The sequence below is a fragment of the Homo sapiens genome, chromosome 12 (assembly GCF_000001405.40).
Source record: "Homo sapiens chromosome 12, GRCh38.p14 Primary Assembly".
In the NCBI taxonomy this organism is placed as follows: Eukaryota; Metazoa; Chordata; class Mammalia; order Primates; family Hominidae; genus Homo; species Homo sapiens.
Genome location: NC_000012.12, coordinates 90,588,612 through 90,732,790, shown reverse-complemented (window position 1 = coordinate 90,732,790; position 144,179 = coordinate 90,588,612). Strand labels below are relative to the sequence as shown.

Below are 144,179 nucleotides of genomic sequence, written 5' to 3'. Positions count from 1 at the left end.
ACTTGAGAAGCTCCATCTTTCAGAGACATTTTGATTCATTGTTCTAGTAATCTAGATCTGGAATCTTGGAATAATTTTGTACTTTCCTTTACTTCACTTTCCAAATAAAAGAAGTTGCCAAATGTTTGAGATTTAGCCTCAGCAATACATGCAAGACAAAAATACTACCACATATTGGAATATGGCTTGAAAATTAACAGTGCTTCCTTTCATATTTGATTTCCTTAAAAGAAGAGGAGATAGATATGTAGATAAATCACAGCATTACTTTATCATAATCCTATGAGTTTGCTTGTCCCATTTAACATACGAGTATGTTGAGGCTGAGTTTGGTGACTCGCAATTCACAATTTATGCGAAAACCATTATGCCGTATGACAGTACTTCATGATGTACAGTGATTCTCAAATCTGTTTTCTCCTTCCCATATCTACTGCTTATATAATTTAGTCCTTATTATCTTCATAGTAAATTATTAGAGCAATTTGTTTTGTATTGCTACACCTTTGTTATGCCTCCATGTTGTTTAATCCTGCTAGCTGTTAGCCTTCTCTGTCATCTCACATTCCCTTTTAAAATGTTTTCTGACTACAAAATGGATAAAGACATTCCCAAATACCTGAAGATGTTTCATTTGTTGCTCTTTGGTATTTATTCTTGTGGAAAAAGAAATCTGAGGCCATTTAAAATTTAATTTCTTTGAAGGTGCCTATTTTTTCTTAACTGTATGTAGAAATCTACTTACATTTGTGCAAGTCAATGTCTACTCATTCCATTGTTTTTATCTGTGCTTTAAATTACTTGTGGCATCTGTTATATTTCTTCTCTAATTCTAAAATTTATGTAACAAGTATATTTTATTCCTGAATTTGTTTTCATAGTGCTTATATTTTTTCTCATTTTAATTTTCATAACTTTCCCTGTAAGTTTGGGGAAATTTATCAAGCCTCTCTTTCACACAAAGTTGCTTTTCTGATTTTTCTTCTCTTACTGAAAGTTTGAATTCAAATAAATTGTTTTTAATTGTATGCAGTCTTTTCAGATTTTACACCACACTTGTTTTGACTGCCTTCTTCATTACTTCAGATTCACTATCCTCTTGAATCATGTTCCAGAATGATTTCCATGTCCATTCTTATGAATTTATTCTTATGAATGGAATTTCCAGAATGATTTCCATTTATTCTTTTGAATGGAATTTCCAGAATGATTTCCATGTCCATTCTTATGAATTTATTCTTATGACTAAAATTCATAAGAATATATTTTCTCTGATTATTAAAAATGGTCTCTTTTTTCAAATGCAGTATTTTTTCAAAAATGATATGACTATTTTTTGTTTTCCTTTACAAATGAAGACTCTTTAAAAAATTTGTTTCCTGAAGCAACTGTTTCTTACTATCTCTACTGCAGGATGGTGAAAGCCACCATCCTCTCTCACTGGGTCTTCTGCAACATCTTCCTCCCTCACTAGCAACCCTTCTTCCCATATCTTTCCTCCTAAAAATTATTCTCCACACAAATTCCATAGTAGTTTGTCAAAATTCTAATCATATCTCATTGCTTCTCTACTTAAAAAAATACAGTATTTGAATAAATTTCAAACTCTTTACTACATCATACGAGGCCCTTCATGATGTGCATTCTTACCCTCCTTGCCATTCGACTTGGTTCTTCACCTATTTTATTTACTGTCTTCTGTTTCACACTAAGCTTTCCTGACCAACCTACTTCAAATAGAAATCTCCCACCTTCCATATCTCTCTAAGTTGTTTCACTGCTTTTCTTTGCCAGTTCTTTCTTTATGTTGGCTATCACTACCTGATATTATATTTATTAAGTATCTTGTTTATTGCCTGCTTGCCAAATTACAGAGTAAGCTTATAAATGCCAGGGAATTGTCTATTTTATTTTCATCTGTATCCCAACGCATGAGAGAAACTCAGTATTTTTGGATGAATGAAAGGGTAATGACTACAGGCTTTATTTGCATATCAGTTTTTGTCAAATGCACAACAGGACGTTATTACAGACCATCCATTCACAGTTGCCTCCAATGTCAGGACTGCTTTCAAGTCAGGTGTTTTTAAGTGTTTATTATTGTGAAAGAATATTTCTATGTTCTGCCACATGGCTGGCCATGTATTTGAATAATTTTTTCACTGCAAACACCTGGTGCTTCACAGAATTAAATAAAACTGTAAACTAGAATTATCAGGCTGAACATGAACAAAAGCTGGATACACTGAAAACTAAACTGAGAACAGAAGCTGCTTCTTCCCAAGGTCTTTTAGAAATCTGGAAAACTTGAGCTGTAGTTTAAAAGAATATTTGGATAAAGGAACACATGACAAGCCCATTGTGTAATCAGAGTGAGGAATCTAATGTGAGTATTTTCTTCAATAAAGCTTGGACTTGGATACCCTCAGCATCAAAGTGACCACAAAGTCAAACTACAGAAACCCAACATGGAGAGGGTTACGGGGAAAGTTACCTTGGTATAGAACAAAGGGAAAAATGTCCCCAAGTTTTTATGATAACAAATGAGCCCACTTGTAATTTTCAGGACAAAGTCACATAATGAAGGTGATCCAAGAAGTTCAATAAGTAAATTTGATTTAAGGTTTTCCTGGACTAATAATATATTTGGAAATTTGTCAACAGTAAGCACAGACAAATCACTGGAAAAAACTTTCTTTAGCACAGATCTAAAATAATAACACAATAGGCCTGTGTGGTGACTCACGCCTGTAAACCCAGCACTTTGGGGGGGCCTAAGTGGGTGGATCACTTGAGGTCAGGAGTTTGAGATCAGCCGGGCTAACATGGTGAAACACTGTCTCTAGTAAAAATACAAAAATTAGTTGGGCGTGGTGGTGCATGCCTGTAATCCCAGGTATTTGGGAGGCTGAGGCACAACAATCTCAAGCCAGGGAGGCGGAGGTTGCAGTGAGTCAATATCATGCCACTGCAATCCACCCTGGGTGACACAGCAAGACTCTGCCTTAAATAAATAAATAAATAGCAGCACAGGAGAGACTTCCAAATATTTATCTATAACATACACATGTACACACACATCAAAATTTCTCCATGGCTCCATTTCTAGTGAGGGGAAAGAGTCAGTAACCAAAACAAATAAGATATGTAATATGTTAAATGATGAAACATGCCATAAAGGAAAAAAAAAATAGTAGGGTAAGATCAAGAAACTGTGTAATAAAAGAGTTTTGAGCATTGAGTTGCTCAGATGGCCTCATTAAAAAGGCAGAATTTGAGAAATGGAGTGCTCTCACGAAGTTTTGACAGAGTAATATGAAGAAGAGATGGAAGTGGAGTAAGGGCTGAAATAGGAAGATACTTAAAAGGCTACTGCAATAATCCTGGTGAGTGGTGATGAAAGCTTGACCCAGGGAGGTAATGGTGAAGATAGTGAGAAGTGCTTGAAGTTTGGAAATATTTTGAAGACAAAAGCAATAGAATTTGAACACAGAGTTGATGTGGATATAAATGAATGCATTCAAGAGTTTGGATATTAGGAGCTACAAGAGTAAAAATCTCTGAAAGAATGTTCTCTAAACCAGACCTTACATAATTTTCACAGGCAAAGATGTAAAATAATGAGCTCAAAATAATAAATCCATATGAAGACAAATATTCATCATTACTAGGAGGCAGCAGAAATAATACAAGGAATTAGACTTTCAACGTTTGGGATATTGGGATTAAGATATGTAGGATACAAAATACATATAGTTGAAATATTTGATTAAATTCAGGAGAATATAAACAGTATGAAAAGTGAATGAGAGGCTTTCAAAAATTACCATGAACACTTGAAAAAGAAATATTTATAGTGTATGAAAATTTAAAAAATACAATTAAAATAAGATAATGAAAAGAAAGTATAAATACATCTTCAGTAACCCTTATCTGAAATGCTTGTGATAAGAAGCGTTTTGGATTTCAGAGTTCTTTGGATTTGGGAATGTTTTCATTATAGTTACTAGTTAAGCATCCCAAATCTGACAATCTGAAATTCAATATCCTTCAGTATTTCCTTTGAGCAGCATGTTGGTGCTCAAAAAGTTTTTATTTTGGAGCACTCCAGATTTTAGATTTTTGGATTTGGGATCTCAATCTACTATAGTATATTAGATATAGCTGATATAAGAATTAGTTCATCGGATGATGTACTTGAAAGAATTACCTATATTGCAACACAGCAATACTAATACGAGAGAGAAGATAAGGAGTGAAGAAATGCAAAATTCAAAGGGATGGCTGAGAATAATCCAGCATTTTAACAGACAAATATTCTCAAATTCAAGAAAATCAGTGAATAACAAGCATGAGAAATGCAAAAGATATATACTTCTAGACACATTCTAATCAAGTTGCAGAGTACCACTCGTATAGAAATATATAGAAATGAGCTTAAATATCACCAGTGAAGAAAGACCAGAATGAATGACACTTAGATTAGCAGCAGGTATTTAAATCACAAGGGAAGTAATAAAATGGTAAATACTATCAATGAGCTGAGAGAAAACAAAAGACAACTTAGAATTGCATTGCCTGTGAATTTTTCATAGAGGAATTAAGACAAAATAATGATGTTTTCAAAACAAAACAAAGAAACAAACAGCTAGGAGTTTAGTACTAACAGAACCACAGAAAAAGAAACTTCTAAATTACATATTTTGGGAATAAAGAACATGTTCCCATAATAAAGGCCTGAGATACAAGAAGAAATAGTGAGAAAAGAAAGTAGCAAATATTTTGATAAGTCCAAACACTGACTACATAAAATATCACTGACTACATAACAACATGAGCAACAATAATATCTAATTGTTGGAGATAAATAAGGAAAGCATCAAGATAAGAATAAAATATTGACCAGTGATGATGAGCTTTTTTTCATATGTTTGTTGGCCGCATAAATGTCTTCTTTTGAGAAGTGTCTCTTCCTATCTTTCACCCAGTTTTTAATGGGATAAAGAAAATGTGGCACACCCTGGAATACTATGCAGCCATAAAAAAGATGAGTTCCTTTCCTTTGCAGGAACATGAATGAAGCTGGAAACCATCATTCTCAGCAAACTAACACAGGAACAGAAAACCAAACACTACATGTTCTCACACATAAGTGGGAGTTGAACAATGAGGACACATGGACACAGGGAGGGAAACATCACACACTGGGGCCTGTCGGGGGGGTGTTATGTAGCCTGTAGGGAGGGATAGCATTAGGAGAAATACCTAATGTAAATGACGGGTGGATGTGTGCAGCAAACCACCATGGCGCATGTATACCTAGGTAACAAACCTGCACATTCTGCACATGTATCACAGGACTTAAAGCATAATAAGAACAAAAGAGAAAAAAAGGAATAAAATATTGAAAGCCATCAATATGCAAACCAGGAGATGGTTCAGGAGATTATATACATTTAAGTGTCTTTTTTTCTTTTGTGGGTAAAAGTTAAAACAAAAGATTAAACTATATTAAGTGTGACTGTTCAAATATCTCATGTCACCACTAAAAAGAGTAGTGCTTGCAAAATGTGAAAATTGGAAAGGAGAATAAAAAAAAAATAGCCTGAAAATTAAGGAAGTTAGATTTTACCTTAAGAAGTTAGAAAGAAATTATAAACATTAAGAAAGTAGAAGAAATTGCACTGTAAGATTTTGAACAGAACTTAATGAATAGAAAGAAAAATACAATACAGCTTCAACAAAACTGAAAGTTGGCTTTCTAAAAAGATGAATAAAATCAACAAATCTTTAGCAAGGCTAACGAAGATTTAAAATCACCCTAAAATTTGGGAGACAGATAAAACTGAGGGATCGTGTAAATACTTCCCTGGACTTTACTAGCTAATGTCTATATCCCTTCAATTCTTTTAAGATGAAAATATTTAATAACTGTTTCTGCTCAATAAAATGTAAGTATGCCACAGGATCTAGCATTACACTGCATTTAAAGATAAAATTGGTGTTAATAATATGCAAACTGAATATTGTAGATTAAAAATTGCCAAATAATAAATAAATTTATCTTTAGATTTCTGGTTCTAAAATTGGTTGAAGTTGCAACTTTCTGGAGGTAAATGAATTAGTTTGACTTATTCAGGAAAGTCAAAATTTCAGCCGAATAAATCTTTGTTAAAGTGTTTCAGAAATTGTGAAACATTTAAAGAGCTTTCTCTGTGGTAGTTCCCAAAGAAAGTACCCTGGTCAAACTTCAGGGAAGGTGTGAAACTATCAGATTTGTAGAAAAAATAGGATCTGTAAAAGAAGGCAATGCTGGAAAAAAAAAATTAAGAACTCTAGGAAGAAAAGACACAAATGAAGACTTATCTCCTTCACTGCTAATTTGTTCAAGTTACACTTTTGTCAAATTAAGTCAGAAATTACTAGATTCTCCAAAGAGGAGAAAAGAAAAACAGGAGGTTTGGGGATGGTATTTTCCAGGAATGCTAAAAATACGATGCTCCACCTTTCCCTTCATTCCACCCATTAAATGTTCTGCTTTCCTGTCTAGGGCATATACAAGGCAGAACACATCTGGAAGGCTTTTCCTGCTCTGATTTTTTTGTTTTTTCTTTTAATCTTTGTCTTAAATAAACCTGAAATATTGAAAAATTAGAAGAAATGATAGAAACATGTAGGTATGCTTTTTGGCTAGCAGCAGTGTTCAAATTTTAATATAAAATACATTGGTTTTATAGTTAATATCCAAATTACGGTAAGTGAGTTTTAGAGCCTATTAAGCAGAGCTCAATTAAACACGCTAGCAAAAGGAGACATTTATTTCTTATATCAAGGCAGTTCTCCTTCATAGAAAACAAAAGGTGAACACTCATTTTATTCCTCCAAATCTGAAGTCAAATAGAATATAGGAATTTGGAAACATGAAAATATGTTTGATGCAGAAATTTGGCACAGATTTTGCTTGCTTGTTTAATGAACACTGTTGCTTCCATCAGTAAGACACTGAATATCACGATAAAACCATTGTCCAGGAACAAAAGGCTGAATTTAAAGGCCACCAGCTGGCTCTAATTTATACACATGCCTCACCTTGAAATCTGGAAACATGTATAGCATCAAGGGATGTCATCATTATTACGAAGTTTAAAGATAGCATTGTTCAATGAAATCAGAGAAAAATCTAGTTTGAAGGCATTTGCCTTGAAAAGTTAGGAAAATCAAATAGTTATATGTATATATATATTTCCTTTCATCAAAAAGATAACACATGCCATATATGAAGACAATTACAGATGTTGTTATAATTAATCTGCCATTGATATATCAGGATTTTTAACGTCAGCATCTTTCATAAATAAGATTGCTCTGTGACTAATTAATGCTCTAACATCAATTTGGTAGTGAAAAGTTTAAGACAACCTAAATTCATTTCTTCCTCAAATATTGTTTTGGAATGGTTTTTTTCCCCCACAAACTTTAAAAATAATATTCTATTTCATATTTAATATGGGTCATAGACAAAATATGCTTCTGTCTAGGTGTATGCAGAATATTCCACAGCTTCTAGTAGAGCTATGCTAATTCAGTAGCCTTTAACCACATGTGGATATTTACATTTCAATTAATTATAATTAAATAAAATTTGAAAACTTGGTCCCTTGGTGCTTCATATTTTAAGTACTTAGCCATATATGGCTAGTGGTTACTGTTTTGGACAGCACAGATACAGCACATTTCTATTATTACAGGAAGTTGTATTGGACAAGGCTGCAAATAGAGAGACCTAGAAAGGATTTGGGGCGTAGGCATTCAGAGCTTCCAGAAGAGTTAAAAATGGCAGAATTATTTAGCCTAGAAAAAAGAAAGAGGAGCACTGGCCTTATGAAGACTTTTGAATGACAGAAAAGATATAAAAAAAGGCAGCCAGCTGTTTTTAATATACTGGTCAGAGACAGGAGGAACTGATTTAAAATATAGTGGAGAGATTTAGAGTAAGCAGAAAAAGTGGGAGTTATTAAAGAACTAAATGACTTACAGGAATTTCTCCTTTCAAGACTTTCCACGAGAAAGCCACATACTTAGTGACAGTCAGTGAATATTTATCATTGATAATTAAGCCAAATTCTCTGGTGTCCTTTCTAAACTCAGAGAGATGTAGTCAATTAATCAATAAATAACCATTGGATCTGTATTATGTTTCAGGTAGTGTACTAGAGAGAAGGTACATAGCAGGAGCACTGAACATTATTTACTTAAATCCTACCCTTACAATATCACGCTTTAGGAGTACGGAGAAGTAGTGATTACATAAACAAATACATTCTAAAATAGTTTCAGGTAACTAATGGGGTTCTGAATTAGTTAAAGTAGTGTAATAATGAGGAAGTGACATTGAAGAGTACATGGATTTGGAAAGACAAAGAAGATCGCTGAGTGGCTGACATTTGTGTTGATATTTTGTTAGAGGGGAGGAGGTAGCCATAAGAGAATCAGATAATCTAGGGGAAGCCTGGTCCAAGTATAAGAAACAGCAAGTTCCAAACTCTCAAGCCTCACATATTAGGGAAACAGCAAAAGCCACTGTATCTGGAGATGAATGAAGGCAGGGATGAGTGATTTGGGATGAGTTGGAGAAATGCAGAGGCCACATCATGCAGGGTCTTGTGGACCAAACTATGGAGTTATATATTACTCTGTTGAAATAGCAAGTCAATGGAGAATTTAACAAGATCATTCTGGCTCCTCTTCCACATCTCCTCTGGAATGTGAGGCTGTGACGGGAGGGTCAGGGCAGGGAGGACAGTTAGTGAAAAATACCATAATGCAAGAGCAGTTTTATGAGTAGAGATGGCAACAAATAGATTTAATATGTTTAGAGGCAAAATGGAATCTATGGATGGATTGTATGAAGTATGTAGTATAAAGAGAAGTAAAATATGTACTCGTAGTGTTTTGACCTGAGCAAGGGGCAGAAGAATGGATGGTAATGGAAATTACTGAAATAATGGAGGCTTGATGGCAGGACCAGGGAGGTATATTTGGGCAGAATATGCTGAGTCTAAGATAAATTTTAGACATTTAAGGCATTTGAATATGTGAGTCTGTGAATGAGAGGAAGGCCCACTAGAAAGAAATCATTGAGGATTTCAAAAATTTGAACACCTCTTTCAAACATCTTGATCTCACATTTTTACAACACTACCACAACAAGTGTCAAATATGTAAATTTCATGTGATCATAATAAATTCACCACAATAAACCATCTGTGGGGCCATAAGTCTAATTAGTTCAAAGATTAAAATCTTACAAACTCTGATGTAAAAAATTATCAATGTATTACATTAGAAGTTAACAACAAAATATCTAGAAAATACACATATATTTGAAGATTAAGTAATATATTTGTAAATAAACCATAGCTTAACAGAGCAAAAAGTAGGACAATATTTTCACAAAATAATGAAAAAACAGCACATTAAGATTTAGCAGATTCAGTTAAAACTTTTCTTAAAAATTTATACTTTTAAATTTCTGTATTAAAGAAAGGATTAAAGCAATGACCTAAGTTTTCCACTTAAGAAACAAGGGAAAGAAGAACAAATTAATCCCAGAGTAAATAGAAAAGGAATTAAATAACTAAAAGAAGAGCAGTGAAATAAAAAACAAACAAAAAGTAGATAAAAATTTCAAAAGCCAGAATCTGCTTCTTTTTAAAGGTTAAGAAATTTGCCAGATTGACCTACAAAAAAGAAGAGATGATACAAATAACCCAGTAGGAATAAAGATTGAAAGAAGTGAATTATAACTGTGTTTATTCACAGATGATACAATTGTTTTCAAATAAACTTCTAATAAATCTACAAAAATAGTACTGGTACTAATTAGAAATTTAAAAATATATTCAAAGTTAATATGCAAAACTTAGTGTATTTTTATATACTAATTGCAAACAATTGCATAATAAAATTAATATACACATTTACAATAACATCAAGATGGACTTAAAAACTTAGAAATAAATATAACAAATGGCATGCAAGACCTCTACACTGAAAACTAACATATTGCTAAGAGAAGTAAAAGAAGACCTAAATCAATGAAGAGATATACCATATTCATGAATTGGAAGGCTAAATATTGTTAAGATTTCACTTATCTCCAAATTGATATTTAAACTCAGTACAACCCCAATCCAAATTCCAGCATTCTTTGTTGTACAGTCATCTGTCACATGTGGAAGTTTCGGCCAATGACAAACTGCATATATGATGGTGGGCCCATAAAATTGTAATGGAGCTGAAAAGTTTCCATTTCATAAATACTTACCACTGTTACCATTTAGTACAGTAACATGCTGTACAGGTTTCCTAGCCTAGGAACATTAAGGTACACTGTATAGAATAAGTGTGGAGTAGTCTATGCCATTTAGATTTGTGCAAGCACACTCTATGATGTTCACACAATAATAAAATACCCTAACAATGCATTTCTCAGAATGGATCCCAGTTGTTAAGCTCTGGATGATTGTATGTGATAATAAACTGACCCCCAAATTGTTATAGAAATTCAAAGGATAATAATCTTGTAAAATAACCAATTTGGCGAAATTACATTTCCTGACTTTAAGACTTACTTTAAGACTATGATAATAAAAAAAGTATAGTTAAGACTAGACAAAAAAATAAATGGACCAGAATTGACAGTTTTATAATATATCAATACTTGTATGGTCGATTATTTTTCAACCAAAGCAATTAGGTGGATGAGTAAATGTTTTTAGCAAATGATGCACAAACTGGCTCTCTAAATGGATCAAGTTGTACCTAATCTATACTTCACGATACATACTAATATTACTTTCAGATAGTTTATAGACCTAAACACAAGTTAAAGCTATACAAATTTTAGAAGAAATCACAGGAGACTACCTCCAAAAACTTGAGGTATGCAAATATTTCTCTGGAAGTAATGATAAATCACTAGAGACAGAAGAAAAGAAAAATTTATACTGGATCAAGATTTATAAAGTCTTCTCATGAAAGAAATCATATTAATACATAAGGAGGCAAGTAGCATTCAGGGAGGAGCAACACTATATACACTATACATATAATATATGTAATATATATATCTTACATATACTTGACAAAAGATTTCTACCCGACGGATATAAAATAATCACTATGTATCGATATTGAAAAGATAAACTAATTAAAGACGTGCAAACAACTTGAACACCTGTTGGAGAAGTAAAAACATTTGCCCACAAAAAATGCTTGTTAAAGAATATTAACATCATTTTTCTTCGTAATAACCCCAAACTGACAATAATCCAAGTTGGACAATCCAATAGAAAAATGTATATACAAATTGTAGTGTTTTCAAAATATGGTGTATTTCTTAACATTAAAAGGAATAAAATATTGATATGCATAACACAGTAGATAAATTCCAAACTTTTTTTTTTGTCTGGCAAAAAGAAACAAGCTAGATGCAAGAGACTATATACTGTATAAGTCCATTTACATAAAGTTCATTAAGTACAGCTAATCTACTCTTATAATAGAGGAAATGGCTGCCTATAGAGATTTGGGATTGACTATAAAGGGGCACAAAGGAATGATGTGAGATGATGAACATGCTCTGTATCTTGAGTAGAGTATTGATTAATTACATTACTCAAAATTCAATAGTTTTGTACTCTAACATCTTTAATAATAAAAAGAAGCAAACAAAGAAGTGATAATAGGCCAGGTTCCATGGCTCACGCATGTAATCCCCAGCACTTTCGGAAGCCGAGGCGGGTGGATCACAAGGTCAGGAGATCGAGACCATCCTGGCCAACATAGTGAAAACCCGTCTCTACTAAAAATACAAATACTAGCTGGGTGTGGTGGCAGGCGCCTGTAGTCCCAGCTATCCAGGAGGCTGAGGCAGGAGAATCGCTTGAACCTGGGAGGCAGAGGTTGCAGTGAGCTGAGATTGCACCACTGCACTCCAGCCTAGGCAACAGAGTGAGACTCTTGTTTCCTCCCCCCGCCAAAAAAAAGATGAAATAATGACAAAATTATCTGAATGTACTATAGCTGTCTTTTGATTCCCCCTCAAAAAAACATATTGTCAGATCCAACCAAAAACCTCAATCTCTAGTGTTACTTTCTTTCCCCAATTCTAGTTTGTGTGTGTGTGTGTTTGTCTATTTCACAAGGTTACTTGCCAATGTGCTGGATTGAAAATCACACTTAAAATAATTTTAATCCCTGCTCCACTTCATAAACTTCAGTTTTTTTCTCTTCATAGTGTCAGTCTTGCCTATATAAAATAACAGTGTGAAGAAACCGATGGAAATCTTGTTTCCTGAGAATAATCAGCCTCACAAGTGGCAGTTGCTTGTCTGTTCAGGCCCAAGTTCTTATTCCAAAATTGCCAATCAGGGAAGTCATTTCTTTTCCTCAAGGAAAAGCAAGTCAAGAGGTATAACGCGGCTAGGATTCTAAAGCAAAGAGCATGACTCTTCATATGAAAGTAGACATTAGCAGTCTTAATTCAAAATGGGATGGTTTGGCAGTGTTGAATGCTCACTTAAAGTTTTTGGCACAGATTTGACATGAATCTAAACTGTATAGCTGTGCAATTTTTCTACCTCCGTGTTTCTCTGCTCAAATGCAGGCCTAGAAGAGGAGGATATTAGACTTTAACCCGGCGTGGGATTTTGCTGATTGAAGGTGTCAGAGAGATGGGAAAGTAAATGAGTAATCATATTTTGTTATAATTCTGGATTATGTAGTCCAACCTACCCCAAAAAGGAATGCAGCGGCTTGCTGGGGTATGAGTGCCAGTGAACAATGAGGTTACGTTATTTGATTTCAGAGTTTGGCTGCTTTAGGAAGGAGCTACTCATGCACTCCACTCATTCTCCTGTTTTTTGTTTTTCTTTTTTTTCTTTTTTTATATCTGCCTAAGGCAGCATGTATTCCTGATGCTTCTTGATCATGAATTAAGCTTTGTGGGACAGTTTCTCTTCTGTAGGAATAAGAAGAGGCTTGAAAATGTTGAGTGCTGTCCATGATTTACTCTAATTTGGTATTAGGAAACTCCTTGCCTAGCAGATTTAAAGTTCTCCATTTGTCTGTTCCCTATATCTATCTCTCAGGTGTCCACAGAATCATGTAAAGAAGAATATTACAATTATATCTTCCAAACCTCAACACTGGAATGTGTAAACTCCAAAATAAAATTTCCTGTTCTTATACTTGCATTAAAAGGAATGCATTGAATCACTGAATTATTTTTCATAACTCCCATTAGAAAAATATTTCATTCATTCATTCATCTCACAAACTTTCACTGAGAATTTTGTGTCATGTACTGTGCTAAGAACTGAGAAAATCAGAAGCTAATACAGTCTAGTAGAGTTTTGTCACACAATAAAGTTATGCTAATAATTCAGGATAGTAAAAGTTCGAATCAATATAATGCATTACTGTGTAACTATAATAACAGAATATTTGCTGAGCTGCTCATAGTTTCATTGCCTGGGCTTCAAGGCTCCTATTAATACTTGGGCAGTCAAGGCAGAAATAGTCAACACATCTCTGAATGAATCAGTTTTCAAAAACTGGAGCATAATAATGTACAGGATACATTTCTTAAGGAATATTGGAGTCATTGTCAAATGAGAGCTTTTTGTAGGGAGGGTGGGGAATGAAACTCGTAATTAAGCACATTGTATGTGTTAACAATTGTCGTAGATACTTTAACATAATTATGTAATATTGTCTTCACAGTAATCTCAGATTCTTTATTCCTGTTTTCATAGAAAAACAAGAGTTATGCAGGTTGAGGATTGTCTAAATTCATTTAGGCACTGTAAAACCTTGTCTACAAAATGTAAGAGAACAGACACTTCATTCTATCACATTCGTAATTCATTCTGAGGAAGATATTGAGGCTTCATACAAAAATAATTGCCGCACCTTAATATATGTTTTACTTTAGAGTATATAAAGTATTTTAACATATATTATCTCAGATGATCTTTACAATGACTCTTGTTCTTGGCACTTACATTGATAAAAGTGTTTTGAAAATAAATGAAAATCTGGAATCCTTTTGATGACTTCTCGATGGGAGTTAGAGGTAATTAGGTGTATTTCAGAACCAGAATAATGAAACAAGGATCAGAGAGCTTAGTTAAGAAAACACAATGGTGCTGCAATCCCCAAAATATTTCAGAAAGATATTCTGGACCACCTGGTTATTTTTTAGAACTAAGCACAAAAGATTACTTAAGCAGTTTCCCAGGTAGAGTCATTTCTCTCCTATGTCAAGCTCACTTAGTGACAGCATTGATCGAGAAGTTTGGCTATAACAGAAAGACATATGTGTTGAAAATCATGAATATTATGGTGAATGGTGATTTATGATCTGATATCTCAATATGTGGACTGAGTCTTCCTAGGAGTAAAATATTTTAATTTTACGTATGTTATCACTGTATTACATTAGCTTTGAAAACAAAAACTTTGTATTTCAAAATAATTGTAAACTCTACATGTAAGTACAAAATAGTACAGAGTTCCATGTGTCCTTCACCTAGTTTTCCTCAATGACAATATCTTACATAACAATAATACAATGATCAAAACTAGGAGATTGGCACAATGCTACTAACGTAACTACATATTATATTCAGTTTTTACATGGGTAACCTTTACTTATATAAATTTATTCTCTTATTTATTAGTTGATGCTTTTGTTGGGGGTAGTTTTAACCTATTCTGCTGAGTTATCATGAGATGCCAACTTTTATATCTACAATCACAAATGGGGAGATAAATAGAAGACTTCTTTCTGGAGAATAAAGGAAAATGTTTTTACATTTTTCCAAAGGAAAAAAGACACCTTGTCTTCCCTTTTGTGAACTCAGGTAGTAGAGAAGTTCTCTTCTTTACATTGGCTGGTGCTATTCAAGAAGAATAAAAATACAAATAGAAGGATAAAAATACCATCTGCACCGAATATAATCTAGTTTGTAAAACAGAATATAATATATAAAATGCACAATAAATATTTTGTATTATACAAAACTGTTGAAAAGATTTTTTTTGGGAAAAATTAATGTGTCTAAAATCAACCGATACAGGCACTGCTCAAGTCAGGCAATGAGGCCAGGTTATTTATTTTAAGAGAACTTCACGAGGGGCTTTTGGGAAAGCCAAGTTCCCTTGGTGATTCTTGGTTGGAATACCTGGAGGAGAAAACTGTTAACATCCCAGGACCGTGTGCCTTGGGAAGGAGGCATGGACACTCCACTTTCTGCCTTCCTATCATGATGTCAAATGATTTGCCTCATTAAGTCAGCTGTGTGAGAAACCTGGAGCAAACAAATACATATTTAAATTTTCCTCTCTTTTCCCATCGCTAAACACACATGGCTTTTTAAAAATATTAAGAGAAATAATTTCTTAGGATAGATAATTCTGGACACCCTTATGATATTACACATTGAGGCAACTAATCTGCCTTTGACTAATCTTCCTCATCTCATACGTCTAATTCTCTATCATTAATTATGGGACTTTTGCTACTTTTATTATATTTATTACTCTTGGACATATATTTTAAGATCAGAAATAAAGAAAAAGATGGCAAATAGTTGTTTCATTGGAGGTTTTACAATTTATAGTTGTGTAAAAGGACAAATATAATTTCTTGTTTATTTATTTATTTTGAGACAGAGTTGCTCGGTTGCACAGGCTGGAATGCAGTGTCAGGATCTCAGCTCACTGCAGCCTCTGCCTCCTGGGTTCAAGTGATTATTGTTCCTCAGCCTTCCGAGTAGCTGGGATCACAGATGCATGCCACCATGTCCAGCTAATTTTTGTATTTTTTTTTCTTTTGGTAGAGATGGGGTTTTATCATGTTGGCCAGGCTGGTCTAACTCCTGGCCTCAAGCAACCCACCCTCCTTGGCCTCCCAAAGTGCTGGGATTACAGGCTTGAGACAAATATAATATAAATATCCAGAATTAGCTTTAAAAGCACCTATTTGATTAGGACTCGCTTTCAAAATCTCCTTTTCTATAGTTTAAACTTGTATGTGGTTTTATTTTTGATCACTTCTCTTTTGTATTTTTCAATAATGCAAACTTTTTATGCCGTGAAATTTTAAGTATATTATTATAAAACAATCATTTTTATTAAGGCCATTCAGTTCACATCAATATAACTAATACAATGAAGAACCTTCTGTGTATTAAAACACTTCCCGAGTTCTGGTAAATAGCCAAACAAGGGTTTAGTTCTGGAAACATAAGGTTCATAAGATCCATATTTTTTCATCATAAGCCTTGGACCAATTAATAATAATTATCAGTAGAAATACATTTACATAACATTTGAAGTACCAACGTTAGATCTCTATAACTCATTGATTTATCAGAGAGCCAAATTACTTTTTAAATTTATTTGTTCTGCATTATTTTAAATCTTAACTGAACTCTGAGAAAGTTATTTATATTTCCAACCTAGATAAAAATATCTTTCTGAAGTGTACATTACATAATAGGAATTATTCTGGATATGTTAATATACAACTCAATCATTCTAAAATCCTGTTATGTAAGCATTCTATTCTCCTTTTTCAGATAAATAAGCTAAGGCAGAAAGAAGTGGATTCCCCTATTGCTTTGGTGAATTTTGACATCTTTCAGCTCCAAGATTCTGAGATTTTATTAAAACAAAATTACCTAATATGAAGAAAAGAGAATGAGAATAATATTGAATGGAAACTATATACTTACCCTATACGAAACATAGCAGTAATTACACTTGCTAATGTACTTGCAACAGAGGTAATATCTCTGTTCTCTTTTCAGGAATGTAACTTCTAGCAAAGTAGTCTTTATAATAAAATCCTCTGAAATAGAGGAAGTAATCTCTGCCCTCTTAAACTATTTTTTAAATAAGAATTCAATGGAAGTATTTAAAACATAATAGTGGAAAGAGTGAACTTACAATGCAAACAACAGACGTCGCTTTCATTCTAGCTTTGTTATTTTCTGCAAGTAATTCACTCACCACTGAGCTTCAATTTCTTTCTTTATAAAACATAAAATGTAAAAATCATACCAACCTCATAGGGTTGTTTTGATGATTAAAATTAGATAAATGAAAAAAAAAGCCTGGGAAATAGTAGAGGATACATTTCATAATAATTACTTTTTTTTTTTTTTTTTTTTTTTTTGAGATGGAGTCTCACTCTTTGGCCAGCCTGGAGAGCAGTGGTGCAATCTCGCCTCACTGCAACCTCCGACTCCCTGGTTTAAGCAATTCTCGTGCCTCAGCCTCCTGAGTAGTTGAGATTACAGGCACACGACACCACGCCCAGCTAATTTTGTTTTGTATTTTTAGTAGAGACAGGGTTTCAACATGTTGGGCAGAATGGTCTTGATCTCCTGACCTCGTGATCCACCTGCCTCGGCCCCGCAAAGTGCTGGGATTACAGGCATGAGCCATCGTGCCCGGCCTAATTACTACTTTTTGAAAAATTCATATTATAGTGGCAACACATTAGTGTTGGATTACAAAAGACCTTTCCAAATTCATATAATTAGACAGGAAGTAGTTGTTCAAAGTAACATGAAAAACGAGTAAACTTGTTATCCTGCACTTATTTATAATTACAATTTTAGACCTCAAAACTTTGTTATTACCACTTTCTTTTAGGGAAGCTATATTGCATTTATTCCCACTTTTTAAACATGACTGAGAGTTCTCATCTGGAATAGCACACATGTATTTCTAACCATCCTAGTGAATTAAAATTCGTATTTAATTACCATATAAGTGCATATGTTTAGAGCTCAACTTTAAATCCCAAAACTTAGAGAAATGGAATGCATTTTATGTTTTGTAATATATTCCTCTTTGAACACTTTTGCCTCTTATGATTGACTCTGTATCCTTTTTCAATCTTAAATATTTTGACTACATTGATGATTTTTACATAAATATTACGGAAGGCGCTACATTTCAAGAAAATTATGTCTTGAAGGGAGTTCTACAAATGAAAAACTGATGCAGTCTCATGCCAAGAAATACCTGCCATGGAATCTTTTTTGTGTTTGCCAACTAATATAATTGGCTTTCTGATTTGAGGAAAGTTCTCTTAGATCCTACCGCTCAGCCTGAAGAAAATTAAATTTATCTATAAACAGAATGAAAAATGAAAAGACTTCCTTCTCTATTCTTCTTTCCCTCACTAATGTTTAACATTCAAATGAATGTCCCAGAGCAGTATGTCCAAACTAGATTTCACATGATGAGAGTTTATGTTGTTATTCTGTCAATGCCTTTTAGATTTTCAGAAAAAAAATATTGTAGGTTGCTTACATAATACTTTGTTTTACTTTTTGCTGTCTTATCTAAAAGAACTTCCTTAATGTGTCTTTTTCCAGTTCATTGGTATTTTGTAATTTCCAGCTTGAATCTCACTTATTCTTTTTTTCATTTTTTTCAATCATTACCATGCTGTGGATGCATGTGAATGCATAACTCTAAAATCAAATCTTTATGAATCTTTATTATAGCCAGTCTTTTTGTTTCTATATTACAGAAGAAGAAATGGTTGGAAATAAATATAAATATTTTGACTATAACTGGTTGCTAGGTAAACCAGTGAGAGAACTAGACATAATATTTTATTTATATTAGAAACAGCATTTCTAAAGCAGTGTTTTTTGGTAGACTAATTACTTAACCTGGAAGCTGCACACAAGAATTTTATAAAGACAATGCAACTTCCAAAGAAGGTGCAACTGGGAAAAAATACTGGACTTTAGGTTTAGAGAAACAAGCTTTATTTCTAGTTCGACTACTTGTAACCTTGGCCAAGTTATTTAACTATCCTAGGTCTGTATTGTCATATATGTAAGGATACAGTTGGAGTCATAAAAGTCTGAAAATTTGACAATGCTAAAATTTATAATACTCTTCTTTAATGTTTCATTAATATACATTTATATTACAGTGTTTTACATATGAAAGGAAATAGAGATTAAAAATTAAATGTCAACTCTTGCTATATATTGGTTGATTTGTTTTATCCTCATTGCCAGATAGACAATTTTTAGAGAAGAGTATTTTATTATCTGTTCAAGGGCACACAGCTAGTAAATTGGGGGACTGCCATTCAAACCTAGGAATTGGTTCTCAAGCTCATTCTCTTTCTCCTGTACAGTAGTTTATCTCAAAAGCAAGTGAATGTGTTTATTTTGCAATAGAAATTAATATATACTTCAATATATCCATCTGTGTTAGATGAATATATTTGGGTGGTCAGGAGTGAAAAGTCTTTAGCTTCTATTTGCATGTTCCATTTCTTAAAGATTGCAGAAGTACACGTTTATTAATTAATAAACTTAAAATGACTTATAGAGCTTAAACTAGGTCAGTAATAAGACATTCTACACAGTCTACTAAAATAATAACTTTACATTTTAAAAATAATAGAAATTGCATAATTTCTTATCCCACAATTGCAAAGCAAAATTTCTAAGTATTATTTGATAGCAAGTCTTTCTGTGTTCAGTTAACAAGACAGCTCAAAACTATACCTGATTTATGATACTACAAGCTTTTTCAAATATTGGTCAATTATATGACTGATTAGAGCCCCAGAAAAGTGGGTATAGACTAAGTATAGCTTCTAAGTAAAATATCATTTAATTTGTTCTGAGTTGAAAAAGAAATGTATATAACTCTGTATATAAGATTATTGCATCAAGGAAAGGAGTATTCCTTCAAGAATACTTTCGATTAAATTCACTTTATTTGTGTTGTGCCATCCTTTGTCACTGTACTCTGAACCTTGTTAGGAAATTCCTTTGGACACACTGTATGTCCCGAAGCACTTAACATTCCTAAATGGTTTTCTTGGAACTTGCTTTTCATTTCCTCTGCCAGGCATGCCAGTGAATTTGACCTTTGATCTATAAAAAATGCACTTCAATATAAATGGAGGTAGGAGAATTGTGGTTCCTTGTCACCTTTTATATGTTGAAAAAGTACATTTTTAAAAACATTTTGAGAAAACATACAATTAAACAAAATATATAGTTAGTTAGGTTCATAGCACATCTCCTCCACACCCTTCTTTAGTGAATATATTTTTAGATTAGGTTACAGTCAATGACTTATGCATTCTTTATGTCACCACAAAGACAAATAGCATTAATTTGCATTCTTATTTTATATATTCTTCTAGTCATCTTTATTATTCAGAAGGCAAGAACAATTAAGCAAGTAAATATGCTGCTATGTACTTCTAACATTTTTAGTTCATTCTTCAAACAGGATATATATATATCATTGCAGGCATGCATTTAATTCTCCTAATTGAAAATAAATTCAAGTCATTTTAAATAATAAATGCATTCATTTGAAATACCGTAAGTAAGCCTCCACTCCATCTATGACTAAGTGACAAAATTTTTGACCACTTATCTTCTTCACATATATTCAATAAAAAGAAAACAACAGGCCGGGCGCGTGTGGCTCACACCTGTAATCCCAGCACTTTGGGAGGCCGAGGTGGGTAGATCATGAGGCCAGGAGATCAAGACTATTCTGGCTAACACGGTGAAACCCCGTCTCTACTAAAACTACAAAAAAAAAAAAAAAAAAATTAGCCGGGCGTGGTGGCAGGTGCCTGTAGTCCCAGCTACTGCTACTGGGGAGGGTGAGACAGGAGAACGACGTGAACCCGGGAGGTGGAGCTTGCAGTGAGCCCAGATCGCGCCACTCCACTCCAGCCTGGGCTACAGAAGAGACTCTGTCTCAAAAAAAAAAAAAAAAAAAAATGAAAACAACAAAAATAAAAATTAAATTAAAGAAAAACATAATTGAGTGGCAGCACTTACTAACTTTATTTTACTATATAGGAGTAACATTCAAATTTGTCATTTGTATTTAATGCAGAATTCCTCACTTTACTTGGATTGTGCTTGGTACTTATTCTAAAGTAGAAGTTTAAAATGATTTTACAAATACAGACTAATATTTCATTCATTCAACATATTTATTGTACATGTATTAATGCTGAACACTAGGGAAGATGTTGGAGATACAATGTGAATAAGACAGAGTTCCACTTTCAAGGCCACTGATATGGTGGTTTGGCTCTGTGTGCCCATCCAAATCTCACTCATCTTGAATTTGTAATCCCCATGTGTCGAGGGAGGGCCATGGTGGGAAGTGATTGGATCATGGGGACCGTTTCTCTCATGCTGTTCTTGTGATAGTGAATGAGTTCTCACAAGGTCTGATGTTTTAAAACTATTTGGCAGTTCCCTCCTGGCTCTCTCTCTCTCCTGCCACCATGTAAGACATGCTTTGCTTCCCGCCGTGATTGTAAGTTTCCTGAGGCCTTCCCAGCCATGTGAAACTGGGAGTCAACTAAACCTTTTTTCTTTACAAATTACCCAGTCTCAGGTAGTTCTTTACAGCAGTGTGAAAATGGACTAATAGAGCCACGTATAAGGAAATATGTAATTAACAGAAACCAATACATTCTGTGATGGGAGTAAGTACAGGATGCTATGGCAGCATATAGGAGACACATGAGGAATCTCATTTGGGTGTGATGGATAAGGTGAAGGGATTTTACATAAGACCTGGAGGTTGAGAAGAAATTAGCCAGATAAAGAAGAATTATGCCAAATGAATAAACACATTAAAACTTTAAGAATTTCTTCAGATGTACATCGATTCCTCTTTCAGGCCTGAGTTAATAAATGTTATACTGGAATGTACCTTGTTGAGCAGAGCCAACTCTTCACTTCATGATTTAGAACTGTGGTGTTGGTGTGACTTAAGTGAAAGAAGTTAATGCAGTAATCGGAACATTAACCCAAGGAAGATTCTAGGCCTGCCCATTTCCCTGAAGTTTCCCAGTAAATCGTTACTGCATGACTCCTCCAGCAATTTCAACAGAAAGCTTTAATAATTTAGATGTTGAATAAGATTATAGAAAACTTTATTTAAAATATATGAGATTTAAATTTATAATTTTAAAAATTATTGGTTCTAGCCAGTTTTCTAGATTGCTGTAAAATACAGTTATTGACCAAGTTTGTGAATTAGTTCTCCCATCTTAACTAGATTATATTGAACAAATATAATTATGTAAGATTATATATAACAAATGATTGTGTGGTGATCAGCTGATATTACTGCCACTATTATAACATGAAATGTTCAATTATTCACAGTTGAATTCTGTCATGTCACAATGACAACCATGAAATGAAAATCCTTTAGAAAAATAAAAGAAGTTGCAAAACATGTTTTAGTTTAATTTCTTAAATTAAATTTAATAGGGAGTATATGGAGGGGACCGGCCTGAGGAAATGAGAGTAATAAGGAGTGATTATATGAAAATGTGAAAACGATCTCACTGTATTACCAACAGTTGCCTATTTGGTGAATAAGTTTTGGTATTCCTACAAAAAACAAAATAATATAAGACTATGATTTTTATTAGTTTCACTATTGGGAACACTATAGGAGCAATTATTATGGGCCCCAAAACACTTTGTTACAATTAAAATTGTTCAGGTCAAAGGGAGAAAAATCATAGTTGGTAGTTGAGTCATTCCATTAGAAGATAATAATTTCTTGATGTATGTCTATTTTACAAAACACACATTCAGGTTAAAAGAGGTGTCCAGTGCAGGTGCGGTGGCTCAGGCCTGTAATCCCAGCACTTTGGAAGGCCAAGGTGGGTGGATCATGAGGTTAGGGGTTCGAGACCAGCCTAACCAACTTGGTGAAACCCCGTCTCTACTAAAAATACAAAAATTAGCCGGGTGTGTTGGTGCATGCCTGTAATCCCAGCTACTCAGGAGGCTGAGGCAGGAGAATCGCTTGAACCTGGGAGGCAGAGGTTGCAGTAAGCCGAGATCATGCCCCTGCACTCCAGCCTGGGTGACAGAGTGAGACTCTGTCTCTAAAAAAAAAAAAAACACAAAAAGGGAGAGATGTTCAACAGGATATCAGGATATCAGTTTTCAGTTTTACTAACCCGACCAATCAATGGCACTAGAGATAATAGTCAAGGTATTATACTGTAGAATTTCCCCAAGTGACATATGTTTGGAGAATTGAACACCAAGTATTAAATCAATGGAAAAGTTGCCAACTCCACTTGGAGACCAAAGAATCATTTAATTACCATTCACAAAACTAATCTGGCAAATTATATATCAAATTAGCTATTAATTTGTTATCAATTTGAACAGAATATGGTAGCATGGCATTTATTAGCCAATGGAAAAAAATAATGAATGATAACTATTCTTCTGTGATGGTTTATTTTAGGTGTCAACTTGACTGGATTAAGGAATATCTAGAGATCTGGCAAAGCTTCTGTGTGTTTGTGAGGATGTTTCAAAGAAGAAATTGGAGTGTAAGTCAATGGACTGGAGGGGAAAGATCCGCCCTCCATGTGAGCAGACACCATCTCATCAGCTGGAGGACTGATAGAATAAAAAGGCAGAGGAATACAAAATTTACATGTCCCTCAGAGCCAGGGCATTCATCTTCTCCTGCCCTTGGGTGTCAGAACTCCAGCGTCTCCAGGTTCAAACCCTAAGATTTACACCAGTGCCACCCACCCCACTGCCCCCTGCCCTGGGTTCTCAGGCATTTGGTTTTGGACTGAGAGTTTCATCATTGGCTTCCCTGGTTCTAAGGCTTTTGGTCTTGGACTGATTCGTGCAATTGACTTCCCTTGTTCTATAGTTTACAGACAGCCTGTTGTGGGACTTCTCAGTCTCCGTAATCACATCAGCTTATTCCCCTATAAATCCCCTTTCATATATTATCTATATCTATATCTTTATCTATATCTAATCTATCTAAATCTCCCATTGGTTCTGTCTCTTTGGAGAATTCTCACTAATACATCTTCCAGTTACTCTACCATCCACCTAGAATTATCCGACTTGCAATATGCTCTGCTTAGGTTTCTCCATAGTAGCCATAAAAGAGATTGATAGGGAAAAGTGCGCTGCATTTTGGTCTGTAAAAATCTTTATCTTGCAAGTTTTATTCTTTAATAAATAATTACGTGTATGACAACTTACACATAACTATAGGTACCTTAAAGACGTCTTACACTGTACACCTGGGGTCCCAAGATTTCATAGGCTTTAGCATCTGTCCCAGAGTGTTTATTTTAATACAATATTATGTTAGTTGTATTAAAATAAAACAGAATGTGTTATGTAGACCAACATTTTGTACATTCTGCTTTGGTCATGGTCTGACCTACTGGTGTAAGATGCATGTGCTACATATAGTTCTTATTTTAGCAAGGTAAATCAGAGCTGACCAGAGATAAGCTCCTTCTTTTCTAAGTTAGAGAAAAGTGAGATCACTAACACCTCCCTTTCAAGGACAGTGTGCAGAGTTCTAACTGATAAATAAAGTTAATTCAGAATTAAGTGTCTAGATACAACTAACTCCTTCCAGTAGAGGTAAGATTGGGAGTTCTTGGCCCTGCTGCCACTACAATGTTTTGATCACTCTTACTATGGCCTTTGCTGCATCCTGTGAGATGTACTTGATCAGTGTGTCACAAGTTAGTGGAATCAATGGGAAAGTTTATCATAAACAACTTATACACACTGATAATACTGACCATTTACTATGGTAGCCTAATGATAGTACTGAACAGATGAAGCCCAGAAACTGCTGCAAAATTCAGCATTTATTTCAAAATCTGAGAGTCATAAGAAGCCAGACAACTTTAGCAGGTATATTTGTAATCTACTTCGTAAAGGTTGATTTTGCATTTAGATCAAATTGCTTGCTTTTAATTCCAATTGTCTTGTTCATATATGAAAAGTGAAGCAAAAGCTGTTATGTTTGTGCCATTAACAGTAGGAAAATTTTAGGTCAGGCATAGTGGCTCACTCCTGTAATCCCAGCACTTTGGGAGGCTGAGGTGGGCGGATCACTTGAGGACAGGAGTTCGAGACACAGGCTGGCCAACATGGTGAAACCCTGCCTTTTCTAAAAATACAAAAATTAGTAGGGTGCCGTGGCGGGCACCAGTAAGCTCAGCTAGCTACTCAGGAGGTTGGGAAGGTAATCGCTTGAACCCACGAGGCGTAGGTTGCAGTGAGCTGAGATAATGCCCCTGTACTCCAGCCTGGGCAACAGAGCAAGCCTGTCTCAAAAACAGCAACAACGGCAGCAACAACAACAAAACAACAAAACACATACACATACACTAAGTAGGAAATTTTCCCAAATACCGAAATAATACAAATTTCATATTGGTGTCATCAGATATTTCAACTAGAATATCAAGAAAGTTAATTCAGATAAAGATGATATTATTTAATCCAATTTATGTATTCTATATAAAGGTTTAGAAAATTCATTAGGTAAAAGGTGAAACATATGACATTATTTTGAACATTAATATCAACTAATTTAACATTCAAAATTCAAGATAATTTATTTGAAGTGATGGTCTGAATATGATATTTGGTAGAGCAAAGTAGGGAGACAAATGAAGGATCCTACTAATTAAGAAAATCTGAGAAATGGAAATGTACTTGGAATTTGTTGTAATGAATCCCTAATTTATAATTGGGTAGAAGCTAGCTATAATATTACACCCATTGAAAGAGAAGTTGAAGTGCCAATATATACAACTATTTTTGTACCTACATGATGAAAATAATTTTTTGTAATGAAGTTGATGTTGAATACAAAAGAATACTTCAACATTGCAGACTTTGTGACATAGCCTTCTTTTATGAATTGATTTTAAACATATGTGAACCTTTGAAATCTACTTTGTAAATCAACATATGTGTACTACAAAGATTTTTAACTTCTTTTGGCATATAAGTCTAATTTTGTTTGCATTTTTTAAAATTTCTTTGATTTATTGAATCAAAGTATTTACAAATAGAGTACCAAATGACTAGCTTTTAAATCTCTTATTGAATCAAAGTTCCTGTTAAAATAAACATGCAAACAGGAAAACGTTGAAATGTATGCCCACAAAAGTAAGGGAGGAATGGAACAAATTAGATGAAGAGCGCTTACACAGTGTTTAAGATTTATTTTTGTAATTGCCCCTTAAAATATTTCCACTTGTAGAAGTTTCTTTTGATTGCATTCCTATTTTTAATTTGATAAATTTGTATTCTGTAAAGGAAAGGATCGAAATTAAGAAGCCTTACAATTTTACAGCACCTAAGTTTGTCAAATCATTCAAAACAAACATAAATGACATTATTTACTGAGTTTTATTTTGCAAAAATATTTGTCAAAGAAAGGTACTTAATAAAGCAAAAATACAATATATATAAAAACTCACGGTTTAAACTGTGCACACATTTAATTAAAAAGACCCCAAAATTAAAAATTGAGAAACTTTATTTTACAGCCTTTACTCTGATCTTGCTAGGTAGCAAAACATCTATCGAGAATGTACTTTGTCAACTGGGCGCAGCACTTTGGGAGGCCGGGGCCGGCGGATCACTTGAGATCAGGAGTTTGAGACCTCCTGGCGAACACAGTGAAACCCCGTCTCTACTAAAAATGCAAAATTTAGCAGGGCATGGTGGCAGGTGCCTGTAATCCCAGCTGCTCAGGAGGCTGAGGCAGGAGAATTGCTCGAACCCAGGAGGCGGAAGTTGCAGTGATCCAAGATTACAGCACTGCACTCAAGCCTGGGTGACAGAGGGAGACTCCATCTCAGAAACAACAACAAAAAAAGGAGAATGTAACTTGACTTGTCAATACTATGATCTCCAGAGAGGAGTCCATTGAAAATGTCAATTTTTCTTGACAGTGTCAACTAATGATGAAGTATATGATCTCTGTGTTCTGAAGAGGCTATGCATTTAGAAGTCTAGAACATTCTAACTTTTCCAAAGGCAACAGTGCATATTATACACTGGATGTTTTAGTGGGATCCATTAAAAAATTTACACAATCTTATGTATTTTTAAGCATTTTTAAAATTAAACACAGACAGAAGTGTGCACAAATTGAAAGTGTACAGTCTAATGAATTTTTACAAAGTTACTACGTCTGTGTAACCAACACCCAGATCAAACACAAAACATGACCAATATCCCGGAAGTCCTCTGGTATCGCTCTTCAGCTAATTTACCTGCACCCTTAGGGTAACCTAACAGCACACTTTTCATGTGTGTTGTCATGGGCAGATTTTTAAAACTTTATTAAATCACCTCATATGACATGCCCTGAATTATTTCATTCAATATTATTTTCATTGAGATTAAATTACATTGTTATGAGCATTGTTTTAATATTCTCATTCCTTTATAATATTCCATTGTAAAAATAAATTACAATTCATTTATACATTCTACTCTTGATGGACATTTGGGCTACTTCCAATCTGAGGCTATTGTCTGTAACGCTGATATACACATTTGGGCATGAGTTTTTTAGGCTTTTGTGCATATTCCTAATGTAGACTTTCAAAATCTCATTTTATTTTTTAAATTCAATTTAAATAAATTAAATCCTTTATTAAAGTAACCTCTCTTTTTTTTTTTTTTTTTCAGTGTATACCAGGACAGTCTAATGCCTTGAGTAGGTTGGTAAACATTTTACACTTTTCTTTCTGTAGGTTTCTTCTACTTGTGTTTGTTTTTATAAATATCCACCCATTTATTCATTTTCTTCTGCCCCTAAATGGTATCCAGAGCAATCACCATATAATTGTGCGACCACTTATGGAACACTTTCCTATTACTCTTATTCTCAAACCGATTGTTGTAATAATTTTGCACAAAAATTAACATCTATCAGTGTAAATATCAATAATACTATGCTCATTTCAACCTGATTTTAGAGTTTTTTCTTTGGAACAAGGTGGGTTATAAATAAGTAAATTACTTATACAAATAATCTGTCCCAAAGTATACTTTACTGCAAGCAGCAAAGTTTAGGTGAGACAATTAAATTGTGGTTTCAAAATTCTTTATACAATCTTTTAGAAAAACTACTTACTCTTTCGCAAAATATATAACAATACATAGACTAGGTATCGATTGCCTTGTGTGAGATTAATTGGAAATTGGGAGGTTTTTTTTTCTTCTGAGCAGCAGCAGGGCATTTTATTGAAATGAGATCAGTTATTTTGATGCTACACTTGATATTATCTATTTTAGTATATTTACCTCTTTGAAATATGAAATTGCCTATTGGAAATCCTATGAACTTCTTGGAAACATTAAGGACTCAGAAAGTAATCTATTTTTTATAGATATTAGAAATATAATGGTGATTAGCAATAAACTACCAGTAACTGATGAAGTGTAGAGAGAATTAAGCCAACCTAATATTGCTTAACTATCATTTTGTATGCCTGAACTATTGTGTGGTTAGCGGTATTTTCTTTGTTTCTAAATTTTGAGTAAATCAATTTTAACCTCTGTATTATTTAATAAATTGCAGGTAAGCTTAGATATATTTAGCCATTTTAATGTAAATACAAGTTATGAAATAAAACAGCATTACATAAAAAATTAATGTCCTCATACATGAACAAAATGGAGTGAAAAATTTCTAACAAATAAAATCAAATAGATTTAGACCTAATACATCATAAAAGCAATGGCAATAGCAGCAATAAGAACAATATTAATACCCAGTGCTTTTGTAGTCATTATTGTGGTAAAAATATATTTAAATAAAAGAAAAAAAATACCCAAATGCTTAATGGCGGCACATAATCTGTGTGCTGAGACTGGTGCTAATCCCTGTTTATTCATTCATTGACTTATTTTATCCCAGCAAAAACTGAGATTTACGGAGATTAAGTTCTTATATAATGTTACGCAGCAAGTAGTAGGAAACCCACAACTGGACCCTAGACTGTCTAATTTAAATGTGTGTCCTTTTAACCATTCTATTGGCTCTCATTAGAATGAAGAGGAATCTTTAATAAGAAATAATAAAAGAAAGAGTGTTTATTCTGTAGTGCCTTTTTTTGTTCTTCTCAAATAATTGTATATGTTATAAAGTGTCCATCATGCAAAAAGGGGTCTATGAACTGATTGCCTTAAATTACAGTGGCAAACACATTTTTTTTGCCCACTTTTAGGTGACCGGGTGTGCACTACCCCTCAATGAGCTGTGAACAGGCCTACTGCTGTTTCATAATGTGCATTTGGCTTTCCTGGACCTACCGTGAAGATCTTTTAAATCTCAGTTTTCTTCCAGGTATCTCTCATTGTTATTCTTATTACACATTTTTCACTGCCTTCTACTTACTGCCCACATCAAGGTCAAATATCTTTGTAACCCACTGCTGTGCTTTTGCTTCAGCCTACATCATTTCACTCATTCCTCCTACCTGCTTTCCTAATGTCTCTTTTCGTTTTAAACATTGCATCTTCCACCTACCTACTCGAAGATTTGAAGATTTCCTTGGAGGATTCTAGCTACTAGCTACTTGTATGTAAATAGATAAGTTTTTCCAAGGCAAACTTACTCTAAAAAACGAAAAGTTTGCTTTTTCAATCATGCATAGGCCTAATATTCTATACTTACACTTTTCTAAATGCAAGTATAAAATAAGAATACTTCCTTATAGAGTTTCATCAAGAAATTATTAAATTATTCTTCATATGATTTTGAATACTCATGATTCTTCATACTTTTATAATTAAGAATAATAATTATATTACCATATTTATGCATTAGTAGGCTTTATGCTAGTTTGTAATTTTTGTATTACCCTCTTATTAGCTAGCAAGTAAGAAATCTTGAACTTCACTGATTGATATGTCACTCTATATTGTATTCAAATTTAAAAATGTTTTAGTACAAACAGACATATTCTATAACACGTATTTTATTATTTAGTAAATTCATTCATTCATTCATTCATTCATTCAACAAATACAATTTGGCACCTACTATGTGCCAGGTAATACAATTTGCACAAGGACTACAGTGCTTTGAGGGCCATGGAAAGTCTCAGTTTTTATGAAGCCTGCAGTCTAGTAGACTAAATAGTAAAAGTGTTAGCAAAAGACAAAGTAAATATGTTTTAAAAGTACTAAAGTTTTTTGTTTTTGTTTTGTTCTTTTTTTTTAGTTAATGATTAGTGGCTCAAGGATATAAATAAAAAGAAGGGGATGGATGTTAACAGTGGTGGGGTCAGGTACAAATATGTTGATCCTTAATTTCATACGCAGTACTTGAAATTCGAAAGACCTACCATATCACTGCTACATCAAAATAAACTTCATGATGTTTGCCAGCCGTATCTATTGTGAGTTTCCTCCCAAACCTGGTGTTTCACTTATTTTGGGCACTGTACTTTGCCCGTCAGCACTGGAATAAGGGTTGGGAGAGTCAGCATTCAGTCCAATCCTTCCTTCACCCACCTAACTTACATGGACAAACAATTAGACTGTCAAAAGAATGCATTACTCATGAAATGAGGGATTTAGACTAGTCATGGTTCTTAACATGGGTCCATAGACTCTAAAATTTATGAAAACTATGAACTTAGATTAAGAAAAATTATATATTTATTTTCAAAAACCTCTAACTGAAATTCAGCTTTTCAATTATGAATAACTTTAATAGTAACAGCATTTCCTATGAATACTTCACCAATAGAAGTCACAGATATCTTGTATTACATTAGTGTTGTTATAGATATCTCAAATTATTATTTAGTCCTATCATTATAGAAAAATTATGGCAAATATTAGTTCTTCCTATTAAAGGCCTTAATAAAGAAGTACATTACCAAATCAAAAAAAAATTTTAAATACTGTAATGGCACAATTTTAACAAAATTTGTTTCCTGTATAATCCTATGTGTTTTATTTTGTGAAATACAAAGATCAGGATGCTGTATAAAAATGATTATATGAAATAAAATACACAGACATAAATTTAAATATGCATATTCTGTTTAAAAATTTCAGTTAGGGTGGAACTGCACAGAGACTGGTATTTGAACTGAGAGCTAGAGAATGTGGGGCAGTGAATCCTAAGAAAAGTGAAGGAGACTCCAGGGCTAGACAAAAGTCCCAAACTGAAAAGAACTTGGTTAACATATATGAGAGGCAGAAAAAGAAAATGAGTGTGGCAACAAGTAGTTATATGTTTTTTTCCAGCCATGCTCAGCTGCATGGATCCAGGAGCTGAACTGATGAAGAGATGAATGTGAACTATGATTGGGTTTTAGCTGAGAGTTTGATAGTGGGAGCCTATGTGCTAGGCATTGATGACAATGTGTACCATGGAAATTAAGCAAAGTAAGGAGAAATACGAATATTGCAAGTGGAGAGATTGAAAAGGATTAGTGAGAAGATGGTAAAATTGATGGGTTGCAGGTTATAGTGAGATCTGAGGATTGTTGGAGCTGGATATTAGAGGTAATATGTAGGAAGCCTATTGTAGTAGTACTAGTAAGAGATAACAATGGCTATGGAAATGCAGAGAAGTATATAATTCAGGATATTTTAGTGTTATTATTGTTAGAATACTGGAAAATAAGCTCAGTGAGATAAGTTAGCTCAGTGAGGTAACTTACTTCAGTTATTCCCTCTACTTGGAGTAAAGAGTTCACTGCTTTATTTCTAGTCAATAGAATTGCTTCTAGAACACAGAAGATAATAAATATTAAAAATTAAATGAATGCTTATATGTGAGATCAAGATGTATAATGACTTCCAGGTTTCTGAATGGATACAATTTTTAAAATAGGAAAGAGATTGGATAACAGGTTTGTGTTTTTTTCTTAAAATTATTATGAATCATACATATTATTATAATCATCTTCCTTATCAATAACAATGGTTTTTGAGCATCTATACAGTAGAAATATTGTGACCAGTACTATAAGAAAAAAAAGAATGAGATATACGATTCTTTATTTAATAAAATTAAGAGCATGTAAGGACTTAGTTAAAATGTAGGCATATATGGTACAAAACAATAATAGATTCCCCCCCACACATACAAAACTAAATATTTAAAGAGAATGCTGAAATATTTTCAGTGTCTTAATTGAAAACTGCTTTGAACTTTGAATTCCATTGCCAGCCTAACTATCAACCAAGTATGAGCAAAACAACAACATATTCAGAATACAAGATAAAGGAACTCTGTACTCTCTTAAAGTATTATTTGCAGGTATACTTTAGCAAAACCCCAAAATAAGTTACATAATCAATAAACTACAATCAATAAAACTCAAAGCAATTAACAAAAATCTCTGATTTATTGCCTTCTTGAAGCGGAAGAAGTTTGTCTCAAATTGTTATTTTAACAATTACTATCAATGAGCAGTAAGTCAACTGAGTGATATGTTGGAGATAATTGTTTTTGTTATATCAACAATTAAGAAACAAAGCAAAATCAAAGACAATTAACAATTCCAGGAAAAATAAACTGCTATACTAGAAAGCCATAATCCCAATAAGAAGTAAACAAAGCATAACATTATTTGGAACAAATTAATATAAAACAAAAAAAGATAACTCAATTGGTTTTGGTGATTAAAACATTTTATTTGTGACATTAGATTTATCAATGTGGAATTATTTCGTATTCTCTTCAAATTATGCTCCACTAGTTATGCTGTTATTCAGAATTTTAATATTGAGTACACTTGATATTGCAAAAACTGTTTTTTACTCGATTTAATAATGAAATATCCTCAAGCATAGCATAATTATCCCACTAAATTGGAGGTTTTTAGAGGACAGAGATTCTGTTTTGTTAACTGCTGTATGAATATCACCAAAAGCAGTATTTACCCTGACACACAGTAGGCACTGCCTAAATATTTCTTGATAATCATGTGACAACACATATCTGTTATTCACTTTGATAGTTCTGGGAAGGGGAGGTGAAAGGAAATATAGGAAGATAATTTGTTATATGTATTCTTTGGTAAGAGCCATAAAAAGCATAATAAACACTACTGTAAAAAATGAATGAACAGGAAACAGCTCCTATATTCATGGAACTTACAGTGCAACCAGAGGCCATACATAAATAATTGAAAAAATAAAATGTGACAGGTCCTGTGATGCTGACATTAACAAAATATAATGGCAAAAATATAAAAGGAAACTTTAGTTCACTTGAGAGAGGCTAAGATGGCTGAGAAAGGGAAATACCTGTGATGGATCTTGAAAATAAGTGAGAATCCTTAAAAAAGTTGGGGATGGAAGGTGGTGAAGAGAACAATAAATCAAAACGAATATCACAGGGAAACAGCACAGCCTATAAACAGTTTGGTGTGGAGGAAGGGCTGGACAAAAGATTGGAGAGGTTGCTGAGGACTTAGCCAGCACATGAAAAGAGTTTAGACCTAACTCTTTGTACCTATTGCACAGATACAGTTTCCTAAAATCCTGTGAACTTACTGATTAAAAAAAATCATTGTGAGAGATGTTACTGAAGAAAGGCAACTTATAAAATGAAGTTAAAGCTCATTTGGAATAAGGGTGAGAATAGAAGACAGACAGCCAATCATGGAATGAGAGATCACCTTCTCAGAATAGTGGCTCTAAATAATCTTTCATATAATAACAGTGGTGTATGTGAAGAACAGCTTTTTTCCTCCCAACAAAACACAAACAAAATACCACATATGTAGAACAAAGACAAATTATTAAGGATAGCTGTTCATAGGCCCCAGTGGCTCCTGAAGCCCAATTTTATTGCATGTATTCTTCCTTAAACTCCTCTGTAAATGTGAGATTGTAGGGCATTCATGTTGAATAGCTCTTCCTTCTATCAATTGTATTATAAAAGTACAAACTATCACTAAAAATTAAAGAAGAAAGGAAGGAAGAAAGTCAAAAAGAAAGGAAAGATACAACAAAAGAAGAAGGAAAAAGATCAAGTTGATTAATGTGCCAGGAATTCCTGCACATTGCTGTACTTAAGTGTTTATTGGCAGAAAGGCAAATGTGCATCTTGCTTGCTTTCATTTTCCCAAAACACAACTTAATTAATGTTGTCATATAGCTCCTGGTAATAGACTTACACCGAAACAGTCCTCCCACGCCACAAGATCAATGGAACCCTGGAAGCTACAAGAGAAAGAAATTAGAATGTGCATCAAATTTGTGAAGCTCATAAGGAAAACACATTTGTCCTTCATGTATTTTTAAAGAGATTCTTGTTTCGTTATATCTTATAAATGGTTTCTCTGTTTAGTATAGCAGATAGAATTGAATTTTGGTAGTATCCCATTTTTCAGAATAACAGAATGCCATTCAGTTTTAATAAAGATGTTAGTGGTGATACTATTATGTTTAGGTGTCCAGTTATTCTGTAGGGACTTTGCAGTTCTGAGAAAAAATCTTGACATATAACCTCATTTATTTGCCTCATTTTCTTCTTTCCTAAGTCTTTAAGATTCAAGAATAAAGTCTGTTGCCAAAAAAAAGAAAGATGATTTTTTTTCAATCAGCTATATCTCATGTTTTGTTTTCAGTAGCATATTGGATTGTATAACAGAAAAAAAAACTGATAATTTAGAATAGCACTTTGGAATATGCATTCATGTAAATCTGTTTGCTTCTAGACTTTGTAATTTTTAGATGAAAATACTGGTTTATTAATTATAACTTTGGGATCAAACTATCAGGACTGAGAGAACTGAGGTTTTTTTTGCCAAATACTGCTTATGCAAATAAAAAAATTGCATCTCCCTTATTTCATAAGTATTGATTTATTGCATCACATATTCATGCTGATTTTCAACTTTAGGTATTTGCTATTTGCTTTTTCAATATGGAGTCATTCCAGAGCAGAATTAGTCAAAACATGAATAATTTGTCACAAAGTTCTATTTTTTCTTTGTTTATTTTCATATTTTATTATTTTGACAGCACATACTATGTGAGAAAAAAACAGATTTAACTTATTAGGAAGTTTATATTTTTGGTGTGTTTGAAAAAATAGCATTGTTGGACTCAATATTCTCAAATTTGTTGAAAACTTTATTAAAATAATTTAAAACGTGATTTTGGTATCTAAAATTATTAATAGTTTTAATAATTACTCTATAGAAATGTGATAGGCCTATTATATCCATGGTTCTGAGAGTTCTTAAATTGATTGGAAGACCTAGCATGAGGTCAAGAACTCCATATATATTTTGATATTTTGGATTTGTAATATAACAACAATAGTATTACATGCTCATTTAAAAAAATCACTACCCGGATTTGTAAACTCCAGTTTCTTTATCCAATGACGAGTTCTAGTGGGCTATAGGATTTTTTTATTTTTATTTTATTATTTTTATTTTTTTATTTTATTATTATTATACTTTAAGTTTCAGGGTACATGTGCAGATTTTATGACCCTGTATCTACATGTTCTGCTCAGGCTATTAAACTAGTTTTAATTCACACTATCAGTACAATTTAGAAAAGGCAAATGGTTCATTAACTTTCTTACTTCCAATGTAAAATTAAGATTCCTTATTTCCTTTTTATTCTAAGTAATGATGCAAAACTTCAAGAGAGTTTGCTAAAGCTATCTTGGTTATATTGAAGGAATATTTTAAGAATTTAGTATCAGCAACCAATTTTAAATACTTCTAGCATCTCTGCAACATAGATGAAAAGGAGTCACCATTAAAATGATCAGAAAAATGTGCTCTTGATTAATACTTGCTATTGCTCATTTAATATATTAAATCAATATTTTGTCAGAGCAATTAAATTCAAGTTTTTATAGTTGAGTGTGAATAAGAAAAGTGACATCAATAATTAATGAAAATTACATTGCGTTAATGAATTGCAAAATTGCATTACCTTATTACTGTATGTAATAAAAATTAATGCCTAAATATCCAAACGGCTAAATTATTCTCTTTTCTGAGACTGTGTGAATACAGTAGAGGTAGTTCTGATTTTTCTGAGCATGACAAAGCACAATAACAAAAAAAATTATTCTATGCATAGGTATGTATTGTCTACACAATATGGATTATAGACAGAAAACATACTTCTTAATTTTCCGGAATTACTTAAATAGATATAGTTGAGAAATATAGTAATGTTAAAAACTTAACAAATATGAGTGTCCTTTCCTATTTTATCCACCAAATGTATTTATATTATATCCATAAATTTGGCTCAAAACTGGACCAGTTTCAAGAGTAATCAAGAACTAGATAAATAGCATTTAGCTGAAGTTGTATGATGAAGATTCAATTACTTTTTGCAGTATTGGTAAGCTATCCAAAATCTTGGCACTAATTTAAAATTTTAGCAAGTGTAATACCAGCCTAATTTAGGTAAATTACAAATTAGTAAATATGTAGTATTGGTAATGTGGACCATTTTCACCTCATATGAACCTTCTGCTAATTCTTATATATCATTTTCTGTTATTTTTGGTTAAAAGTGCTTCAAAGTAAATGTATGTATGTGTATCTGTGTGTGTGTGCATGCACACATGTCAAATGATTCCATATTGTTTCAAGCATCTCTTTCATGAAGCAATTTTAAATAGGTTAAGGGATTAGATAGTCCCAAGTATTTCACATACCAAAGAATGTTGCCACAACCTAGTCTATTCATGGCAGGGATAAATAACACAAAAGTTACATAGGGTACAGGAAAGTGGTTTGTAATACACCGAAAATGATATCTGTAAATGATTTTAGACACACTCTTTCTGTCCGGTATAAATTGGAAATTCAGAGAAAGATTTTTCTTATAAAATCTTGGAATACATAAAAATAATGAAAAATGCTGGAGAAGATATGGAGAAAAACAGGAAAGTGTTGAACTTGATAGCCTATATTTATTTTACTGTCATGCCCATGACAAGTACATGGCTAATCATTGGGAATAATAGCAGCATTTACTAATAGCACTGAATGAGTAAGCACATATTTTATTCTAGGCATTTTAATAAACACTTTACTTATATTATCTCATGTAATCCTCAAAGAACTCCCACAAGATACATGTTATGATTATATCCACTTTACAGATAAGAATACTAACACAAAGAGCTGGTAAGTATTAGTTATTTACAGTGCCTGGAAGCCATTGTTTACATTCGAAAAAATATAATATTCAATAGAATGTAAATTTTGCCCTCTAGTGTTACAGGAGAAGCAGCTCTACCAAGATTATAGCTAGTAAGAAAAAGAAACTGAAGGTGAATTTGTGAAATCAAACTTATGAGTGTTTTTAAATACTTTATCCATGCTATATAATATTGCTGTTCTCGTGATAGTGAGTGAATTTCTCATGAGATCTGATGGTTTTATAAGGGGCTTTTCCTAAAACCCTTTTGCTCAGCACATCTCCTTGCTGCTGCCATGTGAAGAAGGACGTGTCTGCTTTCCCTTCTGCCATGATGTTAAGTTTCCAGACCCTTCCCAGCCATGCAGAACTGTAAGTCAATAAGCCTCTCTCCTTTATAAATTACCCAGTCTCAGCTATTTCTTCATAGCAGCATGAGAACAGACTAATACATACACAATCTATCAACGTGTGTATTAATCTACCAATGTTGTTAAAAATCACTACAGTTTTTTCTTTCCTATCACAACCACTGTGATTATTAAATTGAATAATCCCATTGTCTGTCCATTTGACCATTAGTTTATTAAATTTATTCTAGTAAATTATAGCTCATCCTTCGTACATCATTTTGAGTGTCTCTTTCATAAAACAATTTTAAATATTGGCAAAATTACTGTTTATGTATTCATAATATATTTATGTCTACATGTATATGGATTATGAGAGAAAAATGATTTTCTTTTTAAGAAACATATTGGCATGGTAACTAAGCAAATAGCATGAAAAAAATTATTAACAGGTCTATTCATGAATATATAATTGGAGGAAGGAAGTTGACAAAAATAACAAATACATGTGTGGACCATCTTTTTTCTGAAGATCTAATTTTTACTGAAATCCGAAAACAGAGTTGAGTTAATAGGTCAATAAACTACTGGATGTGGTAGACAGAAGCAATAAATCATCAAAATTAAGATAAATTATAAATGGCCGGGCACGGTGGCTCACGCCTGTAATCCCAGCACTTTGGGAGGCCGAGGTAGGCGGATCGCGAGATCAGGAGATGAAGACCATCCTGACTAACATGGTGAAACCCCGTCTCTACTAAAAAATACCAAAAAAAATTAGCCGGGCATGGTGGCGGGTGCCTATAGTCCCAGCTACTCGGGAGGCTGAGGCAGGAGAATGGCTTGAACCCGTGAGGCGGAGCTTGCAGTGAACCGAGATCACACCACTGCACTCCAGGCTGGGCGACAAAGCGAGACTCCGTCAAAAAAAAAAAAAAAAAAAAAGTAAGTCGCAAATACAGGTGGTATTTAAACAGGTATCTCACTTGGATTATCAAATGAGATTTTTGGTCAAGGCAGATACAAAACAGGTCACGGTTGTAGGTAGACTTTGGGTAAATGAATAGGACTTAAGACATAATCAAGCAAATAATAAGGTCCTGGGTTAAAATTTCATGTGACAGAAGAGAAAATTCTTCTCAGAATCCAGACAGTACTGTGAAGGGAAGGACATAATCCCAAACTTCTTAGATCATTAGAAAATAGGTATACAGTCCTCAAAGGTAGCAGTGAAAGAAAATAGGAGAAATCATGTGAGTATTGTAACAGGCACTGGGCAGAGGCCCAGAAAATAAGGGAAATGAACCCTAAGAACTGAGATCTGTTGTCCAACAGGATTACTGTGGAAGTTATTGGAAGGATTGGGTCACCTTGTTTGGGAAGATATCTCAAATAGATAAAATAAGTTGAATTATTTGAGTGACAGCATATTCTTGTTTAGCAGATGTTAGAAAGCTTCTCATAAGACACTGATCCATAATTCGTACTTCATCATTTGTAACGAGGTTTCTAATACTGAGCATCAGGCCTTGTCCAGGAAGAGTAATCTCTTTTAAAACCTTTTTTTCTTCTAGGAAAAGAAATTAAGTTAGATTATTTTTACTTATGTCCCTCTTTTGAGGAGCTACCTTCTAAGTTTTGAGAGCTGATTAGATATGTGATATCATAAGGAGAAAATAAAAATAACTCTTTATGGAAAAAGATTTATAATGAGTGCTTTTGGAAGCTGTTCTTTTAGGTCTTTGTTGGCCATTGTATTGTGCCATTCTTTTTTGAGGAGATCTCTTGTCTACAGGGATAATTTCATTTCAATATTTCACCTAGTCGGCCTGAAGTTCTGATTAAACATTTCAAATTTCACAATAAAATATTAACCATATCCCCTAATCTGGCTGTTCTTTAGGGGATAAATATGTACTAGTTTGGAAGCATGGAATCATTGCAGTCCATATACTTTACAGAGAATATGCCACTATCTTGATGCTCAACATTTATTAATCATTTTAGATAAATAATTAGGAGAATAGCTTAATAGCCAAGTTATTTTCAAAAATTGTAAACTGTATTCTAATATCTCTATAAATTCTTGTTGGAAATATCTTTATTTGAAAAATACATTTCTAGCTTGCAAGATAGAGTTCACTCTGAATTGTATGTATGACCTTATCAAGTTAATAATATCATGAGCAGTTTGATTCAAACGTGCCACTCATTTGTCCTAGAAGAGCATGATAAATTTATAGAATGAAAAATGCCAATTATAAGAGAATATCATTTATCAATTAATGATATTTATAAAGAGATCAAAATTTATTATCAATAGCAACTTGAACTTACAAGAAAAAGCAAATAGGTACTATAAGATAAAAGCATTACAAAGTGGGAAAATAAAAATATAAGAAAATCATTTTACTACTTGCAGCAGATATAATAATGTATTTCAATAATTTAGCTACCCTTCCCTTGACAATTTGTACAAATATTCACTAATACAACAGTAATGGAAGTGTACATGAGGCAGATACTGCTGGTTGCTCATTATCAATTATATAGCAGATATTCAGTAATGGATTGAGATTTTCTTGAGGTGGCAATGTGTCTTGCTAAAAAAAAGAAAACCCTGCTTCTTGATTCACTTGCAACTAAGGGTCGTCATATGATATGTTTCTGGGCTAATAAGACACAAGGTAATTTATTTCAAGAAAGCCCTTCCTGTTCCTACTTACTTCCACTTCTTTCTGCATGCATGGATAACTGCTATGCTTCGAGTTGGAACACTCATTTTGTGATTTTAAGGACAAATAAAAGTTGAAATATAACAAAGTAGCTAAAAACTATCCTAACATCATATATAAAGGAAAATCAGAAAAGTTTAGAGCCTTAGTCAACTTAGGAAGCAAAACCAATAAAGTCTGTCTTTCTAGACTGCATAATGTTTTGGCAAGTCTGAGTCAGGGTCTTGGGGTCTTCCATTTAAAAGTAATGTAACATTTGACAAGATAATATAATTGTTGATAATTTTGATCATATCTAAACTCAAGAGGCTAATCTAAATAATACATTTTTAATGAAGTGGATGGGAGATCAAAAATCTCTAGATTGTAGTTTGATGTTATATATTCAATATGATAGTTGCAAAATTAAATTATGTAGATTAGAAATTAATGACCTCTGTGCCAGTTTGAACAGAAAAACATATTCCTGTGATGATCAATACAACATGGTAAATACCTTATGGAAGGGTTATCATATTCTGGGTATGGGAGGGGTGAGTGCATCAGATTTTTAAATTTATCAAAATTTATCTGATTGTTTTATCTGTTTGCTAAGGGGCTTTTAAAATTCCATGATTTGTGATTTCATGATTAACATTATAATGTATTTGGTGATAAAGCGGGAATATTTCTTTATTTGAAACTCAAGTTTCTTTTCTCTAGTATATTTAAGCAATTATTTATAATTGGATTCAGAACTTAATATGAATATGCAAAATTTTGAAATTACTCCTTGAATGTTTAAAACGGCATTTTTCCCGATTCCCTTTGCCTTTAAAATTTTATAGTTAGAACAGTATATTTTTGTTTAAGAACTCAGAATTAGACTAATATAAAAGTTGAAACTCTGGTTCTTTATAGCTATGACCTTGCATTTCTCTGTGAAAGTGCTTCTTTATGTGTTTTCAATATACTCTCAAATTTTTATAGCCCAATCTAATAACTGTCACAGAGGCTTAGAGGAAATATAGGCATATATAACTAGCAATCTAGAATAGTCTCCTTGATTTCAAATGGGCCTCAAAAACTCTTTGATTCACATGTAGGTATTCTGTAGTGCATAGTGTGCCTTTTCTCAACTTTACAGTGAATACCCATGAAAGTTTACAAAAAAAAAATCCCCTAAAATGTCAAAAACTGCAAACAGCAGAAGAAAATACAAGAAAACTAGTTGGCAAAGTCCAAGGGTTCACTCTTCGTGCATTATTAATGAAGATGTGTTGAGAAATACATTACCGGAATACCCATCACACCTCCATCCTCATGAACCAATTACTGTTAGCTTCAAGCTTTCCTTCTGCAGCTCCCTCACCTCTCTCTGCCTTCATAGAATTGGAGTGAGTTAGGTCCTTGCTCTGGATTGGGCTTTCAACCTCTCTCAGCTTTTGACATGCCTTCCTCACTACACTTAATTATTTATTGCTTTTGATATAGAGTGAGAGATGTGTGGCTTTTTCTTTCACTTGAACACTTAAAGGTTGTTAGTTAGGACTCAGTAGGATTATTAATTGGTCTAATTTCAAAATTCTTGTGTGTCAGGGACTAGGCAGGCCCCAGGAGAGGGAGAGGAATAGGGGGGGATGGCCAGTTGGTAGAGTAGAGCACTCAGAACACAAACATTTGTCAATCAATTTCACTATCTTGTATGAGCGCAGTTTGCAGTGCCCCAAACAATTACAACACTAACATCAAAGATCACTGCTAATAGATCATCATAATGAATATAATAATAATAAAAGTCTGAAATATTGTGGGGATTACCAAAAACATGACATGGAGACAAGAAGTGAGCACATGTTATTGAAATTATGGCACCAGTAGATTTGCTTGACACAGGGTTGCCACAAACCATCAACTGGTAAAAAACACTGCATCTGTGAAGTGCTAGAAAATGAGGTAGGCCCACAGAACACCACAGAGAACTACTTCCCTCCCCACCTCTACTTGCTTCCTAAGAATTAAAAAAAAAATTAAAGGCATTGATCACAGCACTATTCTGTGGTTTCCTAACTCCATGAAATACAAAATTGTCATTCATACTCCTGAATGCTTAGGAACTATTTTTGGAGATAGAGCCAGTCTCCCAACCAAACAACTCCCATCAGGTTTTATCTGCCTGGATCCCTTCAACGATACCACTCAGTAGGTAACATGGCAGGAAATAGGATACTACACACAGAAAGCAATTATACCATGTGATGATAATTGCAAAAGTAAAAATTTATTTTTGGAAATGAAAGAGAGAGGGCACTAGAAGCACTATATGTTTTCAGATGTGGTGTTTCATATCCTTCTTCTGTATCAAAGAACAAGAAATCTCCCAGGTTAGAGAACCTAACTGAGGTTGAACCTCAGTCCAACAGGCCCACTTTAATACATTTCTCTTGGATATCACAAAGTGATTTATGATACTTGTGCATTAACATAGCCTCTTGGTTTAGATCTAAGTGGGGAGGATTATAATAGAGCCTAATAAGCACCCGGTAAGATAGCTAAGGACTCAGTGCTACCAACACTGCCAAATGGAAAATTCTAGGTCCAGAATCATCACATTCCATCCAAGGATAACCGAACATTAAACAAAGCTAGCAAAAAAGCCCAAATGTAATGAGACCTTAAAAAAGTCAAGAGCTATCATGAAAAATAAGAGTAAGAACTTAATTTTGAAAATTGTTTTCTAAAGTAAATACAAGGACATTTAGAGTACATGATTTCTGTGTTTTTGGCAAGATAGGAAGGCCTATTATCATTTGTAGAAAACAAAGATGATCAACAAGTGGAGACAGAGCTGAGAGTCATTTAAGAAATATCTATTGTGATGTAGGAGACACACACACACACACACACACACACACACACAAATAAAATTCCACCACCCTCAAAAAATAACAACTTAATTCCAAGAATGACATTGAGAAACTAAAATATTTAATTACTTCTAAAGAGCACAATTGATGCTGAAGAAAATCAATTTAGAGGAAATACAAAAGGAAAGGACAAAAATATAAAGCAAGGAAAGAATTATGAAAACTGAAAGCAGTTTTAACGTAAATGTTGGAAAAGCATAAACAGAAAACAAAACAAAATCCTTTGATGAAAAAGAACAAATGAAAACAGAAACTATCTCTGTAGGAAAGAAAAAAAAGAGTCTACAGAAAATGAGCATAGTTTCTACAAACAGAAGCAAGACTCATATACCTTCATAATTTTATTAATTTCAAAGCTACAGAGTATCTCCTGCATTTACTGAGAAAAGAATGCATTAATTGAATTGGCTTTTAATCTAAAAGTTTCATTTTAACATCTCATTTTTGTTCTCATGAATGTGTACATAGTTGTGGCTTGTCTTCTTCATCTTATAGAAAAGGAAACATAGTATATAAGGACACAAATGACCAGATTAAACAGTTAATTAGCCACAGAGCTGAGATTATATGCCTGATCTGAATGAATGCCAGTTCAGAAATCTTCGCGACATGCAATCCCTTTTTACTTGCTTACTAAGAATCTGTTCAACAAGCAGTTTTGCACATGGAATCTACTTCAATCCTGCTGACTTTTCAAAATATAAAGTTATAAATGAAGAAGCAGAAGGATATTTAATGGGTAGTTGAGGAAGAACAAAAGACTAAGTTCATCCACCTCTGTTATTTTTATTTAGTGACAGTTTTTCATACTGAGACTTGAATGTTGTTTTAAGTTCTATCACAAATACTCAGCAATTATTAAATGGCATGTCTAATATTTATAAGATTTGCTTCATAAGAGTTATTGGCTGAAAAATTGTGCTTGCCATTTTACTTACCTTCAATTTATAAAGCCCTCAAAAATGCCCTATAAGAATTTTCTCTCTCCCTTTGACAGAATTACTTTAAAATGAATATTTCTAAACACTCCATTCTGAACAGCGATGAATGATCTAAAATATTAAGCAAGGCACAAATTGTCCATTACAGTTTATAATATCCAGTCAGTGATATGGTAGTGTTCAAGAAAAGTTTATTTGATTTTCAATTATGTTTTCATAGATGAAATGCCTTGTGACATAGCTAATTCACTTTTTAAAATATGCCCACACATTGGGAAAATCTGAGGAGCATTGAGATGAATCCCTTGCCTACTGCTAACTCTTAATAGAATATAATCAATGCATTTATTGTTTATCCAGATAGAGTGAAGTAGTATACCATATTCTTGCTGTCTTAAATGTGTTAATATTTACACATTGTAACTACTGTTATTTAATTTTCATCTCTCTTATCTAATAAAAATCCTTGAGCTCTTAGATGATTTGAAAACAATGCCATGTAATTTGTCTTTGTAAAACCAACAGATGCTAGAATCCTAGAAAAAAAGAAAATAAAAACTACTTTTATCTCCAGTAAAAATGAGCAGAAACTATCAGTTGTTTTCATAATTTCCTTCAAAAAATTAACTGCTGTATTCAAAGCTTACTTTCTAATTCTAAAAAAAGAAAATCAGCATCCAATGATATTTCCTAATAGTGATAGTAAGAAATAAGAGCAATTTGATATTTTTTTAAAAATTTGGTTCCTATTCCCTTATTCCTTGGTTTGCTTTTTCTTTAGTTTAAGAATTCTACAACCAGAATTTTTGCTAACTAAAGAGGAGAGAAAAATAATTACTTTTTTAATTTGTTTTAGTTTATATTTCTTTTTATTTATTTATTTGTTTTTATTTTATTTTATTTTATTTATTTATTTTTTTATTATTATTATACATTAAGTTTTAGGGTACATGTGCACAATGTGCAGGTTAGTTACATATGTATACATGTGCCATGCTGGTATGCTGCACCCATTTACTTGTCATTTAGCATTAGGTATATCTCCTAATGCTATCCCTCCCCCCTCCCCCCACCCCACAACAGTCCCCAGAGTGTGATGTTCCCCTTCCTGTGTCCATGTGTTCTCATTGTTCAATTACCATCTATGAGTGAGAACATGCAGTGTTTGGTTTTTTGTCCTTGCGATAGTTTGCTGAGAATGATGATTTCCAATTTCATCCATGTCCCTACAAAGGACATGAACTCATCATTTTTTATGGCTGCATAGTATTCCATGGTTTATATGTGCCACATTTTCTTAATCCAGTCTATCATTGTTGGACATTTGGGTTGGTTCCAAGTCTTTGCTGTTGTGAATAGTGCCACAATAAACATAGGTGTGCATGTGTCTTTATAGCAGCATGATTTATAGTCCTTTGGGTATACACCCAGTAATGGGATGGATGGGTCAAATGGTATTTCTAGTTCTAGATCCCTGAGGAATCGCCACACTGACTTCCACAATGGTTGAACTAGTTTACAGTCCCACCAACAGTGTAAAAGTGTTCCTATTTCTCCACATCCTCTCCAGCACCTGTTGTTTCCTGACTTTTTAATGATTGCCATTCTAACTGCTGTGAGATGGTATCTCATTGTGGTTTTGATTTGCATTTCTCTGATGGCCAGTGATGATGAGCATTTTTTCATGTGTCTTTTGGCTGCAGAAATGTCTTCTTTTGAGAAGTGTCTGTTCATATACTTTGCCCACTTTTTGATGGGTTTGTTTGTTTTTTTCTTGTAAATTTGTTTGAGTTCATTGTAGATTCTGGATATTAGCCCTTTGTCAGATGAGTAGGTTGCGAAAATTTTCTCCCATTTTGTAGGTTGCCTGTTCACTCTGATGGTAGTTTCTTTTGCTGTGCAGAAGCTCTTTAGTTTAATTAGATCCCATTTGTCAATTTTGGCTTTTGTTGCCATTGCTTTTGGTGTTTTAGACATGAAGTCCTTGCCCATGCTTATGTCCTGAATGGTAATGCCTAGGTTTTCTTATAGGGTTTTTATGGTTTTAGGTCTAATATCTAAGTCTTTAATCCATCTTGAATTAATTTTTGCATAAGGTGTAAGGAAGGGATCCAGTTTCAGCTTTCTACATATGGCTAGTCAGTTTTCCCAGCACCATTTATTAAATAGGGAATCCTTTCCCCATTGCTTGTTTTTCTCAGGTTTGTCAAAGATCAGATAGTTGTAGATATGCGGCGTTATTTCTGAGGGCTCTGTTCTGTTCCATTGATCTATATCTCTGTTTTGGTACCAGTACCATGCTGTTTTGGTTATTGTAGCCTTGTAGTATAGTTTGAAGTCAGGTAGCGTGATTCCTCCAGCTTTGTTCTTTTGGCTTAGGATTGACTTGGCGATGCAGGCTCTTTTTTGGTTCCATATGAACTTTAAAGTAGTTTTTTCCAATTCAGGAAAAAAAATTACTTTAAAGTTCACAGAAATATTTTTACCATGTTGTACTTTAAGTTCATTATGTTACTTTTTTATAATAATGCTTCTGGAAAGTCAAAAAGTTGAAGATAAAACATTTAATTTTAAGAGTACAGATGATACAAAAATTTCTTTGACAATAAATTATTTTTTAAAGTAGGTTTTAGATAATTAAGGATAGCATGATCTCATTTTGTAAAATAAAAACTATCCCTCACAGAAACACACACACACACAAATATAGTTGTTTATACATATATATCTCTAAATAATCATAGGATAAATTTATTGAATTCCCTTTTATTTTTAGCTTCAAAGCACCATATTCACCTACTTTTTTCTCTTACATCTCAGGCGTTTATTCCTGTTTTCCTTTGCTAGTGTCTATTCCTTCTAGCTCCTTAAATTTCAGAATCAGCCAGGGCTCTGTTCTTGGATCTTTTCTCCTGTCATCTATAATCACTTCCTAGATGATTTTATCCACTCACTGTCCTTAAATACCATCTCCATGCTGATGATCCCTGGATTTATATCTCCATTCTGAATCTCTTTCCTGACCCCAAACTCATATCCAATAACCTACTTATATTTTCACTTGAATGACATATAATCATCTCAAAGTTAACATGCCTAAAGTTAAACTTCAGATTCTTAAACCACTCCAAACTTGCTCTAACAGTCTTCCCATCTCACTTTATGACATCTCCATCTTTTCAGTTGTTTTGGCTTAAATACTTGGAGGTATTCACAAATCCCCTCTTTGTTCTATACCCCACATCTAATTCATTAGCAAATCCTGATGGCTTTTACCTTCACATTATACCCCAAATTCAATCACTTGGCTAGTACTACACTGGTTCCAAGCCGTAGCTGGCCTGAATTATTGCAAATCCTTGTCATCTCCCATATCCACCTTCTTTCCTTTTAAGTCTTTTTTTTAACACAGTCAACATGAAAATGCAAAACTAGAGGGAGATAATTCCACTCTTCTCTCTATGTTCTCTAATCTATTGTTAAAATCTACTTCATAGGAAAAAGCAAAGTACCATCATGCATCACATAACAATATTGTGGTCAACAACAGACCACATATACAATGGTGGTTCCATAAGACAATAATGGAGCTGAAAAATTCCTATCACCTAGTGGTGATGTTACAGCCCTTGTAAGGTCATAGCACAATGCATTACTCACCTGTGTGTGGTGATGCTGGTATAAACAAATCTATTGCACTGATAGTCTTAGAAAAGTATAGCAGTACAATTATGTACAGTACATAATACTTGATAATGATAAATCTATGTTTATGGTTTATGTATTTACTAGAGTACTTTTAAAATAATTTTTAGAGTGTACTTCTTTTACTTATAAAAAATAAATAAAGTTAACTGTCCAGCAGCCTAAAGCAGGTCCTTCAGAAAGTATCCCAAAATAAGTTATTGTTATTATATAAGATGACAGCTCCCTGCCTGCTATGTCTCTGAAGACCTTCCAGTGGGATAAGACGTGGAGGTGGAAGACAATAATATTGATGATCCTGACCCTGGGTTTGATGAAATTCAAAGAAATTTATCCTTGAATTTAGGCTAATGTGTGTGTGTGTGTGTGTGTGTGTGTGCTCATTTTCAGTGACAAAGTTGAAAATGTAAACAAGACTTTAAAAAGTTAAAAAAATGGAAAAAAGCAATAGAATAAAGATATAAAGAAAAATATTTTTGTACAGTTGTACAATGGTGTTTTAAGCTAAGAGTTATTACCCAAAAGAAACAAAATTTTTATAAAGTAAAAAGTTTAAAAAGAAAAAATTATAGTAAGCTAAGGGTAATTTGTTACTGAAGAAAGAAAATAACTTTTTATAAATTTAGTGTAGCCTAAGTGTACCATGTTTCTAAATTCTGCAGTAGTGTATAGTACAGTAATGTCCAGGCCTTCATATTTACTAATCAGTTACTCACTGACTCACCCAGGGCAACTTTCAGTCCTGCAAGCTTCATTCATGGTAAGTGTCCCATACAGATGTAACATATTTTATCTTTTATGCCATATTTTTACTGTACCTTGTTTTATTTAGATAAGTTTGGATCCACAAATACTATTGTGTTACAATTGTCTACAGTATTAAGTGCAGTAACATGCTGTACAGGTTTGTAGCCTAAGAGGAATAGGCTATAGTATATTTGTGTAAGTACACTCTATGATTTCACAAGAATATAATAGTAATTGCATAACGACATCATTGCCTAACGACACATTTAGAATATATCACTGTTCTTAAGCAATGAGTGGCTGTACTTATTATGATATGGATCCTTGGTTCTCCTCCACCCCATACCCACCGAGCAATTCTGTCACTTTCTTTTCTTTCCTTTCCCTTTATTTTATCCACACAAGTCTCCTTGCTGTCCTCATATATGCTAATCAGACTTCCAACTCAGAGTTTTGCTCTTACCATTCCATTTGCTTGGAATTTTCTCTGCCAGAGATTTGCATGGATGGTCTGATCGATTCTTCTGTGACATTTTCCCTGGCCACTGAATCCAATATTTCAGTATGTTCTCCCCCAACAGCTCCTGTATCTAACCTAATGTTATTTTTCTCCTTATCATTTATCTTTTATTTTTCTTAATTTCCCTTTGCTTGTATGTATTCCTCATCAAAATATAAGGTCTGTGAAGGCACCTAATTTTTTCTGGTCATTCTCTAGCCTCAGGGCCTAGAACAGTTTCTGGAACATGGTAGGGCTCAATAAATACTAACAATAATTTTCTCTAAACAATAGAATTAGTAAAAGGGAGACTTTCAGTTCTTTACACATCATTTTAAAGACTATGATAATGAGTGCATTTTAGTTTTTTTTACTTACATATTTCAAAAATAATATGATGGAACATTCCTTTTAAAATTAGAAATTCTAGTAACAACTTTCCCACTGGTTTATCATTTGAAAATTTAGGGTCTGAATATTTAATATTCTTGTCAGATCATGTTCACATAGATTAAAAATGAAAAGCGATGTTAGTTGCTCGTATAGGTGCAATGAATGACTTATTATTACAACTCAGGACAACCTGGCAAATGTAATAATTTATTTATACCAAGCTAAGGAAGATTTAGGTTACTGTGCCCATCAGCCCTGTCCATAGGTGGAGATTCCATCAGAAGAGCAAGACAGCAAGAATTCTGCATAGAAAGCAGCTCCAAAAAGAGCAACAGGATGGGAAAGCCGATGTGCAAATTCAGAATTCTAGGTAATAAGATAAAATTGTGTGGATGAAACTGCTGATGATGGATAATGGGGCCTTGGCCTTTGGATTGGGATTTAGGTGAGGGGCGTCTTTACATAATTATGGGACTCTAAGAAATCTACTTAAGTGTACAATCACCACTGGGATACGGTAGAAGCTGGCAACTGACTTAAGTCAGAATATAAAGCAGTGATTAAAGCAGAAACCTGACTGTAAGTGGCACTCATAACAATAGGGAGAGAGAAGACTCTGAAATGAGGGATTAGAGGTGAATTGTCTGCAACAGAGGGTCAGCTTTGACTAGAGAAGGCTAGTAGTCAGCACTGGAATTAAATAACTCCTACTCACTCTGGTATCAAGAAGGACTGGGGATCCAATGAAGTAATGCAGTGGTCACTCAAGGGGCAAAGTGCTGTGGGTCTTGCTGCCTAGATTCTGAGGCAGATACTGCATTATTATATTCTGTCTCATGTTTATATTGGCCTGGACCCTGAACTTACAGGGTTGGGATGATGTGGGATCACAGGAATCCAGCTACGCAGTTTTTTTTCCCACAAACTTTTTTTTTTTCACTGTAACCAATTATCTGCATTTAATAATTCAGCCAATAGTCATTTAAACACTTCTTAAATGTCATTCTGAGCTGAGCACTGACAATAAAACAATAAATAAGACAGACTCCGTTCTTATCCTCATAGAACTTTGCTTTCAACCTAACTTTAATCTTTGATGTATTGTCCTATATGGAACAAAGTTTAACATAGTATTTTTAGTTTTGATGTCTTTTCCACTCTTTATACATTTGTACATTTCAGTCTGAAATGAAATGGCCTTTAGAAGGATTTCCCAATGGACTGGAGAACTGATCAGTAATCAGGGGGGTCCTTCCTTTGGTTAATAATAGTGTTAATAATAGTCTGAAGTAATTCTCAACACTGAGTGGTCATAGATGTTCACCTTGGAAAGGATGCTTGAACTTCTGCTAAATCAGCATCCTCATCTTGTATATCTCAAGCCCAGAGAAGATAGAATGCATGACAACATTGATGTAAAATATAGCTGGGATTAAAATGAAAATCTCTTGATACCATAAATGAAAGGATTTTCCTCCATCATGTTCCCTATGAGGCTTCCTACTAAAAGCCATATCTCAGCTAGACTAGATTCTGTATTGGCCAGTCATACCAGTACATACCCTGCCATTCCCCTCAACTTACAGCATTCAGGATATTTCTCTGTAAAGAAAAGATAATTGGCTTTCCTTTATCTATCTATATTTCTATGTAACATACCAAAAGGATTTCTGCCAGAAACCAAAATAGAACAACTGGAAGCCATTAAAAGTAAAGAGTTACACTATAAATTTCAACCTGAAATACGAAAGTTTTTAGTTTGACTTTGTATATTGAAAATAAAGTCAAAGTTGACACTGAAAACATTATTTATCAATAGACTTTGGAGAAAAAAATGAGTAAAATAATAATTAGGTTCATAGGTACTTCCTTCAACATATTTTTCTCTTTGTTTTCACCAGTCAGAACCATTTCTATGCAAGAATCAGTGATAAGTAAAATCTAAGTGTTGGGGAAGAGGAGAGGGAGGCAGATGTCTCTTTGCCTAACTGACCATTGGTGTAATTCTCAGGTGGTTGGTTGGTGCTGCTGCTGGTAACCAGTGACTGCCCATGGGTGATTCTATACAACAGGTGACTGTTCACTGACTCCTATGAAGACATGGGAGAGTTATTCTCCTGATAGCACACTTACTTGAAGTGGTCATCAGTCTCTACCACTATCTGTCCATCCTTCCCTTACTTCCTTTTCCCTCATGTTTTCACCCAGGTGAAACCAGCTCAACATGCAGTTCAAAGACATTCTGGAAGGTAAAGGGGGCACCCAAACCACAGCATACACATATTGCTGGCTTCCATCTCTGTGGGGCTTTATGTTTTATTTAGCAATTTGATTTGATCTTTCCCCCAAATTCTCCACTGACAGACACACTGAGAAAAAAGCTCCTTGATACTACAGAACTCACGCTCTAACCACCTGAGCAGTGTTGCCTTCCAGCCATATTTGCTCTCATCACAATCTAGTTTCACTGTGGAACACTGAAGTCTCTGAATCAGCAGAGGCCACTGTTGATTCCACTGGAGAGAAGCATCCTCCATGCTAGTGAGTTTTTCCAGTACTTATGCTGAGAACTCTTGGGGCTACTGGAAGAAATTCTCTGCAAATTTCTTTGGAGACTTTGAGTGCACTGCTGAAAATGGATGTAGGCCAAGCAAAACAGGTAACTGAATATTTGGGTTTCAGCCCTAATATGTCTAGAACACCAAAGCCAGTTTCTTCCTCTATTATTTCTTTTTTTATTATTATCCTCTGCCACATAAAATGAAAAGTCCTTTAGCCACCCATACTCGATTATTGAGGACCCAGTTCTAAGCATTGTGGGTATAGTGGTAATAAGAGAGTCACATGGAATGTACATAATGCACTAATATGCTGTAACTAGTGCATTAAGGACTCTCACATCTATGGTATAAAAATATTAACTTTTTTCTCTGATGTGTTTTCTATTGAATCCAATTTTTGTTTATTAATCCTTTCTTGGGATGATTCCATAGTTCTCTGGGCATTTTTGCTTATTAAATGTTACTTTCTTCTCATTTAAAACTTGTCTCATATTTGATTCATAGCCCTACAACTCTCCTTTCATTCTGTAGGCAATAGCTCATCCAAATTATTGGGCACAGAGAGGAGTGAGGGGCAAAGAGACAAGTCCTTTTCCCAACTTGTGATTGTTGTCACTTTTCTGACAGTTACCCCTTGGCGGCTGGTACCTTCTGTATGGCAGGTATCCAAATTCTGGTATATTGTCAGGCTCTGACATGAGGTTTTCACATGTTATTCTTAGGCTTCTAACCATAGATCTGCCATAATTTGGGGGATATTACTTTAATGCTACCTCTTTCATTATCTCAGCTCCCAGTACACCTCATAGTCTCTAAATGCTGGTGTCACCTGGATTAGATACAAGCAAAACAGCTAGAGCCTAATAATCTTATAGTGTATTCACTCATGGGAAACAGCCACATACCTGCCACACCAATTGGTAAGACTTCAGGTGAGTTTGACATTCTCTCTCCTTCCTTCTTGCTAAGTCATTACCTGCCCTTTAAATAGGCACATTGCCATAAAGCATGAGTAATCACACAGTGGAGAATCAATGCCAATCCCCAATTCTTGTAGACACTCTTGATTTCTACTCTTTACTTCATCGGGCTTTGGAGAAGGGGTAAAGGAGAGTACCCCTTTTTCTTTTTCTCAGCCATCTCTGTAGATTGTTTATGGAAATGGTGCATGTTGCAGGGTTGGGAGTAGGGCCAATTTTGCTGCCTTCGAGTAAACCTGAAAGAGAATTGTCTGCCTTCAGTTATAGGAGTTTCCTTTTTCATTTCATTAACAAAGAAAAAGAATATAGGGATATTCAATATCTCTTGTTTTCAACTGTGAAAACAAGTTGCCAATTCTAGTAAATCCAATAAACATTCTTTACCAACAAAATCCTAAATAGGCAAATATAAAAAATAATAAATATATGAAAACAAAACAAAGTAATTTGGCAGGTATGGCAGATCAAGAGGTTTTAAAAGTTCTCCTTGTGAGCCCATTTAGCTAAGACCCAAATGATCAAAAGTTTTAATGAGGTGAAGATTTAAAAGAAAAAGATCTCAGATAATTGTAGGCAAAATAAATAATTAGTGAGTAAGTGAAAAGTTCTCAGATTGTGAATGAAACTAGCATATATGAAGAAGGGAAACATCAATGCAGATGTAGAAAAGTTTCACAGAGGTGATATGAGAGTGGATAGAAGTGAACACAGAGAGAAGATGGTGGCTTAAAATTAAGAGGTAGAGTTGACTCAGTTGAAGTTGGATGTATTTCAAGGTAGAGAAGAGAATTTGCTAATTGTTTGGATCCAGGTGCAAGCAGTGAGACAAAAGGAAAATAAAAATTTACCCTATGGTATTTTACTTCAACAGCTGTAAGGATGAAGATATCATTTACCAAAAAAACACAGATTAGAGGAAGAAAACACTATTTTTTTTGTATTAGTTTACTAGGGCTGCCATAACAAAGTATCACACACTGGGTGGCTTAAACTACAGAAGCATATTTCTCACAGTTCTAGAGACTAGAAGTCTGAGATCAAGTTGTTGGCAGAGTTGGTTTCTTCTCAGGCCTCTCTCCCTGGCTTGTAGATAGCCATATTTTCCTGTATCTTGACTTGGTCTTCTTTCTATAACTGCTTTTTGTCCAAATTTCCTCTTTTTATAAGGACACAGGTCATATTAGATTAGGGCCCAGTCTAATGATTTCATTTTAACTTATTGTAGTAGAGGTTAGGACTTCAAGAAAAATTGTGTTACACAATAGTTTACTTATTTATTTATTTACTCATTCAGCAAGTCTTAAACAATCATAGCTACACTGTTGAATGCTAGCATTATTTTACATGCTTGACATATATTAACTCATTTTAATCCCCCAAAACTCTATGAGGTAAGACCTATTATCATTCCCACTTTGCAGTTGAGAAATCCAATATATTAAGAGGCTAAATAAGTTGTCTGAGGTCAAACAATTTGTAAGTATCAAAGCTGAGAATTCAGCCCAAACAGCCTGACTCTAGAGTCCATTCAGTCACTACACCATGCTTCCTTTTCTGTAAGTACAATTATGTAACTCAGCATCTTTGAAATGATACCTACATGCCTGTTATGGGCTAACACAAAGAAATAGCAACTGTGCTACTAGGTTAGGCCAGCCTAGCGTCCAGAGCAGATATTCATCCTTGGACCAGCCTTTCAATTTGGCAGTCATTTATGCCCTGCAAATAATAGGTTATAGAGAAAAAAGGGGAGTTTGGGCATGATGAGGTTAGAATTTTGGTAAAGGTGTTGGAACAACATGCAATAAACTTGACTGGAACTTTAGTGAGTCTACAACTTTCTTAAGAAGGGCTCACATTTAGTATCACGGTCAAGCTAGAATGAGCCCCAAGAGTGTGGACGGGTCTGAGTCTAAGGGTTAAGGAAGCAAGAAGACCAGGCATAAAAAGTTAGAACAGGACTGGATAAAGCATGCAAACTCAGGATAGTTCCTTCCTTTGCTCCCAATTAAAATGAATTTCATTTCTCTGCAAGGTGAATTTCTGCTCCAGCTCTACATTCCTTATATTCAGCTGCAGCACTTGACGTTAAAATTAAATTTGGAATCGCTTAAGAAAGAATTTGGACATAGGCCAAAGGTAGTCAGAAAGTGAATGAAAATCTTTTTGAAAATTTTGTTGGTGATGAAAAATCTGGCACAGGAAATCTGTCTGGCAGCAAACCTATCTTTTGAAACAAGAAATCAAATGTTCGTGACAACATTCTTTGTTTTACAATGGATTATTTGTGTCTTTACTATTAATGCTTTCAGGAAATATATTTATTGAGAGATAATCATCTTTATATCGCTACACTAAGTACCATGTGAATACGAAGCCTTTTACATCTGAGATATGCATTTGGAGTGGAATAGCTGTGAATAAGAAGCTCATGCTTTGAAACAGGAGGGATACTTCGCTAAGTGACCATGAACACATTCTATAACTAAGTTCATACTAAGTGCATGTTTAGTTTAGAGGGAGGAGAGAGGGAGTTTTGTGGAGTGCTGTAATACTGTGAAGTTTGAAATATATAGTTGAGGGTTAGGAACACAGATTCTGAACACATAACCTTGTATTGGGCTCAACTTTGTAGAAACAGCAACTGAAAATAAGGCCAAGTTGGGTTATCTCCTCTTTCTATCTCAGTTTCCTTTTTATCTCTTTGAAGTAAATGAGATCATGTGACACATTTAGCACAATGTCTAGGAAAAGTATTAGCCATTAATTGTATTACCATTTTGAGTATTATTTTAGAAGAAGCAAGGGCTAGTATATGAAGGTCTTAATAAGTGTATTAGGTTGTATTTGAAATTGTAGATAGTGCTAAAGTCTTGAGTGGAGTGGAGTGGGGGGAGTGACAAACTGAATAAAATGATGCAATTTCATTTTATAGTACGTTGAAACTAAATTCAAAAAGCATAAGAATACATTACTTCTTTTTTCTTCCCAGGTATGTGAATCTTCATAAACACAGATTATCTAGTTAGAAGTTGAGAAAACTATTTGATTTTTTAGAAATGCCCTATTTCTATAATTTCAATAATCTAGGCATTTAAACCAATGCCCCCTTTCTTTTTCTGACTATTTGGGGCTATTTTACTAATTGTATATATCTTCAAAAGTGGAGTGTAGAAGCTTGGAATGGAGGTAGAACACAAATTAGATTTTTCTACTTGCCTGGAGAAGTGCAATACTGTTGATCAACTCAGGACTTACTTGTGGCTTTCATTGTTTCTTATTTCCTCTATCGTGAATGTACTGATGGGATTCTTCTTTCACGCTTTGGGAGAAGAGACAGTGAGAGAAATGATCAGACAATGAACAGTTATCCAATTTCAGAGCACAAGTTTTCTGGTACATATTAAGTGTTTTGTGTTTAATTAGTAGTTTAATAGATCAAATTGCATATTTTTAATTACTCAAAGCTGTAATGAAAAGAAATAATGCCTGTATCTCATTTTTTTCATACGAACATTACTAATTACTAAATAATGGTTTCATGACTTGTAACTGGGTTAACCAGTTATATATCAAGTATTTTGTGTTTAATTACTAGTTTAATAGATCAAATTGCATATTTTAATTATGCAAAGCTGCAATAAAAAGAAATAATGCCTGTATCTCATTTCTTTCATAGGAATACTACTAATTACTAAGTAATGGTTTCATGACTTGTTACTGGGTTAACCACATACACGGCATACTATAATATACCAGTTTTATATCAGTATCAGATATTATATAATCAAAAATAGTGTCCAAATGCATATATTTAAGACAGAAGCATTTCCTACGCCAGTTAGAAAATAGGATTATCCAATTACAGTCACATTTAGTTTAAAAAAGTACTGTTACTACCAGAGTAAATAAACTCTGCTTTAACTAATTCAAATATCCTTAGTAAATTTTGGTTATTTTCTGAAATATTAATTCTTTATTTGTAAAATGTGAAAAATACTTCATATACTGAAATAATTTGAGAATAGGGACTTAATACATACTTTCTGATGATATCTGTGAAGAATAAGTCTCTAGGCTAACTTAAATGCATCTATTTGTCTTTGTATTGTTATAATGGCATATAAATCAGTCCAGAGAGCAGCTTAGCCTTATTTTTTTCTTAGAAGTTCATTTATTTGTGCAAGATTTCTTTTCAAATCCATGTAGATAAGTCCAGAGTCATTGGCAGTGTTCTGGAAGAGTTCCTTCATTCTTCTTTTCTATTCCTTGCAATATTATTTGTGTCCAATTTTGCATAAACATTCCAGTACTATTGTTCAAGAATGTTAATGCATTTTGATTTGCACAGATGGAACCAAAAGTAAGTAACAAAAACATTAATTGAAAATAAAACATTTATGTTTCTTCAAAAGATTGTAAGAGATTAAAAAACATAAAGACCTGTAACAAATTTCCTTACCTTTCTCCACTTAGCAGTGTGACACTGGTCATTTACAATTCTAGATGGCATCAGTACAGAATGCAAGCATCTCTTTGAAATCAGATATTTCTGTGGACTGTCACATTCTAGGGAGGCTGCAAAAGAAGAACAGGCTGGGTGGAACAAAAATAGTGAAGAAGTATGGGAAATGTAGTAAGGTATGGTAACTCAGTAACAGTGTTGCAAGTAAAGGGGGAACAAAAATAACATTTGAAATGTAGAGATACTAATACTTCAACTGATTTAGTCTGTGCCATCGTATTTCCTGATGCCCCTGGGATAGGCAAATATAGTAGAAGACTACAAAATGATTAGCTATAATCCATTGTTGTCATGCTTCTGGACTTGGAATTTTTGGAAAATGGATTTGTATGTGCTTGCGCTTCAGCCTGGAATATTCAAACAGCCTCCTACCTGGGGTGAAAGTAAACTTCCTAATGTACTCATTTAGCACTTTCCATCCTACTCAGAGCGCTTAAGAGCAGATTAAAATTCTGATGGCCACTGCTACAGATTCACAGACTATGTTTTTTTTTGGCTTATACTATATGTTTAAAAAGCCAACATATTAAAATTGCTATGGATTCAACGTCTAGCCCTTTGTAGAAATTGTTAAATCTAGCAGTACAAGCCCAAATTTCCTCATTGCCACAATAAAATGGATTGATAAAGGCATGCCCTTGAGCCATGGAATATATTCTCTACTGTCCACATTATTCCCTTCTGTCTCCCTGACACTGTGACCAACTAATATATTAATTGGTATTTATCATTAATCTTATAGCCTATTTTTTAGCTTTTTTAATACTAGAAGATCCTTTTTAAATCTGCTACATTTTTGTCATCTTGGGAACCTACTAGTAAACTGAATTTGTGGCACCTACTTTTTTGACTCTTCATTATCCATGGTCCATGATTAAAAGTACACTAGTCAGTCTGACATACATTTAATATTCTCCGATTGTGTCTCAGTCATTCATTCAGCATGTGTTTATTGAGTGCCTACCATTTGCTACATACTTCGGCAATGGTGGTAGTGTTATTGGAAAGGATACAAGGATGAAAAAAAGCACAATTTCTGCTCTCGAGAGTCTCAGACTCTCCTCAGACTCTATGAGGAAAGAGAGATTGTATAGCATTTTAATTCCATCCTGTGAGAAGTAAGGAGAGCGTTCATAAAACATTATTTTTATAGAAGTACACAGGAGATGAATATCAGTTGAAACTCAGGCTGGAAGATCTAGGAAACTTGAACAGAGGAGGTGAAAGACACCTAGACTATGTTCTAAAGAACTTCATGAAGCTTTTTAGATAAACATTTAATGTTTGTGAAAATAATAATAATAATAATAATATCCATAATTATTTCACACCCCGTTTATTTGAAGATACTCCTTGCTTTTTTTAATAAAAGCCACCAGAAATCCTTGGGTCTCCCTTTCCCCCCTATAACTTTATCTTCCTTAGAATAAAACCTCTGGAGGTTCAGCACTGTTTCCACCTCCTTCTCTTGCCGTTGAAACCTCAGAGCTCAAAGACACTTTAAGGACTTCACCCAATTCTAGCTTAGCTGTTGTGTGAATAAAATGCTCTTGTGTTGGCCAGTCTGGAGCAATTTATATATTAATAAGTATGTATTTTCTAAGTTTTGAGCAACTTCTTTGAATAACCTATATTTCAGGATGTGTATATGTGTGTATGTGTCTGTGTGTGTATGTTTAGAGGGTACAGAAATTGACAATAATGAAACATTTTCTGAACTCTTTACATCATTAGGGATTCAAAAATAGTGACGTTGGCTGGGCGTGATGGCTCATGCCTGTAATCCCAGCAGTTTGGGAGGCTGAGGGGGGCAGATCTCCTGAGATCAGGAGTTCAAGACCAGCCTAGGCTACATGGTGAAACCCCGTCTCTACTAAAAATACAAAAGTTAGCGGGGCATGGTGGCTTGCACTTGTAATCCCAGCTACTTGGGAGGCTGAGACACGAGAATCGCTTGAACCCGGGAGGCGGAGTTTGCAGTGAGCTGAGATCACACAACTGCACTCCAGCCTGGGTGACAGAGCAAGACCCTGTCTCAAAAAAAAAAAAAGTAACATTGATAAATTGTTTTCTAACACCAAGAGTTATCATTAATGAAATTAGATATTTTATTGTAGAATCAGATTGTTTTTCTTATATTTTTTAATTCAAGAATGAGTATCTTTAAAAATCTGTAATGTATGAAACAAAATTAATGCATCTTGATTCATTTTGATTTCAAAGGATCTATTTATAAATCCCAGAAGAGATAATATTTGTAAAGATAATTGACAGAAGATGAACAGCAAATATTAGTGCTTGTAGTAGGACTGACCAAACATTAATACTTACCTTGGGAAATGGATTTGTCTTTTGAGTTGAAGCAAACTCTATCTCGTTCAGAATGTAGATTTATTTATTGTAACTAACCAAAAACCAAATTATCAAATTCATACTTTGAAAAATAAAAATAAAATATTATATATGATTTTTCCTTTTTTTGCCCATCAAGAAATAAAACTCTCAAATGAACTCTATAAATATTTCTTACAAGTGAGCCACAATGTAAATAATAGTTTCACAGTATTCCTAAATTTAAATAATTTAGTGCTCTCCATTTTCCCTTTACATATTAGAAAAGGTATCAAGTTATACTTCAAATTAAACAATTCTAGGTTCTTAATATTTTACCAGTATTTATTTAATCATCCTGGCATTTTAAGCTATACACTTGTATCCTTTCTTTCAATAATTTAACTTAAGTCAATGGCACTCAATATAAAAATTGATTTACTCTGGGAGGTTCAAGTACAACTAATGTACTTGGTATTGAATCATAAATTGAAAGCTATCAATCAGTTTATTGGAAGAAGCTTTGGCTCTACCATTTTGAAAAATGAAATAAGGATTTAATGAAAAATGATTGATTCGACAGTACTTTTCTTTCAATACTTTTTGGGCTGCTTTGTAAATCACAGTTCACACAGGTCACAAATAATTTTACAATTCACTGAAGAACAGGAAATTCCACTTAGATTGCTGCCCACATTCTTCTGTTACTCCAGTTGAATTTCTCTGTATTTTTTTGTACTATTATCATGGCTGTATTCTTGATCCCACTGTGTGGCAGAAATGCCTGTGTCTTAAGTGTCTATTGTTAGAATGTGAAATAGCCTTTGTTGTAAAAAATTACTGGTTTCTTGAGTGAACACACAGTAGTATCTGGAATTGGATGAATAAAACAGAAACAAGCAGGAAACTATTCTACAAGACAGGTATGGGTTAGAAGGAACTGATTTGATAAGAGTCAAACACAAGAAAGCTTTGATGGGCTTATAATATAGTGTTCAGGTATCATATGAGATTCATACAGTGTCAGGATGTCCAATCATATGGACAGGGTACAAAATGGAAAATTTAATAGGCCCAAATTTATTATTTTGTTATCTATCCATGTAAAATGAAACTCTAGCCACTGGATTAGAGGCAGTCTCAGACTATCCCTATGGAAGTGAATGACCATACATTAATAGGGTCAACAAGAAACACAGGTACAGAAACCAGAAATGGAAGTTCAAAGTAAGTCTTTGCTTAAGAGTAGTTTACTTATTTGGCACATATTTATAGATGATTACTACATGCCAAGAATTCTGCCAGAGCTCAAAATGAAAAGTGAGAAAGATACTTATCAGGGATCTCATAGTTTTAAGAATTATTTAAGCACTTTCTCAGATTGTTGTACACAATGAAGTAAATCACTGATTGACAAATGCATACCAGAGATTATGCAAGATTTGATGAGATGCTCCTAACTCATCCTTAGGAGTGATGGATTAAGGAGGGAAACATGTTTAAGGTGGGAAAACATAATGAACAAAGATACTGAATGGAATACCTTTGTTTAGGGTCCAGAAGTGTTTTACTCTTGGCTGAGCTTAAAATGGAAAGCAGTGTGTGGCCAGAGTGATAGCAACTGAAAAAGGCAAATTTCACTTTAAGAGAACCTTGTTTTTCCACTCTATGACAGTTCTACCCTGTATGTGATAGGTCACTGAATGGATTTAAGCAGCGTTGTTTAGTATATGAAATCTGAATCTTTTTTTGATTATTCTTGTAGCCTGGAGGGGTTAAAGCAGAAGACGAAGATTGCAGTTTAGAGACTATTGCAGCAGTTCTTCTGAGAAATGATGGGGCCTGATCCATGAGAATAAGTTTAGTTACGATAAGGATAATGGTGGCAACATATTTGAGACTTATTTAGGAAGTAAAAACAGTAAAACTATTTGGAATGCAGCAGTTACATTAGTGAAGTTCTGTGTGTTCAGTGTACCCCTTCACTTTTACTCCATGGCTCATGGAAAAACTACAGGTTTCAGCCTTCATTGTAGGTAGGGTGGTTTTATGATTGTGTACTGGCCAGCGGAATATAGTTAGAAATGTTATTTATTACTTCTGTTTCCAACTCATAAAACCTTCATTTGGAATCTTGCAGTCATTCTCTTCATCTGGATACATTACTCTGAGGAGTATTCCAAGATCCTAGGGCAGAGCATGGCATACAAGAAGTATGCATCCCTGAATGACTCCAAGCAGCAAAGCCTAGAGAAGCTACAGATTCAGTATTGATATCTATTAAACTTTATTTTATTTAATTTGACATTTGTTTGTTATAAAAGTAATTTATCTTGATGAATACACTAGTGAAAAAAAAAGGAACCAAAAGGAACGTATTTAGATGGGAGGAGACTATTCCATTTTTTAACATGGTGAATTTGAGGTGACTATGAAGTGTTTAGCTAAGTGGTAAAACCCTAAGAGCAGATAAGGTTATTCAGGACAGTACTTGACTAAGGAAAATCATAGATCAAAGATGAAATTCTGAGAGCACCAAACGTGAGGAGCCAGGAATATTTCTTAAAAATGAGGAGCTCAGGCTGGAAAGAGTGGCAGGGTCAAATCTAGAGGGACTTGAATTTCTATTTTAAGGTGTTAGAATTTTGCTTTTCAGATAATGAGAAGCCTCTGTTGGATTTACCCTGGGGAGTCGATATAAGATTTGCATCATGCCTTAGGAGAAAATACAGATGACACATGTAAATATAAAAGCTTGGAGAAAAGTTGGGAGGCCATTACAGTGGTTAATGTGAAGGTGTCTTGGAAACCAAGTAAGTAAAAATGTCAGGGAGAGAAAAATGCTCACAATGGAGAAAATGATCAAAAGTTCCAAATGCAAGAGAGAGTTTCATTTTTATAATGTTGAGTTTGGCAATATGGCAGTCAACAAAGACTTAAGCCATATTGTGATGGGATAAAGCACAGCCAGAAGTAAGGTTCTGGAGACTGCAAAAGTAGACAACTTTTGTGAGATTGTAAGGAGGGAAGCTGAAAAACTGAACTGTAGCTGGAGGCATGCATTTAGTGTTAAGTGATTGTTATTGTTGATTTTTGTTAGGAGGAAAAGTGTATAAACATGTTTATATGCTCGCTCTGTCCTTTTGTGCAGCTATAAATGAATATCTAAGATTGTGTAATTTATAAATAAAAGAGGTTTATTTGGCTCATGGTTCTGCAGACTGTACAGGAAGTGAGGCATCAGTGTCTGCTTCCAGGGAGGGCTTCAGGCAACTTCCACTCATGGCAGAAGGCAAAGGGGAGCTGGCATGTGCAGAAATCACACAGTGAAAAGAGGAAGAAGAGGGGGAAGACTTTTCAAACAACCAGCTCTCACAAGAACTAACAGAGTAAGAACTTATTCATTACCACAAACAGCAACAAGCCATTAATGAGGGATCTGCCCCCATGACCCAAACACCTTCCATTTGGCCCTATCTCCAATATTGGGGGTGATATTTCAATATGAGATTTGGGGGAATAAAAATTCAAACTATAGCATATGCTAAATGAAAAAGAGTCAAAAGAGAAGAAGAGAACACTTAACGATTTTGCAGAAAAAAGGGATAACTAAGATAGCAAAATCTCAGAAGTACAGACAGAGAGGAATCAAAGTCTAAATTGGTGTTTGACTTGAGTGAGACATGAGGGACATCTTATCATCAGAGACTAGAGGAAAGGAAGTGAGGACCTATAGCATCAATGTCTATAAGTGTGGACGCCAGAAAATTGAAATGGCTCATAGCTGATTTGCTCTATATTCTATAAAGAGAGGAGCAAAGATAAGGAATGAGGTACTGGAAAATTCATGTATACAATAGTTGTTGAAGGCACCATTAACATTACAATTAAGGAAAAACAAAAGCTTTTTTTGCATTACCGAATACTATTAATTTTTATTGAAGAAGCTTTGCTACCAGGAATAATGATTGGCATGAAATGTCCAAATCTTCATTTTAATGATTAATTCACTTGTTTGATTTCAATTTCTAATACCAATTTTTGCAGCAATTTTGATATTTAGACACAATAATATTTTGTACTGAATACTTCTATTGCTGAGCTATTGTTTCTATTGACCATGTACATAAAAATATTTGCCACAGAATTAAACAAAAATAAAATAGCACAAAATATATAATCACTTATATAGGGGCTTTTTTCTGCCTCCATTTATTAAGCATCTGTGGGAACACAGGTAGATAGGAAGGAGTTCATCCCATGAGTAATTCTACCTCTCAATTCTCACTTCCCACATATCATCCTAAAGCATGAACATTGGACAAGAAACAATTCTTCCTGAAATAGAAAAACAGAGGATATCAGCTCGTTCTTCGTGAAATAATTTTATAAAATGATTACCTACAAAATAAGTTGCAGGTCGTGCTGATGACAAAAATCAAGACCCTTATGGAAATATAAAATGTTAGTTTTTCTAAAAGACTTTTTCTGAAATATCCAAGTTAAGTTGGAAGCTTTTCAGTGCTCCCCTATCAAACCAAATATGCCTCTGACACAGTACTCTGGGCAATAGAATTGGGCTCCCTTATCTGCCTACCATAATAAACTCAGTTTCTTGGAAATAGAGACTATAGCTTGTCCATCCATATTTCTAGAACTTCGAAGACCTTTTGGTACATTGTATGCAGTCAGTAACTGGTAATTGAATAAAATATCAAAACTAAGTGAATTACTACATAAATAAATAGATGATTGTTGTTATATTCAGAGAAATACACACTCTTTAGTCTGGCCTCAGACCATACAAGTAAAGCTACAATTATTTCTTCAAAATAGAAATGAAACAACAAGAAAAAGAAAATAGGAAAAAAAGGCTTGGTTGTTTGAAAGAATATGACTAGGAACATATATCTAATTTATACTTAATAATAGCTGCTATGATATCCTTTTTTATTTTTTAGAAAAAATAAAAAGAAAATAGGATAAATGCCAAGAAGTAAAATATGCTACTGCATTTAGGAGTAATGGTGCACTACATAATACAACTGGCAAAAAGTTCTTCGTGGTCTATTCTATGTCTCACAAAGAAAAACTTCAGTTAACACTTAAAGTCACTGAATCACAACAGGATGTAAATCATTCAGTATACAGAGCTTTTAACTTAGTTTTCCTGGGCTTTCAAGGGAAAGAAAAAAACCTGAAAAATCTTTCTGCAGGTTCCTAATGGTTACCAAATATTTCTGAGCCCCTTTTTTTCAGTTTTCATTTTAAATTCAATTTAGCTTTGTGAGAAAAGATGGAAAAGGTAACTGAATACTCATTTTATGGCAAATCTATTAGGCTTAGAAATAAAATTATTCACTTCTTAAAATGTATTGCTTTCTCATATTAATAAGGAAATACTACCTCCAATAATTATTATTATACATGGTTGAACTCTTAGTAAAATCAGTTCACACCAAATAATTTCTTATGGGATCAAATATTTAGAGGCTACGTTTGAACTCAAAATTTGCAAATTTTTCTAAAATGATTTTTTAGACTAATTTCCAAATGATTGATAATTTTACCACATTACTTAATGCATTAGTAATAATTTTAAATTGTTTTCCAGTGATTTCCTGTCCTCAAGTTAATTCATATTATTACTACCATTAAATTTAACCTGTCACAAAAAGACTTTATATTATAAAGTTCAAAGAATATTAGAAACACAAATATTAAGGAAAGCACAACATTCTGCAATCTCTGGTGTTTTCTTATCAAACCAAATAAAACTCTGAGCCTTATTATAAAATAATCATATTTTATACACGGAACAAAAATGTATTATGTATTATTTAACCATGTATTATGAATTATCATCCTATCTCTCTCTTTTTATATATATATATACTTTAAGTTCTGGGATACAAGTGCAGAACATGCAGGTTTGTTACATAGGTGATTTGCTATGGTGATTTGCTGCACCCATCAACCAGTCATATACATTAGGTATTTCTCCTAATGCTATCCCTCCCCTAGCCCCCCAACCCCTGATAGGTCCTGATGTCTGAAGTTCCCCTCCCTGTGTCCATGTGCTCTCATTGTTCAACTCTCTCTTATGAGTGAGAACATGTAGTGTTTGGTTTTCTGTTCCTGTGTTAGATTGCTGAGAATTATGGTTTCCAGCTTCATCCATGTCCCTGCCAAACACATGAACTCATCATTTTTTAAGGCTGCATAGTATTCCACGGTGTATATATGCCACATTTTCTTTATCCAGTCTATCATTGATGAGCATTTGGGTTGATTCCAAGTCTTTGCTATTGTGAACAGTGCTTCAACAAACATACATCTGCATGTGTCTTTATAGTAGAATGATTTATAATCCTTTGGGTACATACCCAGTAATAGGATTGCTGGGTCAAATGGTATTTCTGGATCTAGATCCTTGAGGAATCGCCACAGTTTTCCACAATGGTTGAACTAATTTACATTCCCACCAACAGTGTAAAAGTGTTCCTATTTCTCCACATCCTCACCAGCATCTGTTGTTTCCTGACTTTTTAATGATCACCATTCTAACTGGCGTGAGATGTTGTCTCATTGTGGTTTTGATTTCGATTCCTCTAATGACCAGTGATGATGAGCTTTTTTTCATATTCTTGTTGGCTGCATAAATGTCTTCTTTTCAGAAGTATCTGTTCATATCCTTCGCCCACTTTTTGATGGGGTTGTTTGTTTTTCCCTTGTAAATTTGTTTAAGTTCTTTGTAGATTCTGGATATTAGCCCTTTGTCAGAAGGATAGATTGCAAAAATTTTCTGCCATTCTGTAGGTTGCCTGTTCATTCTGATGATAGTTTCTTTTGCTGTGCAGAAGCTGTTTAGTTTAATTAGATCCCATTTGTCAATTCTGGCTTTTGTTGCCATTGCTTTTGGTGTTTTAGTCATGAAGTCTTTGCCCATGCCTCTGTCTTGAATGGTATTGCCTATCCTATCTCTTTAGAGATAGGATATTCTCTTTAGAGAATAGACTAAAAACATTAGCTAAATGAAAATTATTATTAAACACTAAGGTGACTATATTTTCCCACATACTTACAGTATTTTGGAACTATTTCTTGATTGCATGCATGCTAGCCACATCTTATTTTCTTCTGTTATATTTTTGGGATTTTCTTTACAAATACAAACATGAATAAATGGGAATTCCGCACATATGCACACACATAAGTCTCTCTTCATTTGTTTTAGTCATATCTGCTTAATCTTATTTTTTTCTTAAATACTAGTTGTATTATGAGTGAATTAAGGGAGAAAGAAGAAGCAGTAGGATACTTCTTATAGTGGAACCATGCTGGTCTTCAGCTAGATTAGAATATCATTGATTTCTTATTGGTAATAAGTGTGGAAACTGGAAATTGTCTTTGATATACACTTCTTAATTGATCCTAGTGGAGGATGATTTGTTAAACATAAAATTGTGTCACCTAATTATTTACTTAATGAAGACCCGAGTCAGTAAAACAACCCAAGTACAGGTGTTTCAGATTATTAAATTCATCCTTCTACACAATGATGTTGATAGGTCACTTCACTAGTAGAGGGTGCCTCTCTGAAGAGATGATTATGATGCAACCTTCTTGTGCTGGTTTGTTTTGGGTGACTCTTATATAATCCATGAGATAATGTTGGGGTACTGGAATAGGAGCTAGAGAATATACCAGAAGAGAACACAATCATGCAACATCTCTCAAATATATTGTATTAGTCTGTTTTCACGGTGCAGATAAAGACATTCCTGAGACTGGACAATTTACAAAAGAAAGAGGTTTAATTGGACTTACAGTTCCACGTGGCTGGGGAGGCCTCAGAATCATGGCAGAAGGCAAGGAGGAGCACGTCACATCTTATGTGGGTGGCAGCAGGCAAAGAGAGAGATTGGACAGGGAAACTCCCCCTTATGATACTGTCAGATCTCGAGAGACTTACTTGCTGTCACGAGAACAGCACGGGAAAGACTCACCCTCATAATTCAATCATTTCCCACCGGGTCCCTTCCACAATACATGGAAATTATGGAAGCTACAAGATGAAATTTGGATTGGGACACAGTGCAAAACCGTATCATATATATTGATCCCCTATTGTCTGATAGGACAGGTTCTCTGTAACGGAATACCAGCATGTAGATGGAGGAAAACTGTAATAACTGTCTATAAATGATCAAGTTGAGTGGCCATTAAGGGGATAGATACTAATATCTGAGGTTTACATTTTTTTTTTTTTTGCATTTTCTTTACTATCTTCAAGCCTTAGGAAAGGTAATTACATTTTTAAAAAAAGTGTTTGCATTAGCTTCCCGTGGATGCTGTACCAAATTACCTCGAGTGGGTGGTAAACAACAGAAATTTATTTTCTCACAGTTCTGGAGGCCAGACATTCCAAATAAGTATAACTGGGCCAAAATCAAAGTGCTCCCTCTTAAGGCTTTAGGGGAAAATCTGTTTATTGCCTCTTCCAGTTTCCGGTGGCTGGCGGCATTCCTTTTATGGTGGACCATTGCTCTAATCTTCAAGGTCAGCATCTTCAAATCTCCCCCTGCTTTGTCTTCACAACACCTTTTTCCTCTGTGTGTTTGTCAAATACTGCTCTGCCTCTCTCTTATGATTACATTTAGGACCCAAGTGGATAATCTCTTCATCACAAAATTCTTAACTTAATCACATCTTTAAAAGTCCTTTTTTGCTTATAAGGTGACATTTACAGTTCCCAGAAATTAGGACCTAATATCTTTGCGGGGGGGCCGGTGTGTGGGGGGGAATAATAGCACCTATCACACTCTCCCTCTCTGTACTTTATTTATTTATTTATTTATTTATTTATTTATTTATTTATTTATTTAAGGCAGAGTCTCACTCTGTTGCCCAGGCTGGAGTGCAATGGCACGATCTCAGCTCACTGCAACCTCCACCTCCCAGGTTCAAGCGATTCTCGTGCCTCAACCTCCAGAGTGGCTGGGATTACATTCGTGCGCCACCACACTGGCTAACATTTTTGTATTTTTAGTAGAGAGGGGGTTTCACCATTTTGGCCAGGCTGGTCTCGAACTCCCAGCCTCGGATGATCTGCCCACCTCAACCTTCCAAAGTGCTGGGATTACAGGTGTGAGCCACCGTGACTGGCCTCTTTACACCTTTAGAGTTGGTATCCAAAGTAATGCTGAACATTTAATTGAAATCTTCCAACACACCCTTCAAAAAATGATAAAGAGAACAAATGAGGCAAAACACACAGGATAACTAAAAGGTAGAAAATGCCCAATCTTTAAATTACCTGTAATCATGGAAAGCACTCTCTCAATGCATGGAGAGTCAGTGCAGCCCATATAAAAACATCACAGAAAAGAGGGGAGTTAGAAGCAGCCCTAAGATCAATCTAAAATAGACACCTAAAATGAAAGTCATTCTTAAATCAACAAACAAAATATGAAAAGGTGGTCATGGGAGATAAGAGCACATTTTGAAAAGGAATATAAATCCTATATGTCTACACAAAAACTTGTACATAAATGTTAATAGCACCTTTATTTGTAATACTAAACATTGAAAATATTGCAAATGTCTATCAATAGATGAAAGGATGATCAAATGATGGTGTGTTCATCCAATGGAATATTCAGAAATAAAAATAAATGACCTTAAACTTAAATGTGAATTATTTTTCCAAGTGTAAACTCACTCTGTGCCATTCCTACACACACACAAAATTAGAAAGTGAGCAAAGAGAAACTGAACCTACGCTAGCATCAGAATTCTCCTTCAGGTCTGCTGCTCATTATTACTACTGTCTGAGTACTAATATTAGTATTTAATATTTGTCCACATTTTCTCAAATATGTCTTTTAGGATATCATCTCTTGTCACTTTAATCTTAATGAATTAACTTCCTGGCTGTTATAGCTCTGTGTCCTTCTCTAGAATGACTGTATTGTTTATTTAACAATGGTACTTATAGATTTCTTCTATTGAGCTATAATTTGAATCTCGTCATCCGGGATAGCCACTATGCCATAGTACCCCCAAATCAATCACTTATTACCACATTTACTGCTACAGTTTTGATCCAAACCACCACAAGTTTCCATTTACATTGTTGCAATACTGTTTCCCTGTTTATTTGCTTCTCTACAGTCTGTTCTCCAATTTAAATTTTAAATCATATGATTTTACTTCTCTGTTGAAAACTCTCCAGTAACTTCACATCTCATTCAGAGAAAGAGTCAAAATCCTCACAGTAGCTGCTCTAAAGTCCTTAGATAACACAACAGGTCAGACTGGAAAAATCAGACTCATGTGAATCAGGGGTCTTAGCGTCAAGCTTTACTAATGCTTTCAAGGACAAAAGGAATTGTGAGGCACAGGTAAAGCAAGGAAAGGTCTAGGGCACAGCTCCCCATGTCCTTTCTCACTACAACAGGATTTTCTCTGGTGCAGATAAATATATGAAATCCCCAAGTAAAATATGCAGCTTTGCTCAGTCTTTCATTTGGTTAATGAAATATCTCTACATTCTTCTCAAGTTCATGACATTTTTTCCTAGAACTATGCCCTATAAATCAATTCCAAGTTTGTTTATTCTCTGCAATTCTTTATATAGTAGGTACATTCTGCTGAAAGCATTCCATAGACAAGGATTCTCTCACTAGCAAATACAGATAGTTTGTTTGCCAGAAAGTTTTGTTACTGGCATCTTTGCAAGCAGATTTGACTGGTTAATCTTATTTTCCACAGATGTTTCTCAGTAAAAGGAGACAATGGGTTGCAGGCCTCTGCACAACCCATTCTTCCCCAGGTCTCAACTAGATTTGGCTTTTAGTTTCTTGATAATTTTATATCTGCCTTCTTTTCCCTAGATCTTTCCACATCAGCATTTCTAGTATGTTCTTGTCCTCAGAGATACCATGTTTCTGCCTCAGGACTTTTGCATTTGCTAACCCAGAGGGCTGTGCTGCTAGTTTTCTCTTTTTATTGAGGTTTGCATACAAGTCTCCTCACTGAAGCCTTCCCTAAACATCTTAATTATATTAGAATTATCTTTTTTTCTCTCCAATACTCCCTATCCCCTTCATCTACTTTATTTCTCTCTATATCATCTATCATGATCTGACATATCGATGTTTTCTTTATACTTATCCTTACCGTGTATCTCTCACCACTAGAGTTAAGACCATGAGGCATTCTTTTTCTATTTTGTTCATTGTTGTATTTCCAGCAGTTTGGATGGTGTGTAAGACTAAGCGATATGTCAATTAAATTTTTTTTTGGATGAATGAATAACAGGGTATATAAATAAACATTACTCAAAGATGATATTGGAATCCATATTAGCCACAATTGGCTATTTAACTCTCCTCTCATATCCTGTATAAGACGCTGTTTCCAAGTCGGTTTCCAGAGAGTAATCATATTATATTGTGTTATCTAATTTTGTATGTATTCATTTGGGAAAAATTTCCCCAAATACCTCTTTCATCTGGCTAGCAACTTATATCCTAGTTTTAATCATGAGAATGACACAGTTTCTTTTTTTCTACCCATGCCTTTCCATATGTAATTCCTTCAGATTGAGTCAAGATAACCCATGCTTTAATTTCTATTGCCCAAGATACACCCATATTGTTACCTGTCCTTACTGGGATACTTTTGTAAATTCTGTGGCTTGGTCTTGGTCTAGGTGTACCCATTAAGACTCCCATCTAGCTTATCCATTCTCAGTCTTTGATAATATGACATAAATATCTAATGTATCAACACAGACATCAAAGATCTACTGATTCTAGACGTTGTCATTCATTAATTTATTCAGTCAATTATATAATTGACAGTATTATAAAGTACTTTATATATATTTGACATTTTAACATATTCTGGAATTTACAATTTTAAAAAAGTATGGTCCTTTCCACTGTTTTAACAGATTCTAGACTCATAAATAAATTACTGCAATTCAATTTAAGTGCTATATTTGTAATACATACAGAATCGCTATAGAAACTCAAAAGAAGAACCTATTTGCCTTGGCCCAGTAATTTCTCTATTTAGTTGTTTAATCCAAATCAGTAATAGCAGGTGTAGTTCCTCTTACAAGCTTCTCCTTTTTTCTTTTTAAATTTTCTTCTCTTCATATTCTATACATAATACTAGAATAGTAGATATATCTTTTTATGGTTATTCTATGATTCAGTAGGATCTATGGCTTATCTAACTTGCTTTATGGCAAGAAAGAAAGGACCCCTATTAAGTTCCTCTTCTATAATATAGTGATAACAACGCGCAATCGGCAGACTGATGAGTACTGAATAAGAAAACATGATTGAAATGGAATACAATCTCCAGCCAGGAAGAATTTTTGAGAAAACTGTACAGTATTGTGAATAAGCATCCACGTTCTGGAGTTAGTAAATCCAGGCTTTGCCTTTTACTATCTGTGTGATCTCAAGTATGTGGTTTAACCTCTCTAAGTGTATTTATGTATAAAATAAGAATAATGGCAACACTCAGTTCATAGAGACTATTAAAGATTAGATATGATAATTGCAGGTAAATCACCAAGAAAATTGTTTGATACCTAATAAGTAAGAATAAGATTATTCTTATTCTTCTTCTCTTTTTATTCTACACTTATTTTAAAGAGTATTATGAAAATAATGATCAAAGAAAATGCTGCATAACAAATACAGTGTGAATAGGCTGTTACTATGTACAAATACTCTGTGTTCTTCTTCTGGCTTATGAACACCTTTACTCTGGCTAATGCTTAATCTTTACACCTCATCTGTATGTGTTTGCCTTTTTATTTTTATTTCACCTCCTGCCATGTAATTTAACTCAGCATAAAATTCATTCTTTTGTAATCTTTTTTATGCTTTCCTGTCTGCTAATTGTGTTGTCTAATAATAAGTATCAATTAGCTTTTCCAAATACATCTCTATAAATGCAAACATTGAAGTAATAGGAAAAGCTGAAAAATGTCCAAAATAAGGAGCATCATTCATATTTTCAGTAAGAAAAATGCATCCTATTTGAGATTTTATTTGGAGCATTACATAATTATTGTATGTACTTGTTTTGCTTCTGCTCTTCTCTTAACAACTGGATGAACATAGAAATGATGCATTTCTGAAATTCCTTAACCTTGTCTTCTTCCCAATATTACTGAAATAGCTTAAAAGGAACCCACAAAAAACAAAGGCATCTTAATAAACACTCCTCAGATAAACAGAAGATGGCCTTTTGAAATGTTTAAATAATTCCATAATTTTACTGAGCCAAAGAATAAAAATGGGAGTGATTTTTAAGGACTAATGCTAAAGGTACAATCTCACTAGAAAAAAAAAAATCCATCTCAAACTTATTTAGAATTCATTTACAGGAAAATTCTTATCTTTCCAGAGAACATGCTAAGTTCCTTTCTTTTCAAAATAAAGAGCTATTAATGTCATTGTATTTTCTGATTTTCTCTGGTTATCACGAATCTTAAAAGCAAATATATTGTTTAGTCCCAAGAAGTATATTAAATATAGCAAAATTGTATGTACATCTTTTCATTACTTTTGACTTTTTCAGCAGGATTTATTTTTAATTTAACCTTATTTCACTTTTTTATGAACTGACTGAACTCTCTGGAGAGAGAGAAAAAATAATTCATTTAGTAAACATGAAAATTTTAGTGACTGAAGATGTTTCAGCCTCTTTTCCTCACATCAGCAAAAAACTCCTGTTGACCTCAGTGAAAATTATAGGTAAGACAATGCAACAAGAGATGTCCTACAAATAATCCAAAAATTTCCGCCCCTATTTAGCTGTCAATTATTAATTGCATTTTGAAATGAGAGTTAGACTGGGGTCTGATTTATAGAACAAATCGCTCTGGCATTAATGCCCTCAGAATGAGAAATGGTATACTGAGAATACTTTCCTCTTGACATTTATGAAAACTTCATTGCTTCTTTTTCACTTCCATTAGTCGGTTCTACAAAAGTCCAATATTATTTTTCTAGGCATCAGACCATAGTACTAATAAAGTTGAATTGCTCTCTTTCACTGACATCACAAAGTTTTATTCTACTAAATAGTGTAGGCTAGAGTCATGTTACGCCAATTAGAAATATCTATAGCTAGAATCCAATAGATAACAAAATCACCTGAAACATTAATATTAGATATCTTTCCTCAGCATTTCTCTTCTATACATTCATCACTTTAAATAAAGCAAAACCACAAACCAGAAGACAATATGTGCAACTTTTATGGTAATCAACAGTGTTAATATCAGTAACATGCCTACACACTTAGCAAATGATAAGAAAAAATTAATTTAAAAATGCAAACAGTATCTGCGCAGGTCATTTACATAAGAAGAAATGTGAATTGTCAATGAACTATGGCCAACATCACCCACAAATTTTAAAAAAGTTATTGGAATAATTTAAAATATCACAAATATTCTCATAAATTGCGTATCAGAGTGTTAACTGCGACTTTTTAGGGTAAGAAATCTGACATTACTGTTTGTTTGTTTCAGAGACAGGGTCTCCCTCTGTTGTCCATGCCGAAGCACAGTGGCACAATCATCTCTTTAAACTGAAGGAAAGAGAGACAGAATACATTTGACTCCACAATCCCAATTTTGATGGTAAATCATGCAATATAAAAGTACCAATATATTATATGGAAATAAACAAGAGTGCTATTGCAACACTGTTTGTATAATGAAGAAAAAAATTAAAAATGGGATAGTCATCTGCCATTTACACGCCAATTCCTTTCTCTATTCTTCTCCCTTGTTCTGTGCTGTAAAAGACTGACCTACGGGAATTACATTAGGTAATTTCTTGGAGACCTTTAGACAGTGAAGAAAATCAAAAGAGAAGCACAGGCCCATGACATTTATTTCCCAGACTTCCTACATTTCCAGGGGTTGGTTTTGTCCCTCTACCAAAGGCCTCAGCTGTTATCAAAAATCACTCTTCGTGCTGTTGTCTTTGGTTTCTGATTTGCTCCCTTCTCTCGCCCATTCAGGTTTCCTGGTGATACCAGCTTCCTAGAGTTACTATCCCTTTTTTGTTGTTGTTTCAAACTGCTTTGTAAGTAATCCTTTTATTAAATTATCTTCAGCTTGAGTGCGTCATCTGTTGCAACTGGGATCTTATGCATCTGTCAGTAAAAGAATGCTTTAATAAATTTTAACATAGTTATATCCATAAAGTGTATTAGATGTATGTGTTAACTTAGAAAAATGTTTGTAATCTAATGGTAAGAAACTCAATGTAACATCAAAATATGCCATTAACAAAGTGAAAAGTTAGGAAGCACTAAGAACAAATATAAGTAACAAAAATAAGTGAATACAAATCATTCTCCAAATTAAACAGGGAATCTCAAAAATCAATAAGAAAAAGCCAAAAGCCTCAATTTTTAAAATATGTGCAAATAATATGAATAATTCACACAAGAAAAAAGTTGAATGGCTAACACATGTATTAAAAAAGTTCCATTTTACTTAGAATCAGGTAGATGTAAGTTAAAAGAAAATGTCATTTCACACACACCAAATTGACAATTAGGTCTTGGAGATAATATGAATCAAACAGGGCTCTCATATATAAATAGCTAGAATATAAACAGATAGTACCAATAAATAAAGAATTATATATATATATATATATATATATATATATATATGATAAAATGAGTATGTGTGTGTTTCAATGCAGTAATTCCAAGCAAGGGTCAGCAAACTTTAGTCTGCATTAGAACAAACCAGAGGGCTTGCTAAAACACAAAATGCTGTTCTTATCACCAAAGATTTTAATTCAGTAGGGCTGAGGTCAGGCCCAATAATTTGCATTTCCATAAAGCTTCCAGGTGATATGCAAGCTAGTGGTCAGTGCTCACATTCTGAGAATAATTGCTCTAGAGAAATTCTTACCCATGTGCAGAACAAAATAAGTCAAAGACTGTTCACTGTAGCGCTTTTTGCAATAGTGAACAATTGGAAAAAAAATCCTTAAAGCTTATCTACAGAACAGATATATAACTTGTATATATATATTCATGCAATTAAATACTATAACCTGATTAAAATAAATGAACAAAGCTATCTGCATCCATATTATTAAAACTCTCCAATATAATAGTGAGTAAAATAATCTAGTTGAAAAAGGAAAAATTCAGTATAAATTGTTATATATATATAAACATTTATATAAATTGTTATTACAAGTTAAACAATTTTATTTGCTGTTGGTCTATAAGCATTTATGTAGCAAAATTATTTTTAAAATGTGGAAATGGTAGACTCTAACTTTGAAATAGTAGTAAACTCTGAGAAAGGATAAAATAGGAATGGGGAGGAATTTACCATGGCATTTAACTGAATCTGTAATATATTGTATCTTAAGGTGCATGGCTGAGTCACATGGGCATTCACTATATTAGTCTCTATAACATTTTATGCATGAGATATTTTATTAAGTAAAAATAAGTTAGGAAATAATAACATTTTTTCATAGTTGTACCACCCTATACCATTGAACTCAGCTGGCATATAGGGATACCACTGTACACTATGTGGGAATATATTGGACTTTCATGTATTGAGTTTGGATCCTGCAAACTTACTACATTTACTTACTAGTTTTGGGATTTTTTTGTAAATTTTTTGAAATTTTCTATAGAGATGTGCAAATCTGCTGTGAAAAGAGAGTTTTATTTCTACATTTTTTTATTTTTATTTTTTACAATGAAAAAACTATACATATTTACTATATACAACATGGTTTTTTGAAGCATATATATGTTCAAAATAGCCATTCCTATATATATATATATATACATATATAGTCATTCATATATATATATAGTCATTCATATATATATATAGTCATTCCTCTCTCTCTCTCTCTCTCTCCATGTATATATGTATATAGTCATTCCTATATGTATATATATGGGAATGACTATGGCTTATCTCACATATTTATCATTTTTGTGGTGAGAACACTTTACATCTATTCTCCTAGCATCTTTCAGGAATACAATATATCATTAAATATAGTCACCATGTTGTATAATAGACCTCTTGGGTTTATTCCAATGGAAAGTTTTTATCCTTTGACCAATGTCTTCCTGACCCCTTCCCTTCTCCTCACCAGTCACCACAACCCCTGGTAACTACAATTCGATTCTGTACTTCTATGATATCAACTTTTTAGATAACACATATGAGTGAGATCCTTTGGTCTTTTTCTGTCTGGCTTATTTCACTTAACACAATGTTTTCCACGTTCATTTGTATTGGTGGAAATAGCAGGATTTCCTCCTTTTTATGATTGAATAATATTTTATTGTGTTTATATATATATATTTATATACCACATTTTCTATATCCATTCATACATTGATGGAGATTTAGGTTGATTCCATATCTTGGCTATTGTGAAGAGTGCTGCAATGAAGATGAAAGTGCAGATAAGTCTTCAATATACTGATCTCATATCCTTTGAATATACACCTAGTATTGGCATTGATGGCTCACATGGTAGTTCTAGTTTTAATTTTTGAGGGACATTCATACTGTTTATCATAATGGCTGTATTAATTCATTTTCCAATGGTTAATGTGGAGAGGTTACCTTTTTTCTACTTCCATGCCAACACTTGTTATCTATTTTTTACAATAGTCATTTTAAAAGATGTGAGGTAATATCTCACTGTTGTTTTAGTTTAAATTTCCCTGATCATTAGTGATGTTAAAGATTTTTTTTCATATACCTATTGGCCATTTGTACATATTCTTTTGAAAAATGTATATTGAAGTCCTTTGCTCATTTTGTAATTAGGCTATCTGTATTCTTACCATTGAGTTGCTTGAGTTTCTTACATATTCTGAGTATTAACCCCTTATTAGACATATAGTTTGCAAACATATTTCCAATTCTATAGATTGTCTCTTCATTCTGATAATTTTTTTTCTTCTCTGTGCAGAAACTTTTTAGTTTGATCCTATTTGTCTATTTTTGCTTTTATTCCCCGAGCTTTTGGGTTATTTCCAAAAAGTTATTGCCCAGATCAATGTCATAGAGCATTTCTCCTCTGTTTTCTTCTAGTGCTTTCATAGTTTTGGGTCTTGCATTTAAACCTTTGCTACATTTTGAGTAAATTTTTGTTTATGGGATGAGACAAATGTCTAATTTCATTCTTCTGCATTTGGATATTGCTTTCTGAGCATCATTTATTTAAAAGACTGTTCTTTCTCTGTTGTGTGTTCTTGATTTTTGGTTGAAAATCAGTTGAATGTAAATGCTTGGATTATTTCTGGCTGTCTTTTCTGTTTTATTGGCCTATGTGTCTGATTTTATGCCAATACCATGCTGTTTTGTTTTTGTAGTGTATTTTGAAGTCAGGTAGTGTGATGCCTCCAACTGTGTTCTTTCTGATCATAATTGCTTTGGCTATTTGAGGTCTTTTGTGGTTCCATATGAATTTTAGGCTTATATACTCTATTTCTGTGAAAAATGTCATTGGCTTTTTAATAGGGGTTGTATTGAATCTGTAGATAGCTTGAGTAATATGGGTAGTTTAACAATATTTATTATTCCATTCCATGAACACAAGTTATCTATTAATTTATTTAATAGATAAAGGTATCTGTTTATTTACTTATGTCTTTCTCAATTTTTTCATCAATGTTTTATAGATTTCATTGTAGTAATCTTTTACCTCCTTGGTTAAATTTATTCTTAAGTATTTTATTATTTTTGTAGCTGTGGTAAATGGATTTTTTTTTATTTCTTATTTGGATAGTTTGTTGTTTGTGTATAAAAATACTACTAGCTTTTGTATGTTGATTTTGTATCCTGCAACTTTGAATTCGCTTATTAGTTCTAAGAGCTTCTTAGTAGAGTCTTAAGAGATTTTTTACATATATAATCATGTTGTCTGAAAATACGGGTAATTTAATTTCTTCCTTTCCTGTTTAGATTTCTTTTATTTCCCTTGCCTTTCATTTCTTTCCCTTGCTTTATAGCTCTGGCTAGGACCTCCAGTATTTTACTAAATAGAAGAGATGATAGGCATCCCTGTCTTTTTTCAGATATTAGAGTGAAATTGTTTAATTTTCGCTGAGTTGTGGGTTTGCCATATACGGCCTTAATTGCATTCCTTATATAATTAAGTCATTGAGAGCTTTTATCATAAAAGAATGTTGAATTTTGTCAAACTTTTTTTCTGCATCTATGGAAATGATTATATAGTTTATGTCCTTCATTCTATTAATGTGATATATGACATCTGATTAGCCTATGTTGAATTATCTATCCTTACATTCCTGAGATGAATCCCATTTGATCATGGTGAATTATCTTTTTAATGTTTTATTAAATTCAGTTTGCTAATATTTCATTAAAGATTTTCACATCTAGTTTTATCAGAGACATTGGCCTGCTATTTTCTTCTTTTATAGCATCTTTTTCTAGCTTTGCTATCAGGGTTACGCTGGCCTTGTGAAATGAGTTTGAAAGTATTCCCTTCTCTTTGATTTTGAAGAATTGAAAATAATTGGTATGAGTTCTTTTAAATGTTTCATAGAATTTGGCAGTAAAACCATCAAGTCCTGGTACAGCATTGCAAGAATCCTGGGCCTCTTATGGCAGATGTGATGCTAAGGTTAGTCAGATGCCTGGAACCACGGTGTACTGTCTGATGCTGAGGGCTGCTTGGAATGCAGTGCTGCTGACATCAGCCCAGTAGACATCAAGCCTACTGCACAATCCTAAAGCCTGGGGCTGTGTGAATGTGCCTGGAGCCAGAGAAGGTCTAGCAGTTCAATCCATGTGTACTGGCCTAGAATATGAGTCCATGGGCCTCTGCCCAGAACTAAGTTTTACTGACGTGGGCCCAGTGTTAGGGATCAAGGCAAAGTTCTGTGCTCACTTCTCTCTTTTCCCTTGAGCAGACAGTAGTTCTCTATGTGCTGTGCTGCCTGGAGTTGTGGGAGGGGTGCCATGGGTAACATAAAACTGTCCTTGCTATCCTCCTCAATTCATCTTTTTAAATTATTGTGCTAAAACCAGGTGCTGAGATATCTTATCTGGTTTCCTTAGCTTTTGTGAAGGTATTTTATCATGTGTAGAGCTGTTAAAAATTGATGTTTCTGTGAGTGGATGATGGCTAGAGAGCCCTACTCCACCATATTCCTGCTCCTCTTTCTTATTTCATAATATCTAATATGTATGCCTTTTATTATTTTTTCTTGCCTTTTGCACTGGCTACAATTTCCAGATGACATTGAATAAGTGCGATGCCTGAGTCCATTTTGTGTTGCTATAAAAGAATATCTGAGGCTAGGTAATTTATATAGAAAAGAGGTTTACTTGGCTCATAGTTCTGCAGGACACAAGAGGCATGGCAGTGGTGTTAGCTCAGCTTCTGGCAAACGCCTTAGGCTTTCACTCATGGAAGGAGACAAAAGGAGCTGGTATTTGCAGAGATCACATCATGAAAGAGGAAGTAAGAGAGAGAGAGGGGAGGTGATAGGCTCTTATTCACAACCAGCTCAAGCAAGAACTAATAGAGCAAGAACTCACTCATCTGCTTTCCCCAGGAAGGAAATAAAGCTATTCATGAAGGATCCACCCCCATAATCCAAAACCTCCCAGTAGACTGCACATCCAGCAATTGAGATCAAATTTCAACATGAGATTTGGAGAGGACAAACATTCAAATTACAGCAAGTGGTAAGAAAGGTCATCCTTTCTTGGTCAGTAGTCTTTGGAGGTGGGGATGGTGCTGAAAGCCTTCTGTCTTGAACAATTAATTATGATGTTATCTGTAAGTTTTTAAAGATCCCACTACAGGAAAATAAAGTACCCCTCTTTTTCTAGTTTCCTGAGAATTTTTAATCACAAATTTGTCAAATGCCTTTTCTGCACAGATTGAGATGATTATATAGCTTTAATTATTCACTTGTGAATATGATAAATCACATTGATTTTCAAATGTTGAATTATCTTTATATATTAGTTTCCTTGGGCTACTATAACAAACTACTACAAACTGGGTTGCTTAAAACAACAGAAATTCTAGCACAATTCTGGGGCTACAAGTTCAATATTAAATTATCAACAAGATCATTCTCTTTAAAGATTCTCAGGAAGAGTGTTTGCCTCCTTTTTTCTAGCTTGTGGTAGCTTCTTGGCAATAATTAGTGTTCCTTCTTCTACAGCAAGTGGTATCACTCCAATTCCTCCCTCTGTGGAAATGGCCACATTTCATTGACTTGTGTCTGCGTCTCTGCATATCCTTCTTTTAAGGACACCAGTCACGGAATTCCGCACCCACCCAAAAGCAGTATGACCTCATCCTAATTTAACTAGTTACATCTGCAAAGACCCTCTTTCCAAACAAGGTCACATTCTAAAATTTTATGTATATAGGAATTTGCGGGGAATACCATTCAACCAAGGACTCCTTTCATTTCTAATGTAAACTCCACTTGGTAATGGTATATTTTCTTTTTTATATATGTGAATTTTATTGCTAATACTTTTGTTAGAGACTTTTGCATCTATGATCATGAGTGATATTTGTCTATAATTATTTTTGTAATGTATTTGTTTTAGTATTGAAATATTACCAGTCTCACTGAGTTAATATTAGAAGAATCTACTCTTTAAAAGATGCTGTTAAGAAGATTAAAAGACAAGCCATTGACTGAAAGAAAAATGTTTGAAAACCACATATGTGATAAAGGTCTTAAATTCAGAATTTACAAAGACCCCTTAAAACTCAATAATAAGAAAACAATCAATTAAGGAATGGGTAAAAATTTGAACAAACACTCACCAAAGAATTTAAAGATGACAAAGACATGAAATGATTCTCAATATAATCACTGAATAAATTTAAATTAAAGCCACAACAATCCAACACTATAAACCTAGTGTTTTATAAACCTAGAATAGCTAAAATTAAAATACTTACCATATCAAGTAGAGGTCATGAATGTAGAACAGATGGAATTCTTATACACAGTAAATCAGAGTGTGAAATTGTACAACCATATTAAATCTTCATCTGCCATATGACTCAACCATTTGACTAGTATTTAAACAAAAGAAATGGAAGCATATGTCCATTCAAAGACTTGTAAATGTATGTTTATAGAGCCTTTATTTGTAAGAGCCAAAAACTGGAGGAAAAAAATAACAAATATTTACCAAGAGATGAATGCAAAAACAGATTGTGTTATATCCATACAATGCAATACTATTCAAGAATAAAATACAATGAACTATCAATATTATGCTAAAGCATTGATAAATATAAAGGACATTATTGTAAGTGAAAAAGTTATAAACAGAACAGTACATAATGTAAAATTTTATTTAAATAGAACCCTAGAAAATGCAAGTTGTTGCCTGGATATGAAGGAGGAGTCTGGGAGGTAGAATGAGAGATTACAAGGGATATGAGAAAAGTTTTCAGTACAATGAATACGTTTCTTTTCCACATTGTGGTGATGGTTTCAGTAGTGTACACAGATGCCAAAATATCAAATTTTACAATTTAATATGCATAATTTATGTCAATTACAAATTTAAAAATGGATGTAGGAAGGTCATGGGATATAAGTTTAATATATAAAAGTATATTTTATCCTTCCATATCTCTACAGCCATATCCCTATATGCCAGTTAAAAACAGTGACAAAAATATGGCAAGATACACATGAATCTGTCACTTGTTTACATTTATGAAATATTTTATTGTTAAAATATATATAGTATTTGAAGTCATCTACTTCTGCTTCCCAAGTATAAAGATTCTTTTTTTTAATTATACTTTAAGTTTTAGGGTACATGCGCACAATGTGCAGGTTTGTTACATATGTATACATGTGCCATGTTGGTGTGCTGCACCCATTAACTCGTCATTTAACATTAGGTATATCTCCTAATGCTATCCCTCCCCGCTCTCCCCATCCCACAACAGGCCCCAGTGTGTGATGTTCCCCTTCCTGTGTCCATGTGTTCTCATTGTTCACTTCCCACCTATGAATGAGAACATGCAGTGTTTGGTTTCTTGTCCTTGTGATAGTTTGCTGAGAATGATGGTTTCCAGCTTCATCCATGTCCCTACAAAGGACATGAACTCATCATTTTTTATGGCTGCATAGTATTCCATGGTGTATATGTGCCACATTTTCTTAATCCAGTCTATCGTTGTTGGACATTTGGGTTGGTTCCAAGTCTTTGCTATTGTGAATAGTGCCACAACAAACATACAAACATACGTGTGCATGTGTCTTTATAGCAGCATGATCTATAATCCTTTGAGTATATACCCAGTAATGGGATGGCTGGGTCAAATGGTATTTCTAGTTCTAGATCCCTGAGGAATCACTACAGAGCTCGCATTGCCAAGTCAATCCTAAGCCAAAAGAAAAAAGCTGGAAGCATCACGCTACCTGACTTCACACTATACTACAATGCTACAGTAACTAAAACAGCATGGTACTGGTACCAAAACAGAGATATAGACCAGTGGAAAAGAACAGAGCCCTCAGAAATAATGCCACATATCTACAACTATCTGATCTTTGACAAACCTGACAAAAAAGAAATGGGGAAAGGATTCCCTATTTAGAAAATGGTGCTGGGAAAACTGGCTAGCTATATGTAGAAAGCTGAAACTGGATCCCTTCCTTACACCTTATACTAAAATTAATTCAAGATGGATTAAAGACTTAAATGTTAGACCTAAAACCATAAAAACCCTAGAAGAAAACCTAGGCAATACCATTCAGGACATAGGCATGGGCAAGGACTTCATGTCTAAAACACCAAAAGCAATGGCAACAGAAGCCAAAACTGACAAATGGATCTAGTTAAGCTAAAGAGCTTCTGCACAGCAAAAGAAACTACTATCAGAGTGAACAGGCAACCTACAGAATGGGAGAAAATGTTTGCAATCTACTTATCTGACAAAGGGCTAATATCCAGAATCTACAATGAACTCAAACAAATTTACAAGAAAGAAACAAACAACCCCATCAAAAAGTGGGCAAAGTATATGAACAGACACTTCTCAAAAGAAGACATTTCTGCAGCCAAAAGACACATGAAAAAATGCTCATCATCACTGGCCATCAGAGAAATGCAAATCAAAACCTCAGTGAGATACCATCTCACACCAGTTAGAGTGGTGGTCATTAAAAAGTCAGGAATTAACAGGTGCTGGAGAGGATGTGGAGAAATAGGAACACTTTTACACTGTTGTTGGGACTGTAAACTAGTTCAACCATTGTGGAAGTCAGTGTGGCGATTCCTCAGGGATAAAGATTCTTAAGGTGGGTATTTTACCTCATAAGATAATTCCATCTTTTTTGTGATTATCCCTCATAGAAAATTATAGGATTTGTGAGTTAATTGATGTATAATATTTTGGTAATAAGAATATATTCTTATATATATAATAAGAATATATTCTTATTTGGTAATAAGAATAAGACCATAAGAAAATTGAGTCTAGTATTGTATGTTGTTCTTGTGGAAACTATAAAATTAAGGGACTGGGTCTTGGGATAACGGTGGAAGAAAAGACATAATATATAAACAGTAGTTCTTCAGTTAAAACTTGGGAAATATAATGGAAGATGGTAGAAAGAAAAGCTAACCATTCTAATGATGCTTTACTGCAAAGGAGGAAGGTTGATGAGAAATGTGGAAAGGAGTCCACTACTTGTGCTTTTGTGCAGTTTTTTTTTTTCGTTTTTTAATATACAAATCAAAAATGTTTTCAAGGACAGTAGATGGCTTACTGTTCTCTCCTTTAAGCCAGTAATCCAAATAATTCCAAGTCTGACTCAGAGTACAGTGACATAATAACTGAAGTGAAAAAAATACGTGATGAGAAATCAAACACAGAAACATAACTTAAAAACATTTTTCATGTGCCTAGTGTCTGCTAAATATATAAGTAATTTGCTAATGTCTTAATAAAAGCCATGAAAGAGGTATTCTGAAATGTTCTAATTGATGATTGAGAACACTTGGGAATTAATTGCATAGTGCCTAGTTATAATAATTTAAGATGTAAGATGTCTTTGATGATGTGTTGATGAAGTGTACAATATTTAGTTTTATTTTTGGTATTTGTAAAAATACAAAAAAAGGTTTCCATAGGTGCAGGCATTGGCTCCTGTAAATATCTGATTTGGTTTTGCTGTGTCCCCACTCAAATCTCATCTTGAATTGTAGTTCTCATAATCCCCATGTGTCATGGGAGGAACCCAGTGGGAGGTAATTGAATCATGGGGCAGTTACCTACATGCTGCTCTTGTGATAGTGAGTTCTTATGAGATTTGATGATTTATAAGGGGCCTGTCCTCTTTTGCTCGGTACTTCTCTCTTCTGCTGGCATGTGAAGAAGGATGTGTTTGCTTCCCCTTCAGCCACGACTGTAAGTTTCCTGAGTCCTCCCCAGCCCTGCAGAACTGTGAGTCAATGAAACCCCTTTTCTTTATAAACTACTCAGTTCTTTACAGCAACATGAGAATGAATTAATACAATATAATTTTACATTTAAGAACTTAATTTTCCCAATTTTAACTTATTTTTTTCTTAAGGATTCTCAGAAACCTTTGCATTTGGGGAGAAACAATTTCACACCGTTGTATCTCTAGCAGAGTGCCTGACTCCTGGGAGTTGCACATGGAACTATTGTAAAAATAAAGAACAATGGATGTGTAAATGAATTATGATTATATAATCTTAATTCTTTTAACATTTTTATGATACCTTAAGAATGCTACAAATTTAGCACAAATATGCCTATACTTTTAGTTTAGCCACAGTTCAGTCACCTAATTGTGGCAATCTTCTTTGCTGATTACAAAACAGAATTTATTTTAAGATAGAAACATTAAGATTTCTGAAATTTTCATGTTTCTTTTGCTACAAAGACCCTTTGAAATCTTCACTTAGAAATTTTCTGTTTTCAGGGGTATACTTATTGAGTGGTTGCTATATATGAAACAAAAATCTTTTAAAAATTATACTATATTCTATACCTTAAAATAATTTTTCCTTAGGGTCATGCTCATGTATATGTGTAATGTGTTTGTCAAATGGCCAATATCAGCTCTCTTCATTCTTAAAAATATTTTGAAGAAGCTACTACATCTGATTAGGGGAGTCTTATTTTCTTCTTCTTAATTGCTTTTTTAAAAACACAGGATACATGTGCAGAACACTCAGGTTTGTTACATAGGTATATGTGTGCTATGGGGGTTTGCTGAACCAATTGACCCATCCTCTAAGTTCCCTCCCCTTAGCCCCCAACCCCCCAATAGACCCTGGTGTGTGTTGTTCCCCTCTCTGTGTCGATGTGTTCTCATTGTCAGCTCCTACTTATGAGTGAGAACATGTGGTATTTGTTTTTCTGTTTCAGTGTTAGTTTGCTGAGCATGATCGTTTCCACCTCCATCCATGTCTCTTCAAAGGGCATGATCTCATTCTTTTTATGGCTGCATAGTATTCCACAGTGTGTATGTACCACATTTTCTTCATCCAGTGTATTGCTGATGGGCATTTGGGTTGGTTAAATGCCTTTGTTATTGTAAATAGTGCTGCAACAAACATATATGTGCATATGTCTTTATAGTAGAATAATTTATATTCATTTTGGTATATACCCAGTAATGGGATGGCTGGGTCAAATGGTATTTCTCATTCTAGATCCTTGAGGAATCATCATACTGTCTTCCACAATGGTTGAACTAATTTACATTTTAGCCAACAGTGTAAAAGCATTCCTGTTTCTCCACAGCCTCGCCAGCATCTGTTGTTTCCTGAGTTTTTAATAATTGCTATTCTTACTGGTGTGAGACAGTATCTCATTGTGGTTTTGATTTTCATTTCTCTGATGATCAGTGATGTCGAGCTATTTTCATATGTTTGTTGGCCGCATAAATGTCTTCTTTTGAGAAGTGCTGTTCATATCCTTTGCCCACTTTTTGATGGAGTTTTTTTTTTCTAAATTTGTTTAAGTTCCTTGCAAATTCTGGATATTAGACCTTTGTCAGATGCCTAGATTGCAAAAATTTTCTCCCATTCTGTAGGTTGCCTTTTCACTCTGATGATGGTTTCTTTTGTTGTGCAGAAGCTCTTTAGTTGCAACAAAAGCCAAAATAGACAAATATGGGAGTCTTATTTTCTAAATAGGATATTTGGTTTGCAAACCTAATCCTCTAATTTGTGGGTCACCTATTTTCTAAAAAGTATAGTTGGTTGGCAAACCTACTGCTTGTAAGGGACTGACAGATAATATAAATGAATAGGGGGTTTGGGGGCTAACAATAAGGCATGGTGGGAACTGTGGCAACCTGGATAATATATGCCTCTCCTTAAGTAAAGTCACTAACAGACTTGAGCAGATATTAACTAAGCCTCCTAAATTTTCACGAGAAATATTAAATATAAACATTTTAAATGTTAAATCTCAAAGCTTTGAAATATTGGCATTTAAGTAAAATTGCTTGATAAATATCTGTAAGCCAAGCAAGATATAATTATGGGTTACATTAGACTAAATTACTGTCAGACTCTTATCTCTGTTATTTATTTTTCATATGCACAGGTGAAAGTTCACAATTTTAATTTTTCCAACATATGTTTTTAGCAGTAGCTTAATAGTTGTTCCCTTTAATAAAGGAACACATATTTAAAAGATACAAAGGTAGTTTTCAAGTCATAGGTTTTTAAAACTAAAAGAAACTCAGTAATAACATAAAGCGTTTATCAAGTAAGGGAGCAACTAAGCATGTAGAAAATATTAAACAAGTGAGTTATTTGAGGATTTAAATTAGATTTTAAAAGATCTGGAAGGATAACCTTAATCTCCTACTTTGTAGTCCAGAGATCATTACAACACTTCATGAAACCACCTAGTTTCTTTTTTAGCTATATACACATGAGAATATTAAATTAGAAATATAAGATTAGAACAAGAAGCTACAGGAAAGTATCCATCCCACACATCATTTTGGATTTGTTGTTGATATGACCTCAGTTGTTAGAAAAGACTAAGCAGTCATCCCATCATTCAGGATAGAAACTAAATATAAATTTTAAAACAATGATAAGAATTCAAATGAAAGACAATCATTTTCTCAGACATCTTGGCTTTATGGAGATTAAATGAAGTAATACACATGAAAGGACTTAGTATAATGTAACTTCCTATAGAAAATGTAAGAAATTGTTATTGAAAACAATGCTACTTCAAAATCTATGTACTCAGCACTGTTGAAATGCAAAGATATGCATAAAACAAAATTCATGTCATAAATGAGAGGATGTCCACAATAATCAACAAATGAGAAAAAGTTTTCCCAAATGATTAACTGCTAATGAACTATGTTTCATCTTTTATTTGACTATTCATGAAGTTTCTTCCTCTATATAGTTTTAGGATTTTTTTCACCCTACTGTTGCTTACTTCTTCCACTGTTTTCTGTTGAATTTATTTCAATTAGCAATTTTTCCATTTTAGAGTATTACATATTCATTTTAGATCCCACTTGTAAAAACACATAATGCAAGCTTTCTAATTCAAATTAACTTTTAATTTTATTTAATTAGTAACTCTCATTAACATGTCTCCATGAAATGCAGAGCATTTAGAAAATAATTAAAGGATTGGCAATTGTCCTGTGTTTTACTTTTTGATGCAATATACCATTGTAGACAATCAATTTGCAAAACTTTACAAATTGTGATTTATGATTTAATGATTCCCATGCAAATGTAAAAGTAATGAACTCAAGACCTAATCCAAAGGGCAGATCCTAATACAGAAAAACAAGCAAACAAACAAGTTCTTTAGAAATGGAGCCACTGACAGATTTTGGCTTGTTTTCAATTTAGGGAAATACCTAAGCATATTATAATATTTTCTAAGCTTCACAGGATGTTAAGAAGACAATGAGTTTGAAAAAGACAGAATCTTTTCAAATAAAGACACTTGTTTCCAAATTCAATATTATATAGAAAAGTTGCCTGCAGAAGACACTAGTCAAGTGTAGTAAACTTCAAAAGAAGAAAGGTTTTCCTACTGGGTTTTATCTCACTGGAATCCAATAAAACTGCCGTGTTCACTGTGTTTGCAGATATCTGAAAAGAACATTTAGATTTTTTCTTGAAAACTCATCTCTAAAGTACTATTTTCTTAAACTAACCTTATGAAAAAACTCAGGGAAAAAATGTGTTCTTTGTTTTTTTTTATTTTAAAGCTGGTGATGTTTAAAGGTGTTTAGCCTTTCTTCCCTTAGCAGTATTTTTATTTTTTCTAATTTGATCTTTGATGAATATCAAATGTATAGCCCTTTTACATTCCATTATTAAGATATTTTTTCTCAGTTCTGAAGGATGGAGATGTTTCAGGAGAATTTTTTAATAATTATATTGGATATTTAGAGCTGTTAGTGCTTCATAGACGTGGCTTTACTTAATGTAATTATATAAATCAGAGCACAGCATATTAGGGCTTCTTGGATTAACAAGCTAATTGTAATTTATTACTTCTTAAGGATTATTTCCTGGCAGCTAAGCCAAATGATACACCTCACAATGAACATTCAACAATTCTTTCTTCAATACAGTTCAATTGCTCATTTTTATTTTAAATGTTCTCAACTTTATGGCAATGGCCTTTCTCCTTTTACTTTGAATAAAAGATTAATGATAATTACTTTTAAGTGAAAGGTGGTGTGTTTCATTACACTTAGCTCAAATAAGACAGAATTTTCTTGAATCACTGATTAAAAGTGATTAGTACATCATCATGCAAAATGAGACTAAATTCACCAAGTTCTGTGAAGTAGCTGTTAACTATGTGAGTGATATATTCTACCAAAAGTCCCAGGAGCAAGGTAATTACTGAACCAAATGTAATTTGAATCCAATACTTAATTATCCATGATAATCAGTCCTGTACAGAACTTTCTGACTTGGTGGCATGTGGGAGCCTGTTATAAAAAAGAAAATACACCTATTATAGTATTTTGTGGGACAGCCAAGTAGAAAATAACTAACAATTTCCAGCAGGGAATAAAAAATGTACCTAACAAAGCTTGGTATCTGCCTTTGCAAATATTTTAGATGGCATGTCTATCTCACCATTTATAACAAAAATTAGTCTTTATAAGCAGAGAAACACACCTAGGCTCTGATCCAAAGTATATTTCAGCAAAAAATAAGGAGTTATATTATTCCTCTACTTCCTCCTATTCTTTTTGTTAAAGCTTTTTACTGTTATATCATCAGACATTCTCGTAATGCCAATCAATGTTTTAAAAAGAGCATCAGCCTTCTACTCAGAGTTCTGTGAAAAACTGTCATTATTACCTCTCTGTAGTAATAAGAGAAGTATTGTATCATTTGCTTGGATTGACCAATGTATACTGGCCAAGGAGAGCTTTCCATTTCTACAGAAACAAATTTTAATAAAAGAAAAATGAATAAAATTGACAAAGAAATGGTTAGAATCAACTAAAATCGTGTGTTGCTAAAATCATTATGTCAAATAATATTCAGATATCTAGCCTCTTTATTTCTTTATTATACATTAGGAGATGGCTGTTCACCTATCCCCACCTGTAACTATAATGTGATGTCAAAAGGAGCACTGTTGACAGACACTAAGAGTTAGTCGAGCTCACCAAAGGCTGAGGATGTCACTCCTGTATTCCTATTGTTACAAATGTATTTTTGTTAGAAGTGACACATTCCCTCTTGTTAAGGTTAACGACCAATAAAAAAATATTTCTGATTAGAGCCATAGTCTACCACACGGCATTCAGAAATCCAGGTACCTTCTACAATGTGGCTCTTTCTTTAGGGCCTCAGAGATTTTGCATTTAACTTATGAGTAAAACAGTGGTTCTTAAACTAGTGTGTACCATAATCACCCAAAGAGCATGTTAAATAATTTTTTCCTACTCTGAAAGTTTCTGATTCCATGGATCTGGAGTGGAGCCCAGGAATTTATATTTCTAGCAATGTCCCAAGTGATGCTACTGCTCATCTGGGGACCACACTTTGAGACTATCTGAACTGGAGAATAAATAGAGAGATCACACACGAGACGATTTTATAAAACAGGACTTCAAGTAACACTTCCATTCATTCAAGTAGATACCACTTGGGCAAAAGAGGAGGTTGAGAAAGGTAGTTTATTTTTTTGTCCAGTAAAATGATAAGTAGCTAGCTAGACTCTGTCACGGGTGACAATCAGTTCATATTAGTATTATGCCCTTCCACAGGCTCCTAAATGGAAAAATGAGGTTTTTTTTCCTTCCTTCCTTCCTTCCTTCTTCCCTCCCTCCCTGTCTTCCTGCCTTCCTGCCTTCCTTCCAACCTTCCTTCCTCCCTTCCCATGCCTCCCTTCCTTCTTCCCTCCCTCCCTTCCTTCCTCCCTCCCTCCATGCCTTCCTGCCTTCCTTCCAACCTTCCTTCCTCCCTTCCCATGCCTCCATCTGCTTCCCTTCCTTCCTTCTTCCCTCCCTTCCTTCCCTCCTTCCTTCCTTCCTTTCCTTCCTGCTTTCTGTCTTGCTTTCTCTCTTTCTTTCATTTTTTTTCACTCTCTCTTTCTTTCTTCCCTTTCTTGTAACTCCTTATTACCGTGGCCATAACAGAAAAGGAAAAAGAAGTATAACACTTAAGAAAAAATTTTAAAAGAAACAAAACCAATTTTCTTAATTTCCTGTGTAACTTATTCTCATTTCCTGATAAGACCTACCAAATTGCAAACAGTTGAAGGAGATGAAAATTAAAGATATCTTGGCAAAAATGCAAAATGATGTGTTTGCAAGTTTTTCAATACAGTATTATATGTAGATGCAAAAGTCTGAAAACAAACCAAATACACATCATTAAGGAGACTGGATGAATAGACTACGGTAAATACAGAAATGTAGATCCAAAGTTTCTTCTGAAACTCTATATTGGGGTCCGTCCTCTTTAGGGATCCCAGACATTGATTTAAAGATGCTCTGGCCGGGCGCGGTGGCTCACGCCTGTAATCCCAGCACTTTGGGAGGCCGAGGCGGGTGGATCATGAGGTCAGGAGATCGAGACCATCCTGGCTAACAAGGTGAAACCCCGTCTCTACTAAAAATACAAAAAATTAGCCGGGCGCGGTGGCGGGCACCTGTAGTCCCAGCTACTCTGGAGGCTGAGGCAGGAGAATGGCGTGAACCCGGGAAGCGGAGCTCGCAGTGAGCCGAGATTGCGCCACTGCAGTCCGCAGTCCGGCCTGGGCGACAGAGAGAGACTCCGTCTCAAAAAAAAAAAAAAAAAAAAAAAAAAAAAAAAAAAAAAAGATGCTCTATGGAAGTTAAGAAGGAGCAAGTGAGGAGCAACTGGCTGGGCACACCATGGCATAACAATGAGACACACACATTAGCTACTTGTTCCCCTTTGGCAGACACATTAATAGAGTTTGACTATTTTCCATGGTAGATTTGTGTTGGGGAGATTGATTTACAGAGTCTTTAAAACTGATTGTAGGCTGGTGTGCTGGCTCACGCCTGTAATCCCAGCACTTTGGGAAGCCGAGGCAGGCAGATTGCTTGAGGCCAGGAGTTCGAGACCAGCCTGGACAACATGGAGAAACCCTGTCTCTAAGAAAATAGAAAAAATAGCTGGGCATGATGGTGCACACCTGTAGTCCCAGCAACTCTAGAAACTCGGGAGTCTGAGATACAAGAATTCCTTGAACCTGGTAGGCAGAGGCTGCAGTCAGCCGACATTACAGCACTGCACTCCAGCCTGGGTGACAGAGTGAGACACTGTCTCAAATAAAAAAAAAAATCTGAAATGTGTGTGTAACTAGAATATCAATTAAGTATTTTTCAGAAGTATAATTTTTTAAGGAGACCAGTTGTTTGGATTAGCTTAACTATTACATTTTCCTCTTTAGAGCCACAGAATACTGGGAGATTTCTGAATAAAAATTTATTTAAAAAACTTGTTGATATTATTATTTACTTTTGCCTATGTGTATGATGAACTATCTTCCAGCACTACTGTTTATCTGTTTAGTTCTTCTATTTCTACTGATTATAGTTTATATGATTCAACGACATAATGTTTATACTGGAAATGTCTCCAGCAGTTCTTTCTCTGTTGTGATTTTTACCCTTTCTAATTATAAAGTATTAGTAACGATCTTCTTTGTTTTTTTGTTTTGAATACTTTTTGCCTAATGTATCTATTGTAGTATTGTCTGATTCCATTTTGTTTATATATATCTTATACACTGTTTTCTGATTTTTCACATTTATAATTTAGGTGTCTTCCCAACTAGCATTTGTTTTGTTTTGTAGTTAGAACTAAGAGGCTTTAATTTAATTGGAAGAGCTTATTATATTGACATTTTTCTTATAATCAGTATAAAGTGTTTAGTCTTATGTCAACCATCCTTCTGTTTAATAGAGAAGCAGTAGCAGAGTATGAGCTGCCTAGATTCAAATTTCACCTACAACACTAGCATGTGATCTTGGGCAAGTATGTGACAGTAACAACAAAGATAACAATATCAATGTCATACCGATGTTGTAAGATTTAAACAAATTAGTATATGTTAATCATTTGAAACAGAGCCTAATACATACTATATATTATATAGTTTAACTGTTACTATAATTTTTGTTTTTACATTTGATTCTTATTGAAAATACACTTTTTTATGTGGTTTGTTTTCTCTTTTTTTCATATTTTCATATGCATATGTCTTGCTTTTCATTCAATCAGTGAACACTGTTAAGATTTTTAACATTGTCTCTATTTTTTGCAATCATATCCTCAAAATAAGAGGAAGAGTTTCCTACTGTGTCTTAGCTAACGGAAATAAGGAATTCACAATACTCTATGTTCCTCTATCACCATGATGACCACAAATCATGCTCTGTTAATGAATTAGATTCATAGAATTATTATCCGTTATTAATTGTTGTATATTATTGATCTGCTTTCAAAAATAATTTATATTTTATTCAGGTTCATAACCATATGCACTCTTAAATATGTACATTGGTTAATTGTAGTGATAAATGCCACTAATAATTTTGAGATTATTATACCTTTTTTAAGTTATGCTTTTTATTTTGAGATAATTATATGTTCATATAGAGTTGTCAGAAATTATACAGAGAAATATTGTGTATACTTAACCCAGTCCCTTTCAATGGTAACATTGAAAAACTATGGTACAAGATCACAACCAGAATTTTTTTTTTTTTTTTTTTTTTGAGACAGAGTCTTGCTCTGTCGTCTAGGCTGAAGTGCAGTAGCATGATCTCAGCTCACTGCAACCTCTTCCTCCTGGGCTCAAGCTATTCTTCTGCCTCAGCCTCCTGAGTAGCTGGGATTACAGGTGCAAGCCACCAGACCCAGCTAATATTTTGTATTTTTAGTAGGGACGGGGGTTTCATTATGTTGTCCAGGCTGGTCTTGAACTCCTGTCCTCAAGTGATCTGCCTGCCTCAGCCTCCCAAAGTCCTGGGATTACAGGGGTGAGCCACCGTACCCGGCACAACCAGAATATTGATACCGATATAGTCAAGATTCAGAACATTCCCTTCATGACAGGATTCTTCATGTTGCCTTTTTTAAAAAAAATCCTACTTTAGCTCCCTGGAAACCATTTATCTATTCTCTATTTCTATAAATGCCGTGTCAAACAGTATGTGATATTTTGGGACTGGCTCTTTTCACTCAACATAATCCTCTACAGGTTAATCCAGGTTGTTGCATGGTATGGGTATTTAACCATTCATTTCTTGAAGGACATCTGTGTTGTTTGTGGCTGTTATGAACAAAGCTGCTGTACACATTTGTATACAGATTTTAGTGTGAATACACATTTTCAATTCTCTAGAATAAATGCCCAGGAGTGCAATTGGTGGATCATATGGTAGTTGTAAGTTTATATTTTTAAGAAACTGCCAAGCTATTTTCCAGAGTACCTCTATCATTTTATATTCCCATGAGCAATGCATAGGTGATTTGGTTTCTACACACCCTGGGCAGCATTTGGTGTTGTCACTACTTTATTTTTAGTCATTGTAATAGGAATGTAGTGACACCTCATTATAGTCTTAATATGCAACTCTCTAATGGCTAATAATGTTGAAAACATTTTTTTTCAAGACAGTGTATCACTCTTTCGTCTAGGCTGGAGAGAATTGGCATGATCACAGCTCACTGCAGCCTTGACCTCTTGGGCTCAGGCGATCCCCCTGCCTCAGCCTCCTGAGTTGCTAGGACTACAGGCAACTGCCATCATGCCTGGCTAAATGATTTTTTATAGAGATGGGATCTCCATTTGCTGCCCAGGCTGGTCTCGAACTCCTGGACTCAAGCAATCCTCCTTCCTTGACCTCCCAAAGTGCTGGGATTATAGGCATGAGCTACCACACCCAGACTGAATACATTTTTATATGATTATCTGTATAACTTTTTATCAATATGAAATCTGTACATTCCTTCCCTTGAAGTGTCTCTCCATGTCTTTTTTATCTATTTCCCAATTGGATTTTTGATTTGAACTTTCATGTTTTGAGAAAGCTTATACAGTCTAGATACCAGTTGTTGGATATGTGGTTTGCTAATTTATTATCTCACTATGCGGCTTATTGTTTTATACTCATAACAGAGTCTTTCAAAGTAGAAAAAAAATTAATTCTGCTGAATTTCAATTAGTCAATTTTTCCTATTATATCTGGTTCTCTGGCATCAAGTCTAAGAGCCAAGAACCCCTTTCCCCGAGCCATAGATCGAGAGAAATTTCTTTTTTTTTTTCAAAAAATTTTACAGTTTTAAATTTTATATGTAAGTATTAGATCCATTTCAAGTCAATGTTTTGTATAGTCGCATCTCACTTTTTGCCTATGAGTGTCTAATTGGTCCAGAAATATTTGCTTGGAAGGCTACCCTTCCTCTATTGTATTACTTTAGCACCTTTGTCTAAAATTAATTGGGAATATTTGTGTGGGTGTATTTCTGGTTCTATATTCTGGCCTATTTGCCTATGTATCGTCCTCATGCTAATTTTTACATAAGTCTTGATTACTGTAGCTGTATAATCCTATTGGTCTTAAAATCAGTTTATCTAATTGTGCTTTTTCAAAATTATTTTCAGCTATTCCTGTTCCCTTACTTTTCGACATAAAATTTCAAATTATCTTTTCTATGCCTACCAAAATCTTCCAGGGATTTTGATAAGAAGCATGTTAAACTTGTGTATCAGTTTGGGGAGAATTTACATTTTTATGTTTTTTATGAACAAAACGTGATTCCCCATTTATTTAGATCTTGTTTGATTTCTTTCATTAGTTACATAGTTTTCAGCCTAGATTTCCTGTACCTGTTTGTTAGATTTACACATAAATATTTCTTTCTTTCTTTTTATTGTTAAGTGGTAATTAATGGTATTACATTTTTAATTTTTGTGACTCATACATAAGAACACAATTGATTTCAGTAGGCTTACCATTTATCTTGTGACCTTGCCAAATTTATTTATTTATTCTAAGATACACTTAATAGATTCCTTGGGATTATTTGTTGAAATAATTATCTCTTCTGCAAATAGAGAACATTTCCTTATTCATTCATTTATTTATTTATTGAGACAGAGTCTTGCTCTGTCACCCAGGCTAGAGTGCAGTGGCATGAACTTGGCTCAGTGCAACCTCCACCTCCTGGGTTCAAGTAATTCTCGTGCCTCAGCCTCCTGAGTAGCTGGGATTACAGGTGTGCCCCAACAAGCGCAGCTAATTTTTGTATTTTTAGTAAAGATAGGGTTTTGTCATATTGTCCAGGCTGGTCTCGAACTCCTGGCCTCAAGTGATCCACACACTTAGGCCTCCCAAAGTTCTGGGATTATAGGTGGGAGCCACCACGCCTGGCCCTTATTTTTTTTCTCTCTCTCTCTTTTTTTTTTTTTGATACAGAGCCTTGCTCTATCACCCAGGCTGGAGTGCAGTGACACAATCTGGGCTCACTGCAACCTCACGTCGTGGGCTCAAGCGAGTCTCCTGCCTCAGCCTCATGAGTATCTGGGATTACAGGCATGCGCCACCATGCCCTGCTGATTTTGTATTTTTAGTAGAGACAAGGTTTCGACATGTTGGCCAGACTGGTCTCAAACTCCTGACCTCAGGTGATCCACTTCCTCGGCCTCCCAAAGTGCTGGGATTACAGGCTTGAGCCACCACGCCCAACCCCTTATTTATTATTTCTAATCTTCATGGCTTTTATTTTATTTTCTTGACTGATTTTATTGGCTAGAATTTTGAGTTATGTCCAGTAAGAGTGATGAGAGTGGACATACTTGCTTTGTTCCCAGTCTGAAAGAGAAAGAATTTTCTTTCATCTCTGAATATATTACTTTAGGAATTGTGTAGCTGCCTGCTATCAGGCTGTTGAAATTCCTCTCTATTTCTGTTTTTCTGGTTTTTTTTTTCATAGATGCTCTACTTTGTCAAAATCTTTTTTCTTGTCAATTGATTTGATGATATAACACGACTTCTGTTGACTATTAATATGGTAGATTACACTGATTAATTTTCAAATATTTAATCAGCTTTGCTTACATGGCTAGAATAAACCCCATTTGGTCATTGCATATAATTCCTTTTATACATGGCCGAATTTTATTTGCTAATATTTTCTTAAGGAGCTTGGTGTTTATATTCATGACAGATATTGATTTATAGTTTTCATGTGTGTTTGATTTCTTTTTTGGTAGTGATTTTGGTTCATGGAAATACAAACTTCATGAAATAAACTAATAAAGGTAATTCCTATTATATTCCCTATAAAACTTTATGTAGAATTGTTAATTTTCTTTAAACTTTTGGTGGGATTCTCCACTGAAACCATCTGGGCCTGGATATTTATTTTTGAAGGGGTGAGTTAAATTATAATTTCAGTGTCTTTATTTTTTTAGGGTTATTCAAATTATCTATTTGAGATTGAATGAGTTGTAATACCTTGGTTCATTTAATCTACAGTGTTAAATTTGTACATTTAGAGTTGTTCATAATAATTCCTATCATTCTTGCAATGTTTTCATGGCTCATAGTCATATTCTCTATTTTATTATTGATATTAGTAATTCATGTCTTTTCTCTTTTTTGTTACCAATGTTGATAGAAATTTATCAACTTTATTAATTTTTTTTTTTTAATTTTACTTTAAGTTCTAGGACACATGTATGGAATGTGCAGGTTACACAGGTATATGCGTGCCGTGGTGGTTTGCTACCCCTATCAACTCATCATCAAGGTTTCAAGCCCCACATGAATTAGCTATTTGTTCTAATGCTCTCCCTCCCCTTGCCCCCCACCCCACCACAGGCCCCGGTGTGTGCTGTTCCCCTCCCTGTGTCCATGTGTTCTCATTGTTCAATTCCCACTTTCGAGTGAGAACATGCAGTGTTCGGTTTTCTGTTCCTGTGTTAGTTTGCTGAAGATAATGGCTTCCAGCTTCATCCATGTCCCTGCAAAGGGCATTATCTCATTCCTATTTATGGCTGCATAGTATTCCATGGTGTATACCACATTTTCTTTATCCAGTCTATCATTGATGGGGATTTGGGTTGGCTCCATGTCTTTGCTATTGTAAATAGTGCTGCAATAAACATATGTGTGCATGTGTCTTTATAATAGAATGATTTATAATCCTTTGGGTATATACCCAGTAATGGGATTGCTGGATCAAATGGTATTTCTGGCTCTAAATCATTGAGGAATCGTCACACTGTCTTCCTCAATGGTTGAACTAATTTACATTCCCACCAACAGTGTAAAAGAGTTCCTGTATCTCCACAGCCTCACCAGCATTGATTGTTTCTTGACTTTTTAATAATCGCTGTGCTGACTGGTGTGAGATGGTATCACATTGTGGTTTTGATTTGCATTACTCCGATGATCAGTGATGTTGGGCTTTTTTACATATGCTTGTTGGCCACATGAATGTCTTCATATGAAAAGTGTCTGTTCATATCCTTTGCCCACTTTTGATGTGGTTGCTTTTTTCTTGTAAATTTGCTTAAGTTCCTTGTAGATTCTGGATATTAGAGCTTTGTCAGATGCATAGATTGCAAAAATTTTCTCACATTCTATAGGTTGCCTGTTCATTCTGATAATAGTTTCTTTTGTTGTGCAGAAGCTCTTTAGTTTAATTAGATCCCATTTGTCAATTTTGACTTTTGTTGCAATTACTTTTGGTGTTTTTGACATGGAGTCTTTGCCCATGCCTATGTCCTGAATGCTACTGCCTAGGTTTCTTCTAGGGTTTTTGTGGTTTTGGGTTTCACATTTAAGTCTTTCATCCATCTTAAGTTAATTTTTGTATAAGGTGTAAGGAAGGGGTCCAGTTTCAGTTTTCTGCATATGGCTCGTCATTTTTCCCAGCACCATTTATTAAATAGGGAATCCTTTCCCCCTTGCTTGTTTTTGTCACATTTGTCAAAGATCAGATGGTTGTAGATGTATGGTGTTATTTCTGAGGTCTTTGTTCTGTTCCATTGGTTTATATATCTGTTTTGGTACCAATACCATGCTGTTTTCGTTACTGTAGTCTTGTAATATAGTTTGAAGCCAGGTAACATGATGCCTCCAGCTTTGTTCTTTATGCTTAAGATTGTCTTGGCTATACTGGCTCTTTTTTTGGTTCCACGTGAACTTTAAATTAGTTTTTTCTAATTCTGTGAAGAATGTCAATTGTACTTTGATGGGAATAGCAATGAATCTGTAAATTACTTCGGGCAGTATGGCCGTTTTCACAATATAGATTCTATCTAAGAGAATAAAATGTTTTTTCATTTGTTTGTAACTTTATTGATATTTTTAAAGAAGCAGTTGTTCTATTAATGTTTATATCTGTGACCTGTTTTTAATTTCATTTATTTCTGTTCTTATTGTTATTGTTTCCTTTCTTCTACTTAATTGAGTTTATTTTTGCAGTCCATTTTTTAGATTCTTGAGGTGGGAGTTGAAATTAGTAATTTGAAACCTTGCCTCTTTTCAAATGTATGAATATGCTTTTAAAGATTTTCCACACAATGTAACTTTAGCTGTGTCACACAAATTTTGAAGTAATACATTTTCATTTTTGTTTAGTTCAATGCATTTTTAATTTCTTTTGAGACTTTTTATTTAACCATGGGTTATTTCAAAATGAGCTGTTTATTTCCCAAGTGTTTTTTCTTTTTAATATATAAATTTTGGCTTCTTTTTTGGTGAAGGGGATTATATGTATTTTCTTTTTAAAAATAATTAAGTTATTTAAATGTATCAGTCAATTTAATTTGGTTATATGAAATTAATATCTGATTTCTGAATTAAATTTTCCATCCATATTTTCACATGTGCTCATTTTTATTCTATTTTTATTGTGTTTTTCCAGTTAGTGGAAATTTAGCTTGTTCTCAATCTTTCTTATTGTTAATAATTGTAGTTAGAATTCTATAGTTTCCTCTGATTAGCTCATTGACTCCATTTTGCAGGCTTTAAATTCCTCTTTCATTATAATTCAGTCCTACATACCAGAGAATTATCTAATTTCAAAAACATAACCAATTATATGAATTAATTTCTTCTACATTTTTGAGGTGGTTTCTAATTTCCCTTTATTGTGATTGGTAAACATCCCTTTTGTGATGGAGTTTATTTACTTGTCAGAATTATTTACATATTCTTGAAACTTCTACTTTACAGTTTCTTTTGATTAAAAGATTCTTAAATTTATGTTAATAAGTATCAGCTTTTTCCTGTATGTTCAGCCAGCAAATATCAAGCTACAAAGGAGAAGAATATATTAGCAAATCTTATAATATATGACATCAGAATAGTTAGGATACTTGCTTGTCTTAGTGCCACATCAGCATATGCACAATTGCAAATAGTAATGTCTGAGTGACTTAGAGTAACTCAACTCTGTAGAAGCACACATTTCTCCAAGTAAATAAAATAAAAGTAGCCCTATACTTGGTATAATCTAGACATCTACCAGTGACCACCCCACATTGTCCAAGAACACTTGGTAATGTATGCAATGCAACAGACAATAAATCCAGTAATGAAATAGCCTAGTACAGTTCGCTGTGGGTACATTCCTGAATTCCCTAGAGATCTCCAGAATTTCTGCTAACAAACCTTTGATCAAATAAATTGTTTGCTTTAAATATGTTGACCATGAGTAATGCACAGAGTTGTACAGGGAAATATTTTCAAAAGGTTTTTCATCATATTAATACTTCCAATTTTTACATGAAAATACATTAATCTATTATTGTTATAATTTCAAAACTATAATATAAAGAGAATGTATTTACTATTTAGCAGATCTTTTGAAATTCATAAATTTTATTCAACAATTATTTTATTTACTAATCTAAAATGGTATCTGTAAAACGCTATATGTCTTTGCAAGTCTGATCAATACAATGAAGTAATTGAGAGTTTGAATTCTGAAAATCAACTTTGTTCAATTGAATTCAATGCTTCCTCATGAATGACACTATGATCCTGTGTGATTTTCGGCAAAATTAATCTGTAAAATGGTAATTATAATAGTATCTTCATCACTAGGTCATTTTGTATATCAAATAAGATTTTCTATTATACATTAAGTCTTTAGCCCAGGTGCACACAAAGGTTAGACATTACTAGGTAATAGAGATGGGAAGAGAAAGAAGGCCAAAAAAATCTTTAATTTTTAAAATGTTGTAATTAATGTGCAACAATATCAAATTTATTTTCATGTAGTCCTGTTTGATTCATTGGCAAACTTTCATTCGTGTGTCAGAATTATGTGCGCTTTTCTTAAAATGTGTTGTGACAATTTTTGGTGCCCAAGACTCCATTTCATTTGGGAGCTTGAGAAAAACTGTCTCTTGGCAACCAACGTTGTTGATATCTCTGCGAAACTGCATAATATTTCTTCTGTCTTCAGATCTCCTTTCTCATTACTGAAACAAGATAGATATAATTAAGGTATGTGTCTGAAATTCAAAATGATGTAAGAAAATAGAATGGTTACAAATTGTCCTTGGACAGGGTGACTTGCTCTTAGTGACTGCATTGCCTATACATTTGAGCAAAGACATGGTGATCTGAATTTCTTCCTACCACCTGATATATAAAGGGCTGAAAGTTTGTAGAACTTGTTTCTGTGTTTGGTTAAATACAGAAAAAAAGCAAGTGACTAAAGTTTTTTTTTTTTTAAGGCTTAGTTGAATATATAAGGTAAAACTTTCATCTCAGAATAGTTGATCCTTAAAAAAAATAAGATTGGGAGAATCAGAACACAAGAGTGCAATTTTCTGTGACCACAAAATCATGTTAAATAAATCAATGAAATTGAAGTGAAGTGATCCTTTTTAATTTAAAGTAAAAACTCATTATGGAATAGGAAAGTTAATATTTCAAAAACAATATAGCTCAGTTTTGCAATAAAGGAAAGTTATATTCAACAATCTCATTCTCTGTATTTTTTTGGAAATAGTTGATGAGGCAATGAAGACTAGGATGCCTTTTGTTCCTTTCATTTGAAAACCCCAAGAGGCACTCATCAAATAAACCTATATTTATTTTACTTCCAGTATCCATTAAATATGTGAGGAGGCTGAGATTACAATGGAGCCTGAAAGAAGCAGCTACTACAGTAGGCTTTTGACTAAATGCCAGCTGAGCACTCTGCCTTTCCTAAGTGCAACTACTCTTTGAATTAAATTATTTCCACAGTAATTTAGCAGCATGAACATTTAGAAAAAAATGTTCTCTAAAACAACTGTTATTATGTACATCTATAGAAATGGTGAGTCAAGATGAGATGAGGCTTTACTGAGGTTTGAAGTATTGATTAAGTTTCAGAAGAATCATAGGAGAAATAACGATTAAATTTTAAAAATAAAGACAGGCTCTTTTTTTCTGATTTTCCCATAGGCAGTGCTGACCAATCTTGAGCCTGTGGAATTCCATTAATTTCTAGAAACATTTTTGATGACAATATCCTCAGACTAGGGGGAAATAAGAGTGAGATTATTGTTTTCTAATTTCAGTCCATAATTTAAAAATACAACTGATTTTTCTATTTGTATCCTTTCTTTTTCTTTAAATATTTGTTTAGAGTACACTTTAGTTCCCTTATTCTTTGTAAAATATTGTCATAGGAAACATTTTCACTTGGGTATTATATTATATATCTCAATTTAGATATTCTTCATGGCTATCTTCATCTTTATAACTTTAAAAATTCAGATCTAAGATAATTTGATGCCAAAAGTTTTATGAAGTTAATGAAACTATGCTATGGGCTTTTCATGTGCTGTGGATATTCTAAAACATCACTAAATTTTGGGAATCTTTCCAAATTGATTACAGGAGCTCCCTGAATATCTAAATAGTCTAATCTGCATCATTCATCATGTTGGCTTCTAATAAACAGATCAGACACAATAAATTTAACTGAAAACTTTTGCATGACACTAAATATTAAATAATATGTGTGGGGGATACATACATACAGATAGATGACAGAGATTATAGCAATATGATTTTAAAGTATTTATTTTTGTTTTTATTTTTTCCATTGTCCCACTCATTTTATTGAAATAATCATTTTTCATATGCCAAGGTTCCTCAATTTTTAAGTAATTTCAGCAGTAATTTTAATTCCATGTACTTCCTATATCCCATGCACCTGTCCACACTGGTCTTTTTCTTTATATCAGTTGTCAAACTTTAGCGTCCTTAGAATCCCTGGAGAGCTTGTTACAGCATTGATTGCTAGACCCCCATCTTCAGTTTATGATTAAGTAGGTATGAGGTAGACCCAGAGGATTTGCCTTCCCAAAAACTCTGAGGTGATGATGACGATGATGGTTCAGGGGTCAGAGTTTGAGAAACATTGTTTTCATACACATGATTATTATTTTAGTTTGGCCCTTAGAAGCTTACAATGATTACCAACTTTTTTTTTTTAACCCCTCATCATTACTTCCATCCTAAGTGACTCATTCTGCTGATTGTAGATGCATGTAATTTTTCTCAGCCATTGCTTTAAAATACTGCACATAATGTTTCCATTCTCATTTTGGAAGCTTCAGCAATTCCCCAATTCTCATCCAGAAATTGTTTCCTGAATGCCTAGTATGTACCAATTATGAATCCAGACAGTGAAAATATAAGACTGAAGCAAAGAAACAAAATTCTATGTTCTTAATGAATTTATGTTTTAGTGGGGAGGTAAGAAATAATCTTTCAAAAGTTCAGCACATAGAATGTTAGTGATAGGGCTAGTTGAGGATGATATAAACGTTGGAATGATTTTGAACCCCTAGATAGAATGGTGGGGAATGAGGCAATGAGGAAGTGACATTTAAGTAAAAACAGGAAGGAATAGAGAAAATTAATGATACTGAAGGCTAAGCAAGTGAAAAGGCCTTGAGGTGGAAGCATTCTTATTGCTCCTGAACAGCAAGCAGGTTGGTGTGGGTGGCTAGTGCATAGAAAATTAGGTAAAAAATTTTATGAAATAACTCCTTAGCCTGTTATTTAAAGTGATTCATAGTCTTATCTTCCTAAATTAACACTTTATGGCAGAGAAAGGAGTTTGCTCATTCCCAAAGACTCTGTGAGCACTCCTGGCTTCCACATTTTATTTTTGCCATTCTACCAGCCTGTTTACATACCCTTTTCTTTATCTGGGTAAACAATCTATAACTGTCAAGTGAAACACTATTGCTGATAAAATGTACATGATTTTCCCAGCCCACAATCCATTCTCTTTTCTGTAAACTGCTTAATACCACTTTTTTTGACACACACACACACACACACACACACACCTTTATATTAACATAATGTATTTATATTTGCAAACCCACAATGCATTCTCTTTTCTCTAAACTGCTTAATAGAACTTTTTAGACATACACACACACACAAACACACACACACAAGCCTTTTTATGAACATAATATATTTATATTTCTCTATCTTCAGATCTAAAATTATAAGCTGAGAAATGGAGAACTATCTTAATAGCTTTCTGTATCCTATAGCAACCAGAGTGCCTTGCAGTAAGTCAATTTTTTTAATGGATTCAGTCGTGTTTGTCTGTAGGATTGAAAGCTTGGTAAAGTGAGTGATTCTGTCTTTCATTTGACAGACATGTATTGAACGTTTCCTAAATATCGCACTGAGGATAGAGAAGAAGAAGGCCCAATTCCCAGTGACAAAAAAGATTATAACCAAGTCTGGAAAACCACCTAATAAATGTGCAAGTACAATGCAGCATAATGGGGAGTCTAGTTAGAGAATTACATGGGAACTTGTATATGTTACTGTGGGTCCTCTGAGAACCAGATGCTAAGACAAGATTAAACATGCAAAGATTTTCTTAGGGCAAATGGCTGTGAGAGAACATAGGAAGGAAGTGAAGAAATTTGAGAAGCAGTCAGCAAGTCTGATTCAGAATGAAAAAGAGAGGAAGGTGGTCTGGGTGAACATTTCTTAGCCTGCCAGTTAGTCTGAGAAAAATCCAGCCAAGCAGAAGAGGCGTTGAGGCAACGCCAAAACCACAAGTGTCCATGTTCCCCAGGATGAGTCTGCCTTAGTCTCTCACCACACTCAGTTGTTGACCAGACAGCCTAGGAGGGGCGGCCTTCACACAACTGCAGCCATGTAGTTGAGTACAGCAGTTGGGTTCTTGCTCAGTGATGCTCCTGTAGTGGAAGGTTGGCCAGACAGGACCTCATGGCTGCTACCCTGTCGGAAGATGCCAGACCCGGAATGTAACTCAAATGGAGCCAAAGGAAGACTTTCCAGAGCAACCTACACTTGAGATGAGTCGTGGATCTGTGTCAAAAGTCATTTCCATGAAGATGTGAGGAAAAAAAAAAAACAAAAAAACAGCCTATGAAGGCACTGAGGCATGAGGCCCATTGTAGGTGTTGGAAACCTACACCTACAATAGAGTGCATAGGGCATGTGGTAGTGAGCAAAGTGAGATTAGAAATATGGCACCCAGAAGGGAGATCATCATGAACCCCACAAAAGGCATGCATGATTTTACCTTGAAGGAAAATGGTCAGAAAAGGATTCTTACCAGAGTAATTGCATGACTGCATGCTCTTAATATTATGAAGGAAAAGAAAGTAATCTTGCTACCATTTCAACACTAGCCAGGTTTTCAACTGACAATAAAAAAATAGATTTTGAAAAAGGTAAATTGATTTTTGAAATAATTTTCATTTTAGTTTCTGATGTTTAAAATTATTTTGAAAGATTAGTTATCCATTTCCTGTAAGAATCTAGACCTTAAAATTCATGACTTCTAGAAAAAGGCATTTCAAATTAGAATTTAGATCCTTTTGTATTAGAGGCTATTTTGTTAAAAACAGTTTTATAAAAATCTCTGAAGAGTTTTAGGGAATGTATAGAAAAGGGCTTAATCTAGGAGATGGACTGAGCAGAAGTACTTGTGAATCTTTGGGGATTCTTTGCCACTCTTTTGAAGGACTTTGAGAGTATTCGATATCTACCATTAATGAACACAATAGAACATTCTTGGCCCTCCCATAGTCTGGTATTCCTCAAAGAGAGTTTCCCATAATACTGGCAACTCCCATTAGATGGTAATAGAAAAAGTTCTGGGAATGCTACTCAAAGATTATTTTCTTAGTCCTGTTAATAGAGACCCAAGAGATTATTCATACTGTCCAAAATCTTAACTTGTTCTTTCTAATAAAATGTTTTATTTTGGTAAAAATTGCTGCTTGATCCCTGTCACAAGCTGCCGGACTAATGCTCTTAGTAATTAGCCATACCCGTCTATAAGAAATACACAGTCATGCTTTGAATAAACCAACGGCAAAAAAGTTTTCTACTTACTACATACATACATAGAAGCATCCAGAAAATGAGGCCATGCACAGAATAATTCCTATACACTGCATTTCGATGGTTGCAGGGCAGTGGTTCTGAACTGCAGGAAGAGAAACAGTTTATACCTTGCACTGCCCAAGGACATTTGGAAATATGAGGATACTCTTTAGGCTGTCACATCAAGGAGGTTGCTACTCACATTTAGTTAGTAGAGGCCAAGGATGCTGCTAAACCTCCTACAATTCACAAGACAGCAACTTCACCCCTCAAAAAAGAATTATTCAACCCAAAATATCAATAGTTCCAATTCTCAAAAATCCTGTTGTAGGATTTCCCATCAATCTGATGTTTACTGTATGTCATCAAGGCATATATCTGAGAAACAAACATACAGTAGCCCAGCTCAGTACACAGAAGATACAGACAAGCACAAGTCCTTGGATGAAAGAAGATCCTGGCTTCAGTCCACACAGTACATAGGTATGTTTCACTTCATACATATCTCAATGACTAGTAAAACATTGGACCAGTTGCTTTTAGCTCTAGTGACAAGAGAGCACAGGGACAATGTGGGAGAAATTTCACTTGTATTTCCAGGTAGAAAGTGGCTGCATGTGAAATCCCATCATCCAAATAGGCACACAGACTTGTCCCTACTGTACATTAAACAATTACTGTATCTGGTTTTATTGAATATTTACTATAATTTTTAACATATTGAAGTGTATACAGACTTGTCACTTAATGACAGGTTTGTGTTCTGATAAATGCATTGTTAGGGAATTTCCTTATTGTATTCATATTATAGGGTATACTTAATAAACCTATATGGTATAGCCTACCACACTTCTAGGCTATATAATATAGGCAACAAACTTGTATAGCATTTGACTGTACTAAATTCTACAGGCAATTGTAATACAATGGTAAGTATTTTTGTATCTTTCTATCTAAACATAGAAAAGTTACAGGAAAAAATATGGTATAAAAGATAAAAAATGGCACACCTATACATGGCACTTACCATAAATGGAGCTTGTAGGATTGGAAGTTGCTCTGAGCAAATCAGTGAATGAATGGTGAGTGAATGTGAAGGCCTAGGACATGACTATAGACTTTATCATTATTGTACACTTAGACTACACTAAATTTATAAAAAATATTTTTAGTTTTGATGATATATTAATCTTAGCTTACTATAACTTTTTTTGCTTTACAAACATTTCACTTTTTTAAAAAAATCTCTCTTTTTTAATAAAGCAGCTTAAAATACAACTACATTGTACAGCTGTCCAAAAATATTTTATTTATTTATATCTGTATTCTATAAGTATATATATTAAATATTTACTTATTTTTTACTTTTTAAACTTTCTTGTGAAAAATTCAGACACAAATAAACACATCAGCATAGGCCTACATAGGGTCGGGATCATCAATATCGCTGCCTTCTAGCTCCACATATTGTCCCAATGTAAGGTCCGTCAGGGGCAATAATAAACATGGAGCTGTCATCTCCTATGATAACAATGCCTTCTCCTGCAATACCTCCTGGAGGACCTGCCTGAATTTCTTCTTGAGGAGGCGTCTTTCTTTTCAGAAATATGGTTGTAAAGTTACCAGGCAATGGAAATAATTCAGTTCTATTATTATTACGCTACTGTTGTACATGCAGTTAGTTGTTGACCAAAAGTTCATTATGTGACTCATGACATGCATACATATGTATATATATATATATTCACATATATATGAGTGTGTATGTGTATGTGTGTGTGTATATATACACACACACGTATAACCCTTCAAAATACATATATTAGCCCTACTACATAAATGAGGAAACTGAGATAGAGATTTATTCATTTGCCTAAGTTCTCATAGCTTATAAGCAGGATGGTTTGATGGCTTGTATATCCTCCCAGCATTATGATTTGTGGTGGTTTTCCCCCTTGAGACTGCTGTTTTGCAGTTTTTTTAAAATTTTGAAACCATTTTCCGCACACACATCTCTATTTCAATGAACCCATGTCTCCTTCCAAAAATATCCCCAATTATCTTCTAGTGTCCAAATTGAATTACCTTTACCTTGGTTTTCATCTTCTTTGAGGTTTCTGATTCATTACTGCTATTGAAACTGTCCTCAGCAACATGATAATTGGCTGGTTCTATTGGTATGGCCACCTGACCCCTCAACCTTTAGTTTGTTTCCTTCTTGTCTGTTAGGACTACTTTTATCCTCCTTTTCTTTAAATTTGACTCTTTCTCTGATTCTGTTCTTGAACCTCTTTACCTCTCTGCTGTCATATTATTGACAATTCTATCTCTTTCTTCAGTACAGATAATTCAGAAGTCAATTTTAAGAAACAAGACTTGTGAGTCATCAATGTATAGGTGGTTACTGAATATAGGCAAGTATTATCTGGGTAACAAAGAGATCCAAGGAGTAAACACTTAAAAATATTTTACTTTGAGGGGTAGGAAAAAGCATATTTGTTGAAGAGTGTGTGATATTTAATTTTATATATCAACTTGGCTATTGAACAATGCTTAGATACTTGGTCAAACACCAATCTAGATGTTGCTGTGATGATATTTTTAGATGAGATTAACAGGTTAATCAGTAGAATTTGAGTAAAGCAGATTGCCCTCCATAATATGAGTGAGCATCATCCAATTAGTTGGAGGCCATAAGAGAAAACAGTCTGAGGCTGCCTGAAGAAAAAGGAATGCTGCTTCTGGACTGTTTTAGACTTGAGGTTCAATATCAACTTATCCCTGGGTCTCTAGCTGCAAATCTGCCCTGAAACAATAGGATAAACCAATTTCTTAAAATCAGTCTCTCTCTCTGTCTCCACGCTCGCACATACACAAACAACATAAACACACAAACATTCTATTGTTTCTGCTTCCTTACAGAACACTGACAGACAGAGTCTGATAAAGAATGCCTAACAAGCCAGGAGAGATTATCTTTCTGGTCTCTGATGGAGCCTCAAATAGTGTTGTGTTTAGCAAAGTCAAATGCTACAGAAGGGCCTACATTTTAAAACAGAGAAGAGACCAGTGAAGAATAATCTTTCCTCATGGCAACTTAAACAAGAGGAATTCCACTGGCATGCTAAAACAAAATTGTAATGACTTAAAAATTCAGTGAATATGAGGGTTGGAGATATTACAGTATATACCTTTTCAAGACATTTGATGATTTCAGATGGTATTGTATGTATCTCTGCTTTCCATTCTCACTGCCAGTCCCAAAGTTAAAGGCTTTGACCCCTTGCATGGTTGATCGCCCCGACTGTTTCTCATGCTACTGCTGAGTCATGCTTTCCCCATCACTCCACTAATCTCCTCCATGTTTATCATTCTGTTTATACAGAATGATTATGTATCTTGCCTGAGAACCTAGAGCACTCTCTATTCAATTACCCATTATTTTTCAGTCTGGTTTCATGACTCTCCAGACCTTGCCCCCTTTCACATACTTTCCACTTTCCACAAAGCCAGGTTATTTTCATTCTCTAAAATTTCTAAACAGTCACTTTGTTTTGTAGCAATCAGTCCCCCACCGTGCCACCCAACCACTACCAATCCAGCAACATACGTAATCCCTACTCAGCCTTAAGAAGTTATCTCGTATGTCATCAATCTCAAAAAGACTTTCTTTTACTTCATAACTGATTTTCTAAACGTCAGCTTGTCTGTGCATAACATAGATAATAGAAATGGTGCTATTTAAAAAAAATAGAAGTTTAAAACTTTCTTATAAAAAGCCCAGATGTGAGCAATCTCTAGGGTTAGAATGGTGACTTTTAGTCCTGGGGATTTCATGTTGTTTGCAGCTCCCTGTTTCACTAACACTAAGACATGAGTCATGTTCCCATAGACAAAAATAGGCCTCCACTTACAGGAGATACATCCTAAGCAGCAGTAGAAAGAAAAAGGGAAAGACAGACAGACATACTCTAGTTCTCTTTCAAACAAATTACCTGCAAACTTTCACGAAACACCCTGACTCATGATCCATTGGCCAGCACATAGTCAATCAAACACATAGCTGAATGGATCTTGAGAAATGGAAATATTTTGTGATAGTGTTTTAAGAGCTCCTTGGAAGTTGGGGCAGGAAACCAGCAGCATCCATCATAACCTGTATTCTATACCTTCAGACATTGTTGGCGTTACATTGCAGTTCTGTGGGTAATAGCCTTGGGTAATAATCTTATCCCTATTTAAATCATAAACTCTTAAAAGGCAGAGAGTATATTAGCGTTTGTATATATGTGTACACGTTAATGTTCCACATGAATGTTTGCAAATAAAAGTGTGTCTATGTTTGACATGATAAATCATGACGTACTTTTGAATTCAGAATCAATTATGATAGAGACACAGGAGTACTATAGGGATGACTGGGAAAGCTGGACTGAAGTGTGAAAACATAGCATAAACCCAAAGCCAAATTAGGCTTCCTGGAATTTACTCCATAAATTTAACTTGGGCAAATAAATAACATAACTACAGCTTTACACAATTGGGTCTTGCTGTTTCTTCTTGTATGGAGGATAGGAATAGAGAGTCCTTACACTGCTTAAGGAAAACCAGTTTGAAAAGTGGGTTCAGAGAAGGAAAGAGAGAGCTTGAGAACAAGAGACATGAGTTGTGCATTCCCAGCAGCCTTTTTTACTAATGCTACCAGCTGAATAAGTTATTGTTTTTTGTTTATTTTGTTTGTTTGTTTGTTTGTTTTTTGTTTGTTTGTTTTTCTGGTATAGATATTCAAGGGTAAAGACCCAGAAGTGTCCTTTCAATATGTTTTCTTCCTGGGCAGTAGAGTGAAATATTACTGAAGCAGGAGAAGTGGGGTAGTAAGTATTTCTCTTAACAAAGTACATAACAGACGTTAATTAAAGTCATTGACTAAGAAATTCAATACCTTTATGTCTAATGACTTATCACATGCTGTGCAGTAATTTTAATAGGAGCTTAACATCATTGGGCTATATCAACTTTCCCATTTCAGATCTGATTATAATTTTTAGTGATTGCTTAAAGAAATAAAGAAAGTGAAGAGTTAACTGCTTCCATTTAAAAATATAACTTACCTAGAATGTGCCAAAGCAAATCAAGTATTGCTTGCACAGCAAACTCATTTTTTCTTCCATATTTTATCATTACCAATTAAGCAAGAGTATTTAATATCAAATTATTGAATCACAAAAGGGAAATGTATGGAAGGCTCACTAGAAGTTTCAATTATTAGGTGTTAGAATTAGTTATTTCTTATTTCTTTTTAACCCTCTATTTTGAATCTTATCTAATTATACTTTTTGCTGTATATTGATATTTCTTTTCTTCTGGATTGTAAGTTTCTTGTCTGAAGAAACTGGGTCTTAATTAATCTTGGAGTTCTCAGAACCTATCACTCTTCCTAGCATAAAGCATATTACTCAATATATGATTAATAAACATTCATTTTTTTTAGTTGAAGAAAATAGTGTATCTCTTATGTGGGAAGCTGATAGTTTCTACATGTACTTGCCTATTAATTTGTGAATATGGGTAACAAATATAAGAATGAATAAGTAAGTATTTCCAAATATGCTTTAAGTTCTAGATTTATTTAGGTCTTAGCATCTGAGAGATTAAGTTTGAGAGAAAAACACAAATTTTTAAAGTATTTGTGAAACACTTTATAGACTTAAAGAAAGAAAGTGTAAGTATGATGCTAACAGCAAAAAGGCTAATAGAGATAGATACCTACACATCTCCAGGAAAGTACTATAACCATAAACTTTAACATAGTTGTTTACATTTGACCAACGCCAAGAAATCTCATTACTTTAAGTCACTCCAAGCATGTAATGGGATACTGTTGGTTCAACACATCCTGATTAAGGCTTCCTCTGAACCTGTTCTTGGTGTTGAGTATACAGTGCTAAAAGTCAGGCTTTCATGAAGATTTTCTTTAGTGATGGCTGAGAGCGTGCACACATACAGAAAATTACTGAAGTTTAAGAAATACATTGAAAAAAACCTGATACTTTAACCATTGTGCCTGTTGAATCTTTTTTTTTTTTTACAGCAGGGTTTACATGTAAATTTTGGAAGACTAACTATCCCACAATTCATTACATCCTACCAGACTGACGTATACATTGTCTATGAAAGAGATTGTTGCTATTTTATAAATCATAAATCAGGATGTCTCTATCTCTAACAAGATAACGCAACAATAGATGAAATATTTGTATTGATTTTTCTCCCTGACTTTCTGGGTTCATCATAGTTGAAATTGCTCAGATAAACCCTTAACTGATTAGCCTCGCTTAGCTCTTCAGTCAGTTCTGGGAAGAACTACAGGGAATTAGTAGCCTCAGTTCAATGACAGAATATGACCTAGACTTAGTCTTTCTTCAACTAAACTGACACCTTGGGTAAGTTCTAGTTACCTATGGAGTTTACTGTTTAGCTTGCCATGAATCCCTGGAGTATATCGTCTTCTCCTTTCTTCCCTTACGAACAGATTGGACGCATCCACAAGACCATTTATTTCTTCAAATTTTCTAACTTATACTTTAATGAGAGGCTAAAAATAGAAACTTGTTCTAAAGCCACTTAAGTAGAAAAAACTACCACCCACAGAAACTAAACCCTATTTCCCGTAATCCAGTGTCTGGCTGGGGTCCTTCCTTAAAAAGTCACTACTGATTTTGAGTATTGCCTTCACTATGAAAACCACCTAGTACTGGTTGATACATCCCCTTCTTTCATATACCAAAATCTTCCTAGATCAGCTCTAAACTTTCATCCCTTTGCACAGCGTTCTTTGTGAAACAGGCTGCCTTTATGCAAGCTAAGTATAGGAAATATACATATATATATAAATTTCCTAGATATTATACAATCCTAAATATCCTCTCCCTCCACACAGGTCATATTATTGAGAACTCAGCATGTCTGAACACACTCAAATTAAGATAATGTCTAAATAAATCTTTAATTTTATACCATGTAATAAAAAAGAATATGGAATTTGTGTACACAAAGATGAGTAAAAATAGTCATGCTGGTAAAAACTATGTTTATTGACACTGACTGGCAAAGACAAGGAATCAGAGTTGTTATTCAGTCTTTGCAGACACACTGCTTGAGTTAAGCAAATTTCAACAAGTTCTGCAGCATTAGTCAGACCTCCAAGCTTAAAATTCTGCATTGTTTAATATTTTCCATTGCTGTGAAGGTAAACACAGTCATTAATCCAAAATCTTGGCAACAGCAATGTTTTGTTGTGAAAAAGTTGATCACCAAGACTTTGCCAAATATATGAGTGCATAGGAAATTTTGACATACAATAAATTGGTGTAATGGATAAAAAATATTCTTGAAACATATTTGACTGGATTTTTATTGTGTAAATCACCATAACCATGTAAATAAGTAGCTTAGAATGATGTTAAAATATTTCTGAAATAGTCCAAAATAGCTTCACCTATAATTTAAATTTATTTTCCAGCAATCATAAGAATCAAATAATCTTCTCCAGTAAAGCAATATTTTATCCAGCAAAAATAGTCATGTTATAGAGTCATTTTTAAGAGGATGTATTTGAGAGTAAGCCAAATATCTAAGCCAATAAATTTTAAGTAAAAAAAAAAAAAGGAAATTTGGATGTTGGGTGCTTTTAGTAGACTCAGGTAATTATCAATAATTATTTAGATGATTTTATGAGATACAAAATTAATTCATAATATAATTATTTGCACTTCTAAAGATTCTTACAGTGTATCTGAGAATAAAAAGTAAAATTTATTGTTATGCAATTACATTTTCTGAATTTTCTATTATAGACATTTTTGATATATATATATATATTTGGAAGAACATTATATATGGGATATACACAGAATGTGATGTGGAGTTATAAAAGATTTGCCATATCTGTAGCTCATTTCCTTCTTATTGTTGTGCAGAGATTTATCCAGGATGATCATTAAATTGAGCCAATGGATGATTGCCTGACAGAAAGAAGAATACACTTTTAGGATAACTATGTGTGAAGTTGTTTGGGCCAATAAGCAACACGAAGAAAGAGTTCCCAGCCCCATTTCAAACTGAAGTGTTTTAAGAATATGAAATGTACCTGATGGAATCTTAGATGGCTATTTTTCCTCTGACATAACTAAATTGACTCATGTGTGGCAAAACTTCTTCAATATAAAACAAATCACTTTCTCAAACCACGTTTTTGTCCATTGTTCCTGTTAATAAATGTCAGCGATAGACTAGAAAGCCAGTTAGATGTTAAAATATGTAAGATAAACTGTAGCTTCATCCTGAGGCATTTAAGTTTCCTGGCTTTTGTGTACAATTTAGATTATATTTTCCATTTTTGAGGATAATTAATTTTGGAAAATTCTTAAGAATATACATTCAGTTATAGGTTGTATGATGTAAAGGAGATTTGAAGAAATAGAATTTGACATCACTATTACATTAGGTTCACTGAGTTCTTGTATGCAAAGTATATATACAGAAAGGCATCATGATATCTTCTAGGTTGATGCTTCCCAATCTACTAAAAATATGCTAAATATTGAGGATTGAAGGCAAGGAACAAAGAGAAGGCAATCCTAAAAAAATAGCACTTCACCCCTTTTTTCATCCACTGAACTCTGGATTTGTGGCTTTATATTCAGTTTTAATTATAGAATGAGAACTCTAAGTAGCTTCTAAGATCTCTTCCAATGTAACACTGACTTACCTCACTATATTCCTATTAAATTTTTAGAAATGAATAATATTAATTTTTCAAATATGTAGAAAATGAACATGTTAAAAAGAACTAACTCTCGGTAGAATTTTGCCAAAATTAAAACGTCCTGAAAGAAGAGTAGGAAAATACAAAGGGAAAATCAAACAGGAGACATCTTAACTATCTTAGTCCATTTTGCACTGCTATAACAGAATATCTGAGACTGGGTAGTTTATAAATAACAGAAATTTATTTTATCACAGTTCTAGAGGCTAGAAAGTCCAAGACTGAGGTGCTACAGGTTTAGCTATCCAGTGAGGGCTGTTTCCTACTTTCAAGATGGTGCCTAGTAGCTGTATTCTTCAGAGGGGAGGAAAACTGTGTCTTCACATGGCAGAAGGTGAAAGAACAAGTCAGCCAAATGCTGCGTCAAACCTCTGTTATAAAAGCCTTAATCCCATTTATGGAGAGGGATACTCTCATGAACTAATCACCTCTTAGAGGCCCCATGTTTTAATATCATCACATTGTCCATTAAGTTTCAACACCTGAATTTTGGAAGGATCACATTTAAGCCATAGCTATGACAAGGAGGCTAGAACAAAAATAATAGAAAATATAGAAGGAACAATATACTGAAATGAAAGTCCTGACTATTTAGATGGAAAGTTTATCATATGTCAAGAAAAATAAAATACACAACACCTGAGAATGAGAAATAAATTGGCAAAGGTACCAATCATAAAAATACAACAATCATGTTAAATTGAGAATACTCCATTACAACATTAAAGTGCTAAAAACATGAATCAATATCTAAAGAATGTTTGGGGAAACATATTAAATATATTTTCTAAATAAGAGCATCATTCACGTAAAAAGAAAACAGAAAAACATTTTGAAATATATAAATATTAAACATATATATATTATATAAATGAATCAACAGTTAAAGAATTAAAGGACTAGGAAACAATTCTGAGTACAGGTAAACATATTAAATTTTAATAATTATATCAACGGATAGCAAAATACAATGTAAGTATTTTAATTTTACAAATAAAAGTCTCTAAAAACTTACTTTATGAATCTCGGTGCTCCTGTATTGGGTGCATATGTATTTAGGATAGTTAGCTCTTCTTGTTGCATTGATCCTTTTACCATTACATAATGCCCTTCTTTGTCTTTTTTTATCTTTGTTGGTTTAAAGTCTGTTTTATCAGAGACTAGGATTGCAACCCCTGCTTTTTTTTGCTTTCCATTTGCTTGGTAAATATTCCTCCATCCCTTTATTTTGAGCCTATGTGTGTCTTTGCACATGAGATGGGTCTCCTGAATACAGCACACTGATGGGTCTTGACTCTTTATCCAATTTGCCAGTCTGTGTCTTTTAATTGGGGCATTTAGCCCATTTATATTTAAGGTTAATATTGTTATGTGTGAATTTGTTCCTGTCATTATGATGCTAGCTGCTTATTTTGCCTGTTAGCTGATGCAGCTTTTTCACAGTTTCGATGGTCTTTATAATTTGTTATGTTTTTGCAGTGGCTGGTACAGGTTTTTCCTTTCCATATTTAGTACTTCCTTCAGGAGCTCTTGTAAGGCAGGCCTGGTGGTGACAAAATCTCTCAGCATTTGCTTGTCTGTAAAATATTTTATTTCTTCTTCGCTTATGAAGCTCAATTTGGCTGGATATGAAATTCTGGGTTGAAAATTCTTTTCTTTAAGAATGTTAAATATTGGCCCCAACTCTCTTCTGGCTTGTAGGGCTTCTGCAGAGAGATCTGCTGTTAGTCTGATGGGCTTCCCTTTGTGGGTAATCCAACCTTTCTCTCTAGCTGCCCTTAACATTTTTTCCTTCATTTCAACCTTGGTGAATCTGACAATTATGTGAGCTGGGGTTGCTCATCTCAAGGAGCATCTTAGTGGTGTTCTTTGTATTTCCTGAGTTTCAATGTTGGCCTGTCTTGCTAGGTTGGGGAAGTTCTAAAGCCAATACATTGAAAAACAGTAGGCAAAAATATCTCATAGTGTGCTAAAAATTGGGATGGCTGGACACACAGGGAAGGACATAATTTTTCACAGGAGGAGATTAAAGGATACTGTTTTAGTTTTGTAGTTTATAGCTAAGAGATAAAATTTAGGCAATATAATGTAAAGATATAGGAGTAATCCCTCTTAGAAAAGAACAATGAATAGACTATATTCATTGCAAATTAGCAAAGATAGGAGAGAAAGTGTAACACAAAGAATTAAAATAAAGGATACTTATGTTGTCTAGCAAAAACATGTTTACATACTTGAAGCATATGTCTCTGCATATGTCATCATGGCACTGACCACAGGTTTTGAGCAGGTGACATGCTTTGGGATATAAATGGGCATGATATTTGCCAGATCATATCTAGAAGCTTTTAAGATTATTGCATGATTAGGTTTGACATCACCCTTCCAATTCCTGCCTTCTGCCTTGAGAATGTGACTCCTAGACAGGAGCTACTCTGTCAGTCTGGGTCTTGGAATAAAATATATGGAACCAAGTTAAGCCAAGCTGAGACATACTGAATCAAGCAGATCTCAAGCTGATCCATAGCCCTCATGCAATGTGAGCCAGAAATAAATTCATGTTGTTGTAAGTCACTGAAATTTGAAGACTATTTATTACCATAGCAAAACTGCAAATGCAGACATATAAAAAATTCTTGCCCCCGAAGAGGGAATTTATTATATTATCTTCTCAGCATTCATTTCCTTCTTGTTCTAATGTTAGCATACATATTCTTATTTAAGAACTCTTTCTCTAAGCTCCATTCAAGTAGTTACAGTGGTGGCATGCACAATTCCTAACTGCATGAGTGGGTATAAGCCTGTCAGAAGCACTCAACATATCCCCCTCATTTGACCATATTGATTGGACCAGAAATGGGTACATGACCCCTTTCAGCCATGAGAGGCATGCTTAGTAGGTTTTCCATAGTAGGGTAGTTACTAATATAAAGAAAAGCCTTCTCTGGACTTAAGCCGTAATTATGTAAGTCCAGATCATTCTGCTTCTATCAGAGGAAGATAGACTGTTTTAAAGAGACAAGACCAAATTTGAAAGTAAAATTGAGACATAGAGAGAGACTGAGCTGTGATGACATTATTAAGACCTTCAATACAATTATTGTATTCTTGGAATTTTCTTGAGCTTTTAGCCTTTAGTCAATTTGAGTTTGAATATTTTTTACTCATAACCAAAATAATGTGTAGTGTTGTAGCTCCCATTCACCTTTTATTATTTGATGAATTACTCCACTAAAATAAGTGAATCAAGGAAGAGGAAGAACTTTAATCCAAGAAACAGCATATAGCTCAATAAAATAGTGAAGTTCAGAGAGAGAGAGCTATGCACTTTGTTACTGGTCACATAATGAGAAAAAAAAGTCTTTAAGAAACTCTTCAAGAAGAATTTATTTAGAAATGTGTCCCAAGTAACAAAGAATTATTAAAAAACTAGAAGATATTAATGACTGAGTAAACAATGTGCATGCTTTATTTTTCTTGTATTCTCCTAATGATAAAAAGAAAGGCAGTCAGAAATACCCAACCCTGCCACAAATATCTATACAAGAAAGTAATAATTTGTAGATGCAAACTAGAAAACACTTTGAGAAGTTGGTGGATGATAGGAGAAGAGGATACGTTTGTCCATTTTGCCAGAAGCTAAATATGTTACCAAACCTGACTACATTTTCAGGTAAAATTGATAGAGTTTAGAAATGGAAAACTCTTCGTTTAGTAAAGAAATATCATAAGAATTAGGCATGTCAAGAAATAGGAGTTTAAGTCTCATAACTATAACTATGCTAATCAAAAGTTGTGTAATTGTAAATATTCATGAATCTTTTTAAGTTAGCTAAATTCTCATCATGGCAGAAAGTGAATAGATAAGTCAGAAGGAAATATGTCATTAAAGATAAAGTTATATCTAAATCTATAATTTACAGGTACACAACACCTCACAGAACAACTAAAATCATAAATAAAATAACTTATACAAAAAGCCGGAGAATGCGGAGGATTAGAAAGGACAGAGGAAAATTACTTTCCATTATAAGTCATTTTCTATAAACTTGTATACCTGAATTTCCTACTTACTTCTGTGTATTTTTTAAAATTTTTTATAAGTAAGTGAGCTAAACTAATTAAAAAAGAAAGACATTTTAATTAAACAAAAATAACATTTTGAACTATACGCTACATACAAGTCATACTGACATTACTTATCATGTCACACTACATCACTCACACTGAAAAGCAATCTACCTAATTAACATGACTATGGAACAAAAAATAACACACTGAATTCTAAAAACTCATTAGTAAGGAAAAATACACTTTTTTTGTTTGTTTTTAAAAACAAAAACAAACAAACAAAACAAACAAACAAACAAAAGACTAGGCTGGGCGCCGTTGGCTCATACCTGTAATCCCAGCACTTTGGGAGGCTGAGTTGGGCGGGTCGCCTGAGGTCAGGAGTTTGAGACCAGCCTAGCCGAGATGGCAAAACCCTGTCTCTACTAAAAATACAAAAATTAGCTGAGTGTGGTGGTGCACGTCTGTAATCCCAGGTACTCAGGAAGCTGAGGCAGGATAATCACTTGAACCCAGGAGGCAGAGGTTGCAGTGAGCTGAGATCGTGCCACTGCACGCCAGCCTGGGCAACAGTGAGAGTGTGTCAAAAAAAAAAAAAAAAAAAAGACTAACAAAATGACTAAAGGTTTGAAGAAACATTTTACCAAAGATATACAGATGGCAAATAAGCACATGAAAATATTCTCAACATTATTTGTCATTAGGGACATTCAAATTAATGCAACACTGAGATACTACTATATACCTACTAGATTGTCTAAAGGTAAAACGTCTTACCATATTAAGTATGGCAAATCCTGTGGAGTAGCTGGAATCCTTATATACTCCTAATGGGAATGTAAAATGTTGAAAACCCTTTGGAAAGTAGGTTGACAATTTCCTAAAAAGTTAAATGCAAACTTGCCATATGACCTAGGCATTCCTGCTCTTGTATACTTACCCAAGGGTGAGAAAATCATATTTCCATAGTAAAGACTTGTATAATAATGTTCTTAGCAGCTTCATATGTAACAGTCAAAAACTAGAAACAGTACTTTCAGAATGACAGTGTGAGCTGTTCTGTGAACCCATTCCTCAGTGAAATAATCATTATGGTAAGAAGTATAAAAAAACAAAAAGGCCAATTATTTAAAGTCACTGGAAAATATCCTAAGGACATACAGTAAATGAAGAAGTATATATTCAATAAAATCTACTAAATATTAGTGAGAACAATGAGCATTTGAGGAACCTGAGCCACTACCTGCCCCTTGGTTCTCCACCTCCATCCAGTTCAGCATGATGGAATCTCTACCTGGGCAGATGTGGCCAAACGATGAGGCTTCAACTCACCCCAGAACTGCATTGAAGACTACACTGTCTCCTCAAGGATAGAAGGCCACAGCATGTCTCATCCTCCCAAGCTCTGTCTTGGCGAACTAAATTCTAAACAAGTGCAGCCAAGAGGTTGAGAGCTGCCTTCCTCTACTTAGCCCTCACTCATGGGTGGATGCTCTAACCAGGCAAGACACATGAGAATAACAGGGCCCCATATTCATATATACAGTCCTTGTCACAGCTTGCTCATGGAGCAGAGATTCTAAGCTGGTAGATAAAAACCAAGAAAACCAGAAACTATCATCTTCACCCAGTACCCTACTCCTAAAGCACAGGGGATCACTCCAAGGGAAGTGGTCCGTTGTCATCTTCCCACCTCTGGGGCAGTGGCTCAGGTTTTCCCAAGGGGAGAAGCAGACCATTAGACCAGAGCGCTCCAAAGCTCTCTTCAAGTGAACTGACTTTATTGAGAGTACAGTGTGGGAAAGTTCAAGTCTATGTTGACTCAAGTTTCTAGGACACTCTTGAAATCAATGGGGATTTGCAGAGTAAGCAATTAAGAACAGGCTAGCAGCTCTAAGACAGCAACAGAGTAAAAGGTAGACCATTTAATTTATATGAATCAGTAAAGCTCTAAAACATGTTGGACAAAAATACAATAAGGAAAAGCTAACAAAAGAACGTAGGAATCACAACTTGATGCAGTTGTGTCTTAACTCAGGAGATGTTTTTAGAATCTATTCTCTCATTGTAGGCACTTCAATAACTCACTATACAAACTACTGATATTTTAAAAACTAATACAGGATTAAAACTGAAACAGTATGGAATTAACATTGCAGGCAGACAGAAACATTTTGAAATTCTTCACTCATCCTTGCACTCCTTCATGATTTGAGGGTTAGTCTAAATGCAGAATGGTTTGATTACTTGAACATCTGTGAAGAGACATTTAGTTTGTTTCTTTCTCAGATTAGTGTTTATCAAACTTCAGTGTGCATAAGAATTACCGTGTTTGTTTAATACACAAAGTAAAATGATGTGTATAGAATATATGGACAATTTGGTGGGGAGGGTCAAGTGTAATTTGGTTTAGGTGTGATTTTTTTTTTCCTTACAAACATGAATGCAATCAAAATCAAAGCCAAAGGCATTTACTGAAAGTGCTATTTTGTCACAATGGGTATATAATCAGAATTAGAAGAGTGTACTAAAGAACTCTTATGCCCTCCGTAACTTATCATCAAATATATGGGGGAAATTGGCAGGAAATACAAAGCAGCAGAAGAAAACTACAATAGTAGCAGAACATTTTATCTCAGTCCTTCTTCATGACTATTTAATTCTCCAGGAGTAAATGAAAATCCAAATGTAAAGTAAAGTAAATAAGTGATTGCATTCATCTTCTAGGGCTACCATGACAAAATACCACAAACTGGGTGGCTTTAATAACAGAAATTTATTTTCTCACAGTTCTGAAAGCTGTAACTCTAAGATCCATGGCCTGTCAGGGCTGGCTTCTGGTGAGGCTTCCCTTCTTAATTTGCAGATATTTACTTCCCCACTGTGTCCTCACATGGCCTCTTCTCTGTGTACTTGTGAAGAAAGAGAGATTGCTGGTGCCTCTTCCTCTTCTTATGATGGTCACCAGAATTATCAGATTAAAACTCCACCCACATAATCTCATTTAACCTTAATTCCCTTCCTAAAGTCCCCTATCCCCAAATACAGTATCAATGGGGTTAGGGCTTCAACATGAATTCTTGGGGACACAATTTAATTCACAACAGCAATATAGTTAGTTTCAAAAAACGGATTTCTATTTGAAGTACATTTACTAACTTAGAAGACTATATGTTTATTCATTAAGAACTCTAATTCAACATTAAGAAACTTAGGTTTTGGAGATATACTCGACTCTTGTCAGAAAGCTGTCATTTGTATTAATTATTGGTATTAACATTTGCAATGATTAGCATTGATTTTTAGAATGACAGTCATGTTAGACTAACTATTGCTGCATAACAAACATCTCCAAAGCTCAGTTGCTTACAAAAAAAAAATGGCACTTGATTATTTTTTATTTGTCTGTAGGTTACTTGGTGGTTCTTCTGACATTTCTCCTGGGTACACTCATGCATTCAGGTGAAGTTTAGCTGGGGCTGGAACATCCTAGATGGCCTTACTTTTCAGTCAGTGCTGATTTTGGTTGAGACACTTTCATTCTCCTCCATGTAGATTTCCATCATCCAGTACTCTTGACTGGCTTCTGACATGGTATTCTCAGGGCAGTTGAAAATGGCAGCTGCAAATATTCATAAGGTCAAGGCCTGGGAGTCACCTTCTATTAGTCAAAGCAAGTTTTGAGGTTAACTTATGTTCTAGTAGTGGAGGAAAAAGATTAACTCTCTTGATGGGAACAGGTATAAGGAAAATGTGGCCGTATCTAATCTACTGTATTGTACCCTCTGGCCACAATTATTTACTTCTCTCCTACATGGAAAGTGTCCCAAATGGTCACTTAATCACAGAATCAGGCTAAAAGTCCACTATCTGATCTATATCTGGCTTAGGTATGAGTAGAGGCCCTTAAGTGCAGCTCCTCTTGATCTAGAGACTTATAAACAGAAGAAACAAGTAACACTATTCACTGTATACCCTCTGCTCTTACATGCCTGATACAACATAAGAAAGGGACAATTTTACCACAATAGACATTTCCACTAAAAAATGGGTAACTGTGACGGTTAATATTGAGTGTCAACTTGATTGGATTGAATGAAGCAAAGTATTGTTCCTGGGTGTGTCTGTGAAGGTGTTGCCAAAGGAGATTAACATTTGAGTATGTGGAGTGGGAGAGGCAGACCCCACCTTAATCTGGGTGGGCACCATCTAATCAGCTGCCAGGACGGCTAGAATAAAGCAGGCAGAAGGTAGAATGAGCAGAGTTGCTGAGTCTTCTGGCCTTCATCTTTCTCCTGTGCTGGATGCTTCCTGCCCTCAAATGTCAGACTCCAGGTTCTTCAGCTTTAGACTCTTGGACTTACATTGGTGGTTTCCCAGGGGCTCTCAGGCCTTCAGCCACAGACTGAAGGCTGCACTGTCGGTTTCCCTATTTTTGAAGTTTTGGGACTCAGACTGATCCACTACTGGCTTCCTTGCTACTCAACTTGAACACAACCTATTGTGGGACTTTACCTTGTGATCATGTGAGTCAATTCTCCTTAATAAATTCCCTTTCATATATACATATATCCTATTGGTTCTTCCTTCTAGAGAACCCTAATACAGTAACATAGCAATTACTCAACACAGTAATTCTGAAAACAAGCTGAGTATGTGCCACCAGCTTCTCTTATTCATTGAGGGTGTTGCTAGAATAGGATCCATTTCTGCTTGAGAGTGATTCCTTGATCCTTTGTTCTCCTTGACTCTTGGTAGCATCTATTGGGCTGTTGGCTCTCCTTTATGAGACGTCTTTTCATTTTAATAAGAAGTGGCCCCTCTTTGCAGCTGAGGATCTCTCTCTGTCTGCTTTCTGCCCATTGCAAGTTGTAAGCACAGAAGTCTCTTTTCAGTGTTAGCAATCTCTTATCTTTAAATTCAAGATAGCTGGGGTTTTGTTGACACCACTCTCTTAAAACTTTGCTGGCTCCCTAATTCACCGCACATTCCAAAAGCCACATCAATAATTAATTTTGCAGCAGATCCCTATCTTGGTCTGTGTATGAGATTGCTGAAGGAAATGCCCTCAAGATTCTTAGATCTCATTTGGAAAACTGAGAAAATTTATAAGGCACCAATTTAAATATTTCAGAAGGCTTAATAAAAACCCTAGCCCTTTTGCCATTTTCCTAGCCTTTGCTAACTGATTTATCACTGCTTCTCTGGGTTCTTCCTGCCACCCAGTCCCAATGTCAATGATGCAATTATTTTAAAGTTTTGTTATAGTAGCTCCCAACTTTTAGGTACTATCTCTGTATCTGTTAACTATTGGTCAAAAGTAACGACACCAAAACTCAATGGTTTAAACAGGTGATCCTCCTGCTGCTTTACTTGGGTTCCCTCACATGACTCCTGGAGGTAAACTAGGCAGTAAGGTACTAGGTGGCCTCACTCACCTGTCCAGCAGTTGATGCTGTCTCCTTTGTGACAACTTAGTTCTCCAAGTGGTCACTTATCTTCTAGTAGACTATACCAACTTCCTTGTCTAGTGATGTTAGAGCAGCCTTCTAAGAGTAGTAAAGGCAAATACTGCAAAGCCTCTAGAGACCATAGCTCCTGAACTTATACAACATAGTTTCTGGTACATTCCATTTGTTAAAGGATGTCGCAAGGCCAGCCAAAATTCAAAAATCAGTAAATTGATGTTCATCTCTTAATTCTTGTTACTATAAAGCATTTGTTTACTCTATAATAAACATTAATATGTTTATTAATAAATATTAACATAATCATAATAATGTATAGAAACATAATTTTCACTGCTTTTGACAAAGAAAACTTACTAAAAGAGTATAACTTTTTTTTTAATTTCTAGGTTTAGTTAAATATAAATGGGTAATTAACTTTCCAAAAAGAATAAAACAGTCAATCTCTCTGCACACACACACAAGATGCTTTTCTTAATTTTTTCTGTGAATGACTTGACTTGATATTTAGGTTTTAATTTTCTTGAACAACTTAGGTGTTGCAAAAATAAAAACTGTTGTAATAAAAGTTTTATGGCTTGGAGAGTCCTACTTTTCACAGCAAAGCTGAGGGAGAACGGAAAACACATAGCTTTGATGGGATTCTTCATAAAATAGCTTGTTTTTTGTGCTGCTGAAAATAGTATTGATGGCTTGGAGATGTCACAAAAATTTATTTGGCCTATATACATGTAACTTAAAATATATCAAGGAGATTTAAAATCAATTTGACTCTCTGTTGTATACGCTGCTGGAAAGCAGTTTTATTTCCTTCTCTGCATATAGATTCATTATCATTTTTACCTGTGCTTTCATAGTATGAAATTTTTGCAATTTGATTTTATTTAATATGTTTGTGAAGTTTGTGCACATTGACAGGATTGACACTAGGTGATTTGTGTAACTGTTTTAGAGTGTCCAGTCTTGTGTAATATATTTCAAATTGTTTATCCATGCTATTATTGATGGCATTTCAAAATTTGTTGTTATAAACAATACTGGTTTGTATATTTTGTTTATATCTCCTTGTGTACATGAGCAAAATTTTCTTAAGCAGTGGAAATGCTGAGTTGTGAGATAGGAACATATTCAAGTTTTCTGGACCTTTCCAAATTGTTCTCCAGAATGGTTGTGACACTTTACACTGCCATCCAAAGTGTACGGAAGTTCCTAGGAGTGCACATTATCTCTAGCACTTGACATTGCTGGATGTTTTGATGTATACTTTTGCTGAAAAACAAAACAAACAAACAAAAAAAACAGATTTCCTTTTATTTTTTATTTTTTTATTTTTTTAGAGATGAGGTCTCTCTATGTTGCCCAAGCTGGTCTTTAACTCTAAGGCTCAAGCAATTCTCCCACCTCGACTTCTCAAAGTGCTGAGACTACAGGTGTGAGCCATGTGCCTGGTCTTGATTTTTAATTTAAATGTGTGAACTGACATCTCATTCTGGTTTTTAAGGTAAATTTCCCTTATTACTATTGGGTTTGGGTTATTTGCCTTTTTATTGTTGATTTTTACTTCTTTATATATGCTGGTTGCTAATTCATTGTCCTTTATGTACACTGCATTAGTCTTTCAGTCTGTGGCCTGAATTTTAACATGGATATTAAGACACTCCAAGCAAATAAACTGGAGAGTAAAAGATAGTATACTTAATGTGTTAAGATGCATATGAAAATGAAATAACATGAGTAGTATGAAGTTTTTCCTTTGTAACTCAATTCTACCCTCATAAAAGCATAGTTAGTATGTAGTAAAAATAAATGATTGATTTTATACTACATGTGATATCTTGGTGAGCTTTGTACTTCTATTCCACAAAAGTTGGTAATATTTGGCTAGATACTGAAAAGCCTTCATTATTTTTTAAACATCACACACCCAGGCCTGTTGTGGGATGGGGGGAGGGGGGAGGGATAGCATTAGGAGATATACCTAATGTAAATGACGAGTTAATGGGTGCAGCACACCAACATGGCACATGTATACATATGTAACAAACCTGCACGTTGTGCACATGTACCCTAAAACTTAAAGTATAATAATAATAATAATAATAATAATAATAAAGATATTCTTAAGGTATATAAAAATATATTGTAGGCTTATTCATCCATTTAACAAATATTGACATAGCCTTCTTATGCCTGGAACTGCATATCAATTAGGATAAAATGAAGAGATAATTGAGTTCCTCACAGTTTAGGAAAAAAATTCAAAAAAAAAAACAAAAACAAAACTAAAATATAAACACAGTTCAAGGAGCTCAAGTGCCATTATTGAATGCAAAAATGGTCACTTAAGTAAACATGAGGTCAACTAATGTTTTTAATGAGGAGTGGTACCTAATTTTAGCCTTAAAGATTAAAGAGGTATTAATTGGTCAAATGTTTCAAAATGAAATTATTATCTCAATTTCCTGTGAAACCTTTTAGAAATAATGACAGTCATAAGTCCCACCACAGATCTACTGGTCTGTGAATCAAAATAATAAAGATTGGTTATCTGGAATATGTATTTTTAAAAATCCTCCATTTCATTTCAAAGATCACATATGTTGTTGAAGCATTGAGCTACATAAATGAGATGTAAAGGGCATCCTTGTCACAGAAACAGTATAGGGAAGATATGGGTGTGTGATTGAGCTGGGCATATCAGGGGAACTGCAAGTGGGGGTGAGGATGGCTGTCATGTAGAATGGAGTGGACATATGGCAAGATAAAAGCCTAAAAGTTAGGAAGAAACCAGATGGACAATGCACCTGGTAAAGTGCATGACATTTACTAGGTTCTTAATACATGTTCATTAAATGATAGATAAATGAATGAATACGTCAGTGTATTAGTTCATCTTCACACTGCTCACAAAGAAGACATACCTGAGATTGGCTAATTTAAAAAAGAGGTTTAATGGACTCACACTTCCACATTGGCTGGGGTGGCCTCACAATCATGGTAGAAGGTGAAGGGCAGGTCTTACATAGCAGTAGACAAGAGAGAATGAGAACCAAGCAAAAGAGGAAACCCCTCATAAAATCACCAGATATCGTGAGATTTATTCACTACCACAAGAACAGTATGGGGGAAACCGCCCCCACGATTCAATTATCTCCTACCAGTTCCCTCCCACAACATGCGGAAATTATGGGAGCTACAATTCAAGATGAGATTTGGGTGAGGATACAGCCAAACAATGTCATTCTGCCCCTGACCCCTCCCAAATCTCATATTTCCACATTTCAAAACCAATCATGCCTTTCCAACAGTCCCCCAAAGTCTTAACTAATTTCCGCATTAACTTAAAAGTCCACAGTCCAAAGTCTCATCTGAGATAAGGCAAGTCCCTTCCATCTATGAGCCTATAAAATCAAAAGCAAGTTAGTTACTTCCTAGCTTGAAATGGGAACACAGTCAAACCATATCAGTGAGTTATTAGAACTTTACATGTTTTGATTAGAATTTTTAGTTTATCCTAAAGTTTATAGGAAGGCAATAACAGATTTCAACCAAGAAAGTGGAAATTTAGATTACATTGATTTAAATGAAACATTATTCTGAAACGAAGAAGAAGCTCATACATTTTGTAAGTTTCTAGATGACTTTCGGGAGCTGTGACAAGCACTTATAAGTGATGGTTTTCCTAATTCTTATTAATCTTTTATTTAGGTTACAAAAACTCATTACAATTGTGTATAGAATTTCCCTAAGCCAATTGGCAAAATAAATTATTGAAACCTCACGCAGAAAGGATTGACTGCCCTATTTCTACCTGTTATCAGAGATATGACATATTCTGTGGGAGAAAAATAATAATCTACATTTTATGGAATTTTAATTAATAACTTAAACATATTTTAAAAACTGCATATTTTATTTTATAATGGATCATGTAGTCTCTTGGTTTTGACAGCATGTGTGTGTATGTGTGTTTTCCCCCCTTACTCCCACCCCGGTTCAATTTTTGCAATGCTGTGTCTTGGAAGAGCACTTAACTGATTGCAAAAGTAGAAAAAAGTTCTCCATGAATAGTAGGTAGGGAAAGAAAATAGGAAGAAAACTAGAGGAAGAGAAGAAAGAGAGTACAAGAGTGAGATACAATCACTTTGAACTTTAGCTAATCTACCTTTGATCCTGCTGCTGGAGTTTTAGTGTAAAGGAGCAACTTAGAGGCCAAGGTATCTGAGGTAATCATTATTCCTTAATGAAATCTCTTTAAGGATACCAGAAAAGAAAAACGCAGAAGAGCAGATGCCCAGAGAGACTATGAAACTAATTCAGAAACCACAAGTAACTGCAGGGCTAAGAGAACCTAATCTTGCAAATCAAACTGGATTGGGCCTAGAACAGTAGATATTGTCATTGCAAATCCCTTGATTATCTTCAAGCTAGGTGTAAATTGGGAAAACATGACTATATTAATATATGAGCATATTAGTATCCATCCTTTATTTTTAAGATAAATCCCAATCTTTACTATAAAATAAATATAAAATAAAAGAACTTTCTTAATCTGGCTTTAGACTCCCTCCACCAAGCTCCATTTGATCTTTTGTCCTTTATTCTCATAAAGCTTTACTAATTGTAGTGCTGTATCATCTTATATGCCTCAAGATGCTCTTCCTTTATATGTGTTGTTGCCTTTTTCCTGATCCACTTTTTATTCTCTTTTCAAGTGGGATAACAGTTACTTGTTTTTCAAAACGTATCCATCTTCATTTACACCAAGGTCAGTAGGACGCCCTTCTGCATGTTCCCACAGTACCTAGTGTTCTTGCGGATCAATTTATTCAATTTGTTTAATTGTCTCCCCATTCTATTTTAAATCTGGGGTCACCAGTTTAATGCCTTTAGGTGCAGACAGATGATACAACCTACTAGAGGATCAGGTGTAATAAATAGAGAATGGTGGATAGCTATGAATTTGAGATACCATGTCCTTCGGAAAAAGAGCGTTAAAAATAATACTTAGTTTTCCTTATCACTTGCCTTGAAAAATAAAATGCATTTGTAAGTCAAACGTAGTTTGTTTTATAACGACTATATCCTTGAGATCACATATGTTTTACATGTGTATTCATTTAATATCAAAGAGCTTGGTACAAAGAGGGATTCAATGTATACTGATTGACTTTTCTCATGACTTAATTAATGGACTGTATTATTCCTGAACTTCACTATTTCAAACTTTCTTCATTCTGCCTGTAGAGGCTTCAGATAGTTGATAGACTGAAAGTTGCTGTGGAAGGAGAAAGAATGTATGTGACAGATAACTTAAGTATTTAGTACCAGACACAGAGAAGTTTAGGACTTTGGACATATAAGTTACAAATCTTGAGATTCTTAACTAGAATCTTTAATTAGACTGTAAAAAAGCTCACCTCCAGTCTTAAAAAAATAACATAGTATAGGATTTCTAAGTCATGAAATAATTAGTATTGACTAAGAGATTATTTTTCTTATCTTTCTTTACTGTTTAATGTTTACTTTTTAAAAGTAATTCTGGTAGTAAGGTACTTTTCTTATCTCACATCTTCAAAACTCAGCATTTTGGAAGAAAGAGTCAATATAATGTTGACAGTTTATTGAACTCCTCTCTATCCAACTTATTTATTTGTTTATTTGAAACAGAGTCTCACTGTGTCACCCAGGCTGGAGTGCAATGGTGTGATCTCAGCTCACTGCAACCTCCGCCTCCCAGGTTCAAGTGATTCTCCTGCCTCAGCCTCCTGAGTAGCTGGGAGTACAGGTGTGTGCCACCACACCCAGCTAATTTTTGCATTTTTAGTAGAGATGAGGTTTCACCATGTTGGTGAGGCTGGTCTCGAACTCCTGACCTCGTGATCCACCTGCCTCCCAAAGTGTTGTTGTTGTTGTTTTGTTTTTGTTTTTGTTTTTGTTTTTGTTTTGAGATGGAGTCTCCCTCTGTTGCCCAGGCTGGAGTGCAGTGGTACAATCTCAGCTTACTGCAACTTCTGCCTCCTGGGTTTAAGCGATTCTCCTGCCTCAGCCTCCCAAATAGCTTGGATAACAGATGCAAGCCACCATGCCTGGCTAATTTTTGTATTTTTAGTAGAGAGGGGGTTTCACCATGTTGGCCAGGGTGCTCTTGAACTTCTGACCTCAAGTGATCCACCAGCTCGGCATCCCAAAGTGCTGGGCTTACAGGTGTGAGCCACCACACCCAGCCCCAACTTATTTATTTTAAAGATGATTTTATATCATCACTGTAAATAGAAAATTACAATTAAAAACAAATTATAACTTTAAAACTTATTAAATTGTAACCAGATACTGTTGTCTACCAAAGGTTCTAAGCCGAAGTCTACTTTCAGTATTATAAAGGACAAGTGGCAAATATTTAAGAGAGGTTAGCAGAATATGCCAAAAATTTAAGACATAAAAAAAACAAGTATTATTTATGAGTTCAATACAAGAAATAAGATAAAATAAAATTGAATATTCCTCCCCGTGTAAGTCACTATTATTTAATGTCGTGGTTTGTGTGTGTGTGTGTGTGTGTGTGTGACCTTAGACTACCAGGGACATGCATCCTATGTTTTGAAAAAAATGGGGACTAGATGAAAACCACTAACCTAACCTAGCATGACATTTTCCCTTTTGTATTTTCATTATCTTGGCTCTTATTTTCCTTTTCTAAAGAAGGGAGCTCACTGCTAAGAAAAATAGCAAGAGTAGGGTGCTATCCAAGTGTGTGGGGTTTGTTTTCCTTACTCCATTCTGAAGAGTGTCCATGTACACAATGGGAATGCACTGCTTTAAGTACAGAATGGTATAGGAGGTAGTCTACTAAAGAGAATGCTTACATTTCTTATCCTTATTCAATTATTCCAATTACTTCACAGTGTAGCTACAATATAGGTTTTCTTTTTTCTCGTTATTTTAACATACCTTTTCTTCAAATCTAGGAAGTTGATCTTCTTTAAGCAAACCTTTCAGAGGAAGCATGTTATACATTTGCCTGTCTACCAGTTCATGGTCAACTGCAACCTTTCCCAGGGCCAGGCAACTGAATTAATTCAAGGACTCCGTAAAATAAATAAAGTAGGTAGTTAGTTTTGCTGTTAGTAGTAATAGTTCTGCTAGAATGAATGGTTTATGAAGGTAATCAAGTCAAAGGAATGAGGCTGGTTTCCCAGTACATGTTTCCCTCAGATTAGTTCCTTTTGGCTATTTGATTCAAGCTACGTATTTATGTTCATTTAAATCAGGTTTCAGAGGTAAAGAAATATTGTGAGAAAAGGAAGAATGGAGAACGTAGGTATCTTAGTTTGTTTGGACTGCTATAAAAATACCATAAACTGGGTAGCTTGTAGGCAACAGAAATGTATTTCTCATGGTTCTAGAGGCTAGGAAGTACAAGATCAAGGCACTGGCATATTATGCTCACCAGGCACCGAATATGTCAGTGCCTGGTTTTCTGGTTCATAGATGGCACCTTCTAGCTGTGTCCTCACCTGGTGGAAGAGGCAAAAGCAGCTCTCTGGAGCCTGTTTTATAAGGGCACTAATCCCACTCATGAGGGCTCCACCCTCATGACCTAATCACCGCTCCAAAATACCACCTTCTAACACATTGGTGATTAGGTTTTTAACATATGAATTTGGTGGGAACACAAACATTCAGACCATACCAGTAGGACTAAACTTGAAGAACAACTTAACACACAGGCTCTTCTAGGTCCCAAGAGGGAGAAATGTGGCCACTGAAATATGTCATTAATGTATTTATGCAAGCAATTTGCCATTGGCTGGCAACAAACCCATCACAGCCACCATGAATATGACAGACTAATATGGTTTGGCTCTGTATCCCCACCCAAATCTCATGTCGAATTGTGATTGCAAGTATTGAAGGAGGGGCCTGGTGAGAAGTGATTGAATCGTGGGGGCAGAGCTCCCCATTGCTGTTCTTGTGATAGAGTTATCTGGAGATCTACTTGTTTAAAAGTGTGTAGCACCTCCCTCCAACTGCTCCTGACAGCCATGTGAAGACGTGCTTGCTTCCCCCTCACCTTCTGCCATAATTTTAAGTTTCTGAAGGTCTCCCAGCCATGCTTCCTGTACAGCCTGTGGAACTGTAAGTTAATTAAACCTCTTTTCTTCATAAATTCCCCAGCCACAGTTAGTTCTTTATAGCAGTGTGAGAACGGACTAATACGTAGACTTTTTTAATTTACTAAGCTCTGTAATCAATAGATTTTTAAATAACGTTGTATCTTTGGTAAGGGAGACTTCCAGGCAAGTGTTGCAAGTTCAGCTTATGAACTAGATACCTCAACTCTGCCCTCTACCACTTTCTTTGCATTCCCATAAAAAGATTATTTAAATATTTTTATGTTCTATACACTTGTGCTGAAGGAAGGAAGGAAGGAAGGAAGAAAAGAAAGAGAGAGAGAGAGAGAAAGAAAGAAAGAAAGAAAGAAAGAAAGAAAGAAAGAAAGAAAGAAAGAAAGAAATTCCCACGTATGTTACAAAAAATATCATTATTTACCACAACCTACTATACCTTTTCCAAAGAGACATTTTGATGTATCCCTTAAGTTATTATAATTATAATATGATTAAATATTATTGTAGCACACTGAGAGCCTTAATATGTTCTCATTGCCCGAAAATTGGGTTGAAACTCAGGGAGAAGTTTCAAATTTGAGTTCTAAAATGCAATTTAACCTTAAATAATTGAAGAGGAAATAATAAGCATAAAGGTTTTTTTTAAAAAATCTCATAAATAAAAGCCAACATCACACTTTTCTTTAAAAAGGTATGTAATTTTATTATAATATATCCTCGCTTTTGCCTCTTATAGAAAAATTAAGTCTAAAGGTATATTTTGTATACAGCAATTTTATACACATATAGCTAAAATAATTTTTTAAAAATTATCCAGTAAGTTATACCAAAGATGCAATTGATTAAGACGGCTGACTGATAAAACAGATATGAATGCAAAAGTCTCTTAAAGTCTTTACCTTTAAGCTTAAGAGCCTTAACAGGTTTAAGGTCTCTTAAACCTTTTACCACAGAAGTTCAATAGACCCATCTTGAATAGTAAGATGTTAAAGTCATGTCTTACAGTTCTTAAAGACTAAAGTTAATACTATATTTACTCATATTAACTATTATGAGACACCCTCAAGTCTCTCAAAATTTCCTAGTCATTCTTTATTTTATTATGTATTGTATCTGGATGGTAGAAACAAGGTGAAGTCTAAGAAGAATGTTTTTTCAAAGTACTTTTTATTTTTTATTTTCAAAGGCAACAACTTGTTCCAATTATGCCTTGAATTACAGTGGGAAAAGTGTGTGTGTGTGCGTGTGTGTGTGTGTGTGTGTGTGTGTGTGCATGCGCCTATGAGTATATGTATGCATCTGTCTGTTTGGTAGTCCAAGAAGAAACATTTCATCTCTGAGGTTTTTAGTTATAGGTGCATAAAGAATTTGTAGCAATCCTGGCTTCACTAATCTTTAAATTCTCTATCCTTAACTCTTAGGAAACAAAATTTGGTAGCAATACTCTTAGCCATACAGAAAAATATGTCAAGGCCTAATGATTTTGGCAAGAACTAATTGCTAGATCAAGTAAAATTCATATGAGTGAAAACTAATCTTATACAGGGCAATAAAAGCATTTTCAAATTTCTTTTTATGTTTTGTTATGTGTTAAATAAATATTTGATAAACACACGCTCAAGGACCCTCAGGAAGCATTACTGCTTATATTAACAAGGAAAGTGTGTAACAGTTTTTGTGAGCTTCTTTCTTAAAATTAACTTGCAGACAATGCTGCAGTTTGCTTCTCCTTCTTTTTAGTATACTGAACAGATTCTTAAATATGTGTATGTTCTAAAAACAACCTCTGAAACAATTCTAAAAAATAATCTCTCTATATTTTTAACATGTATATTTCACATTATATTACAGCAGTGAGAAAATGTATTTTAAATGTTTAACTATTATATGTGTGTGTATATATAGTGTGTGTATATATACATATAAAATATATATGTGTGTATGTATGTGTCAATTACCAATGGTTATAATCAAATATGTATTTCTCAATAACTAAAGTACCATTTCTGATGTTTTAAGGGATGGCCTGATACATTCAGGGCAACTTTTTTGGCCAATAACAAGGAATAATTAGAAAATGTCTACTACAAAGAAGCTGACTTATCAACTTCAAAAATAAGTAAAATGCCATAGATGCTTACAATTTGTTATTAGTAAATAAGTTAGTAAGGGCCAATTTGCATCCTACATTTTAAGGAAGCTAAGATTATGTAATTCTACAGGCCTGATAGATATAAAATTGTTTTGCTTTTGCCATTCAAGTTATGTTCCTGAAAATTTGTTTGCCTCTCTAATTACTGCCAACTTTCAGTTCATCGTTGTGCCTTTTCTAGATTTGGCAGAACTACCTTGCATAGGGAATAGAGCTTATTTGAATGAAATAAGAGTTACTGCTGAAGAAAGAAGCCTGGTCTGAAAATAATGAATATATATGTATATATATATAATGGAAGTAAGAAACAAAGTATTTTTGAGATATAATAACACAACTGAGAGCTGGATACTATGATATCTATTCATTTTAGAAGTAATATAGAACATAATCAATTTTATTAACGAGAATAAAAGATCCAAAAAGTTACCTGACTGGCCCAAGATCACAAAGCTAGTTCTGGCAGGCAGTATTAAAAGCTAGCTGTCTTGGCTAACAGTAGTTCTTTTCATTAAAACAGTATAATGACTGTTTACTGTGGTCATCTATCAAATATTATTCAAGATACAGTGTTATGTTTATTTTAACTCTGAACTTTAAAAAAATAATCCCAGAGTGTTGTTGGCTAATTGGGAGGCTAGATGCCCTCTGTGAATGATCATCATTAATATAAATGAAAACTCTAATATTATTTTATCATGTTTATATCAATTTATCCATATTGTCAGTTATCAAAGGGACATTTAAACCCTTTTTCCCCCAAAGCTAGATTTTAGACAAATAAAAAGATACAAGAGGCGTGGTGGCTCACGCCTGTAATCCCAGCACTTTGGGAGGCTGAGGTGGGCAGGTCACAAGGTCAAGAGATCGAGACCATCCTGGTCAACATGGTGAAACCTCGTCTCTACTAAAAATATAAAAATTAGCTGGGCATGGTGGCACATGCCTATACTCCCAGTCATTTGGGAGGCTGAGGTGGGAGAATCGCTTGAACCTGGGAAGTGGAGGTGGCAGTGAGCTGAGATGGTGCCACTGCACTCCAGCCTGGTGACAGAGCAAGACCTTGTCTCAAAAAAAAAATATATATATATATGTATGTGTGTATGTATATATATATGCATATATATACGTGTATATATGTGTGTATGTATATATATATGCATATATATACGTGTATATATGTGTGTATATATATACGTGTGTATATATGTATATATGTGTATATATGTGTGAATATATGTATATATGTGCATATATATGTATATATGTGTATATATATACGTATATATATATATATAAGATTTATAGTTAGCCTCAGGGAGAGTTTATGATATTTTATGAGATTATCACATTTCAGGTAGAATGTATTCCTCATGCAAGAGTCGGCCAAATTCATCCAGGAGTTTGAAAATGAATAATTTCCAAATAAAAATATTAATTTTGAGTAATTGAATCAAATAATTACTTCTTCTGTTTAAATTCACATTCAATTCAAATGGAGTTAGCTTCCTTTATAATGTGTATTTGCATTTTCCTGAATGAAATAATATGATATCTAAGATTTGCTTCAAAATTATCCAGTTTGTGTTATGTGGAGTGTGTGTGGGGAAATAGAACAAGATTGGTGAGGGATACATGCAAATTTATTATCATAACATTGCCTCCCCTATTATATAAATATAAGTGTTTTCATAATAAGTACAAGGTGTATATTTTCCCATGTATGTTTATTGAAACTATTATTAACTATATGTTAGAAACCTGTGGAGAATCATCTTAAAATAGACATAGTCCCATTGTTCAGCCAGTAGCACATCTTCTTAACTTCTTTCCTCCCTCCCATAATATATCCCTCTTTTTCATTTGTCTCTTACAATGCCAGGAAACATAGAGACAATGATGTATTTGCCAGCTTTTCCAGCTCGAGTGGGAACAGATAATATGTGTTATACCTATTTACCAGGTGATCGTGAGGTACAGAGAAGCATTGAAGATGAAAGCACTTTGTAATCTGTGAAGAGTGTAAATGTCAATCATTATAATAATGATAATCAGGATGATGTAGGCAATGATAATTGCTCTAATTGTTTTCCTTCTGTTTCATCGTATACAGTCTTATGTGAAATTAAGGTTCTTATTAAATCTGTGTTGATGTTGATCAGTTGCTTATAGCAAAGTAGTAAATAAGTGGAATTCTAAAAACAACCTTCATTTAAGTTCTGTGAACAGTAGGAAGCTTAAGGACTGCATTTGAATGTGCTTTATAACATCTAGCCTAAAATTTTAAGTGAAAAAATAAAGCACTATTTTAGTAGACTTCAAGATACAGTGTTATGTTTAACTCTGAACTTAAAAAAAAAAATCCTAGAGAGTTGTTGGCTAATTGGGAGGCTAGAGGCCCTCTGTGATCATCATTAATATAAATGAAAATTCTAATATTATTTTATTTTATTTTCTATCTTAGTCCTTGTCCTCAGAAATTCAGGTACCAAATTTTAATGTGTTTCTTCATACTTTAGTGTATGAAAATTTTCTACGCTAACTAAAATCTATTCTCAAAAAAAGAAAGAGAAAAATTTTTCCTCTATCCATTCCATGCATTCACCAGTTTTCTTTCCAAATAATCAGAATAATTTTATAAAATATAAAATATGAGCAAGTCTAAATGAGGCAGTGATACAATTATGACAATTCACTTTCATCTCCGTCAATTCTAATCTTACTTAATATAAGGTAGCATGAAGTTCTCTAATATGTATATTTCACAGTGAGATCACTTATTTCTAAATTTAAATACTAAGAAAATTGTTAAAATTCATATTTAAAATGTATGAATTTTATATTAGGTAACAAATGGCACCTTATTAAGGAGATGAAGTGGAGTCAAAACTTTGACAGTGTCAAAATTAGATTATACAACTCACAATTAACTCTAAAAGGCTAGTAGCATTTTTTTTTAACTAAACAACTGGGTAATCGAGTTCACATGTAATAATTACTGCCTAAAAGTATGAAAACAGTTAAGCAAACTTTCTTCTGACATTGTAATCTTATAAACATTTTTTAAAAATATATTTTAAATATCTATTAAAATATTTTAGTATATAAAACATAAAAGATATAATAGGTTTAACATATGCTAGTATTTTACCACATTTGCATCTCGTCTTTAAAAAAGTAAATACAGCTGACAGCAAAAGTCTTGCCCATCATGTCATTCTTTTGTCTCCCCAGACATAGGCATAGTCTGATACAGCATGCATTTTTTGTGCATGATTTTACACTCTTACAACATATGTCAGTACCATGGACAAGTGTGTGCTTTAAATTTTACAGAAATGATTTCATATTGTACACAGCATTTTATTTTCTAAGTTCCCAAATCATAAGAAAAATCACAATAAAGTCAAATGACATGTTTAGCTCACTCTAATTATAGAGTATGTCTCAAAAATAGCTCCTTTTGCTGTCACCCTTTCATCAAAAAGATATTTGAGTACATGAAACACAAAAGGTTGTTATAAACATTCTCTTTGTGGTACTTACCTGTAGTTAAATCATCCCAGCTTTCACAATTCAGTAAGCAATTACTCACTTCTTGGCTCTGTCTCCTCTTGATTAACATGAAGTTGATAGAAGAATTCATTAGTGTGAGAAATTATTAGGATCCGATAGAGTATAAGTGTCCAGTGGCATTATTAAATTCATCTCTTTATTCTCTGAACTGATAAAGTGAGTGTTTGTAGAGATGTAGATCTGACACTTGCTTCATTCAATTCCATTACATAACTGAAAAAAGAAAGCAAAGAGATGAGCTACAAATTGGTGCAACGCAAATTTTTTTTGGAAGTCAATTATTTGCAAATTGACAGATATTTTACCACAATGTTATATACAGTGGCTATTATCCATTCAGCCCAGAAATTCTATTACATTAATCATGAGTCCAAGGGTTAGAACTATGTTCAAAGTATGAAGGACTACCAGAAAAACACTCTACAATACCATTTGAGTTGACATTCCTGAAGCAATGGGTCAGGGGCTTCTGTGCCACATCCTCTGTCTCTGTCAAGCACAAGAAGTAGGATATTTCCAGATACAAAATGCTGGTACTGGTTGATGGCATTTGCGGTCAAGGATTCAGCAGGTAACTTGAACGTTAGCAGCTGAGGTGGCTAAATCCTTGATCAAATAGAACCCAAGGAATATTAAACACCGGGGAGGGAGACCAGGAGGAAAGGTCTAAGGAATTTGGGGGCTCAGGGATCCCAGATACCATGTGCCTCCACCTTGAATTCATTTTCCAGTCACCTCCCTTGCTTTAGGCATTGACCTGATGGTCCCACTTTCACTCTTTCATCCCTCCTTCTCACAAGTATTTCCCATTCTCTCTTCCACTGAAGGAAACACATCACACTGATTACATGGCCCATTTTTGTGGTGGAATTCAGGGAGCCAATTGGGCCAAGCCTCCATGAATAAAGGGTCACAAATTTTGACTTCTACTTTCATCGTCAAATAAGTTTTTGCACATAGTCATGGAAATACAATATTGAAAAGATTGAAATATATCATTTATCGACCTTTAATTGTTCAACTTAGGCATTTAAAATATATCACCATAATCATAATACTGCTTTGTACTTCTTTGGTTTTTTCTTTTCTTCTTCTTCTTTTTTTCTTTTTTTTTTTTGAGACAGAGCCTCTGTAGCCCAGGATCACTGCAAGCTCCGCCTCCCGGGTTCACGCCGTTCTCTTGCCTCAGCCTCTGGAGTAGCTGGGACGACAAGCGCCCGCCACCACGCCCAGCTAATTTTTTTTTTTTTTTTTTTGTATTTTTGGTAGAGACAGAGTTTCACCGTGTTAGCCAGGATGGTCTCGATCTCCTGACCTTGTGATCTGCCCGCCTTGGCCTCCCAAAGTGACTTCTTTGGTTTTTAATTTGCTTGGATCTCAAAAGGATATCTGAAGCATGATTCTTTCTTAATTCTGTGAAGGCGTGCCTACACCTTACCATTCCTAAAGACAAAAATAATTGCTCACTTGTATTTTATTTTTGTAGTAATAATTCTTAATATCCTTTTATTATTTTTGGTGTCACACCTCAGTAGACAAACTTCTGGCATGAATGCATTGCTTCTCTTTCTGCAACTGCAAAAGACACTGCTAATTGATGAGGCTCTTTCTTGCTGAGACAACACATTGGTCTTAAACCTTTCTAAACATAGCACTCCAAAGAGTCACTAATGATTTATTAGTTAGCAAGTGAGATGAACTATATCTGTGACCTCCAACTTAGATCCTATAGGAAAAAACAAATCATAGAGGTTTGCTAAAATGGGCCTTTGAGTATAAAATAACTTAATATTTAATTACCCCTGACAAAATGGTGAAAACCAGAGATTGTGTCTCTCTATGGAATTACATCAAATGACCTGAGCCTGAAGGAAAGTAGGAGGTAAGATAATGTTGAAGCTATGTGAGTGAACTGAGGAAAACAGTATAGGGCATTGAACATGCTACCCGGAGACCTTAGAGATGAGAGAGGAGGCCTCGAAATTATTTTTTAATATTTATGTTATTTTTCCCTGTACCTTCTCTTTCACATCATTCCTGTCCTTCCCAAAGTGTCGTCCTCCTGGATCAGCCCCATGTAATATCAGAATGTTAGAGTTGATATGAAAGTAAGAGCTGCGTATAATAGTAGGTAGAGGAGGAGAGAAATAAAATCCAAAACAGCAATGAAGAGAGAAGTATTTTCACTGTGGCCTCAGGAGCAACTTCTCATAAATAGTTTTTTACATAAATGACATAGTGTATGGTGAGTACCTGTAGTGTCTTGTAGTGTCTTGAATTCCAATAAATTGCCTAATAATATTCCACTATGTGTAAATTTGTCTTGCTTTTTTTAATTTTGAAAGGCAGATGCCCTGGGATCATGTGCCTGGTGACTGGTGATCTCCTTTAAGGGGAGAACCCTGACACACTGGATCATTATTATTGCCTCAGGAATCTGCAAGGTGCTCATTGTTTGTTGTGAGCATTGGAATTCCTGGCAATCTCCACAACTGATAAATCAGACATATCGTAATGGACAGATAAATGAAGACAAACGGTCTTTCAAATGTTACTGTCATTTCAAAAGAAAATTAAAAGAATTCAACAGAAAACATGGGGTACTAACTGCTGTAATAAACTCCAATTTATAGATGTTTAACACAAATGAAGGTTATTGGTGGTTGGCTTTCCCCACGATCGTTTGTTTCATCTTGTGAAATTCCCATGTTCAATATCTGAATCTCGAGGTGACTCTGTAGGCTACCTCCTGCAACCAGCCAGATTGGGAAACGATCATACAGTTTCATGTGGAGGTCGTTATGGTCCCAACCTAGAAGTGGTTCACATTCCTTCTGTTGCATTCCACTGGCTTGAACTTAATCACATGAACGCAACTAACCAAAAGGTGGGCTAGAAAATGTAATCTATCTGTATCCCTATAAATAAAAGGAAATGAATTTTGGTGAACACATAGCCATTTCTGCCACAATCTATGCTATAAACTGTTTAGACAGATTTCTTGTGTTTCTCATGTAGTCCTTACAACAATTAAAAAAGGATACTATCTCCATTTTATTGATAAAGAAGTTCAAAAAACATTGGGACTTGAAGATTATTCAGCTAGAAAGCATCAAAGATACAGTTTGAGGCTGATTTCAAAATGAATCCTTTAAGTCAATGGATCCCAAAGGCCAGTCCATGTGCAGCTGCAATAAAATTATTTAGAGAGTATGTTTAAATGTAACTTCATGACAATAACTCTTGGAGATTCTTATTCAGTAGCTTTGGGTTAAAGCTCAGTATTATATAATTTTAAAAGCTCCCTAGGTAGTTCCATGCACAGCAAAAATTGAGACCAGCTGCTCTAAATTTTGTGAAATTGGCCACTGAATGGACACCACCGGGGCAGGAAAATTAGCAGTAATCAATTGCTTTCACAGGGCAAACAACAGCATTGAACCATTCCCTCTGTCTTTCTATCTTTTATTAAACATGAATAAAGCATTGAAGTGTTCAATAGCTTCTCAGAAATAACTGGTAACATGGTGATGATGTTTGAATGGTGGCATTTGTCCATATAGGAGTGAACTAAAAGATGTGGTCATTTTAAATGACATTATTCACTGAGCAACCATGAAATAATAACTTTAGTAAGGACAACCAGATCATTACTCAGCTGGGTGGCATTTGAATTGGTATCCTAAAAAGCTCCCACTGTTTTGTTTCCAAAGCTGAGCTTCTTTCTTAAAACACTGTGAAAATTAGTGGGACTGGAAATGATAATGCTTGACAAAATCTTTTATTTTTTATTTTTTATTTTTTTGAGACAGAGTCTCGCTCTGTCACCCAAGCTGGAGTGTAGTGATCTCAGCTCACTGCAACCTCTGCCTCCCAGGTTCGAGCAATTCTCCTGTCTCAGCCTCCCGAGTAGCTGGGACTACAGGTACACGCCACCACATCCAGCTAATTTTTTGTATTTTTAGTAGAGATGGGGTTTCACCATACCGGTCAGGCTGGTCTCGAACTCCTGAGCTCAGGTGATCCACCCGCCTCAGCCTCCCAAAGTGCTGGGATTACAGGTGCAAGCCACTGTGCCCAGCCTTTATAATTTCTTTAAACTAAAATTTGACAGCGTACTTTGCCATCTTTTCCTGGACCATAGCTGTTCTCGTGAATATCATGGAGAAATGCAGAAACTGTTAAAGGACATTTCCTGCTTTGAGCTCTTTGATATTAGTATAATCTCCCACTGTTAACTTTTAGAGCACATTTAAGCTCTTAACCTAATGTTGTTCTGTGACAATTCAAGTAACAAAATATTCTCTATGACAGATTTTTTTCATGTTTGTAAGGCTATTTTGCAGTGCTAAAATAAACATAGAAGGTGCATTCTATAGTTTGGAGTTACAAATTTTACTGACATATATGTAAGTATATATAAAGCTTAAATTGCCAAACATAAGTACACTAGTGGAGAGTGCAAATTCCTTGTGATTATCAGTTATTGCTTAGAGTCCAAATTTATTGAGTATAAAACACCAGGATGAGGACAATTTAGAGAGTTTATTTAATTTCATCAGGGTTCAGAAAACTTCGATGCTTGCTGAAAGTGAGTCACACATGTGTATGCACGTTTGGACAATACTCAATATAAGCCATAATTTGAAATTACAGATAGTTCATTTAATAAAAATGCAAAATCTGCTGTTTTCTTTGTCTTTTAAGAATTATTTCCATGTGTTGTAATTTAGCACAGTATAATTTGTTTGGAAAATTAAAGTAATAAAACCTTAGTTTGTTGTGTGTTTGAATAGTGGCAATGATTGTCTCAGTGGGTGGCTGCAAATGTGGGAAGAAATCATTGTCAAGATATGCAGACAGAATAAGTACTATTTACTAAAGGCTAATATATAAGAACTAATAATAGGCATATTGTCACATAAAAAATTAACTCCCTAGGAGAACTTGAACAGTTAGCTTCAGTGCAGTTAGCATACATATGTTTTCCTTTTAAACCACTGAAATAACCTTCTGGAAGGAAAAGAAATCCAGAGCAATCTTTGTCATTTTCTGTGTTACATTATGTGGTGTTAGGTGGTAGACTATGAAGTGATTAGTAATGAAAGATGATTATAATCATTGGATTATTAATATTTTAGTGGCATGATGAAATGATTATTATAATCAT

At 34.3% G+C, this 144,179-nt stretch overlaps 1 long non-coding RNA gene across 2 annotated transcripts; it reads right to left on the bottom strand.

The window, feature by feature from the left end:
- Window positions 1–49,442: 49,442 nt before the first annotated feature.
- On the bottom strand, window positions 49,443–139,224 carry LINC02822 (long intergenic non-protein coding RNA 2822). 2 transcript variants are annotated; one of them, XR_429171.5, is made up of 4 exons: window positions 138,980–139,224; window positions 57,383–57,498; window positions 56,179–56,242; window positions 49,443–53,156 (listed from the first exon to the last, which is right to left on the bottom strand). It is a non-coding gene; the product is annotated as a long intergenic non-protein coding RNA 2822 (long non-coding RNA). The 2 variants fall into 2 exon arrangements; XR_007063577.1 differs by lacking the exon at window positions 49,443–53,156 and having other exon boundaries at window positions 56,146–56,242.
- Window positions 139,225–144,179: the final 4,955 nt, after the last annotated feature.